This window comes from Onthophagus taurus, chromosome 1, assembly GCF_036711975.1.
Source record: "Onthophagus taurus isolate NC chromosome 1, IU_Otau_3.0, whole genome shotgun sequence".
Taxonomy (NCBI): domain Eukaryota; kingdom Metazoa; phylum Arthropoda; class Insecta; order Coleoptera; family Scarabaeidae; genus Onthophagus; species Onthophagus taurus.
In genome coordinates this window covers 42,447,599-42,563,780 of record NC_091966.1, presented here as the reverse complement: position 1 = coordinate 42,563,780, position 116,182 = coordinate 42,447,599, and the positions used below count along the sequence as shown (strand labels likewise).

Genomic DNA, 116,182 nt, shown 5'->3' with positions numbered 1-116,182 from the left:
ATTAATTACTAATTGGTGATATTTCCACAGGGATCCTTCAAGAAATAAATTTTATAGCGAATTTTGAAAGTTATCGATGAAAATTGCAACATTGAAAATTTTATCAAAACTTCAAATATTATTTTCTCAAAAACTGAAAGTTATTTTTCAAAACGGGTTGGATCATTGGGAAGAGAACACTTTTATTAACATTTTGGGAAATTTTCATACTCATATTCCAAGAACTGGATTTTATATGAATTTTTAAATATTAATCGGCGAAAATTGCAAAATTCGAAAAAAATGTCGATCATTTCAAAAATTTATTTCTCAAAAACTAAAAGTGATTTTTCAAAACGGCTTTTTGCATTAAAGTGAAGATACTTTAAGTAATAATTGGTGATATTTCCACAAAGATCCTTCAAGAAATAAATTTGATAGCGAATTTTGAATGTTATCGATGAAAATTGCAACATCGAAAATTTTATCAAAACTTCAAATATTGTTTTCTCAAAAACTAAAAGTTATTTTTCAAAATGGGTTGGTTCATTGGAAAGAAGACACTTTTATTAACACTTTGGGAAATTTTCATACTCATATTCCAAGAAATCGATTTAATACGAATTTTTAAAACTTAATCGGCGAAAATTGCAAAATTCGAAAAAATTATCGATTATTTCAAAAATTTATTTCTCAAAAACTAAAAGTGGTTTTTCAAAACGACTTTTTGCGTTTAAAAGAGGATGCTTTAATTAATAATAGGTGATATTTCCACAAGGATTCTTCAAGAAATGAATTTTATAGCGAATTTTGAAAGTTATCGGTGAAAATTATAACATCGAAAATTTTATCAAAACTTCAAATATTGTTTTCTCAAAAACTAAAAGATATTTTTCAAAACGTGTTGGCTCATTGGAAAGAGCACACCTTTATTAACATTTTGGAAAATTTTCATATTCATATTTCAAGAAATCGATTTTATACGAATTTTTAAAACTTCGTCGGCGAAAATTGCAAAATTCGAAAAGATTGTCGATCATTTCAAAAATGTATTTCTCAAGAACTAAAAGTGATTTTTCAAAGCGGCTTTTTGCATTAAAAAGAGGACACTTTAATTAATGATTGGTGATATTTCCACAAGGATCCTTCAAGAAATGAGTTTTATAGCGAATTTTTAAAGTTATCGATGAAAATTGCAACATCGAAAATTTTTCCAAAACTTCAAATATTGTTTTCTCAAAAACTAAAAGTTATTTTTCAAAACGGGTTAGTTCATTGGAAAGAGGACACTCTTATTAACACTTTGGGAAATTTTCATACTCATATTCCAAGAAATAGATTTTATACGAATTTTTAAAACTTAATCGGCGAAAATTGCAAAATTCGTAAAAATTGTCGATCATATCAAAAATGTATTTTTCAAGAACTAAAAGTGATTTTTCAAAACGGCTTTTTGCATTAAAAAGAGAATACTTTAATTAATAATTGGTGATATTGCCACAAGGGTCCTTCAAGAAATAAATTTTATAACGAATTTTGAATGTAAACCTAAAAGAGATACTAATTTCTGTGAATGGTGGAGTACTAAGTAATAGGTTTTTAATATCCGGCTTTGGTAACTATCCGGTATCCCACCGGTTTTAAAAAATTGCCGGATATCCGTTCTACCACTAGTTATTAGACATTCACAGTTGGAATGACATCGATTCTTAGTTACGAGGAAACTTTAAAAATTGAGAAGCTAGTTGACTCGGGCTAACTGTGGGCCTTTCAAATAGGAATTCTATTTAACGCTCACGGACATCTTTACAGCGTAAATATCTGATATAACTAATCTGACGTAGACGGAAAGTTTCTTACACATGAAGCAAAGGAAATACACAACCAAAAGTTGTTTATTGTGGATTCTGGAGCGTCTAGCCACATGGTCAATCATGGCAGTTTGTTGCAAAATTTGGAAAAGAACACAACAAAGGTTGATATCGCAAAGATGATTAAATCAGAGTGTTTGGGGTCAATAGAAGGAGAAACTTGTATTTTGGAAAGAACATTATTTGTACCAGAGCTGAGTAAAAACCTGTTATCAGTAAATGCCATAACAGAAAAAGGAGGTGAGGTCACATTTAAGAACAAGAAGGTGTACATAACCATAGATAACAAAGTAGTATTAGTAGTAGTGCTCACTTGGATAGAATTGATGCTTTCTTGTAGTTTCGCTGACATGGTCGCATTTCTGTATATGTTGTGTAGAGTTGTTTATTATCTTTGTCAGTTGTTTTCTCCTCAGAATCCAAAGGACATTCTTATAAATTATCAGTACAAGATTGTGGAGATAAACTCCTACTTGTCTGGGGTAGTTGTATTATTCCATCTGACATCTTCACTTTCATAAATGGTTTTTAGTCTTCAAACATCACGCCAATTGAAGGCTAAATACTAGAATAACCTTGATTCTAGAATAATTCTTGATCATACTATACTAATTAAACTGTTAAATTCTTTCTAATTTAACTCTTAATTCGTCTGTTAAACTTAAAAATTATTGACAGTATCTTTACAATCAAACTAAACAATTTTTGACAAATATCTAATTACATCATCATTTATATAAGAAATATATTATAATAATACATTATAATAATTAAATTTTTTAATAATTTATGTTTTTTATTGATTCAATAACTATTTGGGTTGGTACCACTCCACCGTAAAGTTAGCCACCTAATAATCCACGCCAAGAAAGTGACGTGCTTCGTTCGCCACAAAAGTCGCCATATTGCTTACAAACACGTTCCCGATTTCCTTCTCCGACTTACATAACGTTTCCCAGCGCAAGTTTTTCACGGTTTCTCCCGTTTAATGTCTTAAAAAGCCATGACGCAATTCCTCCCGCCGAATTTGCTGGCTCTTTTCGCCCCGAGGGATCCAATTCCTTATTTGCCACCAGCCAGTAAATTACCTCACGAAAAAAAGAACAGGGGATATGTCGGAATTGGGGCGTTCTTATCGGAATTCGAGGTAAGTAATTTAATTTACTCGTCCAACATTAATTAATTAATATTATTTTATTGATTAGGATCCTAAAGATACTCCACCACCGACTCGAGTTGAAACCAGAGAGGAAAGGTTGGAACGTAGAAGGAGGGAACGAGCCGAGCAAGTCGCTTACAAATTGGAGCAAGAAATTGCGGTTTGGGATCCTAATTCCCAACCGAATATGACCGTTGATCCATTTAAGACGTTATTTGTCGCTAGAATTGTAAGAATCAAAATTATTGATTAAGATTTAAACACCTGGTTTGTTCACATGCTTTCTTATTAATGCTAAAGATTGCGTGTATGTAAACCCAGGAAAATTGAATATTACTTGTCGATATTCATCTTTATCGTATTTAGTTGCTTTAAAGATTGCAAAGCGAGTAAACATTTTTGTTTTGTTGGTTGGGAAAAATTCAAGAATCATCATGTGGATTAAAAATCGGCAATTTTTTTTAATAAATGTGAAATGGCACAAAAAAACAGGTTAAAAATAAAATGAAAGTGTGGAAAAGTATAGAACATATCGAAAAATCACATTAAAATTTTGATGTGATGTCATAAGCAATGTTAACCATGCTTTTTTTTATTAAACCCAAAGAAATTATGTATATAAGAGCAGTTGTGAGCACTCTTGAATGTTAAGTATTATTTTAGGTTTTAAAATTCATTATAAACAGTAATTGAAAGTTTTTGTTGCACCCTCATAAAACTAAAGAAAGGATATGTGATGTAGATACTTGCTTTGAGATGCATTAAGATTATTATTATTATTTTAAGAAATGAAAATTAGTAATTTGGGATTGTTAGGCTTTTTAATATGTATTCAAAGTTAAAGATTAATGTATAGCTAATATATACAAAATGAATGTACATTAAAAAATATTTTAACATATAGGATTTTACAAGGCCACTTAAAAATTTTTTTTGGTGCAATGAGACCATCAGGAGGATTTTGTAATAATCTGACTGCAAGACAATTTGATATAGTGGCGTATATAGCCGAATATATTGTAAAAAAAGAAATTTAAACCCAATTATCATGCAAACTTAAGTTTAAGAATAATAGAAGGAGTCAATGATGCATTAATGTTGCAGGTGCAAAAAACATACTGTGTTTTAACAATGCCATCAGAACTGGTATTAAAAATTTCCTCAATTAAATATTGAAAAATCTATAGGGGAATATAAAAGACAAAACATGTTGTTCAAAACCCATAACATACATCTAAAATTAACCAATACAATTTTGTCAAATATGCCTCATAATATCAATTGGTAGTTAATTAGTTTAACAATAATTCATTTTTTATTGTAATTTTATATACATATGAAATTTGGATGTTCTTTGGATATGCCACTGGATAAAGTCTGATCAATTTCATGTAAATTGTACACGCCACTGTCGCTAGGAGCAAGGTTAATTTTGTTTCCAAACAAATGCTCTTGCATTGGCTTCTATATATACAATTTCCTTGGTTTATTTTATAGCCACACACAAAATCAATCTGATAAACTTAAAAGTAAAGTTATTTTCACTAAACTAGGTGAGATTACAACGAATATTTACGGATGAAACACCCTTGTTTTTCTTAGGCTTTCGATGCATAACGACTTACTATTTGTCGTTAGATAGACTGTGTATCAATAGACTCTGTGTTAATACTAGAACTAACACTAGACCGAAAACTAGAAACATTCGGATTTAGCCTCACGTCTCTCAAGACGGTTAAACCCGAATGATTCTAGTTTTAGGTCTTGTGTTAGTTCTAGTGTTAGTGTAAAACTAGAACTAGCACTAGACCTAAAACTAGAAAGTATTCTAGGTCTAGTTTTAGTGAAATCAAAATATGCAACATAGTGATATCTTACGCTAATTACCGCTACCGCCCACTGTCACTAGAACTAGAAACATTCAGGTTTAGCCCTCTTAAGAGACACACAGCTAAACCCGAATGTTTCTAATTCTGGGTGTAGTGTTAGTTCTACTTTTCTTTCATTAAAAATGTACCATAATCTACCGCTAAACAACATTTAAAACTAGATGTGAAGGAAATTATTTTATATAAAACTTCTTACTTGCTCGTTTTTAAATGTTCATTGGTACTGGTTTCGACTTTTAAGTCATCATCAGCCAAATTCTGTGTAAGTGGAAACAAAAAATCATCACATCAAATAGACTAAATTAACAGATCGTTATAAAAATATAACTTACGTCAAAATTTAAAACTAGAACTAACACTACACCTAGAACTAGAAAAATATCGGATCTAGTGTTAGTTCTAGTTTTAGTGCAATAAAAATATGCAACATAGTAATATCTTATGCTAACTAGTGCTACATATCGCTGTCACTAAAACTAACATTAGATCTAGAACTAGAAACATTCGGGTTTAGCCGCACGTATCTCAGGGCGGCTAAACCCGAATGATTCTATTTCTAGGTCTTGTTTTAGTTGTAGTGATAGTGCTAGTGTAAAACTAGAACTATCACTAGAACTAAAAACATTCAAGGTTAAAATTTTTTATTCTCTTTTTTGTTTTTTGAAAGAAATGTATTGGTTTTTAATAAAGAATACATCATGAAATAACACCATGAAGTTGTCCATTTGTCGATTATATGACAACTAACTTCAGGTTTAAAATGTAAACCTCACTTTTACCATATTTGTAATCTTCATTAAAAAAACCTTTAAAATGAGTACAAACACGACAAATTTATCTTCAATATTAATGAAGTTATGCTCAACTTCCGGTTAGAAATGTCAACGTCTTTTATGACATATGTATTTGTAATCGTCGTGAAAAAATTCTGGAAAATCAGTCCAAACATGATACGTTTAATTCCAACATTACTCTAGATATAAGGAACTTCCGGTTTGAAATGTCTACGTCATTTTGATATATTCTTAATTTTTATAAAATGTCTTCAAATTTGTCACAAAAACGAAAATATGTTAAAAAAAATCAATAATTAAGGTTGGTATTAATATTTAAAAATTAAATTGCTAACTTCGGGTTTAATGTTTTTTATTCTAACTTTTTTGTATGTTGTGATAACTCCGTCATATTTGGACTCATTTTAAAGGTTTTTTAATAAAGAATACATCATGAAATAACACCATGAAGTTGTGCATTGATCTATTATATGACAACTAACTTCAGGTTTAAAATTTCAACCTCAATTTTGATATATTTGTAATCTTCGTATTATATTTTCAATATTAATAAAGTTATGGTCAACTTCCGGTTAGAAATGTCAACGTCAATTTTTTTAACATATTTGTAATTAGATATCGTGAAGATATCTAATTTATAGATGGTAAACAACAACATTTTAGTCGTTGTGCGTCGAAAACCTAAGAAATATGTGTATTTTACTCGAAAATATGCGTTTTAACCAAATGTGCTGCGAAAATATACAATTTTCAATCTCGAAACTTTAGGAGGACGTAGTACTTGCCAAAATAACACAAGTTTTTTTATATAAGCATAGGGTCGCAACTCTTTTGTTTTCAAGCTATGACCTGTCAAAGGTGAGCCAAAAATTTACATTTTATCTTCTATTTTGGGTATAAGTAAAACGTAGAATTTGATATTTTGTATGTATGTAGTACAGGTTAATATCTTATTTTCAACGATACCTTTAACTTTCTTAGCGCCCTCTATGGGCATGAAATTCATAACCCTTTTGATTTTTTTATTACAACTTTTTAACGCGATGGAATATTAACATAAAAACATATAGGTTGTAAAGCTTATTCATTATTGGTACTTTTTTGCCTCCTTCGTTTTTTTCCTCAAAGATAATAGTTTTAGCGTAAAAAAATAAAGTTTCTCCATTAAAAACTGAACCACCCTGTATAGTTAGCACGGTCAATGATATCACATTGAAACTTTAAAGTGATTTTTCAGTAAGTTTTACACTTTTCCGCACTTTTTTTTTGTTTATAACGGCTTACTTAAGTGATTTCCCGTCGATTAAAAAGAAAATTGGCGATTTTTAAGCGACATGATTATTCTTGAATTATACCAAATAAAGTTTAATAGACTGTCTAATTATCATATATAATATATTATATTTATACTGACTCCAAACAATTTCGTTGCTATAGTAGACGCCACGAGAGCTGACAGTAAATCATCGTTTTCCGCTCTTACAAATGCCATACGTAGTTCACAAACCGCTAGAGAGTAATGTGTGTTAAAAAGAGATAGCATTCGTTTAATATGTCTCCTGTACAATTCAAATGGCCACGTCGAAAAAGTACGTCTGTTCTTCTAAGGGATGTAACTCTACAATTATAACCTCAAATCGAAACGTCTTGTGAGCGTTGTCATGAATCTGTTAGTGTTTTCACAAGCCGAAAATGTTTTCTTTGAAAGGAAAATCATTAAATAATATCTTTGACATATAACCTCCATTACTAACATTTAAATGTATGTGGTGAAATAATGTAAGTCGTACGTCCATATCTTGATTCATGCCATTTTTAAGCGATCTGTCACTGCCAGCTCTCGTGGTTTTTACTATAACCACAGTTGCTAAGATAAATTGCCAAAAAATGTCATTTGAAATGTCATCACTTAGTTTATTTTATTTTAAAGCGCCCTTCACACGATTAATATATATTGTCAATATCTAATTGTAAGTATTGACAATATTATTGAACGTGTGAGTAGAAAGATTGACATATTGTCAATATTAAAAATATTGATGGGATGGTTTGACGAAAACGAAAATATTTGGAGAACTTGGGACTGATTGTATGTCGAAATCCCCCCGTAAGATGGCATTAGGTCTATACTGAAATAATTTAATTAAACTAACAATTTTATTATTAATAGTGGGAATGATGAGAGACAGCAATAACAATTATTGCCAGTATCATTCTTTTAATTTAAAAAATATAGATTCCAATTCGTTTTATATGTTTAAATTTGCCGCTAACTTCAACTTTTAAAAGTTGAAGTTTGTTCAGAATGACAGATGAAAACGTCATTTTAAAGTGATTTTTCGGTAAGAGTATAATAAAGTAATAATGGTAGCATTAAATAATTAGATTATAATTAACATTATAGCATTGTTTCAGCTAACGTTATAACTGGTTGGAAGCTCGTCAGATGCAATCTCACATGTCATATGATGCAGTGATATTCAAATGTGGCGGAATTATTTGACAGGTGTAATTGCTTCTGAGGAATTTCCAACCAGTCGGAACGTTAATTGGAGAAACATAGTGGTTGAAAACCACTTTCTAAACAGTTATTTTGTGGTTGGAGCTTTTATATATAAACCCAATCCACCTGTGTTCTAGTGGTTCGGTTCTTAGCTGAATAATTCCAAAATATCCCCAACAGGTGGCGCCACATGCGTTCAATTTTTAGTACGAAGTTTTTGTTGCATTTCTACGAAGCTATTTTCTATGATTGACAGTCTGAGGGAGATATTGACAATCCTACGTTAGTATGATTATATTGCGTAATGATGAATTCAGACAGATATACTTTAATGGACGAAAGTGCTATTAACTCCCAGAATGGTTCATTAACACATGTTAAAGTCGCTAGATTTACAAAGTACCGCGCCAATATAATTACGCCAAAATTTCTTTCTTTCTCTCCTGGTACTCTGAAAAGTTGAAAGCCCTTCTTACTGCTATTTTTTCAACTCCAAAGGCAACAAGACGGCAATATTTTTGTAAATAAGTGGTGAGATGCAGTGACAAGTTGTCAAACCGGCATTTTGGCTCGAAAACAGGCGTCATGAACCGCGGTACTTTGTAAATCTAGGGACTTTAACACATGTAAACATAACATGACATCTTTGACAGCCAACGCAAAATTAAGTAGATTGTCAATAAATATTGTCTGAAGCAATTATAGTTTGTCAATATTTATTGGCCATATTGACAATATAATATTGATCGTGTGAAGGGCGCTTAACACTAATGGAAAATTGCATATATAGTAGAAACCACGAGAGCTGGCAGTGACTTGACGTTTAAAAATGGTATGAATTAAGATATGGACGTACGACTGAGATTATTTCACCACATACATTTAAATGTATGTTAGGTTAGTAATGGAGGTTATATGTCAAACATTGTCAAATTTAGGAGAGGTTAAGCAGCGAAAAATCGTTAATATTAATTTATAATAAAATTTATGTAATTATTTATTTATTTATCAAATACTTTAGAAGGTTACTTACAGGTCGCAAGGGATTAACCCTCTGTGTCCCGACGGTACTTTAAAGTACCGGTAATTTTAAACACTCATTTTAAACTGTAGTTATCTATTCGGCGCATTTAGAGCTGTCTGTACTTTCTACTATACAAGTGTATACAAGAAATAATCTGTATAAAAAACGTCGCAATCCGCACTGTAGGATTTTTAGGTACACTTTAAACTTATTCATCCCGATGTGAGGGTAGAAGTTTAGTGAAAAGTGGTGCTGTTGAATTTTGTTGTTCAAGAAGGTATTTCTTTGATAAATGGTTATTAGGTGTGATTATTACAGATCATTTTAAAAAGAAAACATTGAGCTTAAATTTAAAATAAGTCCCATTCCTTAATTTCAATAAACATGGTTTCTAAGAATTTTTAAATTAGCATCTTTTTTGACTCTTTTAAATGTAAGTGTTGTTTCAACATTTTTTTCTTAATATTTTTCCAATCCAACCCAACAATTATTATACATCATTTTAAAGAGAAAGCTTTGAGCTTTAATTTAAAATAAGTTTCATTCCTTAATTTCAATAAATACGGCTTCCAGGAATTTTTAAATTAGCATCTTTTTTGACACTTTTAGGTTATACGAAAATGTTAGTTTTAACTCAATACTCTTTTTCTCAATATTTTTTTAATTCAACCCATCGATTGTTATACATCGATTTAAACAGAAAGCTTTAAGCTTCAATTTAAAATAAGTTTCATTCCTTAATTTCAATAAATACGGCTTACAGGAATTTTTAAATTAGCATATTTTTAACATTTTTAGGTTATTCGAAAATGTAAGTTTTATTTCAACTTTTTTTTCTCTATATTTTTCCAATCCAACCCAACAATTATTATACATCATTTTAAAGAGAAAGCTTTGAGCTTTAATTTAAAATAAGTTTCATTCCTTAATTTCAATAAATACGGCTTCCAGGAATTTTTAAATTAGCATCTTTTTTGGCACTCTTAGGTTATACGAAAATGTAAGTTTTGTTTCAACATGTTTTTTGTCAATATTTTTCCAATCCAACCCAACAATTATTATACATCATTTTAAAAAGAAAGCTTTGAGCTTTAATTTAGAATAAGTCTCATTCTTTAATTTCAATAAATACGGCTTCCAGGAATTTTTAAATTAGCATCTTTTTTGACACTTTTAGGTTATACGAAAATGTTAGTTTTAACTCAATACTCTTTTTCTCAATATTTTTTTAATTCAACCCATTGATTGTTATACATCGATTTAAACAGAAAGCTTCAAGCTTCAATTTAAAATAAGTTTTATTTTTTAATTTCAATAAACACGGTTTCCAGGAATTTTTGAATTAGCATCTTTTTTAACACTTAAACTATGCGAAAATAGGGGGATTGCATATTTTGCTAAAATTTTATTCCAAAGGCCTTTACTGAGTGTATTTTGATAGCGTTTTAATTCTGTCTGATTCTGTCACAAAGTTTCAAAATGTTTGACTTCTTGGGACACAAAGGGTTAAGTAAGTTTTATTTAAACAGTTTAAACAGATTCATGACAACGCTCACAAGACATTGCGATTTCAGGTTATAATTATAGAGTTACATCCCTTAGAAGAACAGACGTACTTTTTCGACGTGGCTATTTGAATTGTACAACAGACATATTAAACTAATGCTATCTATTTCTAACACACATTACTCTCTAGCGGTTTGTGAATTTTAATTTACTACATATGGCATTTGTAAGAGCGGAAAACGATGATTTACTGCCAGCTCTCGTGGCGTCTACTATATTATGGTGATTTACTGTTAGCAACGAAAATGTTTGGAATCAGTATAAGCTCCGCCTATTTTTGTGACGTCAAGGTTTAGGTTGTCTATTAAGTTGGTTTTTTTTATTTCAGAATTATGACACATCGGAATCTAAATTGAGGAGAGAATTTGAAGTATACGGACCGATAAAAAAAGTAAAAATTTATTTGAATGCAATCGTTTCGTTTATATAATTATTTAAATCTTTTTAGATTGTGTTAATTCATAATACGATTAATGGTAAACCGAGGGGATATGCTTTTATTGAGTACGAACACGAGAGGGACATGCACTGTGAGTACCAAATTGAATCAGAACCCCCCACGTTCGTATTTTTTTGTGCGATAACCCTCCATCGACATTAAAAAGCATCAATAATAAAATATTTTAACCTTTTTTTTCGTTGTGGGTGGGAGGTAAGTAATTGAAGGTTAAAATATTCTTAGAATAAAAACTAAATAAGATGGGGATGGAACTAAAAGAGTAATTTGTTTTAATGTGATGGATATTCAGGGGTGTTTTTTTAGTTTATGTAGCCAGCAACTTCCGTAAATTAAAAAATTATAATACGAAACCTTTCATTAAGCGATGAAATTAATACAGCATTTTCTATTTTTTTTGTACAGTCCGAGCTGCAGGCAACTTAGTGCCGTTATCCCCATACTACCGCTTTTTGCTGGCTATATAGGTTTGTATGTGTGGTAAGAACCCTGCATACAAATATCTTTTGTTGTTTGTTGGGGTTTTTCAATTGAGTATTTTTTTATTGTCGAAAATGTAGCGAAAATCTTTTTCTAAATTCCGTTTCACTTAAAATTCTTTAACGAAACATTATTAATTCGAAATTATAATTTAATTAAAAAAACAAAGGGTTTGCGCGATCGTAAGTACTTGCGCACCAGGTAAACAAAAAAATTGCATAAAAAGGACCTACGGAAGTGTTCTCCTTCGAGTTTAATAAAGACTATTAGTTTTCCACTTTTTCAATTACGATGTGTTATTTTAACGTAAGTAAAACCCGGGTAGGTATATTTCAATTATACCTATTTTATTTCTTTTTTAATCTGTTTTTATGAGATTTGTTCCGATGTTCAGGTGACGCAGCAGCAATGGACAATTTCTTACTTGTTAAAGCTAATTTTCTCTCAATCGAAAAAAATCCTATATCGTTGTTTAAAACATCTTATTTGTCACGGAATATCATTCAATTTATTATTGTGTCGGCTTTAATCGATCGTTTCTGCCAGCTTAATTTCATTAATTTAATTTTTCGCGAAGCTGACACATCCAAAAATTTTTTTTCTTATCGTTGAGGATGTAAACTGAGAAATGTGCAATGTTATTTACAGCTGCATACAAACATGCAGACGGTAAGAAAATTGATGGTCGTCGCGTTTTGGTCGATGTTGAACGAGCTAGGACTGTCAAAGGATGGTTACCTCGAAGACTTGGTAAGTTCTAAATCACATCAAAATAATTCCTTCAAAAAATATTACACCCCCAATCATTTTTTTTTTTAGGTGGTGGTCTTGGTGGTACAAGAAGAGGAGGTCCCGACGTTAACATAAAACATTCGGGTCGCGAAGACAACGAAAGAGAACGCGAACGTTACCGATTAGAACGGGAACGAGAAGAACGCGGAGGTGGAGCTTTGGGTGGTGGTGGTGGTGGAGGAGGAGGAGGCGGAGGTGGTGGCGGAAGAGATCGTGAACGCGACCGAAACGATCGCCTCGCGAATTACGAACGACGACGATCGCGATCTCGCGAAAGAAGGAAACGATCTTCTCGATCGAGGTCACCGCGTAGAGAAAAGAGACGTAGAAGTCGCGAACGCGTGCGTGATTCGGAAGTTGAGGAGGTTGAAAGGCCACCGAGGGAAAAAGAACGCGAAAGGTTAAAAAAATCATTTTAATTAAATTCGAATTAAATAAAAACTTTTTTTTTTTATTATATAGAGAGAGGGATCGTGATAGGGAGAGGAAAAGGAGGCGATCTAAATCGAGGGATCGCGAAAGAGAACGGGAAAGGAAACGAGAACGTAGGGAACGACGTGAAAGGGAAAGAGGTGGTGAACGATTGGAGTACATTAAAACGGATGATGGGGGTGAAATTCGTATTAAAGAGGAACCCCTTGATGGTAAATTTTAATTTTATTATTGTTTATTTGCAGTATAATGCTTATATATGTATATTGTAGCATTTAGTACACTATATTACAGCTACTTACCATATTCCCATATTCCTTTTAGCCCATTGCCTGCTCCTCTTCCAAATTTCGTCTGTCCATAAAGGCGGCAACTTTAAGGACTGGTAAACCCGTTGTTTTTCCCTTATCCAAAAAATGACGTCAGTAGGACCACTATGTCTTACCACGTGCTACACTCACAAGGGAAGTATCAGAACTGTCCCTCACCGATTTTGTTGAAATTTGGTACAGCGATAGTATGGCCAAAAATAAGGTTTACGTATTTTTTTATACGTGCTAATAAAGCCCCTGGGGCGAGTTATAAGGGTTGGAAATCGGGGCGAAATATATACATTCGCTTATAGGCTGAAAACGAAAGTAGCTATCGAAATGTGGTAAATGTAAACTGATATTCATTTTCAAAGAGCTTTTCATTGATGTATCACACATATATCTGAGGGCTTCAGGGGGTAAACTACCCCTAGTTTTTTGGAATATTTTTAAAACTACCCTGTCGATTTTGGCGATGTTATGTGTCCTTATAGTACGTTTAAAAATAGCAATGACTTGTTTTTTCTTATTTGCCTCTGACTATCCCCTGCAAAGTTACGGGGTATGATAGATAACCCCTTTCCTTAAGAATAATGTGATAAACTATTACACTGTTGAACAATATTTGGAAGAAAAGCATAAATTAGATGTAAATTAAGATTTACGCAGTAAAATAAACCCTATACGACATTTAGGGGTGGCTGGGATTAACTACCCTAACCACCCCAAAAATTAAATTTTTTTGCAAAAAAATCGATTTTGGTGCAATTTACGACGATGATTTTTTATACGTTAGGTAGTACTTTTGAAAGAACTTACAAGGGTTAGAAGTTTGGGGTAGAAAATATATTTTATTAAATACATTTACCACATTTCGATAGCTATTTTCGTTTTCAGCCTATAAGCGAATATACATATTTCGCCCCGATTTCCAACCCTTATAACTCGCCCCAGGGGCTTTATTAGCACGTATAAAAAAATACGTAAACCTTATTTTTGGCCATACTATCGCTGTACCAAATTTCAACAAAATCGGTGAGGGACAGTTCTGATACTTCCCTTGTCAGTCAGCTCTGGTTGCTTTCAAGTTTGAAATTTATATTTATATACTCATGATCTATATAATATTTTATTTTTACGGGTTGGAGATACTTATCAAGCTTCTTCCCTGTACACGATTTGTGGAAAATATATCTGACAAGATTCCCTGGGAGATGATTTTTAGTGCGACCAGATGTTAACATGCTACTCTTCGCATGACGCCAAGTGGATTCGATGGCGTTGCTTGGTGTGCGCGCCAGTTTCTGGATCCTTAAAATTAATGGAATTATTTACTGTAAGGTGTACATACCCGTGTCTCTCCAAACAATCATAAGCTTTCCAATAGTCTGAAATAATGGTGGTACCGGGAAGTATCCACTTTTCAATTAATGGATTCAGGGTATCTGCCGCCTATCTTCCACGAAAACGCGACCCGTTCCGCGTTCATATCCGCCAAACTGACCTTCAACACTGTGTCCTTGATGGTATTTTCTTCTACCAAATTTGCTTTCGTCTATCTCGATAATAAAACCCGGACCACCTAACCTTTCTGGGTACAACAGATATTTATCCAGGACTACCTCTCGACAGAACAACGCCCGATCAACAGCTATCTGCAAGAACTTGTCGGTAATTTTCGTAATGAGGTTAAGGTTTGCCTTTCCCAGCCAAAGAAACACGAACCCTAAAATTTGCCATATATCTAATTTAGAATATACAAAAAAAGTGCCTTTTTGAAACGATAAAACCTTATCATTGTATACCCACATGTACAGGGTGTCCAAATTTCGATGGGTTTGCAGGGTATCTCAGTTATTATGAAAGATAGAAAGTTGCGGCTTTCGCGAACCTGAGCTACTTTTTTGTGAAACTTACAAATATATACATGGATTGTTTCAAAATTTACGATTTTCAGACACCTCCTGTATCTCGGCTATCCGGAAACACAAAAACGGGTGCTAATAGATTTTTTCATGTAGAATCCAATGGTGCACGTAGAATTTTTCTAGTCATCACGGTTTTTGAGTTATAAAGAGTTAAGTATTTTAGAAGTTGAGTATTTAGTATTTGAGTTGTGTTTATAACTCAAAAACCGTGATGACTAGAACAATTCTACGTGCACCATTGGATTCCACGTGAAAAAAATCTATTAGAACCCATTTTTACTTGTTTACTAAGTTTCCGGATAGCCGAGCTACAGAAGGTGTCTGAAAATCGTAAATTTCAAATACTCCCTGTATATCAAAAATCAAAAGGGCTATGAAAATTTGGTTTGCGCCATTGTAAGTTTCACAAAAAAGTAGCTCATGTTCGCGAAAGCCGCAACATTCTATCTTTCATAATAACTGAGATACCCTGCAAACCCATCGAAATTTGGACACCCTGTACACCCATCAAGTGCATTACTGTAATTTTGTAATACGTCGCATTGGAGACACTTATACTCACTCTTCTTGGGGATGAACCCCATTCCCTCAGGCGGTTAACTAATTCATCTCCTTTCAAAGAATGGAGATCTAACAAATTAACCTTATCAATCCAAAAGAATAAAAATTAATATTTAAAATTATGGTAAACAAATCCAACTTACCGCAGCCATGTGTTATTCAGTACGGTTAACCATACAGTTAAAGAAGAAGAATTTTGGGAATTATTTCGCAAGAAATATGATAAGTTCGCCAAAAATAGAATCACAGGAAATAGGTAAAGTTTGCAAGAAACTCTAGCTCGTGTGATATCAGCAAATTATCGTTTTTTGATTGATCAGTTGTTTGACATAACTTAAGTAGGCTTGGCGCACACAGTCGATTTTTAATTAATTGGCCAATAGTTTAGTGGATGGACATAAATTCATTAAATTTAATGTAGGTACACAACACAACTGCATATAAATTGAGTCGGTTATAAAGTGATAATGCATCGAGATTTTAAACCAATCAGACTAAATGTTTCATCAATAAACAATCAATTAGACTATGTCTATTGTCACACAGTCTATCTAACGACAGGTCGACTTAGTCGTTATGCAATCTAATTTATTTCAGAATTCTGTATGGAAATTAGATTTTGAGTTAGGTTAATTAACATTTAAACTCTCTAAATGTCGGGTTGAGTTCGGAGCAGGAGGTGGGTTGTAAATTCCGGGTTGCGTTGGGTTGGGTCTGTTAAAAAAGAAACGTTACATTCGGATCTATCTAATTTATTACAATCACAGAGTGTATTGATTGATCTATTTCGCACAGAGTCTATTGACACACAGTTAGGTATTTCATCCGAAAATATATGTTGTAATCTCAACAAGTTTAGTGAAAATAACTGCACAGGGTGGGCCAAATTGTACACTTTTAAAGGGAAACTCCTCTTTCTATAAGAGATAGAGGTAGAATGATATCAGTGTTTGAGGCTCGATTTTTATAAGAAACTTAATGGCGAAAAGCCGTGTTTTTTCAAAAAAGGGTATTTTCGAAAAGTCGTCTTAACATTTTTCTTATTAATATATCTTTCTTTCTGTGAAAACATTTCTAAAGCAACTTTTTATATAGAATTCGATGGGATAAGTTAGCTTGCCCTCAAAGCAATATTTTAGTACTTATTGACATAAAAATGATTTTTTTTTAAATGGAACACCCTATATATTTTTATAAATTCGACGAGAGCATTAAATTTCCTTTCCAAAAATAAAACACATTTGATATCTCGTTCAAGTCATCTTTGAAATATACGACTTTTAAACTTTTAAGATTTTCAATTGCTAACTAGTACGCTAGTGGGCTTTGACGGCGTTTCGATAAAACAAATGCATTGTTTACGAGTATCTATCTGTCAAATTTTGATTCAAGTTGTAAGTGTTAGTGCTTATCGTTAGAGTATTACTTAGTTGTCATCAACTTTCAAAATAATATCATATAAAAATTATGAAAAATGGGAAAATTGGTTTGAGATTGCAGGAAATTTATATCATGAACGATATCCAGAGAGACGGCAACCTTTTAATGATATTTTTAGAAGATTGTGATATAATCTACAAACTAGCGCCCAATTCGAAAAGAAAAGATCAAAAACTTATATACCGAATGAAGACGGGGAATTAGAAGTAGTAGTTTTAGGGGCAATGAAAAATAATCCATAGATATCAAAGCGGAAGAACCAAAGCTAGGCGAATTTTGAAAAAATTCAGTTTTAAGTCATACAGAACTAGCAAAGTCCATTACCTCAGACCACGAGATCTTGAACAGCGCATGAATTTTTGACAATGGCTCTTGGGAAAATGTGACGAGGCACGCAATTTTTCTTTAAATTGTATTTGGACAAATGAATCATATATGAGTAGCGCTGGTGCACAGCACAAATAAAATATTTGAACATATTTAGGCAACAAATCGAACCTGTTGCTGACGATTTACCTCTAGCGCAACTGCGAAATGTTTTTTTTCAACATGATGGTGCACCGTCTCACAATGCTGCTATTATCACCAATTTTTTGATCGCAGATTTTGGTGTTTGTTGGTCACCGGTCCTATAACACCTATCGATTTTTTCCTTTGGGGAAGATTGAAAGATGTTATCTATAAACAGCTAATAAATTCCCAACAGCAATTATAAGCCGCAGTTGTGAACGTTTTTGCAACACTTATGCTGGAAAGGAAAATTTATTAATAAGAAAAAAGTTAACTCTTAACAAGATAGCCACGTCGTCGGCGTAACCAACTGTGAAGAGATATTTATTATTTAACTCACGAATGAGATCATCAACTATTAAGCACCAGAGAACCGGTGAGAGTACCCCACCTTGTGGGCAACCCTGAACCACAGCTCTCTGTACTATGTGTCCTTTCGCCTTAGCCTGAATAACTCTGCTTGCTAGCATTGTTTTTATCCAGCCCGTGATGACCAATGGCACTCTTCGGGATTCCAGTGCCTGTGTGTGTTAATGCTACTAAAGGTGGTTTTGTCAAACGCTCCCTCTATATCAAGGAAAGTTCCCAGAATAGACTCTTTCGAATCAAGTGCTTGCTCGATGCGCCCCATTACCATGTGTAGGACGCTATCCACAGATTTACCTTTGATATAAGCATGTTGGTGCAAGTGCAAAAGAAACGCTTCTCTCTAATGTAATGTTCACATAGTCATTCAAGCATCTTTAAAAGAAATGATGAGAGACTAATTGGTCGAAAGGCTTTAGGGTCCTTTTTTCCATTCTTTAGTATAAAGGTTACTGTAACCTTCCTCCAGCTGATGGGAACGTAATTAAAGGCTATAAGCAGGCTTTAAAAACTCTCATCAAGTGTATTTTCATATCCTCTAGGCTCCATTGAAGAACTACCGACGGCCCACTCTACCAACTCATTCCGTACAACCTGGTTGGCTATCTGCCAGTCCTGGCTGATAGGAGAGTTGTTAAATTCCACTTGGTGCAGAAGAAAAACCTTGCAAAGAACTTGGAAAATGAACATCCATTAGTAAATGCAACGATTCTTTTAGATCCTTGGCAAAACTGCCATCACTTTTTGAGAATATCACAACTGTGGTTTTGGCCGCGAGATAGTATTTTCTTTAGGCGTGAGGGCTCGGCAGCGCTCTTCACAAAAACCTCTCCAAGCTTATCGTTTCTTTTGTCGTACTAAACGTTTGAACTCTGACTGGTGAAGAAGGTCTAGTCAGAATTCGGTCTAGTTTGTTTTGCTTTATTCTGCAAGTGACCCTCAGTGAATATAGATCAGGAGTCCACCAAGGTGTAGTCCTCTCTCTCTCCTCCACAATTCTCCCAGGACATGCACTGTGGAAGGCCTGAGTTAGTGTGCCACGAAGGGCATCTGGAAAATCTCGCAATTGCTCATTTAGACAGCTTGCAAAAATCGTATCTAACACTAACCTTTTCAAAATTCGTCATTAGTTCGAATTCTTAATTCCTATAATCAGAGCTTCAATTATGTATCTCTCTTTGACGTTTTTTACGCTCGTTTAGAGAATGTGTACTAAGCAACGTTTATGGCACAATTTTTAAATTAATTTTCGTTATTATGAGGATATTTTGTTGGGGATATCTATTGTAATTCACTTTAATTGAAACTCCTATTCCTACACTGTGTTAAATTTTTCCATTCCCAACCACAAAACAATATAGTTTCAAATTTCCACGTCACCTTTCTTCATGAATTCAATTAAATTTAAAAAAAGCATTAATTTGTTAATCTCGCTTTAAACACAAAAAAATTTTTTTTAATGCGATTACATTTGATGCTAAATTAATTTTATCTAAATATGATATGGAAGCAACAGGGCCATTTGTCTTTAAGTATTGCTTACTTGGTAGTATACGCTTCATACATTTTTTTTTATTCATTAATTTTTACTATAAGAATACAATTTTAGAGTTCAACTAATAATTACATATTAATTTTTATTTTTAGATTATCCAGATTACACTCAATATCAAACGACAACCGCTTACGACGACACAAACGTAAAATACGAAGAGGACGAAAAGAAATTTGAACCCGACAATTCAAACGGAAATAGTCGTCATTATGATGATTATGAAGAAGGGGAAGCGTATTAAGTGATTGATATCTATATTAGAAAATAGTAAAATATATATATATTAAAAATAAGATTATCTTAAATGATAGATGTTTGATAAATTGTGTTAATTTCATTTTATTATATATACAAATAGTAATAATTAATAATTGTATTGTTACAATTAGATTGGATTAGATGTAGCCCCATTTACAAATTGACTTTTGTATGTTTCTCCTTTTTTCACAATAATTTTTGGAATGTATTTAATCTTAAGGATTGTAATAAAGTTATTCAATAATTAAATTAATCAAATTTTATTTTTTTAAATACAACAGAAGAAACTACATTTCCCACTTTTCCCCCAAACTTAAATTGTGGTGTTGGTATAACATTAAACACCTCAAAAAATTCTTTAAATTGCTCCACAACTTCACATTCAGTCCAATTGCAAGAATTCAAAATAAGTAATCCATTTTCCTTCAGTGATTTTGCCACATTTTTGATGTATTTGTTCCTATTAATTTTGGCGTTATCACTTAAACTAATCGCGTCGTAAGTTCCTTTATCAAAAACCACATCAAATTCTTCCAAATTTGTATTTTCCCCCAATAAATCGCAAACTGAGTATTTTATGTGGTTACATTCATACTTTTCCTTAACAGCTTCAGCTAAAGTGATTGCATGCTCTGAATAATCAACCCCATAAAGATTTGTGAAACCCTCATTATGAAGCTCAATCAACATCATTCCATTTCCGCATCCAACATCGACGATTTTATGCGATTTTGGAATGTTATTTTTTAATATCCACCTTAATACTCTATCAACAATGTCTTCACCAAACCAAATTTCACCCACATCACCATTATTCTTGTAATTTTCAATCTCTTTTTTATATAACTTGTCCCAATATTCTTGTGAACCTAATTCACTTTGTTCTAATTCTTCAAACATGATTATTATGGAAATTATTAAGAATAAAACTGATTAAAACAGGAATGCTTTTAACGTTTAAGGTTAGGTTAACTAAAAAGTGAGGTTAAAGTAACTGTCACATTTTGATTTTGACATAAATCATTTAAGTAAAATTAAAAAATACTGTGAGAACATAATTTATTAATAATAAAAGTTGTTACATGTAAAATTAATGTAGTTTTATTTATTTAAACGCATTAATGTGTAATAATCCCCACAGTAAACTTTTTCATTCTTGTTTTTAGCAAAAACTTTAACCTGAAACAAAATATAACAATAAAAATTAAACTAATGAAATCATCTTTTATTTACCTAATTATCTTAATCTTCTGGCTTCACGTTCAGATTCCAAAAGCGTTAAAATGTCTCCTTCTCGAACGGGGCCCTTCACGTTTCGGATAATCTGTCGGTTTTGTTCCCCCAAGAACTCAACTTTTACCTGCGTACATTGCCCCTGGGAACCGGTACGACCCAAAACTTTAATGACGCGAGCTCGAACAACGGATTTATCCATGTTTATTTATTAATTTTTAGTTTTTAAAGCACCACGTGCAAGAAAACACTTTAGCAGCTTAGGCTGTCGGAAATGGGAAAGAGGGCGCCACACGCGTTAATGCCATAACCACAAATCAAGATGGGCAACGTTTAAATTGAAAAATTACCAGGTTTTAATAATTTTTAAAGAATTTTTTAACAAAAATAAGATGGTTAATTTAATTTGTCGGGGTTAAATTTAAATTGTAATTAAAATTTGAGTTTAGATTTATAATTAAAATTTATGGAATCAGCTGATGCGCGCGTCGTTTAATAAAAAATGTTTCACGTCAACCCCACTTGACAGGTGTCAAAAAAAAATTATAATTGTTGTCAAAATCGGACTCTATATTGTTCTTAACAAAAAAAGTTCGGTTTTATTTGTTAAATGTGCCCGAGAATAATAAAAGATTGTGTGGTTTGCTGCGATGTACTGCCTCCAATGGTTGATACCAGTTCTATTGATACCGAAACCATTAAATCCGGCCTTGGTGCAAACACACGTAATGTTCATGGTGCTTTACCTAATTGGATTTTTCTTGGAAAAGAAACCTTGCACAATTTGCAGTTTGATTTTTTTGGTAGCCGTCTTCCTTATTTGTTATAGCGGGGTGGGAAATTGCGTGTTGTGGAGCTCAGGACCTTGTACAAGTGACAACGGATAACCTAAAATGCTACTTAGAAATTTTTCCAATGACTATTTTTTCTATTTTATAACAACAAGAAATTACTTCTCATTGAGAATTGTATGTTGCGCGAGTTTTTTCATAGAGTGATTAAAAAAAAAATGTTATACGTGTTTATATCAAGATTATATTTTAACATTTTCTTTTTATATAAAAATTTATAAAAACATTATTTTTAATTTTGTTAATTTGTAAATAACCACAATAACAATGTATATACTAGATATACTGTTTGTATACATAACTTATTGTATCATTTTAAGGATTTTATTTTGTATTTTGTTACCTTAATTTGGGTGTGTTTGGCCGTTGTTGATTTAACTTGACGATTTCTCTTAAAAGACCTTAAATGAATTATGAAAGGGGAAAATAACAGTTAAAATAAATTTTACAAGTTACTTTGTGTTTTATTTTAATTTTTAATACCTAGGATTACAATAAAGTGACATGTGAGGTTATGTTGACATAAATCTTTGACAAGGCGCGCTGCCATAAAATTTTCGATTTTGACAATATCTTTTTATAATATATCTCCTTATATTATGTATTTAAAAGGATTTAACGCTAAAGTATTCATGTAACTATGTATTTGGAACAAGATAAAAAAAATGTAAAAACAAACTTATTGACATTGTCTTTATGGCAAAAAAAGTATAAAAGACAAAAAATTTACACATTAATTGCTGATTTATAAGGCTGTATTTATATTATGGGATGTGTTTATGGATATAAATGTATTATATATAAACAGGTTTTGAGTCATACATGAAGGTTTCGGCTCGTTTGCACGTTTTTGAAAAATACAGGTCCGTAATGACAATTTTTTTTTCATCTTTTCGGTTTTTCATGAGTTATGGATATATTCAGATGGTCCGTATATGGTATCTAACAAACTGATGGATGTTGTAAAGAAATTAGTTGAACCAATTAAAAATTCTAATAGAAATGACGCTGTCAACTGCTATACTAGCTATACTATCTGCTAGCGTTGCTCTAGCAGATTATCTACTACAGAAGAAAATAACACTGACTGGAACAAGCGAGAAATCCCATCAGAATTCTTATCAAATAAAAATCGAGTCGTTCGTTCGACATTATTTGGATTTCAAACAAACAAAATGTTAATTTTTTATGTACCACACAAAAATAAAGCTGTTTTTCTCCTTTGCACGATGCACAATGCAAAAATTAATGTAGCTATAAATAAACCAGAAACAATAACTACCGTTTAGCCGTGCGTCTCTTAAAACGGCTACCCCTGAATGTTTCTAGTTCTAATGTTAGTTTTAGTAACAGTGCTAATTGAACTAAAACTAACACTAGACCTAGAAAATTTCAGGTTTAGCCATGCGTCTGTACTAGCACTATCATTAGAACTAACACAAGACCTATAACTAGAATCATTCGGGTTTAGCCGTCTTGAGGGACGTGCGGCTAAATCCGAATGATTCTAGTTCTAGGTCTTGTGTTAGTTCTAGTGATGGCGCTAGTGTAAAACCATAATACTGAACGTCTGAAGACGCACGGTTAAACCCGAAACTTTCTAGTTTTAGGTCTAGTGTTAGTTCTAGTTTTACAGTAGCACCATCGCTAGAACTAACACAAGACCTAGAACTGGAATTATTCGGGTTTAGCCGAATTTAGCTAAATCCGAATGTTTAATGTATTAGTCTTTTAACAAATAAAACACTCACGAATAGAGTTTTAATTTACTTTATTAACAAAGCTATACGAGAACCTAGTTTTTACACATTCATCGTACACTTAGAGGATAATATCCCATGAAGTTAGTTGCTAATTTGCTAATGCTACCAACCAGCCCTCTGTCGACCAAAAGTCGGTAGAATTAATAGTAAAAAATCGGTAGGTTTAAATACAAAGTCAGAAAATGTTGTTTGGTAAAAGTTTATAAATGAATTTATATACATATACAGGATGTTCCATATCTTCCGTGTCAGAACATTATACGGTTCCCGTTCGGTTGTAGCAAATATTATTCTTAACAATATTGCTCTCTTGCACTTTTATGCGTCAATATCAAGCAAAATACAAAAATATGAAAATTTGTTTCTTTTTCAAGTTATTAAAGATAACGCTTAGGAATCGGAGCGTGTTATAAAAAAAAATTTACAATAAAAGTTGTAGCAAATTTTATTATTAAGAATTTGCTGTCTTGCACTTTTGCTCTTAGATACATCAACATCGAGATAGATACGAAAATATGAAAATTTGATGAATTTGTTGCTCTTTCAAGTTATTAAAGGTAACACTTGGGAATCGGAGCATGCTATAAGAAATCTTTTATAACAAAAATTGTTGCAAATTTTATTGTTAACAATATTGCTCTCTTGCACTTTTGCTATTAGATGCGTCAATATCGTATTAGATACGAAAATATAAAACTTTGACAGCATCCGATGCTGTAATGAGATTTTAGTAACGTTTTATGGAGCCAGTTCAAGTTGGTAACATTGGGTCATTAATTTTTCTAGTTATCAATGTTTAAACACGTTCTTAACATCGAATACAAGGTCCACAATGATGAGGACATTGAACTCTGAGCCATTTCTGTTATTTTGGGAGGTGTACATGGAACATTTTTGTCAGGCGAATACATTTTGTGTTTTGACAGTTTCTAATTGTCAATTCAAATTTCTATTTTCAAGTGTTACCAACTGCTACATACCTATTTCCCTACATTGTGAAAATTTATTAATTTAATATACTATTACTTGATAAGGCCTTGTACAGTGTGGATAAATTTCTAACCAGTGATTTTACTAAATTGATGTTACCATCTCGCCGTTTTCCTTCTCACCCACCAATTTAGATTTATTCACTGTTCGTTGTTTAGCTAGTGCATATATTTGTTATGTACTGTTTTTCCGTCATAACAAGAAACTGTATTCTATATTTTTTTGCTGATGTATGACTTGTAACATAGCTTCGGCTGACATATTATCAATAAAGAATTATTATTATTATTATGAATGCCATTAATGACGTCATCATGCGGCAGCCAATGTGTTAAGACGGCTAAACCTGAATGTTTCTACTTCTAGATCTAATGTTAGTTCTAGTGACCGTGGTAAGTAGCGAGCATGGTAACTAGAACTAACACAAGACCAAGAACTAGAATTATTTGGGTTTAGCCGTCTTGAAAGACGCGCGCCTAAACTCGATTATTCCTAGGTCTAGTACCCAGTAAACAAATTTGCGTTTCAGAAACATTTCTCATACATATTATTGAAACATGAAATGTTTCTTCGACATATTTCTGAAACATAGTTGAAACGTGTCTGAAACTGCTAATGTCCGGCCGTTTTTATGTTTCATTGAAAGGATTCTGCAACATACAGGTAACAATTACGGTACATTACTAAAATGTTTCATTAACGGGTTTGAATTATTTTTGAAATGTAAATTATACGTTTACCAATCTACGAAAATGTCTCCTAGAGATATTCAGCTTTAATTTTTTTCTTTCCATCTTATCTCACATCACACGAACGTAAAAGTATACAGGCTGGGTTTTTTCCATGTTTAGTATAGAGATCTTGAAAACTAGCGGAGATAGAGAGACGATTAAATAGGAAAAGAATTGCAGTTTCATGAACTCAATTTAATGAGTTTTTTGTTTTTTGGATAAAATACATGGCTATCTAGATATCTCCAAAAAACCGTTTTTTTTGTTATATCGTTAGATACCTATGGCTCCACTATTATTGATTTTAGGAAAAATTTGGGTATTACATGTTTAATAAAGCAGTCTAACTGATTTTTTTATTTAAGCAATAATTTTTGAGGCCATGACTTTATAAAAAAGGCCTTTTCTCAACGATTCTAATGGTATACCACTTGATATAGATATTTTTATGAATAAATAAATTATAGCCATTTATTCTTTTAATTGGAAAACTGTTCAGTTAGTAAGCTATAGAAACAATTGATAGATACGTTTGGTTATGACAGCTTAAGGCAAACGTATGTTTCGTTTAGTTTCTAATTAACGTTGATTGAGGTTTTGTAAATTATAATCAATATGAATTTTTCTAATCAATAAAAGCGTGATATCATTGAGTGTTACATTTTATGCTATAAAAATGCAATAAAAGCTGCAGAACAGTATTTTGATCGTCGTCAGCCTTCTCTAACTACTTTGAAGAGGGTGATAATTTGGGCGAGTATGGTTCTTTCTGTAAACCAACTAAAGATACAAGACAGAAGTAAATGTATTAGCACGAATCCATCAAGATGCATCGGTTTCAACACAAGTTGCATCTGAAGCAGGCACGTCACAACGTACTGTCATAAGAGAACTAAAAAAGGGCAGATTTCATTCATATAAAATGGCAGTTTCACAAACAGTACCCCCAGATGACTACAATAAGCGTGTAGAATATTGTACGTAGTTTATTAACATGACGTGTGAAGCTGATCACAGCTTAGATTAAAGGTTTCTGGACAGATGAAACACGATTTACAACCTGCGGCATGTTTAATAGACATAATCAACATTTATGGATGCAGGAAAATCCGCACCATGTTCAAGAGAGGAGACTTCAAGTTAAGTTTGGATTTCATGTTTGTTGCGGTGTCATTTGTTCAAGAATTTTTGGTCCGTACATTTTTTATGATACGTTAAACGGAGATCCTTATCTTCATTTTCTACAGAACGATTTCGATAATATGTTGAATGAATTGATCCTGCAGACACGTCATTTGCGTAAATGGTTTCAACACGATGGGGCACCATCACTTAATAAGCTAGCGGTACGAAATCATCGAAACTTACGTTTGCAAACGTATCTATCAATTGTTTCCATAGCATACTACCTGAACAGTTTGCAAATTAAAAGAATAAATGGCTATAATTTATTTATTAATAAAAATATCCATGTCAAGTGGTACATCATTAGAATCGTTGAGAAAAGGCCTTTTCTATAAACTCATGACCAACTATGGTTTCTATTAGAAAAATTACAAGTTTGTGTCATATCTCAAAAATTATTGCGTAAATAAAAAAATCAATTAGACTGCTTTATTAAACATGTAATACCCTACAAATATTTCCTTTACACATTTTTCCTAAAATCAATAATTGCGGAGCCATAGGTATTGAACGATATAACAAAAAAACCGGTTTTTCGAGATATCTAGTTAGCCATGCATTTTATCCAAAAAACAAAAAGCTCATTAAATTGAGTTCATGAAACTGCAATTCTTTTCTTATTTAATCGTCTCTCTATCTCCGTTAGTTTTCGAGATGTTTCAGTTGTATATTTTGATGATATTTCATAAATATTCCTACTGAAATGTATTTGATACATATCTTTAGATACGTTTCGTAAAAATCGTATCTGTCACGTATATGAAACGTAGTTCTAAAATGTCTCATTTAATTCACTGTATGTTAAAATTGAAATGTTTCACAAATGTTTCTTGTTTACTGGGTATTAATTATAGTTTTAATTGTTACTCAGCGTTAGATTGCGGTATATTTTTCTTGAACGAAAAATACAACTAGTGCTAGGTAGTTCTAGTGACTAGTCAGTTCTAGTGACAGTACTAGGTAGCGCTAGTTTGCATTAGATATCACTGTGTTGCATATTTTTATTGAATTAAAACTAGAACTAACACTAGACCTAGAACTAGCAGGTTTCTAGTGTTCTGCCAGCAATCCCACACTTCTGCCAGCTGTATATAATCCCCTGGAAGCAAGAAATAATCTTCTGCAAGCAGTAAATACCCCTATACAAGCAATTTCTTCTCTTATATTAGTACTATTTTGTCTTCTATTGGCAGTATTTAGTCTTTTACGTGCATTGACTTCTTATGAGGAGCATTCAGTATTATATTAAGAATATCTAGTAAGTTCTCAGACTTCTGTCAGCAGTATTTAATCTTTTTTCATTGAGTCTAGTCTTCTATTATCAGCATGTACTCTTTTTCAAGCACTATTAGTCAGAACTTAGTTCAGAACTTAACCTCAATTTTTGCAACGTGATTAAAAAGAAATGTGTTTAACAGATTATTCAATATTTTTACATAAATTCACAAGTATCAACATGTGGTCCAATTAATTGACGGTAATACTTATAACAAAGTTTTATATATTTTTTCATTTTTTCTTAATATATTTGTAAATCCGTAGTTGTGTCCGAGGATGACTTCAGAGTCGAAACACGTGTAACACATAAAAATAATAAAAATATTTATACGATTCATCTTTTAAGGCCAAAAACTGGAGTTTTTGTTTTCCTTCTCTTCCATATATAATATTCGAATGATGAATCTGGAGAAAGAACTAGCAAAGTTTTATTAGCAGAGCCTAGTCTTCAATTATCAATATTTTATCTACTGCAAACAGATGCAGACTTCTATTAGCATTCTTTAGTCTTCTGCTAACAGTATCTAGTCTTTTGCAAGCAGTAAGTAGTCTTATATAAGCAATATTTTGTCTTCTACCATCAAATCCATTCTTGTCTTAGTAGTTTTTGGTCTTTTCTACAACCAGTATCTAATTCTCGGGTTAGGTTTTGCCGTTTTTAAGTTAGCTAAAGTTTCCAGTGTTCAACTGGGTTGTACACTAGCACTATCACTAGAACTAACACAAGACCTAGAATCATTTGGGTTTAGCCGTCTTGAAAACTACGCGCTTAAACCCGAATGTTCCTAGGTCTAGTATTAATCCTAGTTTGAATTGTCATTCAGTGTTAGCAAGGCAAATGTTAGTTCTAGTGACAGTGCTAAGTAGCGCTAGTTAGCATGAGATATCACTGTGTTGCATATTTTTATTGAATTAAAACTAGAACTAACAGTAGACCTAGGAGTAGAAAGTTTCTGTCTGAAGACGCACGGCTAAACCCGAATGTTTCTAGTCCTAGGTCTAGTGTTAGTTCTAGTTTTGCGCTACCACCATCACTGGAACTAACACAAGACTTAGAACTAGAATCATTCGGGTTTAGCCGTCTTGAGAGACATGTGGCTAAATCCGAATGTTTCTAGTTCTCGGTCTAATGTTAATTTTAGTTTTGCACTAGCACTATCACTAGAACTAACACAAGACCTAGAACTAGAATCATTCGGGTTTAGCCGTGCGTCTTTTATGACTGCTGAAAACTCAGAGTCCTCACAAGGACGTCACCTTTTTTCCAAGCAAAACTTTTCCTTTGCAAAACTACCCAATGCCTGTACTATTATGCTATGTTGCATGTTATGTGGGGCAATGCAAATGCACAGTAGTTTCGTAACTATGGTTACTGCATTCATATATTGCGAGTTACTAGCTTTGTTCGTTGGGCCTGCACTACTTGCACTAAGCAGTTTAGTGCAGATGTTGTGTGTTCGTTGGGGATAGTGTAGTTTACTGCAATTGCACTCATACTGTTCGTTGGGCCATGTGCAGTGCAATTTCGTGCAGCAGGTGCAAGTTAGTGCAGCGGGTGCAAGTTAGTGCAGATTTTGTTGCAACTGCTTTGGATTAAGTTCAATAAGTGCAGTGTACTCACCAACCCAAATTTTTTTTTTGCAAGTACTGCTTATATCGATTTTGGTGCAATTTAGTATGTGATTTCTTTATACGTTAAGTAGTACTTTTTAAAGAACTTATAAGGGTTAGTAGTTTGGTGTAGAAAATATATTTTGCTAATAATTGAAAAAAATGTAAAATAATAATAATATAATAATAATTGATGAATCGCTACTAAAAAAACATTCTGCGATGATTTCATTTTCTACGAGTATTTCGCTGACAATCTCCTGTTCGTCCATTTCAAATATTATACACTTTTTTTATAAAAATCTGTTCGTTGCGACCACGGTTTATACACTTTTCTGACCTGCACTAAGTTGACATGACATTGCACTTACTTACACTTCATTGCACTATGACGTCATACGAGTGCCATGTCGTGCAGAGTAGTGCAGTCCCAACGAACAAAGCTAATGTGTTTTAGCTCGCGTTACTAAGTCGTGTGAAGTCGCTCGAAGGTTAAAATAAAACGATTTTATTTTGAAACTTAAATCTTTATTAATACTTTAATTATGTATGTGTATAATATATGAATATATAATAAAAAAAATAATCCTAATATTACAACAAAAAAATATTGGTTAAGATGCGCTTATTACAAGATAAATACAAAAAAAACTTATTTAAGTAAATTTTGTAGAAATTCAAGTATAAATTTAATTCTTTTTGATAATGATAAATTAATCTTATCCATCCCATAAGTACTTACCATAAAAATATGTAGGAAAAACATTTTACCATCAAAAAAATATTTATGTAAGAAGACTCGATGGTGTAGTTAATATATTTTTCCTTTTCTTAATAAAATCTCTTTCTAAACGAGTAGAAAATAATCGATTGGGAGTCGGCCTTAATAAAGAATCTGTACTCGGAGTTTGTTGTAACTTCATCGTTAACTGTTGTTGAATAACAAAATCTTGCCAATACTCAACAGGAAGCTCCAACAAATTAATCATAACATTATATTGTTGCCCCGTTTCTTTCAAGCAATCCCCCATATCCTCCAAATCATTCGAAGAAAACCCAACTATCGTCGGTCCAAAAACTTTCGCTAAATTCGTTAACGGCATTTTACATTCTTTAGATTCAGCAACTTTCTTTAAATGTAAAATAATGTACGCTAAAGTATCCCGATTCGGTTGTGGCAGCTCGGAAATGATTTGACACAAATTCGCGGCAACATCTTTTTTATCGGAACATTCAACCGCTTTTATAAACTCCCCTCGCAACGATTTCGACACCAACGGTTCTCTTAGAAACCTCAAAAAATCTTTAACAACCCCACAAATTACATGGATATCAATATTAGTAAGAATCGGAGCTGCTTTTCCTTTAAAAAATCGATCTTTTAATCCTTTCACGTCTTTCTCAGCACCGGGAATCCTATAAATACCCAATTCCTTCATCCCTTTCGCCTCAATCTCATTCAAACAATGCACGATTATCGCTGGAACCATCGGAGCGGTCGTCGGGGTGTAATCACTAATAATACCTTGCGCTAAACGATGAGTTGGGGTGTTAGCACACGGTATACATGGAAGAGGTAATTTATCTTTACACTCTGGGTGACAAACACTCCGACAAACTTTACATTTAACAACATTTTTTGCAAATCGAATTCTTTTTTCGCAAACACCACAAGTATCCGGCATTACAATAGTTTTCATTTGAAAACTATGTTGGCGATGTTGTGATAATTTTATGTTTTTATTGATCGATTGAAGTTTTTGAGGTGACGATTTCCATAAATCCGCCAAAACATTATTTACGGGATGTTGAGGCTTATTATTATCAACTTGATCGACTTTAGGAATCGATTCTATAATTGAAGTTGCAGTTATTGGCCCTTTTTTGGCTACTGTTAATGTAGTTGTTGCGCGAACTGTTTCGGTGGTGTTAATCTTGAAAAAAATAATTTATTAATTTAAAAAAAAATAATTTTAAATTGGTTATGAAATGTTATTTAAGGGGTAAGTAACACCACTGTAGAAATGTACCCCTACGTACTTCCCTGTAGAATATAATTTTAAATATGTGGTAAAAATGAGAAAAACGCATTTAAAATTTTGGTTATGAAAAAATTAAAGATTAACTGCATATAATTTTTTACCATTAATCTGCTATACCAGGACCATAAAGCTGCCCTTCTCTGTTCTCAAATTCATTGTAATTTTCTATAGAAAAACTATAGGGAAATTAAAGAAGTGGCGAGAAAGATGAAAAGAGTAGAGAAGATGTTCTGCCAAAAAGCGATAAGAGAATGGATGAATAAGACCAGAAGACAAAAAGGTTAACACTCAGGCTACACAAACAGAGATTGAGGAGATGAGGAAGAAACATTCGAAGAATGGACGTAGGTGGCAAAATGGAAATGGGAAGAGCAATACTTTGAAAATACGAGTATTGTAGAAGGAAATCCATTATGGCAAGAAAAATAAAGGCAAAGGAGGTGCTTATTGAGCCGGATGATACATTTAATCGCAATATAAGATGTATCCTATACTGGAGGAAATAAAAGAAGACTGCGAAGATGTGGGAATGACTTGAATAAGAAAGACAGGGGGCACGGACAGAAGTGATTGTGAAGGCTAAAGTGGTTGAAACAAAGAGAGAAACAGTAGCAATTTAAGTAACAATTTTGAATTTCTACAACCAGTTATACATATCATATTGTAACTTTTTTCCAAATAAGTCCAAAGTATTTTTTTAGTTAAAAAATACCTATCCAACACACAGCAACAAAAAAGAAAATCAAAGATGCGTTAAAATGTAACACCAGCTACATATTTCACAAAAATTATTATCAAGAAATGATAGTACTTCAAAATATGTACAGGTGTCCCAATTTCGATGTCCGCATAGGCTATCTCCGAAACTAAAAGAGATAGAAAAAAAGTAGCTTACTTGTCATGATGTCGTTTTTTGAGAAAATGCTAATGCCGAAAACTCCGAACAGCTATCGTCTTTTGTTTTCGCCCTATCGGCAAAAACTGAAAATTTTGCGAAAACGACAATCGCGAATATCTCACTTATTATCAAAGATGGAGTATTATAAATAAAACATTATATGGGTAACTTTTTAAGAAGAATTCAGTGGCGTAGGTAGAATTTTTTTCCCATCTTTTATTTTCGAGATTTTAGACGTAACTTTATTTTTTTAAATGGAAACCATAGTTGGCTATGACTTAAAATAATTTGTTATTTTCTTCTGATAACAAATATATATAGTTTGTGGGGTATATTTCTTATAGTTATTGAATAATTAACAAAAATTCATTTTGTTCCATCTAAGTCTAATGTATGTATTTAAAAGTTAACGTTGCTATGGTGATAACCATACATACTATGATGGAATATAATGTATCAATTTTTTTTGTTCTTTCTAAAACTATTGTATGTATTTAAAACTTAATGTTGTTATGGTGATAACTAGGGCCCGGAACTTTTGTAACGGTACGATACGATTTACCCCCTCCACTTGTTCTCCTAGAAAATGAGTCGGTGGCGTCAAGTCAACTCACCTGATCGGTTGTTATTGACGACCGACGATCGGTTCTTTATTGCGCATCAATGTCAACATTGTCAACTGTCAGTACGATTTCACTGTTGTTCAAATGTGCAGTATTCGACGCTTTTCATTCGCATAATTTCGTCAAATTTGCTATTTATCTTTCTTTAGTTACCTTTAATTGGAATTTGGAGTTCTGTTTGAGTTCGTATTATAGTTTTTTTTTTTTAAGAATTGTTTTTAGTTTCACTTTGTGGTAAAATTGTTGTTCGGATTTGAAAATTGTTCAACAAATTGCCGAAAACAATATACCTTTAACTCTTAAGGAAAAATATGGTTCAATAGCTCAGTATTTTATTTATGCTCCACTTACAAGTTGTGATGTTAAAAGATCATTTTCTAGGTACAAACACATTTTAACGTCAACTAGAACGTCATTTACAGATGAAAATTTAGGCATGATTGTTTCAATATACGTTAACAGCAATATTTTTATATCCGTATCCGATTTGTGATTGATATTACAAATCGGATCCTGTTTGTTTGAATTAAAGTTATAAAATATATTTTTTTTTAATATTTTCAAATCGTACTGACAGTTGACACTGACGTGTAATAAACCGATTGTCGGTCGTCAACAACAACCGATGAGGTGAGTTGACTTGACCCCACCACCTTATTTTCTAGGAGAACAAGTGGAGGGGGTAAATCGTATCGTTCCGTTACAAAAGTTCCGTGCCCTAGTGATAACCATACCATGAGGGAAAGCATTGTTTCCAATTATTGGCAAAGTTTGTAGCAAGGACAGTAGAATCTAACAGGACTGCTACATCCATTGTATTTTTGTAGTCGACTACGGGTTGGTTGCCCGCACTCTACGTCACACTATTTACCACGCCTGGTAGATAACTGTCTATGTTTTTAGAGGTTATATGATAGACATTAATACCTCTAAAAACATAAAACTTCAAGACTAATATGAATACGTCTAGGCTATAACCTCTAAAAACACACAGCAAACGCATAGACCATAACAACAGCTGGGCGTGAAAAATGGTGTGACGTAGTTTGCGGGTAGGCTGTCACAACAATGGATGTAGCAGTCCTGTTAGATTTTATTGTCCTTGAGTTTGTAGTAGTATTTAAAAATTCACTAACAACTCTGGCATTATGTGCTGGTGCTCCGTTATATTGAAAATATATCATTTGAGACATATTTAGTGGCAAATTGTCGACCAAAGGCTCCATGTGCTGCCTTAATATATTGAGGTATTTCCCTGAGTTTAAGTTTTTATGGTAGATACTATATGCCAAAACTCTATTATCTAAAAGGACACACCATACATTGAACCCCAATCTTCTTTGAACACTCAGAGACTTCATCGGCCCAGATGACATTTTGAACAAACAGCAGATTATTTAATTTTTCTAAATATCATCTACAAAATTTTAATCTTAGATTGACATCTCCGGCACGTAAATAATGAGTTAGCCCCGCTTTGTATGGTTTATACTTATTTTTCTTTCATATTCGGGAGCAGCGGCTTTTGGGTGAGACGTCTTGTTGCAATTTCTCTTGCAGGTCATTTTGGTATGTTTTTGTATGTGGTTTGGGGAAGGACCAAATATCCATTAAATTTTCTGCTAACCGGCTGAAGGTTCTTACGTGCGGTTGTCTTCTTTCTGGATAGATAACATATAGCATTCCATCATGTTACATTTTTCATAATTTTCGATATTCATTGTAAAGTTTTATTCAGTTTTGTTATACTTTGACACTTAACATGCTGGTGCATCGTACCAGCACATAATGCCAGAGTTGTTATTGAATTTTTAAATATAAACTTTGGCAATTATTTGATACATTATGTTCCATCATAGTATGTATGGTTATCACCATAGCAACATTAACTTTTAAATACATACATTAGTTTTAGACAGAACAAAATGAATTTTTGCTAATTATTCAATAACCATAAGAAATGTACCCCACAAACTATATATACTTGTTACCAGAAGAAAATAACAAATTATTTTAAGTCATAGCCAACTATGGTTTCCATTTAAAAAAATAAAGTTACGTCTAAAATCTCGAAAATAAATGATGGGAAAAAAATTCTACCTACGCCACTGAATTCTTCGTAAAAAGTTGCCCATATAATGTTTTATTTATAATACTCCATCTATGATAATAAGTGAGATATTCGCGATTGTCGTTTTTGCAAAATTTTCAGTTTTTGCCGATAGGGCGAAAACAAAAGACGATAGCTGTTCGGAGTTTTCGGCATTAGCATTTTCTCAAAAAACGAGATCATGACATGTAAGCTACTTTTTTTCTATCTCTTTTAGTTTCGGAGATAGCCTATGCGGACATCGAAATTGGGACACCCTGTACTTCTTTTGCATTTAACATTAAATGAATGCCTATTGCACATATCGTATAGATTAGAAGAAAATCAAGAATAAAGAAATGGCAAGTCAGAAAAGGAGAACGCAAAGTATTCGAACAGAGAAAAAATTGTAGATGTACCCAAAAAAGGAGTAGGATCCAGTAATGACGGGAATACTGCTCGAAAATTTTTTGATCCAACATTTCCCAAGAAATTATATACAAATTTTTTATAATTTTAAGATTAATTTGGAAAAAATATAAACACTGCTGCATTTAAAAATTTTACAAACGACACGAAATCAATTACATAATTGGTATTATATGCCTGTGGTAGTGCATAAAATTCTTGTGCATTGCCACTTAATAATAAAATCATTAAGTATCCGGATTGGCCTGCTTTCAGAAGAAGCGCAAGAAACTCGGAATAAAGACCTTAGAAGGTATAGAGAGAAATTTTCAAGAAAAATGTCAAGAAGACACAACAATAGAGACATTTTAAACAGATTATTAAATATTTTCAGACTCAATTATAACATCATTTCATAGCAAGAAATCAAGGAATAATGCAGATTTTCCTAAAGAACTAATATTGAAACTGTAGAACACAGTGAAGACGAAGAAAAATAAATATAATTTATGGATATCATTACATTATTAAACAATTGTCACAAATTAACACAGAAACAGAGAATAGCTTACTCTATTATAGTTTACTCTATTATTGCAAATAAAATAGTGAAAGTATTTTTTTAACAGCTATTTTTTCGAAGACAGCTACATGAAAAATACTCTGAATTTACGTAAAATCCATAAATGTAACAAAAAATGGGGGTTCCTATTTTAAAATGTCAACTTAGGCATGGTATTTCAATTTTATCTCGTAAAAAATATAACATAGATGTCAAAGCCTTTTTTCTGGAAGAATATCCAACGTATTTTTTTGAATTGATATCATACTTTATGTACAGGGTGGGCAAATTTGGGTGTTATTATAGGCTATCTCCGAAACTAAAAGAGATAGAAAAAAAGTAGCTCATGTCATGATCTCGTTTTTCGAGAAAATGTTAATACCGAAAACTCCGAACAGCTATCGTCTTTTGTTTTCGCCCTATCGGCAAAAACTGAAAATTTTGCGAAAACGACATTCGCAAATATCTCACTTATTATCAAAGATTTTTACGAAGAATTCAGTGGCGTAGGTAGAATTTTTTTCCCATCTTTTATTTTCGAGGTTTTAGACGTAACTTTATTTTTTTAAATGGAAACCATAGTTGGCTATGACTTAAAATAATTTGTTATTTTCTTCTGATAACAAATATATATAGTTTGTAGGGTATATTTCTTATGGTTATTGAATAATTAACAAAAATTCATTTTGTTCTGTCTAAAACTAATGTATGTATTTAAAAGTTAATGTTGCTATGGTGATAACCATACATACTATGATGGAACATAATGTATTAAATAATTGCCAAAGTTTGTATTTAAAAATTCGATATCAACTCTGGCATTATGCACCAGCGTGTTAAGTGTCAAAGTATAACAAATCTGAATAAAACTTTACAATGAATTTCGAAAATTATGAAAAATGTAACATGATGGAATGCTATATGTTATCAGATAAGAATGCGACGTTAGCCGCGGAATTTTGTTTCGCAAGATATCCAGAAAGAAGACAACCGCGCACGTACAAACCTTCAGCCGGTCAGCAGAAAATTTAATAGATATTTGGTCCTTCCCCAAACCACATACAAAAACATACCAAAATGACCTGCAAGAGAAATTGCAACAAGACGTTTGACCCAAAAGACACCGCTCCCGAATATGAAAGAAAAATAAGTATAAACCATACAAAGCGGGGCTAACTCATTATTTACGTGCCGGAGATGTCAATCGAAGATTAGAATTTTGTAGATGATATTTAAAAAAATTAAATAATCTGCTGTTTGTTCAAAATGTAATCTGGACCGATGAAGTCTCTGAGTGTTCAAAGAAGATTGGGGTTCAATGTATGGTGTGCCCTTTTAGATAATAGCATTTTGGCATATAGTATCTACCATAACTCAGGGAAATACCTCAATATATTAAGGCAGCACATTGAGCCTTTGGACGACAATTTGCCACTAAATATGTCTCAAATGATATATTTTCAATACGACGGAGCACCAGCACATAATGCCAGAGTTGTTAGTGAATTTTTAAATACTACTACAAACTCAAGGACAGTAGAATCTAACAGGACTGCTACATCCATTGTTGTGACAGCCTACACGCAAACTACGTCACACCATTTTCCACGCCTAGCTGTTGTTATGGTCTATGCGTTTGCTGTGTGTTTTTAGAGGTTATATCCTAGACGTATTCATATTAGTTTTGAAGTTTTATGTTTTTAGACGTATTAATGTCTATCATATAACCTCTAAAAACATAGACAGTTATCAGGCTTATCAAATAGTGTGACGTAGAGTGCGGGCAACCAACCCGTAGTCGACTACAAAAATACAATGGATGTAGCAGTCCTGTTAGATTCTATTGTCCTTGCTAGAAACATTGGCAATAATTGGAAACAATGCTTTCCCTCATGGTATGGTTATCACCATAACAACATTAAGTTTTAAATGCATACAATAGTTTTAGAAAGAACAAACAAAATTGATACATTATATTCCATCATAGTATATATGGTTATCACCATAGCAACATTAACTTTTAAATACATACATTAGATTTAGATGGAACAAAATGAATTTTTGTTAATTATTCAATAACTATAAGAAATATACCCCACAAAGTATATATATTTGTTATCAGAAGAAAATAACAAATTATTTTAAGTCATAGCCAACTATGGTTTCCATTTAAAAAAATAAAGTTACGTCTAAAATCTCGAAAATAAAAGATGGGAAAAAAATTCTACCTACGCCACTGAATTCTTCTTAAAAAGTTACCCATATAATGTTTTATTTATAATACTCCATCTTTGATAATAAGTGAGATATTCGCGATTGTCGTTTTCGCAAAATTTTCAGTTTTTGCCGATAGGGCGAAAACAAAAGACGATAGCCGTTCGGAGTTTTCGGCATTAGCATTTTCTCGAAAAACGAGATCATGACATGTAAGCTACTTTTTTTCTATCTCTTTTAGTTTTGGAGATAGCCTATGCGGACATCGAAATTGGGACATCCTGTACATACACAGTGTATATACAGGGCAAAATTTTTTTTATGCAGATGATAAATACATTAGAAAAATTTTAGTTACTTAGATGAAAATATTGTAAAACTTTTTTGTCTCTGTGATGTTCTTCGAAAATTTAATAACTTCTGAGAAAAAAATTAATTAAGCAAACATTAACTGTTAACCTGCAGGGTTGTTAATCGAAAGATGGAATGACTTTTATTGAAAAAATCTTAGTAGGCTATGCAATTTTTTCCAGAAATATTTTTGACATTTGTTTTTCTTACTATTATTAAAATAAAAAAAACCTAGGCATAAATTCAACGGGGGTGGTCATGATTAGTAATTTAGACGGGAATATTGACAGTACAGATAGGATCACAACGTGCCCTATTATGAGTGAAACATATTCCCCAAATTTCATTTTTTAACGATTATGGTTTTTGAGAAAAAAAAAATTAAACCAAAATTTTCCGCCATTTTTGGAGGGGTGTACCTCTTTAGGGGAGCCGAAGTCGCCCATGGTTCATATATTAAAGTACCCTTAAAATATACTAAAAAATCACCCCTTGAAGCTTGTTGCAGTCATTCAGATACAGCCTGTATAAGTATTATACAAAGTGTTCCGGTGACTCGGGGCATAAAATTAACCTCATATACTAGAGCAAAAATGATGACGATTCGTGAAAAAAATTATTATAAAAGTCTTCAAATGGCCAAGATATGGGCCATCAAAGTTCAGAAATTTTAACACATTTTTCTAAATATTTTCAATACCATTTATGGTAGAGCGTTGAAATTTGGTGCAGGGTAAACAAATATCAAGCAAAATCATTGAACCAATTTTGACTTTGATCGGGCGGCGGCAACCATGCTATACAGGTGCCCCTAAAATTTGTTTGCTCAGAACTTTTTGTTCGCTCGTAACCCTACATTTATTTTTGTATTTTTTAATAGAAAATTTATTTTAGAAACTTTTATTACTCTTTGAAAATTTTGATAATATTGACCGGTTTCGAGTTATACGCGAAAATATTAAGCTTCAATTTCAATGGTAACACTAAAAAACAAAAATCTTCGAAAAAGGCAAGGTTGGCCATGGCAATAAAAAAAACAAATTGAGCTGTTAACTTGCTTATGTCGTTTAAACACAAACGATAGTTTTTTTGTTAGTTAAGTTTTTATTAATTTTAAGTGTTCAAAATGGAGAGTTACACATTTAGTGAACAAAGTGACATGATTTTGACATTAGGGGAATAATGTCATGGAAACGCCGTAGCAGCCGCTAAGATCAGTCCGAAGACCCGAACTAGAAGAAGATATTCTAGACTACGTAGAAGAAAATACTACAGCTAGTACTTTGGATATGGCGAGGCATTTTTTAACTTCAAAAACATTTCATTGTTACAAAGTTCAGGAAGTTCGACTGGCTGATTTCCCACTGCGACTGCAATATTGCCAAATAATGCAGCACAAAATCCAAATTGGTGATCAGTTTTTAGAAAAAGTGCTTTTTACAGATGAATCTACTTTTTCTAAAGATGGAATCATCAATTTGAGAAATTTACATCGTTGGGCGGCCGAAAATTTTTGTAAATTACATTCTTTTATTCAACTAAAATAAATTAACACTGGATTTAACTAAATCTGCACTTAGAAATTTATGCAAATAATGGTTATTAGCTCAGTTCGTTTTTCAATTGTCATCGCCAACTCAGATCTTGCGGAATATGTTTCCTTTTTTTGTTTGTTACGATTGAAATCAACGCTTAACATTTTTGCGTATAACTCGAAAACGGTCAATGTTATCAAAATTTTCAAAGAGTGATAAAAGTTTCTAAAATAAATTTTCTATTAAAAAGTACAAAAATAAATGTAGGGTTACGAGCGAACAAAAAAGTTCTGAGCACACAAATTTTAGGGACACGCTGTATAGCATGGTTGCCCCCGCACAGTGGTCAATTTCATGAATTTAGGAGGACAAAATTCATACTTCAAAAACCCAGCAAGCTACGGCAATGAAATTTCGGATGTAGCTGTTAGTAACAAAATCTAAGATTTGTATCAAGTTTGGATCATATTCGTCAACCGGAAGTGGTACTTTATTGGAAACCATATTGAATTTGTTCTATATAAACTTGTTGTTTAAAGAGAGTTAAACAAATGCAATATTGCATAAGCGATTAAAATTATGAGAAACATTCATACCGTAAATTTCACTCGAACCGCGTAATCGGAAGTTGTCCTTTATCTGAGGACCATCCATCATTTTTTATACAGTGTGTCCGTAAAGTAGCGGATATAGGCGATAAAATCATTATTTTATTCAAAAATCCCTGAAACGGGTCTAAAGATTTACATTTTTTGCAATTTTTTAGTGTAGATTTCAAATTTTTTCCGATATTTTTAAACGAGTTATGACGTCATCGATGTTTTTTTCAAATGACAATCCCCCATTTTTATTACGGAATATGAAAGAGGATTTTTTTCTGAATCTAGTACAGTCAATATTAATATTGCATACATAAGAAAATTTTCGAGAAAAATTACTTTAAAGTTCTCGTACTTCAAATTTGTATAAATGATAAAAATGAGTGTCAATAACTGATTTAGTAAAGCTTCTTGAAGTGTGGTGACGCGCCATCTTGTTGGAATAACTGCTGTTGGAATTGAGTTGTTTTTGACACTTAGGTAAATGTTTGATATAATTGGTTAGCATAATTACTCATGCTTAGATACTGCTATTTGTATCATGTCATCAAATATGAAGTAGTTAAACTTTAAAGTAATTTTTCTCGAAAATTTTCTTATGTAACCAATATTAATATTGACTGTAAAAAAAATCATTCAAAACTCGTTTAAAAATGGCGGAGAAAATTTAAAATCTACACCAAAAAATTTAAATCTTTAGACCTGTTTCAGGGATTTTTCCATAAACCGTTTATAATGATTTTATCGCCTATATCCGTTACTTTACGGACACACTGTATATGTAAACTGGCATGTTACTGAATAATAGGATAAATGCATGAAATTAATTAACAATTTCTTTGCAGTCATGAAAATATGTAGATATTAAATATTAGTCAAATTGCGAAACCGGAAATGGTCAAGTTAGTTTATTTAGGAGGTTCATATACAAAACTGTTTTTGCAATTGATTGCAAGAAAAACGTTCTAGTCGATTAATTTGGAGTATTTCATGAATTTTTATGGATTCATGTCTATTTATGTGTGTTTTGTTACAATTAAATTCTAATATAAACTGTAGAATGTGGGAAGGTGGGTTAGTACAGCTTTTCAACCGACTTAACCAACCGTTTATTACGATAAATGAAATAGCCTTCGAACTATACAAATTTAATTATATTTTAAAAAAATATAAATTAGGGAGCGGAAATTTAATATCGCGCATAAATTCTATTGAAATTTTTATTTAAAGTTTGTATCCGCGTTTGTGACACTCTTTATTTCATTTCGTTAGGGTGTGACCATGGGGATGTGAATCCACTTTATTTGAGATATGAAGGTGCCACACAGTGGTCCGAGCGGTAAGAAAACCCGATCGAAAATATTATTTTGGTGTTAGCAATTAGCTAGCTTTATGAAACTTGGCATATAATTATAAGACCAAAAGTTTTTTGCTTCTTGATAAATAAGATCCACAATTATGTGTTAAGTAATCTTTGACTGCCAATTTTTTGGTTAAGGCGCACGTTGGCGCAAGATTTCTTTCTTATGCTATGTACACCATACCTTCAGCAATAAAAAAATGTTAGCTACAATTGTTCGATTTTGTTCGCTCGCAAGATATTTAATTTAAAAGATTGAATGGTCAAAAAATATATGTATTTATTGACGTCAATAGAAATGGTTGTAATTTTTTTCAACAAACATCTTTTGAAATTTGGAAGGGCGTAAAATGAAGACCTTTCTGTACTTTATAAGAAACCAACGACACAATATTTTCAAGTAGTGATATACCATCTTTTTTGTTTTCTAAAGTTGTGTCGTTTTTTAAAAAATTTCCTTATACAAAATAAGGTAATTGTAATAGCAATTTATTTCGCGCAGTAGCTATTATAAAACACCAAAGACTTCATAAACTTCACTAAGAGTCTATTAATAGTTAAAATATATGTAACATTTAAAAAAACAACACTATAAAATTTTTTTTTCAATTGATTTTCGATCGGGTTTTAAGTGTTTTTCGGACCACTGTGTGCCATAATCATATCACTTCTTTTCTTTCGAAGCGTGAAAATATTGAGATTTAATCCTGAATTTACGCCACTATGTTACCTCATTTTTGCCACATTCCTCATTTGATAGTCAATATTTTCTAAAGTCAGTGGAAGTAAGTAAAGTCTTATATACCATCTTATAGCTAATCCTTCAGGTTACAAAATAAAAAAAGAATTGTAATGATTCATTATGAACCGTGCAAGAAAAATCAAATAGAAATGTGAATAAGTAATGTTAATTTTTTAAATTTAAGAACTAAAGCCTAGTGAACTAAATAAACGTAGTTATATACAGTGTGTCCGTAAAGTAACGGATATAGGCGATAAAATCATAATAAACGGCTTATGAAAAAATCCCTGAAACGGGTCTAAAGAATTAAATTTTTTGCAATTTTTTGGTGTAGATTTCAAATTTTTTTCGCCATTTTTAAACGAGTTATGGGGTCATCGATATTTTTTTTTTAATGGCAATCCCCTATTTTTATTGCGGAATATGAAAGAGGATTTTTTTTCTGAATCTAGTATAGTCAATATTAATATTGGTTACATAAGAAAATTTTCGAGAAAAATTACTTTAAAGTTTAATTACTTCAAATTAATGTAATCATAAAAATAGCAGTAGCCATGAGTAACTATGGTAACCAATTATTCTAAACAGAAAATATTTAGAAAAATGCGTTAAACTACAACAAAACCTTTGTTTTGCTTTCATTTTCAAACATTTGTTTCAAAATCCTAAATTTTGTTTTAAGTACTGTTTGTAGATGAAATAAATCCTAGTTAACCATTAAGGAGATATTATAATGGAATGATATTAAATATTTTCAACTTCATTTAGTTATAATTAGATTTTTGGCCAAATATTCATAACTTCCTAACACTCTGAAGGCTCCTATAATTTTATGTTAAAATTGCGGAGAGAGTAACTACGCTCCTCCGCATTTTTGGTATATAATTTTTTTTTTAATTCTACATTGGTGTTACCCCTTAAACGTTATTTAATTGTTATAATAATAATTACTTCAACATGATTTCCAGAAGATCGTCGTTTTTTAGTTGCTGGTTCTCCCTGAACTCCATCTAAACTAGGACGTAATTTTTGCCAATTCTTAGCGACTTTTGATGTCCCATCGAAATCATCCTCAGACATTGAATAACTAAAGTCCGATAATAACGAACCTTAAAAATAACGAACATAATAATTTAAACAATGATAAATTTAAAAACAAACCGGTTGTATTTCCTTCGGGGATAAAATTTTGTGGTGGACTAGTAATGCCAATGTTATGTTCTGAGATGTTTCTCATCCCAGGAAGATTTAAATTATCCCTAGCTTCGCGAGGAATGTTATTCCAACAATCCTTAGTTAAAATAGTCCTCAATTTTAATAATTGAGATAACTAAAAATACAAACATTAATTAAAAATAAATAATCACATCAAAAAATAGTCTTACATATAAATCTCGTTCATTTTCAACCTTATCCACTTCTTTTTTTCTCAATTTCTTCTCCTGATCTAAAAGTTTTCGCGCAAGCGACAACTTATTTTCAACGTCGCTTAATTCGTGCGTTTTTTTATCCAGCTCAATTTGTAATCGGTGACACTCAACGTTACTTTCCCTCCATTTCTCAGTTAGCAATATAAAATGCTCTACGTTACTCATAAAATGATCCTCAATTTCAGCATTATTCAGTTTACGAATTGATCGCATTAATTCATCAAATAAGGCAACAAGCGACAATACATTAACTTCTCTATCCTTAGAACTACTTGCTACTGATTCCGGGTTGCTACTAATGCTGTCTTCGCTATCCGATTTACATCTTTTTACCGTCCCTGTGTCTGTTTTAAGCTTACGTTTTGCGGTAGGCGTTTTAAACTGTCTATGTACAGGAGTTCCAGTGTATTTTCCATTATAATTATAATTCATTTTGTTTTGCTTAAAACTTTCTTAATTGTTTGGTTATAACTGTACTTTGATGAATTATATTATTATAAAACTGCATATATATGTAACTGTTTTTGTTAATTTTGCACTCGCAACTTCTTTATAGTTAACGTTATGAGATAGATTCACTTAAAACGGCCGTTATTTTTTTGGTGCTTTTTGGCAGTTGGAATAATTTTGAAATGTACCAATAGGATTAAGGTTATGTTGTAACCGCTGACACTACCAACTCAAAAAGTAAATTTATCGATTTTGCTTAAAATTAATGTTTTAAATTATTAATAATACTTTAATTTTGTAATTTAATTTGTTGTTTAATAGTAAACGTTCATATACAAATAAATAATTTTTAATTTAAAATTTTAATGAGTATTTAGTGAGAAATTATTGCCAACCTAAAAAATATGAATTTAAAATATATGAATTGTATAAACAATTTTATTTATTTATTGTTGTAATACACTTAATAAAGTGTTTTGATACGTAATTAAATCAATATATATGTTTTAGTAAATGAAAATAGAAGTCTCATATCAAAAGAACTTAATATGTATATTATTATGTATAAATTGGTTGAAATAATAACAATATAAGTAGCATTAATAAAATGGTTAATGTAATAATATTTAGTAAATATCGGTAACCTGAATGTTTCTAGTTTTAGGTCTTGTGTTAGTTCTACTGATAGTGCTAATGTAAAACTAGAACTAACACTAGACCTAGAACTAGAACCATTCGGATTTAGCCGCACGTCTTTGGTTGTTGGTTGGGCTTTTTGCATTAAAAAGAAGATACTTTATTTAATAATTGGTAATATTTCCACAACGATCTTTCAAGACATGAATTTTTTAGCGAATTTTGAAAATTATCGATGAAAATTGCAACATCGAAAATTTTATCAAAACTTCAAATATTGTTATCTCAAAAACTAAAAGTAATATTTCAAAACGTGTTGGTTCATTGGAAAGAGCACACTTTTATTAACACTTTGTAAATTTTCAAACTCATATCCCAAGAAATTGATTTTATACGAATTTTTTAAACTTAACCGACGTAAATTGCAAAATTCGACAAAATTGTCGATTATTTCAAAAATTTATTACTCAAGAACTGAAAGTGATTTTTCAAAACGGCTTTTTGCATTAAAAAGAGGATACTTTAATTAATAATTGGTGATATTTCCACAAGGGTCCTTCAAGAAATTAATTTTATAGCGAATTTTGAAAATTATCAATGAAAATTGCAACATCGAAAATTTGATCAAAACTTCAAATATTGTTTTTTCAAAAACTAAAAGTAATATTTCAAAACGTGTTGGTTCATTGGAAAGAGCACACTTTTATTAACACTTTGGTAAATTTTCAAACTCATATCCCAAGAAATTGATTTTATACGAATTTTTAAAACTTAACCGACGTAAATTGCAAAATTCGACAAAATTGTCGATTATTTCAAAAATTTATTACTCAAGAACTGAAAGTGATTTTTCAAAATGGCTTTTTGCATTAAAAAGAGGATACTTTAATTAATAATTGGTGATATTTCCACAAGGGTCCTTCAAGAAATTAATTTTATAGCGAATTTTGAAAATTATCAATGAAAATTGCAACATCGAAAATTTGATCAAAACTTCAAATATTGTTTTTTCAAAAACTAAAAGTTATTTTTCAAAATGTGTTGGTTTATTGAAAAGAGCACACTTTTATTAACATTTTGGGAAATTTTCATACTCATATTCCAAAAAATCGATTTTATACGAATTATTAAAATTTAATGGGGAAAATTGCAAAATTTGAAAAAATTGTGCTCATTTCAAAAATTTATTTCTCAAAAACTAAAATTAATTTTTCAAAACGGCTTTTTGCATTAAAAAGAGGATACTTTAATTAATAATTGGTGATATTTCCACAAGGATCCTTCAAGAAATGAATTTTTTAGCGAATTTTGAAAATTATCGATGTAATATCGAAAATTTTATCAAAACTTCAAATATTGTTTTCTCAAAAACTAAAAATTATTTTTCAAAACGGGTTGGTTCATTGGAAAGAGGGCACTTTTATTAATACTTTGGGAAATTTTCATACTCATATTCTAAGAAATCGATTTTATACGAATAATTAAAATTTAATCGGCAAAAATTGCAAAATTCATAAAATTGTCGATTATTTCAAAAATTTATTTCTCACAAACTAAAAGTGATTTTTCAAAACGGCTTTTTACATTAAAAAGAGGATACTTTAATTAATAATTAGTGATATTTCTACAAGGATCCTTCAAGAAATTAATTTTATAGCGAATTTTGAAAATTATCGATGTAACATCGAAAATTTTATCAAAACTTCAAATATTGTTTTCTCAAAAACTAAAAGTTATTTTTCAAAACGGGTTGGTTCATTGGAAAGAGGGCACTTTTATTAACACTTTGTGAAATTTTCAAACTGATATTCCAAGAAATGAATTTTATACAAATTTTTAAAACTTAATCGGCGAAAATTTCATAATTCGAAAATTTTTTCGATCATAACAAAAATTTATTTCTCAAGAACTAAAAGTGATTTTTCAAAACGGCTGTTTGCATTAAAAAGAGGATACTTTAATTAATAATTGGTGATATTTCCAAAAGGATCCTTCAAGAAATTAATTTTATAGTGAATTTTGAAAATTATCAATGAAAATTCAAAGATCCAAAATTTTATCAAAACTTCAAATATTGTTTTCTCGAAAACTAAAAATTATTTTTCAAAACGGGTTGGTTTATTGGAAAGAGGACACTTTTATTAATACTTTGGGAAATTATCATACTCATATTCCAAGAAATCGATTTTATACGAATTATTAAAATTTAATCGCCGAAAATTGCATAATTCGAAAAAATTTTCGATTATTTCAAAAATTTATTTCTCAAGAACTAAATATGAATTTTGAAAACGGCTTGTTGCATTAAAAAGAGTATACTTTAATTAATAATTGGTGATATTTCCACAAGGATCCTTCAAGAAATGAATTTTATAGCGAATTTTGAAAAGTATCGATGAAAATTGCAATATCGAAAATTTTATCAAAACTTCAAATAATGTTATTTCAAAAACTAAAAGTAATTTTTCAAAATGTGTTGGTTCATTGGAAAAAGCACACTTTTATTAACACTTTGGGAAATTTTCAAACTGATATTCCAAGAAATGAATTTTATACAAATTTTTAAAATTTAATTGGCGAAAATTGCAATATTCGTAAAATTGTCGATTATTTCACAAAATTTTTTCTCAAGAACTAAAAGTAATTTTTCAAAACGGCTTTTTGCATTAAAAAGAAGATACTTTAATTAATAATTGGTGATATTTCCACAAGAATCCTTCAAGATATTAATTTTATAGCGAATTTCGAAAATTATCAATGAAAATTGCAACATCGAATATTTTATCAAAACTTCAAAAATTGTTATTTCAAAAACTAAAAGTAATTTTTCAAAATGTGTTGGTTCATTGGAAAGAGCACACTTTTATTAACATTTTGGGAAATTTTCATACTCATATTCTAAGAAATCGATTTTATACGAATTATTAAAATTTAATCGGCAAAAATTGCAAAATTCATAAAATTGTCGATTATTTCAAAAATTTATTTCTCAAAAACTAAAAGTGATTTTTCAAAACGGCTTTTTACATTAAAAAGAGGATACTTTAATTAATAATTGGTGATATTTCCACAAGGATTCTTCAAGAAATTAATTTTATAGCGAATTTTGAAAATTATCAATGAAAATTACAACATCGAAAATTTTATCAAAACTTCAAATATTGTTTTCTCAAAAACTAAAAGTTATTTTTCAAAACGGGTTGGTTCATTGGAAAGAGGGCACTTTTATTAATACTTTGGGAAATTTTCATACTCATATTCTAAGAAATCGATTTTATACGAATTATTAAAATTTAATCGGAGAAAATTGCAAAATTTGAAAAAATGTCGATTATTTCAAAAATTTATTTCTCAACAACTAAAAGTGATTTTTCAAAACGGCTTTTTGCATTAAAAAGAAGATACTTTAATTAATAATTGGTGATATTTCCACAAGGATCCTTCAAGAACTGAATTTTTTAGCGAATTTTGAAAATTATCGATGAAAATTGCAACATCGAAAATTTTATCAAAACTTCAAAAATTGTTTTCTCAAAAACTAAAAGTTATTTTTCAAAACGGGTTGGTTCATTGGAAAGAGGACACTTTTATTAATACTTTGGGGAATTTTCATACTCATATTCTAAGAAATCGATTTTATACGAATTATTAAAATTTAATTGGCGAAAATTGCAAAATTCAAAAAAATTGTCGGTTATTTCAAAAATTTTTTTCTCAAGAACTAAAAGTAATTTTTCAAAACGGCTTTTTGCATTAAAAAGAAGATACTTTAATTAATAATTGGTGATATTTCCACAAGGATCCTTCAAGAAATTAATTTTATAGCGAATTTTGAAAATTATCAATGAAAATTGCAACATCGAAAATTTGATCAAAACTTCAAATATTGTTTTCTCAAAAACTAAAAGTAATTTTTCAAAACGGGTTGGTTCATTGGAAAGAGGACACTTTTATTAATACTTTGGGAAATTTTCATACTCATATTCTAAAAAATCGATTTTATACGAATTATTAAAATTTAATCGGAGAAAATTGCAAAATTTGAAAAAATGTCGATCATTTCAAAAATTTTTTTCTCAAGAACTAAAAGTGATTTTTCAAAACGGCTTTTTACATTAAAAAGAGGATATTTTAATTAATAATTGGTGATATTTCCACAAGGATCCTTCAAGAAATTAATTTTATAGCGAATTTTGAAAATTATCAATGAACATTGCAACATCGAAAATTTCATCAAAACTTCAAATATTGTTATCTCAAAAACTAAAAGTAATATTTCAAAACATGTTGGCTCATTGGAAAGAGCACACTTTTATTAACATTTTGGGAAATTTTCATACTCATATTCTAAAAAATCGATTTTATACGAATTATTAAAATTTAATTGGCAAAAATTGCAAAATTCATAAAATTGTCGATTATTTCAAAAATTTATTTCTCAAAAACTAAAAGTGATTTTTCAAAACGGCTTTTTACATTAAAAAGAGGATACTTTAATTAATAATTGGTGATATTTCCACAAGGATCCTTCAAGAAATGAATTTTTTAGCGAATTTTGAAAATTATCGATGTAACATCGAAAATTTTATCAAAACTTCAAATATTGTTTTCTCAAAAACTAAAAGTTATTTTTCAAAACGGGTTTCTTCATTGGAAAGAGGGCAGTTTTATTATTACTTTGGGAAATGTTCAAACTCATATTCCAAGAAATGGATTTTATACGAATTTTTAAATCAAAAACAAAAACATGCTTTCAGGACTAACATAATGGGGTAAATTTAAAGAAGTATGTTTAAAAAAATGTTATTTATAATTACAATAGCGTGTACATAGTTATTCTAACGTTGTAACAACAAATTTACTCGATGAACTAGATCGCATTGATTCTTTTTTATCTACATCATCGGGAACAACAGGCAATGTAACATCTTTATTAAAAGTCGAGTAACCTAAAAGAAAATAGTTTAATTAATTATTTTAATGTTTATTATTGTTTATTAACCTTTTCTGGTCGATGGTGAACAAATTGTTGCGATGAAACTGTTTGATTTAGTATCATTAACCAATCGATTAAAATAAATCTCTTCCAATTCTTTAATAGTTGGTTTTATTTCAAAATCCATACACGGCGACCACGTGTATTCGTGTCTTCCGGTTATTATATCATGATCTAAATTCGAAAGCGATTGGGTTAACCCCCTTTTGTTGAAATCTCGCGAAACTTTAATATCGTGCTTCCAAAAATGTCTTTTTATGTGATCCCTCGAAGCGATTGGAGCAACTTCTTTTACCTGATGTTAAATAAAATCATGTATTGATTAAAACGATGTAAATTATATCACCTTGAATGCTATTAATCCAGCGATATAAATAAAAATTATATTAGCAAACGTTAAACATAAACTCATACATCCTAATAAAGCAATTTCAAATCCTCGATCATCTGAATAATAATTGGTGTAAACTAAGGTGCTGTATCGAGTTGATTCATCTCCTTTTAAGTAGTAAATTGAAGCAACCGACCATAATAACCCCTAAAATAAAAGAATTAATTGAAATTGTTTTGGTGTTTTTATTTTAATACAGCATTGACTGCTGGTGGCATTAAAGATGTTGAAATAGCAACCCCAACAAGCGAAGCGATGTTATCACTGAGTAATCCAAGGGCTAAAGCAGCCCCTGATAAAATTGCAATTAAACATCCTACTCCGAAAGTGCGAAGTTCTCCTCGAGAAATCATTTCGTTCGTTGGCCAATCGTTATCACCATATTTATCCGTACTTAGGCATATAACAGCTCCATAACAATAACCCACGAGTAATGCTATTAATAATCCTAATAATTCGCTTTGTATTCCGATTTTACGTAAGGTTTTATCACGTATTACAGTCCCGAAAGTTGCTGCCATAACTGGACCCTAAGATTATTAATTATTAGAAAAAAATATATTTATTAAATAAAAAGTTTTACCATCATTGGGGAAATTAACATGCTTGATAATAAATAGACGTTGTTGTTTTCAACTAAACCTATCGCACATAAAGTGCTGAATAAACAAAAAAGGAATGTTGTTGAAACGAATGTGTTAAAAATGAATTAACTTACGTTGCTACAACTAATAAACATACAAAATCGAAAGTTAAAGCTGCGTGTAATTTTATATTTTCAACTACTTGGTTTACGGTGGGTCTCGCTCTCACTGATAGTATAAATTGGCTCCATAAAGATTTTTTCGATCTATAAAAACGAAAATTAGTCAAAATTATTTTTATTTAATCACAAATTTTTACTCCTCTTGAGTACTATCATCTTTGAATTCTTCGTTTTTTGTAGTCGAAGCTTTGTAATAAAGTCCACAAGGAATTACACTCACCACGGAATGATACTTTGCGCCAATTTCATTTTCTTTAAGCACACCAAGAATTTTTTCGTAATTTTCATCACTTTCCATCGTAAATATAATTTGCAAGTATTGACCATCTAAGGTAATCGACCAAATCGCATTGTCTATTTTAAATTCGCCCAAAATTTCTTCTAGGATCTAAAAATCTTTTAGATAACAATTTTATTTATGGATTATTAGAAATTTTTTGATTAACCATTTTCATAGAAAACTCTTCAGAATCGATTTCGTATTCACTTAAACTTGATTTATTACTTAACAAACCAGTTTGTTCGTTGATTTCTTTTGGTTGTTTAATAAAACCGTTAGAATTCGTTTTTAGAGTACCATTTATTTCTGATTTCTTTTTATTTTTCTTTGCGACGATTACTTTTTCTTTATTTTCACTAGGTATTGATATTAAAAAGACGACCCCTGCCATATTGGACGTTTTAAAAGGATGAGATAAACAAGTACAACGAAAAACTTCTTCGTCTGGTTTTTTTTTTTTCGAAACATGAAGACAACTTTTAAAGGAATCTTTAATTTAATTTTGGATCGGATGATGTGATTTAAAAATAATAAAGCAAATTGGATTGCGCAAGAACAATAACAAGTGCAAGAATAATAAGTTTTCGTTTTTTGCAATAGATCAGAATAATCAACGCCAAATTATTTGTAAGAAAGCCTTTATGCATTATCACATCACCAGGTGCAACGTTCTAGTCGCTTAGGGGGACCACATGTTTTGTCTACTAATATCCTTACTAACAATAAGATTAATGACCTTCAATTTGAGATATAAATCGACTCATAATTCGAAAAAATACAATCAAAATGATTTTTTTTTAATTTTGAAGTTTTTAAACATAACCTAACCCAACTTAGTTTTCTTTAATACGTTTTTTCTCAAATTTTTTTATAATAAACGTTATCATTTTTATATCACACCTCAAAATATCATCTTTTATCTTCAAATTGCGATATAAATCGTTTCTTAATTCCATAAAATGAAGTCAATACGACTTCTTTTAATTTTGACGTTTTCGAACATAACCTAACCTAACTTAATTTTCTTTAATACGTTTTTTCTCAAATTCTTTTATAATAAACGTTATTATTTTTATATCACATCTCAAAATAACATTATTTATCTTCCATTTGCGATATAAATCGTTTCTTAACTCCAAAAAATGAAGTCAATATGATTTTTTTTATTTTGACGTTTTGGCACATAACCTAACCCAACTTAATTTTCTTTAATACGTTTTTTCTCAAATTTTTTTATAATAAACGTTATCACTTTTATATCACATCTCAAAATATCATCTTTTATCTTCAAATTGCGATATAAATCGTTTCTTAATTCCAAAAAATGAAGTCAATACAATTTTTTTAATTTTTACGTTTTCAAACATAACCTAACCCAACTTAATTTTCTTTAACACCTTTTTTCTCAAATTTTTTTATAATAAACGTTATTATTCTTATATCACATCTCAAAATATCATCTTTTATCTTCCATTTGCGATATAAATCGTTTCTTAACTCCAAAAAATGAAGTCAATACGACTTCTTTTAATTTTGACGTTTTCGAACATAACCTAACCTAACTTAATTTTCTTTAATACGTTTTTTCTCAAATTCTTTTATAATAAACGTTATTATTTTTATATCACATCTCAAAATAACATTATTTATCTTCAAATTGCGATATAAATCGTTTCTTAATTCCAAAAAATGAAGTCAATACGATTTTTTTTAATTTTGACGTTTTCGAACATAACCTAACCCAACTTAATTTTCTTTAACACCTTTTTCCTCAAATTTTTTTATAATAAACGTTATTATTTTTATATCACATCTCAAAATATCATCTTTCATCTTCAATTTGCGATATAAATCGTTTCTTAATTCCAAAAAATGAAGGCAATACGATTTTTTTAATTTTGACGTATTCAAACATAACCTAACCCAACTTAATTTTCTTTAATACTTTTTTTCTCAAATTTTTTTATAATAAACGTTATCATTTTTATATCACATCTCAAAATATCATCTTTTATCTTCAAATTGCGATATAAATCGTTTCTTAATTCCATAAAATGAAGTCAATACGATTTTTTTTAATTTTGACGTTTTCGAACATAACCTAACCCAACTTAATTTTCTTTAACACCTTTTTTCTCAAATTTTTTTATAATAAACGTTATCATTTTTATATCACATCTCAAAATATCATCTTTTATCTTCAAATTGCGATATAAATCGTTTCTTAACTCCAAAAAATGAAGTCAATATGACTTCTTTTAATTTTGACGTTTTCGAACATAACCTAACCTGACTTAATTTTCATTAATACGTTTTTTCTCAAATTTTTTTATAATAATCGTTATCATTTTTATATCACATCTCAAAATATCATCTTTTATCTTCAATTTGTGATATAAATCGTTTCTTAACTCCAAAAAATGAAGTCAATACGACTTCTTTTAATTTTGACGTTTTCAAACATAACCTAACCTAACTTAATTTTCTTTAACACCTTTTTTCTGAAATTTTTTTATAATAAACGTTATCATTTTTATATCACATCTCAAAATATCATCTTTTATCTTCAAATTGCGATATAAATCGTTTCTTAATTCCAAAAAATGAGGTCAATACGATTCTTTTAATTTTGACGTTTTCAAACATAACCTAACCCAACTTAATTTTCTTTAACACCTTTTTTCTAAAATTTTTTTATAATAAACGTTATTATTTTTATATCACATCTCAAAATAACATTATTTATCTTCCATTTGCGATATAAATCGTTTCTTAACTCCAAAAAATGAAGTCAATATGATTTTTTTTATTTTGACGTTTTGAACAACTTCTTTGTGGACGATAACATTGCAGTTCTGTTGCTTTTCGAGATAAATAGTTTTTTCTATCTCCTCTAAAATTTATTAATCTGCACATGGACCCTTCTTCCATTCACCGATTCAATTTTATTATTATATTCGTAATCTTCATAAAATAACCTTTGAAATGAGTCCAAACTCGATATATTTAACTTTAATATTAATGGAGATACAATCACTTCCGGTTTGAAACGTCAACGTCACTTTTGACATATTTGTCATCTTCATTACAAAACCTTTAAAATGAGTCCAAAGATGACGCACTTATCTCAAAAAACAAAAAAGTTTGAATAAAAAACTTTAAACCCGAAGTTAGCAACAATGAAGATAGCAATTTAATTTTTAAATATTAATACCAACCTTAATTTTTGATTCTTTTCAGTATATTTTCGTTTTTGTGACAAATTTTAAGACCTTTTATAAAAATCAAGAATATATCAAAATGACGTTGACATTTCAAACCGGATGTTGCTTATATCTCGAGTAATATGGAATTAAACATGATGTTTGGGTTGATTTTAAAGGTTTTTTTCACGACGATTACAAATATGTCAAAATTGACGTTGACATTTCTAACCGGAAGTTGACCATAACTTCATTAATGTTGAAAATAAATATGTCGTGTTTGTATTCATTTTAAAGGTTTTTTAATGAAGATTACAAATATGTCAAAATTGAGGTTGAGACTTTAAACCTGAAGTTAGTTGTCAGATAATAGACAAATGGACAACTTCATGGTGTTATTTAACGATGTATTCTTTATTAAAAAAAAACCTTTAAAGTGAGTCCGAACATGACGCACTTATCTCAGAAAATAAAAAAGTTAGAATAAAAAACATTAAACCCGAAGTTAGCAACAATGAAGATAGCAATTTAATTTTTAAATATTAATACCAACCTTAATTTTTGATTTTTTTTATTATATTTTTGTAACAAATATTAAAACATTTTATAAAAATTAAGAATATGTCAAAATGACATTGACATTTCAAATCGGAAGTTGCTTATATCTCGAGTAATATTGGAATTAAACGTATCACGTTTGGACTCATTTTAAAGGATTTTTCACGACGATTACAAATATGTCAAAATTGACGTTGACATTCTTAACCGGAAGTTGACCATAACTTCATTAATATTGAAGATAAATATGTCGTGTTTGTACTCATTTTAAAGGATTTTTAATGAATATTACAAATATATCAAAATTGAGGTTGACATTTTAAACCTGAAGTTAGTTACCATATTATATAAGTTTTATAACTGAAGTTAATCTAGTGTTTTTAATTTTTAACGTGTTTTTTGGGTTATTTCACATTAATTAAGAAAAAATCGTCGATTTTTAAGCCACATGATGATTCTCGAATTTTTCCCAAGTTTCTTAATATTTCTTTTCTTAAAAAAGAGCGTTCTTAAATTTTAGCGTTCGCTGTATAATCGTCAAACGACTGACCAAGCGGATTCTGTGCTTGTGATGGCTGTCATAAGTTTTCTGTGATAAAAATAGACAGCCACCATTCTGAGAAGACTTATATTTTTAGAGAGATGAAAACGAAAATCCCGTTTTTTTTCAACATTGTTCATTTGTCACTTACTCAAGTGATGCATAACGCGGTCGAATTAAGCGTTGTCTTTATGGGACAATGGAATTTATTAAATAACTGAATGATACAAAATATAAAACAAATAAAACGTTCTTAGAAATTAATATAGTACAGATATAGATACAAAAAAAACATATAAAAATTCAACATGTCACTCAAAAGACATTAAGTTTGTGGGTAGAGGGGTTTGTTCGTTACTCGCAGCCATTTTAAGGTACTTGCACCATCGTTCAGCCGCTCCTTGACTTCCAGATCGAAATTTGTACACGTTACCTTTCTGTTGGTCTACGATTTGGAATAGATCAGGATGTAGCGTGTTATCGCTTAAAAATATTTGACAACCAATCAACGAAACCATTTTGCAAGGTTCACTCTTAAAATCGCTTCTTTGGTTTCCTTTAAACGATTTCGGGGAGAAATAAGCGAGAGAAGACGACCAGATTTGTATCCAATATCGTTGCCATGACGCAACCGCGGGCTTTTTTCCGTGTTTTAAAAGGGTTTTTCTTCTTATACAACCCTGCATTGGACAAAAAGGTTCTTGGAGACTCAACGAATCTTCGTTTTGTCTGTAACAAACACAATAAAATAAAGTAAATAAATATACTTTATTTTATTTAATTATTATAACTTACTTTGTGAGTAAAGTGGAGTCTTCAGATGTATTTCGAGAGGCTTGGAGAGGTATATCGGTTATGGGTGATGGTAATTCGCTATGTGACGTGCTTGTATTGGCATCTTCCAACTCGGAATCATCAAGGAGGTGTAAAGTTTTCGGTAAATCTTTTGGATCGAAGACTATGTGATGCGTTTTACTGAAAATGCTATCAAAACCCAATTAAATTAAATTGATGAAATTTAAATATTGATTATTATTGCTTAAGATGGAGATGATAACGTATGAATTGAGGATTTTACTTTGATTGAAGATCATCCTATTTAAAATCAAACTTATAAAACACAACTTAAAATATCTACACAATCAAAATCATTTTTTAACTATTTATAAAAAATAAAATCTACAAAAACCTTTCTTTAATGCAACCTGATAACATAAAAAAAGTGCAAAATAATGTACATCTAATTGTTTAATAAAATTAAAATTAACCTATAAAAAATAAAAAAATATCTACAAAGCTGTGCATTTTACCAATAAATTCACGACCTCTTAATTTCCCTTTTCTAAAAAGAGACCTACCATTACAACCATTATTACACTCTTTCTGAGTGGATCGGATTTTGCAAGCAAGCGCAGAATCATCTGGCAAGCACTTACCCCAACGTGGCAACAACAGAGTTACGCCCCAGAACGGGGCACCCCTGTTTGTGAAAATTGCGGGGAAGACTCGCGCTACGAAATCTACGAATAACCTCATTTAAACGTCGTGTTAAAAAGTTAAATGAAAAAATGGATGGTATGAATCGTTATGTGAATAATACACAAGAATAAATAAATTACCTATTTACTTAGGAATAAATAAAAAATGAGTGCTTACTTTGTGCCTAAGCTACGACATTTTCGATGTCCGGGAGTAAATTTGTTTCCTGTTGACGCTGTGGTAAGTCTTAGAGAGCCGCTTGAGATTTTTGCTGGTGATAAATTTAGTGATGCGATTGCCGTTCCGTCCGCGATCACTGACTCTTTAGAACTACAACTTGATGAACTTGGTATTGGTGATGGAGGTTCTAGTTTCAAAGATAATCTAAAATGTTAAAAGAAAAATATTACTTTTATTTTTTATTTATTTTATAGATCTTTGTAAAAAAATGTATTTTATCCGAGGTTCAATAATTAATATCATATCAACCTGAAACTGATCACTATAATGTAGCGTCACGACTCCAAGTGGCCTTGGTTAAGTAAACTGAATTGTACAGGGTGGGCAAATTTGGGTGTTATTGTAGATTATCTCAGAAACTATAAGAGATACGAAAAAAATAGGTGAATAGAAATAAGTCTCCTTTTCCAAGACTAATCCAATCCAGCAAAGACCAAACCTCTATTTTCTTTTGTTTTTAAATTATAGCCAAAAAGTAAAATTTTCGCGATTTAAAAAAATGCTCATATTTCGTTTATTTTTGAAATTAAAGACAAGCGGTTAATATATTCTTAAGACTCATAGTTCGTTTTGATGTGGCTCCAGAGAAAAAAGTCTAACGGAGTCAAATCTGGTGAATTTCCATTTGTGGTAATCACCTTATAACCAAAATTTATACTTAAAAGCACCGAAACAGCTCTAGTGTTGTGAGGAGGAGCTCCATCTTGTTGGAAATAATGTTGGTTTCCTCCATTAATAGGATTTGGTCCATATGATTTTCCATCATCAATTTGGCTGAAGCCAAATCGTCCCTGACTCTGAATATCAATATTTTGATGAGGATTTACATCGAACCAGTAATGGTTATTATGTCGTTCAAAGATACAATTGTTAGATATATAACATTCATCAGTCCAAATATTTTTTCTTGGGAACGATGGGTCTTGTAAATATTGTTGTTCGAACCACATACAAAATTGTAGACGTATTTAAGAATCCCTTTCTACCAATCGTTGACTGTTCCTGTTATTCTTTCCGTTTCAATTTGTCGACTGGAGATGCATGCATCTGCAATGACCGCTCCAATTACATTAATTGCGGCATTTTCAGCACCTTGAATGTTATACTTCTGTGGTCTTGACTTTTTTAAACATCCATAATTGATTAGATTTTCTTTCAGTCCAACATATCATACTTTTCATAGTTACTGAATTCCATAATCAAAATTTTGAACATAAGCGCTTACATTTTTTATACACCATAAGTGCGATACATCATTGGAATGCTAAAAGTATGCTCTTTTCATTAACATCATAATCAACTACAATTTGTATTTAAAAAAATACAACTTTTTGTTGTATCTCAAAAATCATCAAGTCTGTTTAAAATTTTTCAACGGCAGTATATTCTACTCAAAAAGTGACTTAAGAACGTATCAATCCCATTACTCTAATTTCAAATATAAACGAAATATGAGCATTCTTTGAAATCATGAAAATTTGATTTACATATTTGCAGGATTGGATTAGTCTTGAAAAAAGAGATCGGGACATGGCGCCTACTTTTTTCGTATCTTTTGTAGTTTCTGAGAGAGGAGGTAGATACAGGGGGACGGAGAGGAGAGGAGATGGCCGGGGAACAAATGGAGGCGGCGTTGGGGGGACTAAAGAGGGGGAAGGCTCCAGGGGGGGACGGTGTCCAGAATGAGGCATGGCTGGAGGCAACGGGAGAAGTGAGGGGAAAGTTGTTGGAAGCGCTGAACAAAGTTTGGGAAGGGGAAGGGTTTCCGATTGGATGGAGGACGGCGATAATAAGCCCCTTGTACAAGAAGGGAGTGAAGGGAGTAGTGGAAAGTTATAGGGGAATTAGCTTAATGGACTCGGCGTACAAGATATATGCGAAGGTGCTGCTGCAGAGGTTGGAGGAAGAGATGGAAGAGAAAGGGATCTTACCGGACGGACAGGCAGGATTTAGAAAGGGAAGGGGCGCGATAGATAACGTGTACATATTGAAGCACTTGGTGGATAAAGAACTGGAAGGGAAGGGAGGGAAGCTTTACGCCCTATTCATAGATCTAAAGGCAGCGTTTGATAAGGTGAATAGAGGGAAGTTATGGGAGGAGATGAGGAGGAGAGGGATTACTAGTGGGACAATAAACAGGGTGAGGGCAGATGGGAGGTGTGGTTGTAGGGAGGAGGAAGGTGCATTCACTGGCTTACGCGGACGATTTGGTGGTAGTGGCGAGAGAGGCGAAGGAGATGAAGGCGATGATGCGGAGTTTGGAGAGTTATTTTAGGGGGAAGGCTCTGGAGGTGAATGTAGGAAAGACAAAGGTTATGAAGTTCTGTAAAGGGGGTAGAAGGAAGAGCGAAGACTGGAGGTGGGAAGGGAAGGAGATAGAGGAGGTGAGGGAGTACACATATTTGGGGTACAGCTTTAGAGAGGACAACAAGGAAGGCGCGCATGTGAGGGCAATGGCAAAGAAGGCGAATAAGGTGATGGGGCAGGTCTGGGGGTGGGGAGAGAGATTATTTGGAAGGGATATGGGAAAAAGAAAGATGATATTCGAGTGCTTGATTAGAAGTGTTATGATGTACGGGGCGGAGCTTTGGGGGTGGAAAGCGCAAGGGCTGTTGGAAGGCGTACAGGCTAGGTATTGGAGATGGGTTTTGGGGTTGGCAAAAGAGACGCCGGAGTACATAGTCAGAGAGAGTCAGTGAAGGTTGATAAGTTAAGAGTGGAGGCGGGTAAAAGGGCGGTACGTTTTGAGGAGAGGGTTGAAGGGAGGTCTCAATGTAAAATTTTGGGGGAGTGCTGGAAAGAGATTAAGGCAGGGAAAGGGGGTTACGGGCAACGAGGGAGGGAGGAATATTTCAGAAGGGTGGGGTACTCAGTGAAAGCGGTAGATGATAGAAGGAGGGAAGGGATTGAGATGTGGAAAGAGCTGGAGAGCAGGGATAGAGATGTACAGAGGCAAGAAAGAAGGGGGCAGATAAGGGAGAGCAGGTACAACCCTAAGTACGAGGAAATAATAACGGAGGGATTGCCGAAGTACCTGTCGGTGGAGGGGGATGAGGAGGGGAAGAGGATGGTGGCAAGATTCAGATGCGGCAATGAGGAGAGAGCGAATAGGTATTGGATGAGAGATGATGAGAGGGGTTGTAGGCTATGTGGGGGGGAGTGGGAGTCGTTGGAGCACCTACTGAGGGAGTGAGACGAGCTAAGAGAGGAGGTGATCGGCTGGAAGCAGGTGCTGGGGGAGGGGGCAGAAGGAAGAGAATGGATGAGGGAGGTGGTGGCGACAAGGCAGCGTAGGGAGATGCGGAGAGGAGATGGGGAGGGGTAGGATAGGAAATAAAATGTATTGTATTGTAATGTGATATATGTAATTGTAGTATTGTTAAAATGTAATTGTTTGGGGAATGTATTGCTGATATGGTAGCAATAAACTTAATTAATTAATAATTAATATCATATCAATCTGAAACTGGTCATCACATTGTAGCGTAACGCCTGCAGGTGATCTTGGCTAAGTAAACTGCTAAACAATTATGTCAAGGTCACTTGCGACCGAGGCGATACAATTAATATCGTATTAACACTTAACTAATGTCAAATAATGCAGAGACTCGGCCGCAAGCGAGGTCATCGCTTAAACCAAGTGAAATCTACATCATTCAATCAAACCGAGGTTAATTCTTTATTACCACAAAGTGGGTGTCAAAAAACTAAAATGCACGAATCATACAGTTCGTTTACAGCCAATTCAGTAAATACACAATCAAAAAATTTTTCAAATAATAGTTGATTAGAATCAAAAAAGGAATAATTTTTCTTAATAACATTTCTCTATATCTCCGCTAGATGGTGTACTCTTATAAAAAAAAACTAGTTCTTTGGAAATAAGTAATCCGCGCATAATTGGAGAAATTATTAATTTATTATTAATTTTAGAGAAAAGTTTTTCAAATGATAGTTGATTAGAATCGAAAAAGGAATCATTTTTGTTAATAAAATTTTTTGATACCTTCGCTAAGTGTCGCTCTGTGCTGTTATAAAAATACCTTTTTACTTTTAATCAAAAAATGTTTCAAGTAATATTTGTTTATAATTAAAAGAGGAACAACTTCTTTTAGTAAAATTTTTTGATATCTCCGCTAGGAAACGCTGTGTACTCTTATAAAAAACCAGTTTTTCGTTAATAATTAATCCGCGCATAATTAATTATTAGTTTTAGCGAAAAATGTTTCAAATAATAGTTGATTAGGATCGAAAAAGGAATCATTTTTGTTAATAAAATTTTTTGATACCTTCGCTAGGTGTCGCACTGTGCTGTTATAAAAATCCTTTTTTGCTTTTAATCAAAAAATGCTTGAAGTAATATTTGTTAATAATTAAAAGAGGAACAACTTCTTTTAGTGAAATTTTTTGATATCTCTGCTAGGAAGCGCTGTGTACTCTTATAAAAAACCAGTTTTGCGTTAATAATTAATTCGCGCATAATTAATTATTAGTTTTAGCGAAAAATGTTTCAAATAATAGTTGATTAGAATCGAAAAAGGAATCATTTTTGTTAACAAAATTTTTTGATACCTTCGTTAGGTGCCGCTCTGTGCTGTTATAGAAATATCTTTTTACTTTTAACCAAAAAATGTTTCAAGTAATATTTGTTTATAATTAAAAGAGGAACAACTTCTCTTAGTGATTTTTTTTGATATCTCCGCTAGGAAGCGCTGTGTACTCTTATAAAAAACCAGTTTTTCGTTAATAATTAATCCGCGCATAATTAATAATTAGTTTTAGCGAAAAATGTTTGATATAATAGTTGATTAGAATCGAAAAAGGAATCATTTTTGTTAATAAAATTTTTTGATACCTTCGGTAGGTGTCGCTCTGTGCTGTTATAAAAATACCTTTTTACTTTTAATCAAAAAATGTTTCAAGTAATATTTATTTATAATTAAAAGACGAACAACTTCTTTTAGTAAAATTTTTTGATATCTCTGCTAGGAAGCGCTGTGTACTCTTATAAAAAACCAGTTTTTCGTTAATAACTAATCCGTGCATAATTAATTATTAGTTTTAGCGAAAAATGTTTCAAATAATAGTTGATTAGAATTGAAAAAGGAATCATTTTTGTTAATAAAATTTTTTGATACCTTCGCTCTGTGGTGTTATAAAAATACCTTTTTACTTTTAATCAAAAAATGCTTGAAGTAATATTTGTTAATAATTAAAAGAGGAACAACTTCTTTTAATAAATTTTTTTGATATCTCTACTAAGAAGCGCTGTGTACTCTTATAAAAAACCAGTTTTTCGTTAATAATTAATCCGCGCATAATCAATTATTAGTTTTAGAGAAAAGTTTTTCAAATAATAGTTGATTAGAATCGAAAAAAGAATCATTTTTGTTAATAACATTTTTTGATACCTTCGCTAGGTGTCGCTCTGTGCTGTTATAAAAATACCTTTTTACTTTTAATCAAAAAATGCTTGAAGTAATATTTGTTAATAATTAAAAGAGGAACAACTTCTTTTAATAAATTTTTTTGATATCTCTGCTAGGAAGCGCTGTGTACTCTTATAAAAAACCAGTTTTTCGTTAATAATTAATCCGCACATAATTAATTATTAGTTTTAGCGAAAAATGTTTCAAATAATAGTTGATTAGAATCGAAAAAGGAATAATTTTTGTTAATAACATTTTTTGATACCTTCGCTAGGTGTCGCACTGTGCCGTTATAAAAATCCTTTTTTGCTTTTAATCAAAAAATGTTTCAAGTAATATTTATTTATAATTAAAAGACGAACAACTTCTTTTAGTAAAAATTTTTGATATCTCTGCTAGGAAGCGCTGTGTACTCTTATAAAAAACCAGTTTTTCGTTAATAATTAATCCGCACATAATTAATTATTCGTTTTAGCGAAAAATTTTTCAAATAATAGTTGATTAGAATCGAAAAAGGAATAATTTTTGTTAATAACATTTTTTGATACCTTCGCTAAGTGTCGCACTGTGCTGTTATAAAAATCCTGTTTTGTTTTTAATCAAAAAATGTTTCAAGTAATATTTGTTTATAATTAAAAGAGGAACAACTTCTTTTAGTGAAATTTTGTGATATCTCCGCTAGGAAGCGCTGTCTACTCTTATAAAAAACTGGTTTTTCGATAATAATTAATCCGCGCATAATTAATTATTAGTTTTAGCGAAAAATGTTTCAAATAATAGTTGATTAGAATCGAAAAAGGAATCATTTATGTTAATAAAATTTTTTGATACCTTCGGTAGGTGTCGCTCTGTGCTGTTATAGAAATACCTTTTTACTTTTAATCAAAAAATGTTTCAAGTAATATTTGTTTATAATTAAAAGAGGAACAACTTCTTTTAGTGAAATTTTGTGATATCTCCGCTAGGAAGCGCTGTCTACTCTTATAAAAAACTAGTTTTTCGATAATAATTAATCCTCGCATAATTAATTATTAGTTTTAGCGAAAAATGTTTCAAACAATAGTTGATTAAAATCGAAAAAGGAATCATTTTTGTTAATAAAATTTTTTGATACCTTCGCTAGGTGTCGCTCTGTGCTGTTATAAAAATACCTTTTTACTTTTAATCAAAAAATGTTTCAAGTAATATTTGTTTATAATTAAAAGAGGAACAACTTCTTTTAGTGAAATTTTGTGATATCTCCGCTAGGAAGCGCTGTCTACTCTTATAAAAAACTAGTTTTTCGTTAATAATTAATCCGCGCATAATTAATTATTAGTTTTAGCGAAAAATGTTTCAAATAATAGTTGATTAGAATCGAAAAAGGAATCATTTGTGTTAATAACATTTTTTGATACCTTCGCTAGGTGTCGCTCTGTGCTGTTATAAAAATACCTTTTTACTTTTAATCAAAAAATGTTTCAAGTAATATTTGTTTATAATTAAAAGAGGAACAACTTCTCTTAGTGAATTTTTTTGATATCTCCGCTAGGAAGCGCTGTGTACTCTTATAAAAAACCAGTTTTTCGATAATAATTAATCCGCGCATAATTAATTATTAGTTTTAGTGAAAAGTTTTTCAAATAATAGTTGATTAGAATCAAAAAGGAACATTTTTTGATACCTCCGATAGTCGCTCTGTGCTGTAATAAAAGTACTTTTCTGCTTTTAATCAAAAAATGTTTCAAGTAATATTTGTTTATAATTAAAAGAGGAACAACTTCTTTTAGTGTAATTTTTTGATATTTTCGCTAGGAAGCGCTGTGTACTCCTATAAAAAACTAGTTTTTTGTGAATAATTAATTAATTAGTGTTAATTTTTTGAATCATTAATTTAAAATAATTTGAATTATTTTCGTTGTACATTTCATATTAATATTTATCATTTACTTACTTATATTGGTCATCCTCCACAAATTTTTGAAGTTCTTCAATATATCGAATCGAATTGAGGTAGTCTTTAACATGCGGTACACAAGAAACATGCGAATAATCGGAAAGTTGGTAATTAGATATAATACGGAGTATATTATTCATTTTAAGACTGCGTTGTTGAGATTCGAGCCCCCCCGAATGAGGATGCGCCATATCGATGTAAACTAAATCGGTCAGATATAAACCTAAGTACGGAATACATGGTAATTTCAAACTTTCAATGTGACTTCGAAGATTCGACCAATTCTCCGAATCGGAGAAGACGTCCGAGAGTTTATCAAACGATTGTTTTTCCTTTTTCGTGAGGCAACTCCACGTCTTCGAGAGCCTGTACACCGAGGCACTATGTAAGGCTGAGATTATTGCGAATAACGAGTGCAAATTATTGAGATCGTATAATCGTTTGGCGATCTTTATAAAGTGCCCGAGAACGTCCGCTCGTTGTTTCGGGGTGCTGCGGGAAAGTATTTCTTGTACGGCCCAAAAACTGACGTGATTAAACCGTCTCGTGAACGCCACCACGTTCGGAGCTATCGTCATTTTGTTCTTTTTGTTCCATCCGCAACTAGTTAATTCATCCGGTTGAATCGCCAAGAAAATCGGAAGATCTAAAAGGGTCAGCTGATTAGCGAAGTCTTCTGGTGAGATTTGCATTGGGTCGTATACGGCGCAACTGTAGTTTTTTGAGAATTGATTTGGCAAGCTTTGAGTTTTGATATGAACAGGTACATTCCTAAATTTAAAAAATTAATATGTTTTAATTTTTAAAGTAATGAATAAATTTCTTACGAGTATGAATAATATGAATAAGGGGGTCCTGGGCCACCCGAAACGCTGTGAGTGGAGATTTTTCGCGTTCCGTTCGTTGGGGGTTTAAGACAGCCATTGGTCACTGTTGTACATAAATCGGTTGAGTCAATATCTAAGGGGTTACAAGGAGAGATGGAGATTTCTTTATCCTGCAAAAAGAAATTATATAAAAAAAATAAAGTTATAAACGATTTTTTTACCTCCGATATTCTTACAGTGGCCAAACTATCTCCAGATGTATCTTTTGGAATTCCTGAGTAACGTAGCATCTTCAACTCATGGCTGCTATTTGATGCCTGCAAAAAAGAACAACAAAATTATTCAACCGAAAGATAATTGCGAAATACAAAACTATCAATGACCGTTTAACGAACTTATTGTTTACAAAACATTCGATAGTTCGAGGACTATCAAACAAACAATTTTATTACACAACTTACAGTCGAATTGTCGCAACAACCGGCGAACTGGCGGATGAAGTGTAAAATGTCCCGCATCTTTAAGCTGTTTCGGTAGTGATGTTGTTGCGGTCTTAATTCGAAAGGACCTTTTTGCGTTTCGAATTGAGTATACATACGGCGCTTCAAAAATTCGCTGGCTCAGACTTTGTAAATGTTGGCAAATGAAAGGATTACAAGTTGTATACAAATTAGGAGTACTAATTTGTATAATAAAAGTATTTATTAAAAATCGTTAAAAATAGTAATTGAGATCTTTTAAGGGAGGGAAGGAGTGGTCGCCGACATCCAGATATTCAAATGCCAACCTCACCTGCATAAATGCTAACTCTAACCCATCTTCGTCTAATCACCCACAAGGCGAATTTAATGTTTCAGAGAACAAACACTAGCCTCAGACATAGCATCCAATTATGTCAAGGTCACTTGCGACCGAGACTGATATCAGATAATGCAAATCATCGGCCGCAAATGACCTCGCTTAAACCAAATGAAATGTGCGATATCATTCAATCAAACCGAGGTCGTTTACGGCCGAGGCGTTATTGTTAATTCTTTATTAACACAAAGGGTGTTGAAACCGAAACGCGTGGGTCGCAAACAACATCGGCTAAAAAAACTAAAATGCACGATATTATCCAGTTAACCCAAGGTCGTTTACAGCCAAGGAGATTCAGTTAATACCGTATCAGCACAAGATTGCAATACACGATGTCACCAAATCAAGCCGAGGTCGCTTGCGGCCATTCAATTAATACCACATCAACGTATTCAAAATTTTTAAAACCGGGATACCGGTATTACTATAAACAAGTTTACTCACTAAATTACAATCACTAAATAAACTGACCGGCAAAAAAAACCGGCCACTTAAATTTTGCCACAATTTCAAAGGTGGGTTTCTCGCGAACCACTCATTCGATTTTGATGATTCCTTTTTTGATCGAAAGGTTGATTCTGCTGTAATAATCCTGCGATAGAAATTTTTATTCGGATATTAATTTGAGCATATACGGGGTGCAAGAATGAGAAAAGCATTTTTTCTCGAAATTTGTAATACCCTGTGGGGTGCAGATGCTACATCAGAGGGTGTTAACTGGAATCAAACGGTAGCCCAATCTTTTCTGAACATTTTGTTTTTTTTTTTCACTCTATTATCTCTGTTACTAACGAAGATGCAGTGTTTTAAAGCGAACGCCTGTGAAAACATGACAAATAAGCATACAAAATAAGGTGGCGCGCTAGGTAGCGTATGTCAGTTGTTTCGAATAGTAAATTGACAGTTGTCAATAACTGATGTTGCGGGTATTATTAGTTTAATTGAAGATGGCAAAAGTCAGCGGTACGTTGCCCATACGTTGGGTATACCCCGAACAACAGTTCAGAATGCCTGGAACCGATATGTCGAAACAGGAAATTTTACTAGGCGGCAAGGTTCCGGTAGAAGACGAGTGACAACAGCAGTTGATGATCGATTTATTGTGCTAAACACTCTGAGGAATCGTAGAACGACTGCTGTAGAAAGTCGGCATCGCCTTCAAATGGTGCGTGGGGTTGACGTAAGTGAAAGAACCATTCGTCGAAAACTTGCTGAAAGTGATCTAACTGCAAGAAGAGCTGCCGAAAGACAGCGGCTGCTCCAGAGATATCGGCGAGCACGTCTTCAATTTGGACACCTACATACGAATTGGGAAATGGAACAAAGGGGTAAGGTCACAGTATAAAGTAAATCAGTAGTCTCACTTGCCTTATATGGCGTAATCAGATTTGCTACAGCGCACACGCTGCGCGCATTCATACTACATTTGCTACCTTATGAGTACGTGATCTTTATCATCGACATAAAAGTTTGTTGCAACATTTATTTCAATGATGCGCGCAGCGGATGCGCAGTAAAAAATCTACGGACACGACGTCAAACGTGCCGACACGAAGTGAGACTACTGCTTTACTTTATACTGTGGTAAGGTGCTCTTCACTGATGAGTCCCGATTTTGTCTCCGGTCACCTGATGATCGAGAACGAGTGTGGAGACGTCGTAATGAAAGGTTTGCGACCTGCACAATTTCGGAAAGAGTACCTTTCCATGGAGGTTCGGTCATGGTATCGGCGGGCAAGGTTTATAGAACATAAGGTTACCTCATTCCCTATGCCTCTGTAGTATCGATTATTACCCCGCAAATTGACGTCACTGGTTCGATACAGTCAGAATAAAAGATAGCCTATACACGTGCCTATACTGTGGTACAGTCTATATAAAATATTTAAACCTCGCATCGTGCTGTGTTGTTCATAGAACCAGCTACGTCACTGACCCACCTTGCCTCTCAGAGGAGGAGAATCGGTATTGGGTAACCTTATGTTCTATAGACCTTGATCGGCGGGTATTTCGACGGAAGCGTATACAGCGGTCATCTTTGTTGAAAATGGCACGCTAAATGCCCACCGTTATATCGAAGATATTCTGCAAGAAGCTGTCGTGCCCTATTCCCATTTTATTGGTGACGGATTCACGGTAATGCATGACAATGCGCGACCGCACGTAGCACGTGTGGTTAGCGAATATCTTGATGAGATGGGTATTGAACGGACCTTAACACTATCGAACATCTTTGGGACTAACTTCAGAGACGCATTTGTCGTCATCCTGTCCTACCGGACAATTGATTCATAATTGTGTAGTCCATAAATCTTTCATTTCAACGTCTTCATATTCGTTTCTGACTATCGGGTGATAGTAGACAAAACCACTACTCATCCGTAAAAAAGACCTCCATTGCAGTACTCATTCTTCCATTGCTCGATCTCCCAATTCACATGTAAGCGCGCAGATTGAAGACGTGCACGTCGATATCTAGGAAGCAGCCTCGGCCCTTTGGCAGCCTTCTTGCAGCCAGACCAGTTCTAGCAAGTTTTCAGCGAATGGTTCTCTCACTGACATCATAGCGGCCTCTACAGCTGTCATTCTACGATTGCTTAGAACAGTAAAACGGTCATGAGCTACTATTGTCACTCATCTTGTTTTCACAGGCGATCGCTTTAAAATACTGCATCTTCGTTAGTAACAGAGATAATAGAGTGAATAAAAAAAGAAAATGCTCAGAAAAGATTGGGCTACTGTTTGATTCCAGGTAATACCCTCTGCTGTAGCAACTGCACCCCGCAGGGTGTTACAAATTTCGAGAATAAAAGTCTTACTCATTTTTCTCACCCCGTATATGCTAAAATTAAAATCTGAACGAAAATTTCTATCGCAGGATTATTATAGAAGAATCAACCTATCCATCAAAAAAAGAATCATCAAAATCGAATGCGCGGTTCGCGAGAAAGCCAGCTTTGAAGTTGTGGCAAATTTATAGTGGCCGGTTTTTTTTGCCGGTCAGTTTATATCTAATTGTAAGAATTTTTTCCCTCTTTGCCGTCATCTCTACTAACAACAGGTTAATTTCTACTATATTTTTAGATTGGGTACAAAGCATAAGATACAGAATCTGAGAAGATAATCAAAAAATGGAAAGATATAAGGAATCTGTACAAAGTACCAATAAACTTAAAGATCTGGATACCATTATTGTTTTGTTGTCTTTCACTTGGTCCAAAGGATCAACTTCACTGCCGCGTCAAAAAATGAAATTACACTTCATCATCTGAAACTCTGTGGAATTCTCTCGAATTCCTAATTTGGAATTTTCTGGAAAGGTGCAGATTCAAGAAAGAAACTTTAACATAATGGCTCTTGGTAGTTTGTCAGACTTATCATACTATTGTTATACTTGGTGGGACATTGCACGAATCAAACTGACCTGAAACACCATTATGGAGTAAAAAGTCCAAAAATAGTTGTATATAATTTATTGAACACCAACATTAAGTTGTCGTCATCAAAGGTTGAGTCTTCGTTATCTCCAACATTCTGTCAGAGTGTAAAATGATATTTCTTGTAGATGGTATTCACACCGATCAAAAAATGTCACTTGAAAAAATGAGGTTAGTACGGACATAAGATAGATAACAAATTTCTGTTTGGTCAACATCATTTTCCAGCACAGCTTTAAACAAACACGGCCGTTTTCAATCGGTCGTTTCCGGCTAGCATTTTTTTAATGAAACCTCAAAAAATGTCACTTGAAAATGTAAACTTAGAATGGACAGAAAATAGATAACAAACACGAATCCTCTACGTCATTTTCCAGCACAACTTCAAACTAGCACGGCCATTTTCGAAGACATCGGCCGCCCCCGGCCATTGAGGGCGCTAAATAAAAATAATACCGATATTTTGCCATCAATACCGGTTTTTAATACCGGACAAAAATTGTCCGAGATCTCGGTTTTCGGGATCCCGGTATTACAAGCTCTAAACATAGGACTAATGTCAAACAACGTAGCCTCGGTCGTAAGCAACCTCGGTTGAGAATACTAAATTGCACAATGTCACTCAGTCAAGCCTGAGGTGTTTCAATTAATACCATAACAATACAAAATAGGTGTCAAACAATCAAACGCCTCGGCTAATTAGCTGTCACTAGCCTCAGACATGGACGGATGTATGGAAAGCGAGTAAAACAAGCATAAAGGATATACTCAGGTGTGCCACTGAGAACAAGAGCAAAAGAAGGGGAAGGCTTTCTAATAAGCAACCTAAGAATAATTACATTAGAAATGGTGCTAAACGAGAAGGTAACACTCATGCAAATCTACGCACCAACAGAGGATGCAGAAACCACAAAGAAGGTGTCGTTCTATACAAATTTGCAATAAACATGAGACAAGACTAAAAAGCGACAAGATTACAAGTAAAAGTGGCAACAGCATGATTGATTTCGATAATCGGAAATAACTGGTTTAAAAACAAGGAGATACATAAGACTACCATAAACCGTTACAGGCAGAAACATAAACCTACATAACCGACATAAACAACATTAGGTGTGGACAGAATAAGAAACAAAGATGTACAGTCATGTTCACGGGAAATGCACACTCAAGGTCAAGCGCTGTTGTGAGATCCGACATGCCGCTGGCTCGGCTGGCTAAACGGGCTTTCTAATGCCCACGAGCTACGAGCTTCGTGTGCGCTCGGCTCAGCCCGTTTAGCCAGCGGCATGTCGGATCTCACAACAGCGCTTGACCTTGAGTGTGCATTTCCCGTGAACATGACTGTACTTGTACAAAGCACTATATGTCTTAACATTAATATATAGGCCGTAAACCTGGCCAATGCAGGATAAGCCCAAAAGCAAAGTAGGTACCTAACGCAAATAATAGGCAAAATCAGAAGAGATGGAGTCTGAAATACAACTACAAGAGAGGAACTCGAGATTAGATCCGTTAGTAGTATGTATGTAGTTTCACGTAGGGGTGAGTTTCTTCACAGCACTTAGGCCCCAGCGGGCTCTTTGTACGTCCCCACAATTACTTCAGTTCATTCAAGTATCAGAAAACCAGCCCAATCTTTTCATGAACGTTAATATAGAACAGAAAGGTATGTGCCTTATATCCGAAATTTAGAGCCGCGGTACTCCAAAAATGGATTCTCTTAAGTACGCAAGGTTGGGACAGTCGCAAACAATATGACTTACCGTCTCGTACAGAGGGGTGTATTCGCCAGCTTCATGTAAAAGATGTGCTTACATGACCTGCAGTGTCTGGTCAGGAAGTGGGTGAGAAGCCTCAAGTCACTTTTTGATGTTCCTAGAAACTGAATAGATCTTTTCTGGTCAGGGTAGAGCAGAGTTTTCTTAGCAGATGGAGTTTATCAGCTTTGATGCTGTATTAACAGCTAGTGGTACAAACGGTTCAGCCGCCCGTTTCGCCAGCCTGCCCGCATCATCATGTCCTTTAATATCGATGAGTCCTTTTCGCCACTTTATCGTGACGTTGTTGTATACGTTTGCCTCCTCGAGTGATTGCCGACAGGACTTCATCAACGATGATGTAGTTTGATGCCTACCAAGCCAGCATAGCCTATCCGCTATCAGTGCAGATTACAATGTTTCTGCCGACTTTTTTGGAGTTTTTGGAGCTATGTTTATAGCAGTTATTTTTGCTTGAACACTTGTGCAATACGATGCTAACGAAGTGGAAAGGTGCAGCTGGAGATCGTGCAAGAAAATGTTCACTCCGGAACCTCCAGCCTTCTTTGATCCATCAGTGTAGATGGTCAGCGTTTTACCCGAGCTGAGTTGCTCTGAGGTTTCGTTTCAATGCCAAAGTGTGGCTTGCCTAAGAAAGTAAGTGTAAAGGTGGCTACACACGTAACTGCAAACTTGACAAAGAATTCACGATCAAAGTGGTTATTGAAAAGAAAAACCTACTCCCATATTAATTTACAGAGTGAATTGAAGATATATCCACGTGACCGGCATAATTATCTCAGAATGAACGAAGAAACTTATATGAACCTTCTGTCACTCGCAGCACCTTTAATTAAAAGAAAGGATACGATCATGAGAGAAGCCATAACTTCCCACGAAAGATTAACAGCAACATTGCGATTTCACGCGATGGAAGGAGTTATGAAGACCTAAAATATTCAACTCTAATTTTTCAATCCATCATCAAGCGGATTGCACAAGCAAAATTATCCTACAAACGCTAAAGCATACTTGTACAAAAATATTGATCATGCATACTTGTCAAGTTTGCAGTAGTCTGTGCGAGCTTTAAGGAGGGGTTGTTTACGAACAGCATCACTCCGAGCTTGCTTCGAACTATTCCCATTTTAGCAACCTGCTTATCATTTACTGATCGCAATCGAAGATCCCTGATAAAAATATCAAGGGGCAGCACGTTCAGTATAGTCTCCATCGGAATCGTAGGTGTAGATCTCATAGCGCCTGTGATTAGCAGGCAGAACAGTTGTTGCAATTGATGCAGCAATTTAGCTTTATATGCATGTTTTAATGCTGAACACCAAACTATAGCTCCGGGAGCTACCATGTGCTTTATCATAGAAGTGTAGATCCACATTGTAACTTTCGGATTTACTCCCCAAGTATTCCCAATAGCCCTTCGGCACTGGGTCAGTACAATCGTTGTTTTTTTAGTATTGCAACTAATGTGTGATGTCCAAGTTAGTCCTTTGTCCGAGATAACACCAAGATATTTCACCTCTGGAGCAAAGATTCTTTAGTAAAAACTATACAGAACGAACAGTTGCAGTGGTACGGGCACGTGATCCCTATGGATGATAAGAGGCTCATAGAGGATGATGGAGGTAAAGAGAGGAAGGGGAGACCAAGAACGAAGTGGTTGGACAACATTAACATTGCATTAACACAACATTAACACTGATTAGAAAAAAGTTCCAAGTAAGGTATAAAAGAAAAGACGAAAAAGAAGGAATTGGTCATAATTCTGTGACGTCTTGGCCGCGAGCTTTATCAAGTGGAGTTGAATAATTAAGCCAACGCCTAAAACTGGTTAGCAAATTGTAGTAGTCATTTTGTTAAAAAAACTTTAATTCTCAACAAGTTTTGTTGCCAAAAATCCAAATAAAACTAATAAATCAAATTAATTACCCACTTCCAAAAATCTTTCACAAATGTAAACTCAACTTAATAAAAAAAAGGAACCGTTGCCAAAAGCTATAAATATATGCGCGTATTGTCACGTGAAAAACTCGTTTAAACAGTATAAAGAAAGATCGTATGATCGCCGTCGTTTCTACATCTTTCTAATTTCGACCAAAACAAACAACCCCCTTTAGAATAGATGAATGGAAGGTGTGGTTTAGACCGTTTAATTTCGTACGAAAACATTGGAGATTTTTTTTTGTTCCGCCGTTCGTAGCCTTGCCCATAGATCTAACTGAGTAATGTATTTATAGTCATTGCGGAAACTATTTTCGCCCCGCATTAACGGCCCAATCGACGAAAGAGAGACGGCGTTCACGTCAATTTATTTGTGTACCAGTCTGCACCGTGAATATTCAACAACGAATATTCTTAAAATAGATATTAGGGAGTTATGGAACTTCAACAAAATGATGTTTGGATTATCAAAATTTTTCTTACCCTGTTGAAGGAAGTTTAAAACACACTATAAAAAGTTACGCGTGAATGATTAAGTTTCGATCATAAATATCTATCAATATGTCAACATTGCTTATCTAATTTTCCTCAAGACTCTAAAAAAAATGTTTCGTTAAATAATCACAAAATAAGCGTAATAAATTTTTGATGAACACGTTCATAAATAATCTAGCAACAGCTGCGAGGCTAGGAAACGTTTTAATAAGTTCTTTCGTGGTGGACATACGGTACTTTTTATACCAGTTAACCTACAAAAGTATTCTAACGGAGATTATTAACTCATTATGTATTAGTAAGAATTACATCAACTAAAAAGATTGCTTTTCCACCTACTACATGCCGATATCTTCGTTGTATTTAAAGATATCTTGATACTAAATGCGGAAAAACGACTTGATCAGTGTCGTTTTCTAGATGTTAGTATAAAATTAAAAGTTTATGTCTTTTATTTTATATAGAATTTAAGTCTAACTAGTTTCGACCCTTGGCCATCTTCAGAGACTCTACAAATAGATTAAATCTCTCATCTCATTCATTTTACAAACGACAGCGGTAGGTAGCGCTAGTTAGCATAAGATATCACTATGTTGCATATTTATATGCTCTGTTGTTCAAAGTGTGTACAAATTTGACGCATTTATCTCAAAAAACCAAAAAGTAACGAACTTTCAACATTTAATTTTGACATATTTATCAACTTCATAAAAAATCCTTTAAAATGAGTCCAAACTCGACATACTTAACTTTAATATTAATGGAAATAGAATCACTTCCGGTTTGAAACGTCAACGTCAATTTTGACATATTTGTCATCTTCATTAAAAAACCTTTAAAATGAGTCCAAAGATGACACACTTATCTCAAAAAAAAAAAAAGTTAGAATAAAAAACGTTAAATCCGAAGTTAGCAACAATGAAGATAGCAATTTAATTTTTAAATATTAATACCAACCTTAATTTTTTATTTTTTTTTATTATATTTTTGTTTTTGTAACAACTATTAAGTCATTTTATAAAAATTAAGAATATGTCAAAATGACATTGACATTTCAAACCGGAAGTTGCTTATATCTCGAGTAATATTGGAATTAAACGTATAAATATGCCAAAATTGACGTTTACATTCTTAACCGGAAGTTGACCATAACTTCATTAATATTGAAGATAAATATGTCGTGTTTGTACTCATTTTAAAGGATTTTTCACGACGATTACAAATATGTCAAAATTGAGGTTGACATTTTAAACCTGAAGTTAGTTATCATATAATAGACAAGTGGACTACTTCATGGTGTTCTTACATGACGTATTAGAATATTAGAACCGACTTATCGTTAGATACGACACTTAGATACACCAAGAAATTCTACAATAGAGAAAATAGATAAACCTACAATTTCGGACCGGTGTCGTTTTCTAGATGTTAGTATAAAATTAAAAGTTTAAAGGCCGGTTGTACAATATACCGATAAACTTCCCGACAGCGTTATCTGTTCGATAAGTTAATTTCTACTGTATAACAATGTACGGATATTTTTGTCGGTGAGATTATCGCGAGGACAACTTTTCGGGTAAATTTTACTATTATATTCGTAATCTTCATAAAATAACCTTTAAAGTGAGTCCAAACTTGACGCATTTATCTCAAAAAACCAAAAAGTTCGAACTTTCAACTTTTAATTTTGACATATTTGTCAACTTTATAAAAAATCCTTTAAAATGAGTCCAAACTCGACATATTTAACTTTGATATTAATGGAGATACAATCACTTCCGGTTTGAAACGTCAACGTCAATTTTGACATATTTGTCATCTTCATTAAAAAACCTTTAAAATGAGTCCAAAGATGACGTACTTATCTCAAAAAACAAAAAAGTTTGAATAAAAAACATTAAACCCGAAGTTAGCAACAATGAAGATAACAATTTAATTTTTAAATATTAATACCAACCTAAATTTTTAATTTTTTTTAATTATATTTTTGTTTTTGTAACAAATATTAAGACATTTTATAAAAATTAAGAATATGTCAAAATGACATTGACATTTCAAACCGGAAGTTGCTTATATCTTCAGTAATATTGGAATTAAACGTATCATGTTTGGACTCATTTTAAAGGATTTTTCACGTCGATTACAAATATGTCAAAATTGACGTTGACATTCTTAACCGGAAGTTGACCATAACATCATTAATATTGAAGATAAATATGTCGTGTTTGTACCTATTTTAAAGGATGTTTAATGAGGATTACAAATATGTCAAAATTGAAGTTGACATTTTAAACCTGAAGTTAGTTATCATATAATAGACAAGTGGACTACTTCATGGTGTTTTTATATTTATGATGTATTTTATTTAAAAAACCTTAAAATGAGTCCAAACAGGACGCACTTATCTCAAAAAACAAAAAAGTTAGAATAAAAAACGTTAAACCCGAAGTTAGCAACAATGAAGGTAGCAATTTAATTTTTAAATATTAATACCAACCTTAATTTTTGATTTTTTTTATTAAATTTTTGGTTTTATGACAAATATTAAGACATTTTATAAAAATTAAGAATATGTCAAAATGACATTGACATTTCAAACCGAAAGTGGCTTATATCTCGAGTAATATTGGAATTAAACGTATCATGTTTGGACTCATTTTAAAGGATTTTTCACGACGATTACAAATATGTCAAAATTGACGTTTACATTCTTAACCGGAAGTGGACCATAACTTCATTAATATTGAAGATAAATATATCGTGTTTGTACTCATTTTAAAGGATTTTTAATGAAGATTACAAATATGACAAAATTGAGGTTGACATTTTAAACCTGAAGTTAGTTATCATATAATAGACAAGTGGACAACTTCATGGTGTTCTTACATGATGTATTAGAATATTAGAACTGACTTAGATACACCAAGAAATTCTACAATAGAAAAAATAGATGAACCTACAATTTCGGACCACTGTCGTTTTCTAGATGTTAGTATAAAATTAAAAGTTTAAAGGCCGGTTGTACAATATACCGATAAACTTCCCGACAGCGTTATCTGGTCGATAAGTTAGTTTATACTTTATTACAATGTACGGATATTTTTGTCGTTGAGATTATCGGCAGGATAACTTTTCGGGTACTCAGCGGTGCCGATAAAACAGTTATCCACCAAATATGGTGGATTACCAAGGTTTTTATATAAAAACTTTGTATGGTTGCTGCATATGTTAACCTATAACACCTATACGTACGTTATGTCAGTTGTGTGTCGTGTTTTTTTAAACAATAATTGTCATTATTGTCAAAATTATAGTTCAAATTTCCAAGAAAGACGCTAGCATTACCAACCTACGGCACAAATTACTAGGTATGTAGAAAATGTGCTACCAACTGACTCTTATTTCGCCGATAGCGAAGAAACCGACAAGTTACCGAGTTTTGTACTGACAAAAACAGTTTGTACAACAGCAAATATCTTTATCCTCGCGATAAGTTTATCGGTCGGATAGTTATTAGGTAGATTTATCGGTATATTGTACAACCGGCCCTTACTCTTCTATTTTATATAGAATTTAAGTCTAACTAGTTTCGGCCCTTGGTCATCTTCAGAGACTCTACAAATAGATTAACATCTCTCATCTTATCCATTTTACAAACGACGGCGGTAGTTAGCGCTAGTTAGCATAAGATATTACTATGTTGTATATTTTTATTGAACTAAAACTAGAAACATTCGGGTTTAGTAGTGAAAAAAACTTTCAGTTGTCAATGTCTACTTTAATTTTATTATTATATTCGTAATCTTCATAAAGTAATCTTTAAAGTGAGTCCAAACTTGACGCATTTATCTCAAAAAACCAAAAAGTTCGAACTTTCAACTTTTAATTTTGACATATTTGTCAACTTCATAAAAAATCCTTTAAAATGAGTCCAAACTCGACATATTTAACTTTGATATTAATAGAGATACAATCACTTCCGGTTTGAAACGTCAACGTCAATTTTGACATACTTGTCATCTTCATTAAAAACCCTTTAAAATGAGTTCAAAGATGACGCACTTATCTCAAAAAACAAAAAAGTTAGAATAAAAGAACGTTAAACCCGAAGTTAGCAATTTAATTTTTAAATATTAATACCAACCTTAATTTTTTGTTTTTTTTTTTATTATATTTTTGTGACAAATTAAAACAATTTATTTAAACAATTAAACGTATCATGTTTGGACTCATTTTAAAGGATTTTTCACAACGATTACAAATATGTCAAAATTGACGTTGACATTCTTAACCGGAAGTTGACCATAACTTCATTAATATTGAAGATAAATATGTCGTGTTTGTACTCATTTTAAAGGATTTTTAATGAAGATTACAAATATGTCAAAATTGAGGTTGACATTTTAAACCTGAAGTTAGTTATCACATAATAGAAGTTTTATAATTCAAGTTAATCTAGTGTTAGTCACTTTTCCGCACTTTCTTTTTATTTTTAACGTGGTTTTTGGTCATCTCACATTGTTTAAAAAAAAATCGTCCATTTTTAAGCCACATTAATATTTCTTTTATTAAAAAACAACGCTCTTTTTACAACTTTTTAAACTTTAATTTTGTAAATTAGTTACTAATAATCTGATTTCGACTTTGATATGTGAATTTTTTAACAAAACAAAAAGAAATATTAAGAAACCTGTTTGTAAAATGGATAAGATGAGAGATGTTAATCTATTTGTAGAGTCTCTGAAGATGGCCAAGGGCCGAAACTGGTTTCAACACTATTCATTTGTCCAAATATGAATCTGGATTTTGCCAATAAATAGCACTTTTTTTAAGTAATTTTATTACCAGACCAGTAAATTAACATTACTATACATGGCTTTTTCTCGCAGTGGATGTTCCTTTTGCTGAGCTCATATGGCTATAGTATTTCTGTGTATTGTATGCATTCGTGAAATCTGGAAGTCATTGTAGATACATATAAAGACTACGATACAGTCAATTTTTGATTCGTTGTGTATTTGATCATTAGAGATATACCAGATGAACCTTATTAAGATTTGATTTAGCCGAGTTTCCCCAGACAACGCAGGCATAGGTGACATAGTCTTTTCGCATTTAAGCCTTCTTCTTCTGTTTATCAAGGGATACAGTTGTTTCAACTTTCCGTAACCTTGATCAACTTTTTGGAGTATATGGTATTTCCAAGTTAATCTTGTATCAAGGAATATGCCAAGATATTTGACAGGTTCGTCCGAGTCGTTCCAATGCACTTGCTATATTCCAAGACGTAAACCATTTGGCTAGGGTGTTTACAGCCATTTGCAAATTTTCAGTTGCATCCTCGAGTTTAGAGCTTTGCGCTATTAAGCCAAAATCGTTAGTTTTAAAGCTCATAAATGAACCATTTCTTACTTACTCATAATAATATAAAATAAAATATTTTAGAAACTAGATATCTTACTTTACAAAAATAATGGTAAAACCAAAAACACTTCTGCATGAAGAAAAACGAGTGTTTCCTCAAACTTGACACTATCGCGTTTTATCTGGAGCTTCTTTATTACCCGGTAGACAAACTTTAACAACGTCGCTGCGGCACGGAACGAACACGTTTGTAACGTATGGTAAAGAGGCAAGTAAAAAGAAAACTGGCCGATTAAACTCACGCATGCAACTTGCACGAAATAAATTATATCGATTAGTTTCAGAAAGATGATTGTCTAGCACGATTAGTCACCGAACTTGCCGTTTTATCACCTAAAAGTATTGGAAAGATGAAATAAAAACGCACGTTCAACACATTTATGGAATGGAGTGAAAAAAAATGTAAATACGTGATTTTAGTCTAATAACAAGAAATTAGATTACTCTGTGTAGATTATTTGAAACGTTGACTACAGGAAATAAATTCTCTGGAACGGAACGAGTTTATCAATTTATAAACGCATTAAAACACAAGTCCACAATTTTATCCTGCCATTCATTTCCTTATTACAATACTTGGTTGCAACAAAAAAACTTTTTTACGTGAAAGCAAAATAATATGTTGTAATATTATAATACATAAATCTTATCTTTTTAAAAGTTTAAACCTCGTTACTTCAATTAATTAGTTACATATAAGTTCCGGCGTTGAAATATCTTCGCAATTAGATTACCGAGAAAAGATGATAAAATGAGATGAAAGATTCTCGCAATCCTCTAAATTGTTGAGTAGAAATCGAGAAAACGAATCAAAGCGATGCACCGGGCGCGTCCTTAATTAATATTCTAGTTGCCCCAAATAGGTACTGAGTCGTGAAGTTGTGTATGTCATGTTAATTCTTCTGTAGCTGTACTTTTTATAATATTATTTCTTCACCGGAAAAACGGCAATAACCTACATATTCACTTAAATGAGTAGCAATGATAAAAACGCTATACTCTCCTTCATTAAACTTTTTATGCAAAATTACTTAAAGTTATCTATAAGAAGTATTTTTATTTCATTTCACGCTAACCGCGATTACAGCCGATCTGGTTATCTAAAGCTAATAATTAAATGATATTCTTAAAATATACATCTCTTAGTTATCGTCTGAACTAAAATAAATAAAAAAATTTCTAAATAAACAAAATGTTAACAAAAATGTCACTGCTGGACATAAACTTCCCGTAAAGGTTTCCATTTTCCTGTATTCTGCACAATCTCCATTCGGTTATTTTGCCATTACAAGTTCTGACTAGGTGGCCTGCATAGTTCCAATTGAGACTTATTATTCACTTCTGTGTCTAAAACTCCATCTCTCGATCGAAAAATATGCCCAGCACAATTCTTTCGATGCTTCTTTTTTTGTTACAGTTAATATATCAGCTGCGAATATTAGTACCGCACTGATTGTAGACTTATCTTTTAAAGCATATGAGAATATCTGGTCTCAAGATGTAGCTAAGTCTTCCAAAGGCTGCCCAAGTTAACCCTATCTTTCTGCCTATTTCGCAGGTTTGATTGTAGCATAAGTATTCGTACGAATAAATTTGCTCAATGTTGAAATTGCCAGAATCTTCATCTACTTTGTCTTTTCAAGATTGATGTTTAGCCCAACCAAGCAACTTTTCCATTCCTTCGTTAAAATTATCCGCAATTAATACCAGATCATCGGCAAAGCGGAGATGACCAAGTTTATTTCATTCCAACGTAGCGGTAATTAATTTTGTAGTCAGCACGGGCTTTCACCATGTTGTAATGGTCTAGCGTTTTCTCATAGTCCTCAAAGACCAGAGAGAATTCTCATTCATCACAAAAGCACAAAAGAGCCAATAGATATTGGGGATTCGTAGTTACTTGCACTGTCTCACATAAAATGCAACATAGCTTAATAGTACAGTAACAACAATTCAACAACAAATTTTACAATATGACTGATGGACTCCCAATGGGCTCACCGATATATTGAATATTGGCAGACATCTTTGTTAATTGGTTTGAACGAAAACTTTTGTCAGATAAGTTTAGATTTTTTACTCAAGACATATTTTATGGCCGGTATGCAGATAACCTAACTAGTGTTATCGCAGCCGTTAGGAACTGTGATCAGATTGAAATAGCCACGGAGCAGATCTCTGTGGCAATTCGCTCTGCATATCACAGTAGCAGTCCACTGAAGGTGAAAAGTAGTAATCGGGGCACACCCTGGTGGAACGAATCTCTTAGCTCCGAAAGACAAGAGGTCCGAAAGCTTTTCAACCGGGCCAAGACATTAGGTGAATGGGAGAAATATAAACAGGCTTTAACGAATTACACCAAAAACATACGTAAGGCAAAAAGAGAGTCTTGGAGGAGGTTCTGTGAGTGAGTGAAAGACACACCCAGCAGTGCAAGAATTCACAAGATTCTCGCTAGAGATCCGGCACTACCCCTGGGCTCACTTAGGCGGCCTGACGGTAGTTTTACGGACTCTAGCAGAGCCTCGTTGGAGCTTCTAATGCAGACTCACTTCCCAGGAAGCCTGATGATGAGGGCCGATAATGCCACAGCGGGCTATTCCTGCAAGGCAAAGCGCCCCTCAAATACGGATTGGTGTGTGGCTAGAAAAGGCGTCACTTACACATCCGTGGACCAGGCAATTCAAACGTTTAAGCCGTTCAAATCGCCTGGAGAAGACAATATCTTTCCTGCTTTGTTACAGCAGGGGAGGTCTTTGTTGTTGCCAATTTTGGTAAAAATTTTCAGAGCGAGTGTCGCCTGGAAATATGTGCCGGCAGAATGGACTAAGGTACGGGTATCTTACATACCCAAAGCGGGCCGTTCGGTCCCTACTCCTAATGCCTTTCGACCCATCAGCCTAACGTCATTTCTGCTGAAAACCCTTGAAAAAGTTCTGGAACGGTATATCCGTACGGTGCCATTGGTATCTGGTCCACTGAGTCGCCACCAGTATGCTTATCAAGCGGGAAAATCAGCAGAATTGGCTCTATACAACTTAGTTGGTAGAGTATCCAGGACGCTGCAGGATAAAGAAATCTTGGTTTGTGCGTTTCTGGATATAGAGGGAGCGTTCAACAACGCAATACCACAATCTCTTGAAAGAGCTGCTCTTGACAGGGGAGTGGAAGCAACTATAGCGGGTTGGATCCGCAATATGCTAGATAGTAGAATAGTTTCTACTTCACTCCACGGTGATACGATACGCTTCAGGCCGGGAGGTGGCTGCCCGCAGGGAGGGGTGTTATCTCCCTTGCTTTGGTCCCTCCTAGTTGACGATCTGATTGCGATAGTCGAAGCCGTTGGTGTGGAAATACAAGCTTATGCTGATGACATTGTCGTTATGGTCAAAGGAACCTGTTTGCCGAGGATATCTAAAGTCCTCCAGGTGACCCTCAATAAACCCGCAAAAGACAATTGTTGTGCCCTTCACCAGGAAGCGAAAGTTGGATGGACTAATCCGCCCAACTATCCAAGGTGAAGAAATTCCTTTCTCAAAGGAAGTCAAATATCTAGGAGTAATCCTAGACAAAACCCTGTCATGGAATGGACATTTGCAGGGAGTTTTGCACAAAGCTAGACTATCCTTGTGGACTTGTCGCAGTCTTTGTGGAAAAAATTGGGGTCTTACCCCTGAAAGACTGTACTGGCTCTATGTGACTGTGGTTAGACCTATGATCACATACGGAGCAGCAGCCTGGTATAGGAAAGTCCGACAGACTTCAGTTATCAGTAAACTTTCACGAATTCAACGAGTAGCTGGATTGGCAATCTCTAGTGCGATAGGCACAACGCCAACTCTAGCAATGGAGGTTCTGCTTGGCCTATCTCCTCTGCATTTGCATATAGAGAAAGTGGCTAGAACAACCATTTACAGATTTAAGCAATATGCTCAAAACTGTTCGGACATGTCCTACCAATGGGCTGCGGAAGACATTATAAGCACTGATACTGTGCTATCAATGCCGTCAGATTTGGCGGTATCACTATCAGTGATTAATGCTCGATACCAAATTGCACTGCCTGAGCGGCAGTCCTGGATCGAAAATGAAAATTCTCTTTTTCGGGCAGACATTTGCTTGTACACAGATGGATCAAAAACGCCTGAAGGGGTAGGAGCAGGAGTATACTGCCAGACACCCCGAATTAAGCAAGCCTACAGCCTGGGTACGTACTGTACTGTATTCCAGGCGGAAGTATTTGCTATTGACATGGGTGCTAAAATCCTTCTTGAAAGAGGGGTGAAGAACATGACAGTACGAATTTTCTCAGACAGTCAAGCCGCTCTCCAGGCGCTGCAAGCCGTGAAAACGGTGTCGGCTCTGGTTAATGATTGTAAGAGAACATTAAACACACTGAGTTGTGATAACAGAGTCTCTCTGATCTGGATCCCGGGTCACTCTGGTGTTGCTGGCAATGAAGCGGCAGATAAGCTAGCACGAGATGGCAGCGCTGAAGCGTTTGTGGAACCGGAACCAGCAGTTGGTGTATCATTTGCGATGGCCAAATATAGGATTGGACTGTGGGCTGAAGAGAGACTTCGCCTACTGTGGACCAGTTCTCCTGGAATGAGACCCGGGAATATTTTAGGACTTGCCCGTAGTAGCATAAAAGTTCTAATGGGTGTTTTTACTGGGCACTGCCGATTAAAAGCACACCTCAACTTGTTGGGTTTAGCCGACGATGTTGAATGCCGACTATGTGCGGAGGAAGCAGAGACGGTTGAGCATGTTTTATGCCACTGCCCTGCCGTTAACCGTATCAGATTCTCGATTTTTGGGTCGCAGTTTATCTCCTCAAAAGATCTGAATAACCTTTCGCCGAGCAAGGTATTAATGTTCGTTAAGAGCATTGGACTGCACGGTGAAATTTGATAATGATATCTATCGGGGTACAATAGATCCTTAGGGTCGCGGTGCAAGGTTGGTTGGTCCGCCTACCCGATATGTATTCTATGTAATGTAATGTAATGTAATGTAGATGATATCCTAATTATTTACAACGGTAATGCTGCAACATTTCATGCATTAAATAACATCTTCAATAACATTTGCAATTTAAAGTTCACCAATGAACTTGAGAGGGATAATAAAATTAACTTCCTGGACATAACGATCCATAAAGATTCCATTTATGGTTCACTTAACTTTAACATCTACAGAAAAGATACAACAACAGACTGTATTATCCCAAATAACTCTTCTCATTATCGACCACATAAGGAAGCTGCCTTCAGATTTCTATTCAACCATTTAATTAATATACCTCTGGACGACAAATCCTTTAATGTTGAATTGAAAAAGATCTTAAAGATAGGCCTAGATAATGATTACACTTTTTCAGAATTACAAAACATCTACTATAGAATATACAGGAACAATATAAATAATATTATATATCCCAGATACTGAGCTAGAAACCAGTATACAGTATTACCTTACCATCCTTATCTGGAAAAGAATTTTAAATACAAAAAACATAATATAACACCCGCTTTTAGATCTAATAACAGCCTTGGGCAATCGTTAATTAACAACAAACATAAGTTCCAATATTGGGAAAAAAGCGGTATATACAAAATTGAATGTGGCGATTGTAATATGTTTTACATAAGCCAAACCGGCAGAAGTCCAAAAACGAGATACAAAGAACATATCTCAAAACATAACTCCACATTTTTCAAACACATTACAGAACACAAACATACAACTGACCTAAACAACTTGAAAATTCTTAAAATACTGACTAAATGGATATATGGGAAAAATTTTACATAAAGAGCAATGAACATGAAAATCTATTAAATGATATAACTGAATTTAACCATAACCATAATTTAAATTGAGTTGATGGCAGTTTTGCAAGCACTTCAAGTTGTGATATCGCTATGTTAATTATCGATATACCAAACTTATTTATAAAATCTACAAGAATGCTACAATGACGGTAAAATTGCATGAAAGTACTGAAGAGATTAGAAGTAGTAAAGTACTAATTGTGAGTAAAACAAGGCGATACACTGTTGAATCCAAATTATTCATTACAGCCCTGGAGAGTGCATTTAAACAACTGAATTGGACCCAAAAAGGCATAAACATTGATGGCAAATGCCTAACTAATTTGCGCTACGCGAACGGTATAGTTCTTATTTCGGATAGTCTTGGAGAGATTAAACTAATACTGAACGACTTAAAGGAGGTGTGTGCAGGAGTTAGGCTAAATATCAACGAGGAGAAATTAAAATTGCTATGTATATCATGGCTATGAGGTTCGTGTATCGAAAGATAATCAAACAAGCGAAAGGATCACACTCATATGGGCAACCTACGGGAAACTTAGAGACATCTTCAAGAGAAAAGGCCAAAAGGCCTCCAATAATATTCGTTTAACTGTCTGTTTGAACCTTTTGTTATTCAACTCTTTTATTTTTGATGGCAATGCATTGTACAATTTGACCGATATATAGTTTAAAGTATTCTGAGATTTAAACTAAGATTAGAACTAAAACTAGAACTAACACTAGAAACTTTCGGGTTTTGCCGTGCGTCTTTTAATAAAATGTTTGACGTTTCGGATGCCATGTTGCAACCTTCTTCAGAAACTGGTTCGAAGTGACGAGATCAAAAAATCGGTAATTATATATAAGTCGGAAAAACTAATTAATAATCAGTTAACGCTAATTACTAACTAATTAATAACTAATTGCGTCGCGTCCGGTGTGAGGCGGGAAGAGGTCTTCGTGTTCACCACCATCTTCCATGTTCTGCTAAGCTCCCAGCCATCCTCTCTGTTGACGTTATTATTATGTCGGTGAATCTCTATGGCTTCTCTTGTCAGTCATTGGCAGTATCTGTTGTCCCTAGCCAGCACCTTTGTTTGTTCGAAGTCTATTCGGTGCCCCTCTGCATGGCAATGTTCCGCAACCGCCGACTGCTGGATCTTCTTCAGCCTTACATCCCTCTCAGCTTAGCAGAACATGGAAGATGGTGGTGAACACGAAGACCTCTTCCCGCCTCACACCGGACGCGACGCAATTAGTTATTAATTAGTTAGTAATTAGCGTTAACTGATTATTAATTAGTTTTTCCGACTTATATATAATTACCGATTTTTTGATCTCGTCACTTCGAACCAATTTCTGAAGAAGGTTGCAACATGGCATCCGAAACGTCAAACATTTTATTAAAAGACGCACGGCAAAACCCGAAAGTTTCTAGTTTTAGTTCTAATCTTAGTTTAATTCACACCGGCCGTGAAAGCCTTCGTACTTATATTATTCTGAGATTTTTTGATTCTGTGATATGGTATTAACAGACTGCTTCAATGGCGCATGTTGTAGATATGTAGGTCTTCGTTCTTGGGCAATGTGTCTTTCTTCGTATGAACATTAACTAGGCAGGTAAGTATGACAAGATCCGTATCATTTCTTTTGCATTTTAAATATGTCGTACATATCATTTGACCCTCCCCAGATAGATATGCCATACGTTAGAGAAGTAGACGCTTTTTGTTTCATTTGTCGGTACATTTGTAGATATAACCTTTATACAGTATATTGAATTTGATAATTTTCTTTTTAAGTTTGTTACATGGTCCGACCACGTTAATGTTTCGGACAGTATAATGCTTAGAAAATTTCAATGTCTTTGTCTCTTTTTGTAGAAAAAGTTAGTATTTTGGTTTTATTTGCATTTAATTTCATTTTGTTCATGTCAAACCATTTTTTTGCATCGGCTAATGATGTTTGTGTTTTATTTTTAAGTTGCTGAATATCATTTCCTTGGTTAATAACAGACGTGTCATCTGCATAGAGACAAATGGAAAGTGCTGCTTAGAAGTTGTAGTCTCCAATTGTAACACGATATCTTTGTTTTGTCTTTGTTCTTTCTTAGTCCTTCCTCTCTTTCAGCAGTTTCGAAGATTCCAAAGGTTTCCTTGGTCGCTTTTATTCATCTGCCAATGATGATAAGGTCATCTGCATATTCCACCGTTTCATCCAATTTGCTATTAAATTGACGCCGATTCTTTTTATAACTTATATGATAGGTAGTTGTTTTCCGCGCATACTTATATATGTATGCGCAAAAAGGTTCAGAACTATTCGGAACTACTACTTTGCTCAACTTTCTTAGCTCATATATCCCACAAACTCAAAATGTTGTCTTTGAATAGTCAAGCCATAATATCTTATCAGTTCATTGTTTTTTATCAATTTCAAAATAATCATCACGTTTGTAATAATGACTCGCCTGACAATATGATACCATTTGAAGAATACAATTGGTTTTAAAAACCGATTTTAATTTTAGAGTCACGAGTCGTTTACGTACTAAACAAGGCTTCACGCTTCCTTCCTTTCCATTTTTAAATATACTCTTTCTCCACTTGAAAAAAAAATGAATCGATTCGGTAATACGCACCAACGAACAACAATAGAGCCATGCAGGAAATTCCTTTTGATAAATATCCGCTTCGTTAGTCACTCAACACATTTCACATTGTTGAAAATTAAATCATATCATAACACTGTCGGTAGTGATAATGATACGAAATTGCTACAAAAACGATTAGTACCATATTTAATGAAATTATATTTACTTAACGGGTTAAGTAAAGAGTTTTAAATCAGTAATATAAACACTTTAAGTAAAGCAAAAATTAATTAAAATTATTTCATGTGTTTTTTTAAAAATAAACAATGTTTATACTCCAATATATTTTATATATTTATTAACTCTACCGGTTTAGACCATCGTCAGGAGTCTCGTTGTATAAGATTGAGGTTAGGAAACACATTTAAATGTACATTCAATTCTACTACATCCCAATTCTCGTTTTCTAAGTTTAGTTCATTAATGATATATCAAAATTTGAATGTGTTTCCTAACCTCAACCTTATACAACGAGACTCCTGACGATGCTCTAGGCCGAAACCGGTAGAGTTAATAAATTTATAAAATATATTGGAGTATAAACATTGTTTATTTTTAAAAAAACACATATAACATACCAATATGGATGAAACCCCATTTACCTATTAAAATTATTTCAATTACCGTTTTATTTCTCAATATATACTTTGACGCAATTCTAATGCAAAATCGTAAGTTGATAACCTTTTCGATATGTAATCGATATTTTAATAAATTTGATTGAGTTAATAGCAACAATTATTAATATTAATTTCTGTTTAAAATAATTAAAGAGGTTTCCCAATTATCTACTTCAAAATAGTTACAAATCGTCTTAAATTACATACAATTCTAAAACAACAACTTATTACAAACTTATTACAATTGTAATAACTAAAACAACAATTAGAATTAATTCAAAGTTGAATAAACTTAATATCTACATAGTTATAGTCTTGTAAATAAGTATTGTATTATATATGTATGTACATAATTTAATTTGTCAGTATACAATAATATCTTATCTCCGTTAAAATCCTTCTTAAAGCGTGAACTCTTGATCGTTGACATGAACGATTTTGAACACAAAACAAGTCAAGGTTAAACGAACCAAAACACTTCAATATTTAAATTTACGAAATCTTTTACAATCATTTCCAACTAAAAGAATCACCTTTTGGGTGATATCTTCCCTAAAACTTCACCTTGATCGAGCAAAAATCGATTTCATTTTTCACAATAATCCATTTCATACAAAAAAACATCTTATTTATAAGAAATCCTTCAAGAGATACAGCTGCTGGCTGGTACATTTTGATTAATAAGTTAAATCAAACTTACCGTATGCGTTCGGTACTTTTCAGTTAAGTAGGTGGATTTTCGTATCGCAGATGGTAACGGAGCATCTCAGGAGGATGGCACGCACGTTTTAATTTGAAAATGCGTGTGGAAACGAGCTGGTTACGCGTTTTCAATAGACAATCCCGATCGAACTTGGATCAAAATAAAACTGACAGGTGCCAGTGGTGGTGTTGCGCAGCTGCTGCGACTCCTGGGATCAATCGGGGACACACATGCTCGATTTTAACCGATGTTTTAGCGGGAAAATTAAATTCTCTTCAGTGGTAAGTACGAATTTGATGTTTTATACAATAAAGGTCGCTGAAAATAAATACTAAAGTAGTATTCTAAAAATGACATCTGTCAAATTTGTATTTTTAAATTTGACTTTTGACGTTACCCTTACACGATCGACTAGTTAAAAATTATTAAAATTTAAATTTATTATGCGAATTTTATGATTTACTTTTGGTATTAAATTACAAATACATTTCACAAATATTATTATTATACCTACTTACAAATATTATACATTTAAATATTGTGATTTGAAACAGAACGTTAATTAAAGATGGCGCTAGTGCGAAATTGTAAATTTAAAATGTGCTGAGTGATAGTCCGCGCGCGTATATTGAAAAATTAACTAGTAATAAAAGTTAAAATCAGTCAAAAGTGTCGTTAGAACAAACTTTATGATAAACTTTTGTACACTTAGAAGGATTTGGTGGTGGTGAGTTTGAAATTTGATGTTTTATAAAACAGAGGTCGCTGTAAATAATCACGAAATTAGCGGTAAAGCAGTGCTCTAATACTTCATCTGTCAAATTTGTGCTTGATGTTTTGTATTCGCTTTTTATCTTCGAATTTGACGAGTGCTACGTTGAACAGTAAAAGTTTTCGTTAATTATTATTACACATATACAATATGTCTAAAGGAACTGGGACAAAACTTAATTTAAAGGATAAAATTAATGATGGTGTGATAGATCTTAGTTTATGTGAATTGCAAGATGTTCCTGTTAAAGAAATCGTAAGTAGCCTCTTATTTTTAAATACGGAATTATCCGTAAAGTAGATAATACGACATCTATCAAATTAGTATCTTTAAATGTGATAAGTACGAAGGCTTTAAATTTGACTTTTGACGTTAGGCTTACTTGATCGACGAGCAAAAGATGGCGTTAGTTAAAAATTATTAAAATTAAAATTTATTATGCGAATTTTATGATTTACCTTTTGTATTAAATTACAAATATTATTATTATACATATTTACAAATATTATACATTTAAATATTGCGATTTGAAACAGACCGCAAATTAAAGATGGCGTTAGTGCGAAATTGTAAATTTAATGTGCTGATTGATAGTACTGACGCGTATATTGAAAAGTTAAGTAGTAATAAAGGTCAAAATCAGTCAAAAGTGTCGTTAGAACAAACTTTATGATAAATTTTTGGACGTGTTAGATGAACTTGGTGGTGGTGAGTTTGAAATTTGATATTTTATAAAACAGAGGTCGCTGTAAATAAACACGAAATTATCGGTAAAGCAGTATTCTAATACTTCATCTGTCAAATTTGTGTTTGATGTTTTGTATTCGCTTTCTATCTTCGAATTTGACGAGTGCCACGTTGAACAGTAAAAGTTTTCGTTAATTAATTTTTTAATTATTATTACACGTACACAATATGTCTAAAGGAACAGGGACAAAACTTAATTTAAAGGATAAAATTAATGATGGTGAGATAGATCTTAGTTTATGTGAATTGCAAGATGTTCCTGTTAAAGAAATTGTAAGTAGACTCTTATTTTAGCTTTATCTTATCTTGAAAATGTATTTATTTATTATCAAGTGAAGAGTAAATATAACATTTTTAATTTAATACGATTTTAGGCATCCATAAGAAACATCCACAGTTTAGATTTATCAACCAATCATTTAATAAAATTACCGGTAAGTTAATCTTTCTAAATTTCTCAAAATTAATCCAATTTGTTACAGAATAATTTTGTTACATTGACACATTTAACAAAACTCGATTTAAGCAAGAACAAACTCAGGATATTACCAGAAGACTTTGGAAATTTAACCAAATTAAGACACTTAGACTTATATAAAAATGAAATAGAATTTTTACCGTTAAGTTTTCACAAATTGAAAGCACTACGTTGGTTAGATTTAAAAGATAACCCCTTACCGCCATCGATAAAGGCGATAACAGGCCCTTGTCTAGACAAGGCTGAGTGTCAGCGTTGCGCTATTGAGGTAGTCAAGTTTTTCATTGAGTTCAATGATAGTTTAAACGTTGAACTAAAAAAACGCGAAGAACAAAGGCAACAGTCGAAAATGGCTAAAGAACAAGCAGAACAAAAGTTGAAAATTCAAGAGAAAAAGAAGAAAAAGAAAATTGAAAAGAAAGCTAAAGAAAATGTAGAAATTCAAAGTGGATTAAGTAATTATAATAAAGTTAGTTCCATTGGAAATTTAAGGAAAAGCGGTAATTCTAAAGTGGAAAAGAAAAAGCAAGGGAAATCCTGTTGTCGACGATTTTTAGGGGGCCTTTTCTGGATGGTTTTTTTAATGATGATCATTTTCGTTGGAAGTACTTTTAAGCATGATGTAATCGAGAAATGTTTGGAGAATTTGGAGAATAAGTGGAATTTTGTGGTGGAAAATTTGCCAACTGAGGCACAAAAACCCGCCTTGGACTTTGGGAAACAAATTTGTAAATACCACCAAGAGACTGGAGAACTTGTTAGTAAGGTTGTAAAGAATATCAGCGATATGATTGCTGATAAAGATTTATTTTTTGATTATTTAGCGTATTATAAAAATAAATTGAGCGAAAATGTTAATTATTTTTATACGAAATATGCGTCGTGAATTAATTTAATATAATAAATTGCATAAAACGTCATTCTTAAATAAATTAATTTGAAAAAATTACTTTTGGAGATTCATAATTATTCATATTCACCTAAGTAGCGTTTATGTAATGGGTAAAGGTCTTGTCTAAAGGTTATATTGTGACATTTCTGTGATACACGTGCATTATTTTTTGATAGCTGATATCTTTGAAGTACCTATACAAATATAAATGTGTTTTTTTTTTAAATATGTACCAGCAAAACCTTTTACTTTTATCTTATGTGTGTGCAAAAGACTGTAGTGATGTTTCAACAAGAATACAAGAAATTATTTATTTTAAATTCTATACCATGGACTGGAATAAAATTGCAGATGATCAGAAATTTGTAAAGCAACTCATTATGTGAGCTAATATGGTAAAGAATACACTCAACAAGAATGGAAGGACTTGATTTGTAATTGTAGAAAGAGAAAACCTTTCCTTGTGAGGAATATGATTGGGAAGTGATGTATTATGTTGCGTATTTTGGGTTGCCTACCCTTGGGGTGTATGTATTAAGAGATCTTGGGTATCATTTCTCTCTTCAATGGCGCTACAAACGAAATTGAGCTTTAGCCTCCTTTATCTTTTACCTCCCACATTGCCGATCAAGAGCTACTCTCTTCCAGGTTTTGACGCTTATTAGTCGTAACTTTAGAACTCCAAAGGTTTAGGGTACATGTAGGTCCTTAATGAACCTTAGTATTGTCCTAAGGTCTTGAACCTTTATGTCAGTAGGTAACAAGGGAGTTTTACCGAAAATGTTGTGTTTTAGACGGCCTCTAGCGACGCAATTGCACAGTATATGTTTAGCAGTTTCTGACTCGTCGTTGCATAGTCGACAAGTTTGATCCTCAGCTTGTCCAATGTGGAAGAGGTGGTATTTTAGGGGCGCATGGCCGGTCAGGTAGTCTGAGAGCGTTCATAGATCCCCTTTGCTGAGGCATAAAACCTCTTTGATTTTGTTATCATACTCTTCGCTTGTTTGTGATCTGGAAGTTCTTTCCAGCGTAAGGCGTAAGTTGTGGATATTTGTTTTAAGTGGCTTTTTTGTAGTCCACAACCAGGTTGGGGTCCAATGAAGGGCGTGTTCGCTGCCTCTTTGGCCAGCTTGTCGGCCTTCTCATTGCCCTCAATGTTGCTGTGACCTGGAACCCACCATAGGGTAACATAGGGTACACTCTCTGATCAGTGCGGAGTCACACGTGTAGGCCTGAATTGCCTTTAAGGCGGCCCGACTATCTGTGAAAATGTTTATGGATGCACCTTTTTGTCCCTTCTGTAGGTTCAAAGCGGTGCAGAAGTTTATAGCAAGAACTTCTGCTTGGAAAATTGTTAAGTCCGAGCTGAGGGGCAATTTGATGTGGTTATTTGGTCCACTGATGCCTATGTCTACTCCAGATCTTACTGTCTTTGAAGCATCGGTGTACCAGGGTAGGGCTCCTCTTTTTAGTTGAGGCCCTCCCTTCGCCCCATCATCCCTGCTTCTAAATATGACATTATACGGCTGGTTGAAGTTGTATTCAGTCGGTATGAGGTCCGTTTTAATTTCAATCAGGTGATTTAGACATGGGTCCTTGAGGATCTCGAGGTGTCCTCTGAGGTTACTCTGCATCAACTTGAGTGAGGAAACTTTTTTCAGTGATAAGGCACTTAAGGCTGCCTAATTTTGTATAGGTACATAAATGGAGCGGTGTGACCGAGTAGGGCTTCCAAAGCAGGCGTCGGACAGGATCTAATTTGCACCCGTTATGTTAAGACATGCTAACCGCTGGATTCGTGCCAGCTGTTGTTGTACTGCCTTATGTTTTGTTTTTGGACACCAAACCAAAAAGGCTTCCCTCTTGGTCTCTTGCTATTTTGTAATCTATTCATGCCACATGACCAGCCCATAGATCAGATAGGAACTTTTTTGATCACGTGTTGTAGCATCTTCTCCATATCCCATTCTCCTTTATTGGACCAAAGATTTTCTTCAATATTTTTCTTTCAAACTTTCAGCTTATTGTTTGTGCTCTCTGTCATAATCCATGTCTCGCGTCCATTGCAGAGAATAGGTCTAATGATGTCTTTTAACGCTCTAATTTTTGCGTGTCTATGAAAATACGATATAGTTTTGGAAATAAAATGATAACATCATTAAAAAAAATCAAAATATACTCCCTAACAAAAAATAATTTGGAAATTGTGCAGTTGTCTTAGTGTTCCAACCTCGAATGAGACGTTAGCATTGGATGCTATTTCACATTTAAATTTAAAATAATTATTGTTGTCTTTTTGTAAGACCAAGTTTTATTGGCGAAGGAAGAATCATTTTAATGTCCTTTTTGGAGACAATGGAAATATCTGGTTCATCAGGCGTAATAAAACGCTCAAAGTACTTTTCCTTAAGAATGTCACTTGAAAGTCATCTTCTACTTGAGAAACGACCTTTCCAACATAATATACAGATTGTTAACTTGCCTTGAATTCCACTAGAACTTATTCGTCACGAACAGGATTACGATCAAAGTCACGGAGGCTTAAAATTTCGGGTTCAGCTTCTTAAAAGCTCCGCTGCTAGAATCTTTTAGTTCGATCTCTTCGACTTCTTCCGAATCGCCAACCAATATTTTCTTTAAATTTCTGTTTTTAAGCACCAAAATCTTTTCAGATGTGGCTTGTGTTTTGCGTAGATTTTCTAGGTCCAGCTTTCGGGTAGCCCTTAAAAATAGTTGGCTTCATAAAAGTATTATTGGGGATATTGTTGAATATATTGACATATTTAAAGGCTTAATTGTAGCATCAAATATTTTGTTATGGCGCTCTACATCTTTATTTGCGGGGGTTTTTCTATCTATCACTAAACTTGCCATGAAATCTTCCTCATTAAAAATGAACTTGTCAAATGAGAAAATAATACTGGTTTTTCTAAATGTTCGAAGCTGTTTCATCAATCCAACATCTAAAGACTGTGGTTTGTTCGTACGGTGGGGTGGAATAGTTAATATTGTAATACCATTATTTTTACACAAATCGATTGCCTCTATTGAAAGATGATTTTGATGGTTATCCATGATGAGCAGCGAGGGAGTTTATTTAGAGCTATTGGTGTGCTTTATACAATGCATGACAATTTTCACAAAACATTCCGTGTTCATCCAGCCCCCATTTGATGCTAAGCCAAGGGTGTCTGGTGGAGCCCCATTGATCATAATGTCCTTAAAGTGGACACGGGGAAATATCATGGCTAGTGGAATGATAATGCCAAAAGCCCCTACGATACAACATATACAGCCTTACTGACTTGACGTGAACCTTTTTCGGCAAATACTAAACCAATGTGGACGTGTTTTCGATGAAATTTTACCTAAATCCTGAATTATATTCACCTAAACTGTGATAGGTCGTTTATTGTTATACTTGGAGTACGTTCATATTTCAAACTATCGTCTCGGTGTTCCGACCGTCTCACTGTTACTACCTCTCCCCTATTATAGATATTTCGGATTTTGTTCATTTTGGTCTCTTCTCCAGAAATTCACATCCACAGCTTATAACAAGTCTTCTAATTATTTAATAAATAAAATTCGTTTTTACACTTAAATGGATTTTTATTTAATTTTTCTCTCAACCGGTTTCGCTATACATTTACAGCATCTTCAGGAGATTACGTCATTTTGTTACAAACGTGTCCTATAAAATAACCAATTAACAACACCATATTATCCTTTGACGTAGTAAACTTATATATCAACATTCCTACCAAACAAACGCTAAAAATTGTCGAAAACATTTTAAATTCACAACTAGAAAACAAGAATGATAGCAAAAACATATTTAACCTATTCCAAATCTGCTTACAACAGAACTTCTGTAAATTTCAAAATGAAACATATACATATCAAGAGGGACTCCCCATGGGCTCTCCTTTAAGCGGATTATTAGCTGACATCTTTTTGAATGAGTTGGAAACCAATCTCATAATGAGTGAAAAAAACCCTTATCTCAAAAATATATTAATATGGCAACGCTATGTCGATGACATTTTGGTCATCATTAACACCGAAAAGAAAGAAACTGTTGACGGTTTACACCAATGCATTAACACACTACACACAGACATCCAATTTACAATAGAACTCGAAAACAACAATAAATTAAATTTTCTTGATATCATAATAGACAAAACCAAACATGACGTACAATTCGAAATATACAGAAAACCGACTCAGACAGACACTACTATCCCATACGATTCTTTTCATAACATAACCCATAAAATGGCAGCATTCAGATCATACATCCATAGAGCCTATAATTCAAATTTGAACACAGAAAATTTTAACAAAGAAATTAAGATAATAAAAGATATTGTCATAAATAATTCTTTTCCAGAAGAAGTAATAGACAGAGTGATCCATAAATATCAAAATAGACAGAACTTAAATACCACTATACAACTACAAAATCAACAGACACAAAAAATCAAAAACTACAGATCCATCACACACCATTAACAACAAAATAACAGTATGACATTATAATTACAGATAAACCAAGTAAAACCATAGGCAATCTGCTCATAAACAATAAAGACAAATTAGATGATAATGGAGTGAACCTACATCGGAGAGACAGGCAGAGCCTTTAAACTACGATTTAGATAACACAAAATAAAACATAATTCTAATTTTGGCAAACACATAACCTTTAATCTTAACCACGAGTTCGATGAAGATAAAAATACAAAAATACTACATCACATTAACAAAGGATATCTCATGGAAATCCTCGAAGGATATGAAATCAAAAAATTCATCAATAATAACCCTGACTTGACATGTCTTAATGACCAAATTCAGACAACATACAAACCACTCTACTCTTTCCTAAAACAGCCCTACACCCCACCCCGTAAATCCCCAGATAGACGATGACTTCAAAACACGATGTCATTTTGAAGTCGCACTAATCTGGGTCCCATGGGCATCACTCCCCCATCTTTTCCACCCTATCCTCATCCCATAACAATCATTAAAAGTTAGTACAGAATCTATAATTTACCTCTACCCAACAAATACCCCCCAGAGAGACGAGGATTTCAGAATAAGATGTCGCTCTTAATAATCTATAGATTCTGTATTACAACCTACCCTAATAATACGCCCCAGTTTAAATGACACATTTTATAGGACACGTTTGTAACAAAATGACGTAATCTCCTGAAGATGCTGTAAATGTATAGCGAAACCGGTTGAGAGAAAAATAAAATAAAAATCCATTTAAGTGCAAAAACGAATTTTATTTATTAGATATAAAATGGAAAGAAAATCATTAAACAATATTCTAATTATTTGGTTAGTTGCAAGATTTTATTTTTTGTAGCCGATCTAACTTAAGTCTTCTGGATCTATTAATTTCCTTGTTATCCTCGTCCTGGGCCATTACTAACCTGGTCATTTCTTAAATGTAGACATACATCGTTATTTATTCGTCAAATTCTATACCCATTCCGCTATATTTATTCCTGCATTCATTAAACGTGATCTGCGCTCCAAACAGTGATTACAAGTGATAATGAGTATGTTTATATCCCATTTTTGCTTCTTTATACAGTATGGTATGATATCGTAGCGTGTCCATAAAGTCATGGTGCATTTTTGACCGGCCACAGCAAAGCAAGATAGAATTGTGGAATCTTCACCAAAGTGTGGTTCGATGTGGCATCCATTTATTTCCCAACATACATCTAAACGATAATCACGTTCTTCCCACACACATTGAAGGACGTCTAGAAGTCTAGTTGTTCTTGCGTTTAAGTCTCCTAAGGCTATTATTTTTTGCCATTACTTAATATGCTTACATTAATGTGCAGTGGCTGATTTATAACTTTAATTTACATATCATATACATAGTTTAACATATCGTAACTAAAATATATTAGCAATTTCCGAACAACAAGGAGGGAGGACATATTAGAATGTTGGCTGCGTGGGCGAATAAGGTTATAGGACAGATTTGGAGATGGGGTGAGAGGATGTTTGGGAAAGATGTGGGAAAAAGGTAATTAATGTTCGTGAGCTTGATAAAAAGCGTAATGATGTAGGAGGTAGAGATATAGGGATGGAAGGAGCAAGGGCTCTTAGAGGATGTGCAGACCAGGTACTGAAGGTGGGTGTTGGGGTTGGCTAGGGAGAGTCCGGGATATATAGTTAGGGAAGAAATGAAGGTAGGTAAGGTGAGGATGGAGGCGGGTAAGCGAGCGATGCATTTTGAGGAGAGGATGGAAGGTATATGTCATTGTAAAATCTTGGGGAGTGCTACAGATAGATTAAGGCAAGTAAGGGGCGTTATAGGCAGCGAGAAAGGGAGAAATATTACAGAAGGGTGGGGTATTTAAAAGAAGAAGCGAAAAGAAAAGAGGATTGAGATGTGGAAACAAATGGAGAGCAGGGACAGGGATGTGGGATTGCAAGAGAGAAGGACGACGATAAGGGAAAGCAGGTACAATCCAAAATATAATAAAATTGTATTAGAGGGGTTCCAAAGTACATGACGACGGAGGGGATGAGGAGGGGAAGAGTACCAACCTCTTAGTCAGGTTTAGGTATGGAAATGAAGAAAGGGCCAACAGATATTGGATGGAAGATGAGTTTCTGCACCATCTGCTGGTGGAGTGTAGTGAGTTGAGGGAGGAGGTAATGGATAGGAGACAGGTGTTCGGGGAGAGGGCGGAGGCAAGGAGATAGATGGGGGAGGTGGTGGCAGCAAGGAGACGTAGGGTGATAGGGAGAGGCTGGGGAAAGGGGTAGGATTTAGATTAGTTATGGATAATGTTATTATTCTTTGTAATATTATAATCTTCTGGAGACAATAAATTATTATTAATTATTAGCAATTTCCGAGATGTAATAGCAGGAATTAGACTTTAAATACACTTGAATATATAACAAAATTTATTAATGCACATAAAAATACTAAATTACATTGATATAGTGTTATTTGATTAAAAATTTGAATTAATGACGCTTAAATTTGGGTTTCTCTCCACCACATAATTTAAAAATAACCTTAAACACTAATTTAGACATCTTAACACTTACATAGATCACAATAAACAGCACCAATAATAAAAATCCAATAACATCCAAAAGAAAATATTCATAAAAAGGCATTTCAATAGCTGCGCTTCGATAATGTTTGGCACCTTTATGTCTTATAACGTGCTCCGTCCACCAAACGGCTTTTTCCAACCCCGTCATTGGTTCGTCTTGTAATAATTCGGCCAATTTCTTAACATTTTCTCGATACCTAAACAAAATCAACTTTATTTAATAACTCTTAATTAAAAATTACTTACTTCTTATTTTCCATAACTTCGAGTATGGAGGATTTAAACGATTCTTTGGTGAGTTCTTTATGGTCGACTTTCACAGCGATATCTTTCAAAACGATCCTTTTCGCGTTACCTTCTTGGTCGGCAAAGAAAGGCATAACAACCATTGGAACGTGACTAAAAATTGCTTCTTCGATAGATTGATGACCAGCTTGAGTAATGAACAATTTTATTTTTGGATGCCCTAAAATTAAAAATTTTTAAATCAAAGTATGGTATTTAAAATAGCAATAATTATACTGAGAACGTCTTGTTGAGGTAACCATTTCATTATTTTAACGTTTTTGGGTTGATTTGGTAAAGAATCCGCTTCGAATTTCCATAAAATCGTGTATGGTAGTTCGGCAAAAGTTTCGGTTATTATTTGCCGGGTTGAAGGGATGATGTCTTTACTTTTCACGTTACTTCCCAAACTGAAGTAAATTACGTCGGATGGTGCGTTATCCAAGAAGGATTTTAAATCCTTTAATTATAATAAATGAGAATTAATGAATATAAAAGTATCTGGTGTCTAAGGACGGTAGAATCTAAGTATTCTGTTACATTCAGGGAATAGATGCATAGCTTGACGGCCCGATTGTGACGTCACGCATGGGTAGGCAACTACTATTTCACATTTTGAATTAGCAAATGCTTAATTTATTTTAATCCTGTTTTGCAATTTTGTAAATTTGAGACTTAATAAGGTGGTAATACAGCCGTGGGTCTTTTAAGACGGATAAACTCGAATCTTTTCAGTTCCAGGTCCAGTATTAGTTAGAATAATAATTAAAATTAACACTACCACAAGACCTAGAACTAGAATCATTCGGGTTTAGCCATCTTGAGAGACGTGGGACTAAATCCGAATGTTTCTAGTTCTCGACCTGGTGTTAGTTCTACTGGCAGTGGTAGGGAGCGCTAGTTATAACATAAGATATTACTATGTTGTATATTTTTATGGAACTACAATTAGAAACATTCCAGTGTAGTTGTGAAAAAAAAACTTTCAGTTGTCAATGTCTACTTTAATTTTATTATTATGTTCGTAATCTTTATAAAATAACCTTTAAAATGAGTCCAAACTTGACGCATTTATCTCAAAAAACCAAAAACTTCGAAGTTTCAACTTTTAATTTTGACATATTTGTCAACTTCATAAAAAATCCTTTAAAATGAGTCCAAACTCGACATATTTAACTTTGATATTAATGGAGATACAATCACTTCCGGTTTGAAACGTCAACGTCAATTTTGACATATTTGTCATCTTCATTAAAAAACCTTTAAAATGAGTCCAAAGATGACGCACTTATCTCAAAAAACAAAAAAGTTAGAATAAAAAACGTTAAACCCGAAGTTAGCAACAATGAAGATAGCAATTTAATTTTTAAATATTAATACCAACCTTAATTTTTGATTTTTTTTTATTATATTTTTGTTTTTGTAACAAATATTAAGACGTTTTATAAAAATTAAGAATATGTCAAAATGACATTGACGTTTCAAACCGGAAGTTGCATATATCTCGAGTAATATTGGAATTAAACGTATCATATTTGGATTCATTTTAAAGGATTTTTCACGAAGATTACAAATATGTCAAAATTAACGTTGACATTCTTAACCGGAAGTTGACCATAACTTCATTAATATTGAAGATAAATATGTCGTGTTTGTACTCATTTTAAAGGATTTTTAATGGAGATTGCAAATATGTCAAAAGTGAGGTTGACATTTTAAACTTGAAGTTAGTTATCATATAATAAACAAGTGGACAACTTCATGGTGTTCTTATATGATGTACTACTATTCTTTATTTAAAAAACCTTTAAAATGAGTTCAAACAAGACGCACTTATCTCTAAAAACAAAAAGTTAGAATAAAAAACGTTAAACCCGAAGTTAGCAACAATGAAGATAGCAATTTAATTTTTAAATATTAATACCAACCTTAATTTTTGATTTTTTTTATTAAATTTTAGTTTTTGTGACAAATATTAAGACATTTTATAAAAATTAAGAATATGTCAAAATGACATTGACATTTCAAACCGAAAGTTGCTTATATCTCGAGTAATATTAAAATTAAACGTATCATGTTTCGACTCATTTTAAAGGATTTTTCACGACGATTACAAATATGTCAAAATTGACGTTGACATTCTTAACCGGAAGTTGACCATAACTTCATTAATATTAAAGGTAAATATGTCGTGTTTGTACTCATTTTAAAGGATTTTTAATGAAGATTACAAATATGTCAAAATTGAGGTTGACATTTTAAACCTGAAGTTAGTTATCATATAACAGGAGTTTTATAACTGAAGTTAATCTAGTATTAGTCACTTTTTCGCACTTTCTTTTTATTTTTAACGTGTTTTTTGGGTCATTTCGCATTGATTAAAAAAGAAACGTCGATTTTTAAGCCATATGATGATTCTTGAATTTTTCCCATGTTTCTTAGGGCCGGTTGTACAATATACCGATAAACTTCCCAACAGCGTTGTCTGGCCGATAAGTTAGTTTGTACTGTATTACAATGTACGGTTATTTTTGTCGGGGAGATTATTGACAGGATAACTTATCGGGTATTCAGAGGTGCCGATAAGGCGGTTATCCGCCAGATATGTATGGTTACCAAGGTTTTTATATAACAACATTGACAAACGTTGGCTGTCGTGAAAAAGTTTGGTTAGTTTGTTGTTCTGGAAGGAAAAAAATAAACGTGCTGCTAATTATACACAAGATGAGTGTTGGCGACTAATTGAAATTGTAGAAATTCTAGCTAATATTATAGAAAATAAAAAAACAGATGCACTTGGAAAGAGCATCAAGATATGCACAAGAGAGCATATCTTGTATTTTAGAAAGCGGCATAGCAAAAGAATTGTCAAACTTTTAATTCAACCGGCACGACAAACCGTACATGGGAACAGCTTCGCAGTAAATACGAAACATTAAAAAAAGATGTCAAGCCATTGCCAAATACCGCACTGATGTGATAGGTACTGGTGGAGATCCATGTGAAGAAAAGTTAAACCCGTTACATGAAAGAACTAGAAATTTGATAAAACTAAGCTGCGATGGAACACCATCACAATTTGACAGTGATTGTTTAGGTTAATTATTTTACCAATTTTATAATATATGTGTTTAACTCTGTTTATGAGAAATGCATGTTTAATCTTAACTATTAATTCTTTTTAATTCTTTCTTTCTTAACTTTTTTTGGTTAACCGCAATCGTCTAAAAAAATCCGTTTCATCTCACTGCGCCATGTGGTTATTACGTTCTTTAATTCTTTTTCTTTTACCTAAAAACATTAACTAAAAATTCGTTTTAGTACTCGTTGCTGGTACTAGTATCGTACAAATTAAACATTTTTCGATATTAAATTTATTAAAATGCTAATTGCACAATTTATACAATTGTTATTATTGTCAAAATCAGTTCAAATTTCAAAGAAAGACGTTAGCGTTACCAATCTACGACACAAATGACTAAATATGGGAAAAAAGTACTACCAACCGAGTCTTATTTAGGCGATAGCAATCCTCCCGACAAAAACAGTTTGTACAACAGCGAATATCTTTATTCTCCCGATAAGTTTATCGACCGGATAGTTATCAGACAGATTTATCGGTATATTGTACAACCGGCCCTTAATCTTTTATTAATTATCTTTTATTTATATATAGTATCTTTTATTAAAAAAGAGCGCTCTTAAATTTTAACCTGTAAACTTGTAACACTTCGTCCTTAATTTCATTTTACAACTAATAATCTGATTTCGACTTTGATAGGCCCGATTGTGACGTCACGCATGGGTAGGCAACTACTATTTCATACTTTGAATTAGCAAATACTTAATTTATTCTATTCGTGTTTTGTAATTTTGTTAATTTGAGACTTAATAAGGTGGTAATACAGCCGTGGGTCTATTAAGACGAATAAACTCGAATGTTTCGAGTTCTAGGTCTAGTGTTAGTTCTAGTTTTATTATGTTTGTATTCAGTTAAATATTGTCATTTGAAACAGCTAGTCAACAAAAGATGGTGTTGGTACGAGCATGGTACGAGGTATTGGTCCGATATTGACGTCATTTTCTGGATTACAAAACGTACACTGTGTTAATTAATTATCGTACCCGACGTCAACATTGCAAGTATGCAACCAATATCACAGTATTGGTATTGCAATACGCGATTTGCGTATTAGGTTGCATACTTACAATGGACGTCGAGTACGATAATTAATTAACACAGTGTATGTAACAGTTCTTTTAGATTCTACCGTCCTTGTCAAGTGTCAGATAACAAAATATATTGGTTCAAACACCAAATTTTCCTAAATACAAAAAAAAATAATTAATGAGTATAAAAAATAATCTAATTACCTCTGGTAATGGTTTAAGTGGTTGAATGTGTAACCCAGCACCAATATTAACAATTGCAGGAACGTTAGGTCTTATCCCATTGAGGAGAGGGTGAACATTAATAAATAATAAATCCATATTTAGAATAAATTCTAAACTAGATGGGTAATTTTCTCCGAAATTTTCTCGAATTATTTTATCGTTTAAAGGTATGATGTATAAATAGCCATAAATTCTTATAATATTAGAAACGATAAAACTCGTTAACCTCTCAAAAAAATTTAATTCCCCCGCGAATGGTAACATAAAATCAGGGTTTAAAACGGGATGAGTTGGGTTACCAATACTATCATAAGCCGCAGTTTGAGCGTCCATCGAAACAACCCCAATAAAAGGGGCGTTAAATCTCCGGGCGAAACCCCACATACACGGTTGTAAAACTTCCATAATAACTACATCAAAATGTTCGTTCTCATCATCGATTAATTTTTTGACGTCGGAGTGTTTAAGCTGTTCGTTACAGATATCGGCGTTCATTGTAATGATGGCGTTTAACATTTGTAATGGATTACCAGTCAATTCATTATATTTGGCAGAAAATTTATGTTTTTTTGTTGATAAATCATAAGAAAAATGAAGATCTATTTCGGTTAAATTCCTCAAAGATTTATCATTCATCGGGTCCGTTGTTATAACTACAACCTCGTGTCCCCTCGAGATTAATTCTTTCCATATCGGTCTATAAACGATTTGATGACTGAGAGAAGCCGATGGGATAACACCAAGAATTCGAGCACTATTCACTTGAGAAAATATTGCAATAAAACATAAAGAAAAGTACTGAAAATGACCCATTTTATTGAAACGTTTAAAGGGAACTAATCTAATTTTAGTCACCAAATTGAAACAAATAAATCATATTTGAGTCAAACCGAGATTAATTTTTTGAGGGTTTTACATCATTCTTTGATTACATATTTAACAATAATAATTTAGTTTTTTTTTATTGAATAGTGTGTTATCTATATTTAAATGAAAGTTTAAGTACCAATAAATTATATCAGATTAGATTAAATCAGAGTAAACTGTACGAAATAAAATTTGAACCACATTTTCACCAAATACACATACCGTAGTTTGGTGGGCGATTCTGAAAGAAATTATAAGAAGGAAAATTATGAACTGAGCTAAACTAAATGACCCGACTCAGAAAAACTGCAAGTGGGCCGAGCAAAGTACTAACTAAAAGAAGGGCAGCAGAGTTGCCTAACCGTATTAAATATCGCAAATCGCGTATTGCAATACCAATACTGTAATATTGGTTGCATACTTGCAATGATGACGTCGGGTACGGTAATTATTAACACACTGTATAGATAAAGTTGTTATGTAGAACAAAGCAACTATTCTCCAGAGTTAATCTTCAATGTTGATGAGAGAGGTCTTTATTTGAAGAAGTTACCAGCACGAACTTTTATTTCTGGTGATGAGCGATCTGCTCCTAGTTTTAAAGTTGCGAAACATAGAATAACTCTTTTGTTAGGAGCGAAATGAAAATGTTTCAGGGACTTTGAAACTTAAACCGATGTTAGTGTACTATTCACAGACACTACGTGCTTTGAAGGGTCTCTATAAAGATATCTTACTCGATTTGTGAAAAAAATAAATTAACACCCAAGGCACTTCTTCCCTTGGACAATGCTCCAGGACATCTCCAAAATCTGGACGAAATCAAAACACCATTGGCTGTCAAAGTTGTTTACATGCATCCAAATACAACATCTTTCTTGGAAATTTTGACAGTTTTGGACACTTCACATAAAACAGTCAAAGACTATTGGCGGTCTTTCGACATTTTAAAATGCATTAATAATGTAAAGTCGGCTTGAGAAGAAGTTTCGGCAAAATGTTTAAATGGAATTTGGCGTAAACTTCTGCCACCATTAACGCACGATTATAAAGAAGTATCACAACAGGAGAATCTACTTGAAGACATTACCAGGCTTGCAGGTAATTTGGGATTGGAAAATGTTACTGCTCAAGATGTTGCAGAACATTTAGAAGTATAAGATCAACCACTCTCAAATGAAAACCTAGAAGAATTATACAAAGAATTGGATCGTGAACAGTCAGAGGATGAAGACAACGGAGAAGAAATATCAAAAGTAATGATAACGGCCGATCTAAAACGTGTCCTTTCAACTATGGAAAGTTTGAGTGATGAATTTTGTGTATTAGACAACGATTGAGAATGAAGTGATAATGTAAAAAGGGGTATTATTGCATCTATTGGATCATATACTGAAATTCTCAATGAAAGAAATCAAAAATCCTACCTGTAATGGTAATCAACTTTATACTTGTCTCAGATAGAGTCATTACGAGTAGAATAAAGACAGGTACTTCATGTGGTTCAAGTGTATGCTCCAACGGCTGAAAATGACATCCAACATGCTCTAGATATAGATAGTGAAAAATCGAGATATCACGATAATTTTAGGTGACTTTAATACAAAGATAGGAAGATTTAAACTGGAAGACATTATTGAAGATTTTGGATTGGGATCAAGGTGTGACTCAACTTTGTCAAGTACGAGATATGGCAAATAGCAAACACCTTTTACAAGTTACACGAAAATAGCGTCGCTTGCGACCGTGGCGTTACAGTTAATATCATATTAACACAAGACTTAGTAGTGTCTGACAACGTACTGCCTTGCCTCAATTTAATATTTTGAAATACACTATATCACTGTATTAAGCTAAGGTCGCTTGCGGCCGAAGCATTACAGTTAATACCAACATAAGGTTAGTGTCAAATAACGTAGCATCTCGGCCGCAAACGGCCTTGACTTTGTACTGTGAAATACAGGACGTGATAGTATTAACCTAAAAACGGCCGAGATGCTACAGTTAATACGATAAACTGTATACAGGGTGTCCCGTTAAGGGTACGGAGCGGCTGTATCTCAACAACGGTAAGGCTTAGAGGTTTGGGAAAAAAATCCTTATAGGTAAAGTGGGCAAGAGAAATAGCTGGAAATTATTTTGAAGTTCGTAATTTGACCGCTAGGGGGCGTAACTGCCATAGAGAAACATAAAATTCCCACTATCTCAGAAATGTAGACGATGAGGTATAACTTTGACTACATCATTTAATAGCTTGGATAATACCGCATCGCTTTTGTTTTGCAATATTTCTCATATCTGTCATAATAAGGGAGGGGGAAGCCAACGCGTTTTCAAATGTTTACTTTTTAGTATCTCCTGAACCATTCAACCAATTTGAATATTTTTGGTCTCGTTTGAAAGAGCATTTTATGCTCTTTTAAAAGATATTTTCAGTAAGACCGTTTGGTTTAAAACAAATAAGCTAGAGGGCGTTATCTGCAGCGATGACCTATTTCTGTTATTTTTGAAAAAAAGTTAAATGGGACAGTACTATTTACTTCACAGATCCTTAGTCACCATAAAATTTGCTAAATATTAGTGAAAACCGCATCTCGATATCGCCATCCGTGCTCGAATTATAGAAGAAAATGTTAAAAATTCGTATACCTCAATCTGATGACATTATCTTAACAAAGAAATCACAGAACATAAAAATTTATTACGTAGAGCCTTCCTTCACACTTTATCCAGGCTTAGGACTGGTTCAAGACCATTTTTGAAGCGTGTTTAAAGGTCAATGGACCAACGAAACATCAACTATAACAATAAAACAAAATAAACCAAAACACTTTGAATTCTGCTCATAAATGTTCAAAATGTTTTCCATCATTCTCGATGCATTTATTTGCTTTAGTTTCGGTGGAAAAAACTGCTGCTTGAATTTCAGCCCTGGACAAGTTTCTATCTAGCTTCAATCATATTTTCCTTGGTTGTTGGTTCTTCTTGAAAAACTAGGTCTTTTAATCTACCCCATAGATAAAAATCCAAACAAGTTAGATCCGGGGAACGCGCCGGCCAAGGAGATAGACTGCCCCTTCCAATAACACGATTCGGATACAGTTCATCTAAATGCTGACGTACGTTTCGGTCATAGTGCGCCGGACAACCATCAAGCTGAAACCACATGTTCCTTCTTGTTTCCAAGGAGACGTTTTCTAAGAGGGGTGGAAGGAAAACGTTCAAAAATTCCAAAAATCGTTCTCCGTTAAGTTTTGCGTCAAAAAAATGTGGGCCTGTAAGTTTTCCTTCCACAACTCCGCACCATACATTCAAACTCTAGCGATTTTGATGCTCTATCTGCCGCATCCAATGTGGATTTTGCTCCGACTAATAATGCATGTTATGCAAATTTACACCACCTGCGCTATTGAAAGATCCGTCCATAGTATTTCTGTTAAAAAATTCAATCATACTTAACAGCCAATGACAATAATTAAGTCTGTTATCATAATCGGCTTCTCTTAAGGCCTGATGTAAAATAACATGGTAGGGATGCATATTATTCTCTTGAAGAATCTTATGCACAGTTGTTTTCGGGATTCCCAGGTCGTCGGAATTGTACGTAGGCCAAAACATTAATAATATTTTCCTCGATGCATGTTTTGCGAGTTCTTATAGGTGTCTGAATAGGTTGCACATTACCAGTTTCCCGTAATCGCCTAGCCAATCTTGAAAACACGTCTCGAGAAAAATGTCTTCTTTGTGGAAACTGCATTGCATATTCGCGCGATGCAATTACAGCATTTTCCAAACATTGAAAATAAATACGTAACATATCATACGCTACTACGTTAGTAAAAGACATGATTGTAAAACAAAATAAATGTAACAGACAATTACTATTTGAATTAAGTTTTGACAGTTGTCAAAGCGCAATGTTTTCAACTAGTTACCATAGTTACCATGGCTATGTGCTTTGTTCTTCTCTATAAGGTGATTAGATCTGATTAAAGAAACCCGAATTTATAACATTTTCTTCTATAATTCGAGAACGGATGGCGATATCGAGATGCGGTTTTCACTAATATTTAGCAAATTTTATGGTGACTAAGGATCTGTGAAGTAAATAGTACCGTTCCATTTAACTTTTTTTCAAAAATCACAAAAATAAGTCATCGCTCCAGATAACGCCCTCTAACTTATTTGTTTTAAACCAAACGGTCTTACTGAAAATATCTTTTAAAAGAGCATAAAATGCTCTTTCAAACGAGACCAAAAATATTCAAATTGGTTGAATGGTTTAGGAGATACTAAAATGTAAACATTTGAAAACGCGTTGGCCTCCCCCTCCCTTATTATGACAGATATGAGAAATATTGCAAAACAAAAGCGATGCGGTATTATCCAAGCTATTAAATGATGTTGTCAAAGTTATAGCTCATCGTCTAACCTTCTGAGATAGCGGGAATTTTATGTTTCTCTATGGCAGTTACGCCCCCTAGCGATCAAATTACGAACTTCAACATAATTTTCAGCTATTTCTCTTGCCCACTTTGCCTATAAGGATTTTTTTCCCAAACCTCTAGGCCTTACCGTTGTTGAGATACAGCCGCTCCGTACCCTTAACGGGACACCTGTACATGGAAATCAGCGTCAGCGGATCATAATTCAATGATAGTTAAACTAGAAGCCTGATTAAAGAAACAGGCAGTCGACAGAATGACGCAATTGAAGTATCCGGAAATAAAGCAATATATACCAGAAAGAATAAACGACGAATTAAGTAGAATTACTTTAGACTCAAATAGGAGTACAGACCGAAAATGGGAGGCAATTAAAATTGCAATAATTGATCCGATAAGAAAATTGTTGGAGACAGGCGAGAAGGAAGAAAAGGAAAAGAAGAAATTTTGCAACTGATGGAGAAGGATACAAAAAAACAGAGATAAGCGTATATAAGAATATACAGGGTGTGTCAAATGTCGGGAATATAGCCAATAACTTTGCCATATGTGGTTTTAAAGAAAAATGTTTCAAATACAAGTTTCTTTATTAATCATGGCGCATTTTTCGGCGATACTTGTTTGTATTGTTTTTTGTTTCGTTGCTATGGTAACCAACATTGTTATTTTAAATAGGATGCATAATATGTTTTTGTTGCATACTTTGGTAGAGGATAAGTCCCTCTATGCGATGAACATATCAAATCATATGGTTCCATAAGAAAAAGATCGAGAAGAAAATTCGTTTTTTGAAAGTCTTAAATGTCTAAAAAATTGCAGTTTCAACAATTATGAACTGAATTTGTTTAAACTGTTAATTTTTTGACATTTCAAGCTGTCAACGGCGTTATTTCTGTGCCTACTTTGATTGTACTTTGCTGATTTAATATTTTCAGAGAACGCATTTTTTCTTGATTATTTTCTAATACAACCATATGATTTGATATGTTCATCGCGTAGAGGGATTTATCCTCTATTAAAATGTGCAAAAAAAACATGCATCCCATTTAAAATAACAATGTTGGTTGCCATAGCAACGAAACAAAAAACAATACAAACAAGCAAGTATCTCCAAAAAATGTGCCACAATTAATAAAGAATTTTTTATTTGAAACATTTTTCTTTAAAACCACAAATGGCGAAGTTATTGGCTATATTCCAGACATTTGACACACCCGCTGTACAGAGAGAAATAATAAGAAAAATACGCATAGCTAAAGACGAATTACACAGGGAAAAGTTAATGGAACTAGAAGAATTGCAAACGAGGCGTGATGACTTGAATCTACAAGAAAAGATTAAAGCGCTATTTTTCTAGATGAAGATAATCCTAGACACAAAGGGGAAATTACAAAGATATAAAGATTACCTCCAGGCACTATTTGAAGATAAGAAGCAACAGGAACTTGGCGAAAAAACGACAGCGATCACGGACCAAAGATAATAAAGAAATAAGCTTCAAGCTTTAAGCCCTGCCGAGGTCCCAACTGAAATTATTACACCACTGGTAATTATCCTTAAGGAATTGCTGAAGGAATCCCTAACGAGTCACATATCGCAAAATCTTTAGGAAGATTTTAGCAAGATCGCAATTTATTCTATTGCTAACCCATGCGTGACGTCATCAACGGACCGTCGAGTTCTGTTGCACAGACATATTAATTAATAGCCAATTAACAGCAATTAATTTCTTATGGTAACGATATATAAAAAGATTACTTACCTCTGGTAAACTTTTAGGCGATTGAATATGTAACCCAGCTCCAATATTAACAACAGCAGGTACATTCGGTCTTATTCCACTTAAAATCGGATGAACATTAACAAACAACATATCCAAATATTGAATAAAATCCTTACAAGATGGATAATCATCACCGAAATTTTCCCGAATAACCTTATCATTAATCGGTATAATAAACAAAAATTCATAGACTCTCATTACGTTAGAAATAACAACACTAAACACTCTCTCAAAAAAGCTTAATTTTCCAGCTAAAGGTAACATAAAATCCGGATTTAATATAGGATGTGTCGGATTTACGACGCTATCATAAGCTGCTGATTGAGCATCCATTGATACAACTCCTATAGAAGCGGCTTTGAATCGATGGGCGAAAGCAAACATGCATGGTTGCAAAATTTCAACTAAAATAACGTCGAAATGTTCGTTTGGGTCGTTAATTAATCTTTTTACTTTGGGATGTTTGAGTTGTTCATCACAAATATCAGCGTTCATAGTTATTATAGCATTAACCATCTCAAGCGGTTTTCCAGCTAATTTATCGATTTTATCAGAAAAATTATGCTTGTTGTTGTAGAGGTCGTACGAAAAACTAAGATCTATTTCGGTCAAATTCTTTAAGGATGAATCATTGATTGGATCGGTCGTTAAAACCGTTACTTTGTGTCCTCTTTGAGATAATTCCTTCCAAATTGGTCTGTAAACGATTTGATGGCTTATTGAAGGTGTTGGGATTATTCCTAAGATTCGTGCACTGTTAATTTCACTTAAATAACATAAAATTAGTAATAAAAGATTGTAGAAATATATCATTTTTTTTTAGTAATCTAAAAAAGAATTTGTTTTGTGAACAGCTGCGAGATAACTAACAAAAAATACTTATCTTTCATTATATATTTGCTATTGACCTTTTTAAATAGATATAAATGTTATGTAATGTAAAAAATTAGAAATCAAGGTTAATTTTTTTTTAGGTTATGTTTGGGTGAGAATAAAATATAAAAATTAATTAAATACACATCGAATTAGAGAAAAAATAACTTTATTCGGGTATCGATCGTTATAGAGTCTTTCCGCTTACATTAATTATAAAATAACAGTATATTTATGTTTGTGAATTTATGTTGAGTTCTTCGTATAATGTTTTAGGTCTTTCTTCGTTCGTTCGAGTCTTGCACATCTGATGTAGAGTGTCTTGCTCGAGAGTTCGGGTGTCTAATTTTTGTCAGAATTCGTAAACATTTTCTTTCTGCTTTCCTGATTACTTCCTTTGTTGACTCCTGAGAACATATAGTTGTGAGATGTCCATAATCGAGGAGTGGTCGGCATATACTTTTATAAATCTGTGTCGCCGATTTTATAGAAATACTCTTGTCTTTGTAGGTCAATGATCTAAAATGTTTTGCTCGTCTTGTTACCTCTGTTTGTATTTTTTTGTAGTGTGCTTTGAAGTTCAACTTGTTTTTTAAATTTTATAGAATCCAAGATGGTCGAAACTAAATAATGCTTGTATATTACGATAGATAATTAAAAAAATGCGTAAAATGAGTCCAAACTCGACCTATCTATGTGTTATAGCACCCGAGATATTTTTGTTTTTAAAAATCAAGATGGCCGAAAACAAAACACTAATTGATTATGTCATTTTATAGTTTTAAAAGTGAATTTGATGGTAGATATAGAGCGTGATATATCAAATTGGGCTAGAATTTTCCGATCTCTACAAAAATCGTATTATTTTTTATGTTGTTTAAATTTTATAAAATACAAGATGGTCGAAAATAAATAATGCGTGTATATTACGGTAGTTAATTAAAAAACGCGTAAAATGAGTCCAAACTCAACCTATCTGTGTGTTATAACACCCGAGATATCTGTTTTAAAAAATCAAGATGGACGAAAACAAAACACTAATTAATTACGTCATTTATAGTTTTAAAAGTGAATTTGATGGTAGATATAGAGCGTGATATATCAAATTGGGCTAGAATTTTCCGATCTCTACAAAAATCGTATTATTTTTTATGTTGTTTAAATTTTATAAAATCCAAGATGGTCGAAAATAAATAATGCGTGTATATTACGGTAGTTAATTAAAAAACACGTAAAATGAGTCCAAACTCGACCTATCTATGTGTTATAACACCCGAGATATCTTAGTTTTAAAATATCAAGATGGCCAAAAACAAAACACTAGTTGATTATGTCATTTATAGTTTTAAAAGTGAATTTGATGGTAGATATAGAGTGTGATATGTCAAATTAGGTTAGAATTTTCCGATCTCTACAAAAATCGTATTATTTTTTATGTTGTTTAAATTTTATAAAATCCAAGATGGTCGAAAATAAATAATGCGTGTATATTACGATAGATAATTGAAAAACGCGTAAAATGAGTCCAAACTCGACCTAGCTATGTGTTATAGCACCCGAGATATCTTTGTTTTAAAAAATCAAGATGGACGAAAACAAAACACTAATTAATTATGTCATTTATAGTTTTAGAAGTGAATTTTATGATGGATATAAAGTGTAATATATCAAATTAGTTAAGAATTTTCTGATCTCTACAAAAATCGTATTATTTTTTATGTTTTTTAAAATTTATAGAATCTAAGATGGTTGAAAATAAATAATGCGTGTATATTACGGTAGTTAATTAAAAAACGCGTAAAATGAGTCCAAACTCGACCTATCTATGTGTTATAACACCCGAGATATCTTTGTTTTAAAAAATCAAGATGGACGAAAACAAAACACTAATTATGTCATTTATGCTTTTAGAAGTGAATTTTATGATGGATATAAAGTGTGATATATCAAATTAGTTAAGAATTTTCTGATCTCTACAAAAATCGTATTATTTTTTATGTTTTTTAAATTTTATAGAATCCAAGATGGTCGAAAATAAATAATGCGTGTATATTACAATAGATAATTAAAAAACGCGTAAAATAAGTCCAAACTCGACCTATCTATGTGTTATAACACCCGAGATATCTTTGTTTTAAAAAATCAAGATGGACGAAAACAAAACACTAATTAATTATGTCATTTATAGTTTTAGAAGTGAATTTGATGGTAGATATAGAGCGTGATATATCAAATTAGGTTAGAATTTTCCGATCTCTACAAAAATCGTATTATTTTTTATGTTGTTTAAATTTTATAAAATCCAAGATGGTCGAAAATAAATAATGCGTGTATATTGCGGTAGTTAATTAAAAAACGCGTAAAATGAGTCCAAACTCGACCTATCTATGTGTTATAACACCCGAGATATCTTTGTTTTAAAAAATCAAGATGGACGAAAACAAAACACAAATTAATTATGTCATTTATGCTTTTAGAAGTGAATTTTGTGATAGATATAAAGTGTGATATATCAAATTAGTTTAGAATTTTCTGATCTTTACAAAAATCGTATTATTTGTTATGTTTTTTAAAATTTATAGAATCCAAGATGGTCGAAAATAAATAATGCGTGTATATTACGATAGATAATTAAAAAACGCGTAAAATGAGTCCAAACTCGACCTATCTATGTGTTATAACACCCGAGATATCTTTGTTTTAAAAAATCAAGATGGACGAAAACAAAACACTAATTAATTATGTCATTTATAGTTTTAAAAGTGAATTTGATGGTAGATATAGAGCGTGATATATCAAATTAGTTATGAATTTTTTGATCTTTACAAAAATCGTATTATTTGTTATGTTTTTTAAAATTTATAGAATCCAAGATGGTCGAAAATAAATAATGCGTGTATATTACGATAGATAATTAAAAAACGCGTAAAATGAGTCCAAACTCGACCTATCTATGTGTTATAACACCCGAGATATCTTTGTTTTAAAAAATCAAGATGGACGAAAACAAAACACTAATTAATTATGTCATTTATAGTTTTAAAAGTGAATTTGATGGTAGATATAGAGCGTGATATATCAAATTAGTTATGAATTTTTTGATCTTTACAAAAATCGTATTATTTGTTATGTTTTTTAAATTTTATAAAATCCAAGATGGTCGAAACTAAATAATGCGTGTATATTACGATAGATAATTAAAAAACGCGTAAAATGAGTCCAAACTCGACCTATCTATGTGTTATAACACCCGAGATATCTTTGTTTTAAAAAATCAAGATGGACGAAAACAAAACACTAATTAATTATGTCATTTATAGTTTTAAAAGTGAATTTGATGGTAGATATAGAGCGTGATATATCAAATTAGTTATGAATTTTTTGATCTTTACAAAAATCGTATTATTTGTTATGTTTTTTAAATTTTATAAAATCCAAGATGGTCGAAACTAAATAATGCGTGTATATTACGATAGATAATTAAAAAACGCGTAAAATGAGTCCAAACTCGACCTATCTATGTGTTATAACACCCGAGATATCTTTCTTTTAAAAAATCAAGATGGACGAAAACAAAACACTAATTAATTATGTCATTTATAGTTTTAAAAGTGAATTTGATGGTAGATATAGAGCGTGATATATCAAATTAGGTTAGAATTTTCCGATCTCTACAAAAATCGTATTATTTTTTATGTTG

The 116,182-nt window shown here is 32.8% G+C and overlaps 9 protein-coding genes across 15 annotated transcripts; 3 read left to right on the top strand and 6 right to left on the bottom strand.

The window, feature by feature from the left end:
* The first annotated feature begins 2,714 nt into the window (after nucleotides 1-2,714).
* On the top strand, nucleotides 2,715-20,124 carry LOC111421185 (small ribonucleoprotein particle U1 subunit 70K). Its single transcript, XM_023054330.2, has 8 exons — nucleotides 2,715-2,997; nucleotides 3,056-3,238; nucleotides 11,114-11,176; nucleotides 11,234-11,315; nucleotides 12,371-12,472; nucleotides 12,542-12,914; nucleotides 12,977-13,158; nucleotides 19,710-20,124. The coding sequence occupies exons 1-8, from the start codon at nucleotides 2,854-2,856 to the stop codon at nucleotides 19,856-19,858; spliced, it is 1,278 nt and encodes a 425-aa protein (XP_022910098.2). The 5' UTR covers nucleotides 2,715-2,853; the 3' UTR covers nucleotides 19,859-20,124.
* LOC111421186 (EEF1A lysine methyltransferase 2) lies at nucleotides 20,120-20,851 on the bottom strand. The gene has a single exon (XM_023054331.2). It carries the CDS (start codon nucleotides 20,773-20,775, stop codon nucleotides 20,125-20,127), a length of 651 nt encoding a protein of 216 aa, XP_022910099.2. The 5' UTR covers nucleotides 20,776-20,851; the 3' UTR covers nucleotides 20,120-20,124.
* A 66-nt stretch (nucleotides 20,852-20,917) lies between these two features.
* LOC111421187 (Ribosomal protein S28b) lies at nucleotides 20,918-21,396 on the bottom strand. Its single transcript, XM_023054332.2, has 2 exons — nucleotides 21,109-21,396; nucleotides 20,918-21,054 (listed from the first exon to the last, which is right to left on the bottom strand). The coding sequence occupies exon 1, from the start codon at nucleotides 21,308-21,310 to the stop codon at nucleotides 21,113-21,115; it is 198 nt and encodes a 65-aa protein (XP_022910100.1). The 5' UTR covers nucleotides 21,311-21,396; the 3' UTR covers nucleotides 20,918-21,054; nucleotides 21,109-21,112.
* A 169-nt stretch (nucleotides 21,397-21,565) lies between these two features.
* On the top strand, nucleotides 21,566-22,414 carry LOC111421188 (BLCAP apoptosis inducing factor bc10). The gene has a single exon (XM_023054333.2). It carries the CDS (start codon nucleotides 21,759-21,761, stop codon nucleotides 21,993-21,995), a length of 237 nt encoding a protein of 78 aa, XP_022910101.1. The 5' UTR covers nucleotides 21,566-21,758; the 3' UTR covers nucleotides 21,996-22,414.
* Nucleotides 22,415-30,023: 7,609 nt separating this feature from the next.
* On the bottom strand, nucleotides 30,024-45,013 carry LOC111421189 (rac GTPase-activating protein 1-like). Its single transcript, XM_023054334.2, has 4 exons — nucleotides 44,326-45,013; nucleotides 44,102-44,270; nucleotides 43,892-44,049; nucleotides 30,024-31,451 (listed from the first exon to the last, which is right to left on the bottom strand). Exons 1-4 carry the CDS (start codon nucleotides 44,800-44,802, stop codon nucleotides 30,303-30,305), a joined length of 1,953 nt encoding a protein of 650 aa, XP_022910102.2. The 5' UTR covers nucleotides 44,803-45,013; the 3' UTR covers nucleotides 30,024-30,302.
* A 5,234-nt stretch (nucleotides 45,014-50,247) lies between these two features.
* LOC111420133 (uncharacterized) lies at nucleotides 50,248-53,703 on the bottom strand. Of its 2 annotated transcripts, none has more exons than XM_023053051.2 (8): nucleotides 52,056-53,703; nucleotides 51,747-51,997; nucleotides 51,562-51,693; nucleotides 51,427-51,502; nucleotides 51,041-51,373; nucleotides 50,799-50,990; nucleotides 50,459-50,747; nucleotides 50,248-50,405 (listed from the first exon to the last, which is right to left on the bottom strand). In XM_023053051.2, the coding sequence occupies exons 1-8, from the start codon at nucleotides 52,278-52,280 to the stop codon at nucleotides 50,290-50,292; spliced, it is 1,614 nt and encodes a 537-aa protein (XP_022908819.2). In that variant the 5' UTR covers nucleotides 52,281-53,703; the 3' UTR covers nucleotides 50,248-50,289. The 2 variants fall into 2 exon arrangements, with proteins under 2 accessions (XP_022908819.2, XP_022908820.2); XM_023053052.2 differs by having other exon boundaries at nucleotides 51,747-52,005; nucleotides 52,056-52,126.
* A 2,664-nt stretch (nucleotides 53,704-56,367) lies between these two features.
* On the bottom strand, nucleotides 56,368-90,041 carry LOC111420125 (ras-specific guanine nucleotide-releasing factor RalGPS2-like). Of its 4 annotated transcripts, none has more exons than XM_023053040.2 (8): nucleotides 89,828-90,041; nucleotides 66,324-66,419; nucleotides 66,103-66,272; nucleotides 65,273-66,046; nucleotides 57,848-58,054; nucleotides 57,628-57,711; nucleotides 56,987-57,175; nucleotides 56,368-56,920 (listed from the first exon to the last, which is right to left on the bottom strand). In XM_023053040.2, the coding sequence occupies exons 2-8, from the start codon at nucleotides 66,390-66,392 to the stop codon at nucleotides 56,503-56,505; spliced, it is 1,911 nt and encodes a 636-aa protein (XP_022908808.2). In that variant the 5' UTR covers nucleotides 66,393-66,419; nucleotides 89,828-90,041; the 3' UTR covers nucleotides 56,368-56,502. The 4 variants fall into 4 exon arrangements, with proteins under 4 accessions (XP_022908808.2, XP_022908806.2, XP_071057486.1 ...); XM_023053038.2 differs by lacking the exon at nucleotides 89,828-90,041 and adding an exon at nucleotides 66,564-66,672; XM_071201385.1 differs by lacking the exon at nucleotides 89,828-90,041 and adding an exon at nucleotides 66,564-66,672 and having other exon boundaries at nucleotides 66,339-66,419.
* Nucleotides 90,042-91,393: 1,352 nt separating this feature from the next.
* On the top strand, nucleotides 91,394-92,776 carry LOC111420129 (leucine-rich repeat-containing protein 59). 2 transcript variants are annotated; one of them, XM_071201386.1, is made up of 4 exons: nucleotides 91,394-91,622; nucleotides 91,724-91,783; nucleotides 91,832-92,327; nucleotides 92,385-92,776. In XM_071201386.1, the coding sequence occupies exons 1-4, from the start codon at nucleotides 91,518-91,520 to the stop codon at nucleotides 92,711-92,713; spliced, it is 990 nt and encodes a 329-aa protein (XP_071057487.1). In that variant the 5' UTR covers nucleotides 91,394-91,517; the 3' UTR covers nucleotides 92,714-92,776. The 2 variants fall into 2 exon arrangements, with proteins under 2 accessions (XP_071057487.1, XP_022908814.1); XM_023053046.2 differs by having other exon boundaries at nucleotides 91,832-92,776.
* A 6,926-nt stretch (nucleotides 92,777-99,702) lies between these two features.
* On the bottom strand, nucleotides 99,703-112,430 carry LOC111420121 (UDP-glucosyltransferase 2-like). 2 transcript variants are annotated; one of them, XM_071201384.1, is made up of 4 exons: nucleotides 111,589-112,430; nucleotides 100,357-100,579; nucleotides 100,081-100,300; nucleotides 99,703-100,031 (listed from the first exon to the last, which is right to left on the bottom strand). In XM_071201384.1, the coding sequence occupies exons 1-4, from the start codon at nucleotides 112,420-112,422 to the stop codon at nucleotides 99,740-99,742; spliced, it is 1,569 nt and encodes a 522-aa protein (XP_071057485.1). In that variant the 5' UTR covers nucleotides 112,423-112,430; the 3' UTR covers nucleotides 99,703-99,739. The 2 variants fall into 2 exon arrangements, with proteins under 2 accessions (XP_071057485.1, XP_022908801.2); XM_023053033.2 differs by lacking the exon at nucleotides 111,589-112,430 and adding an exon at nucleotides 104,494-105,727.
* Between the last annotated feature and the right edge of the window lie 3,752 nt (nucleotides 112,431-116,182).

Coding starts and splice junctions, on each gene's coding strand:
- LOC111421185 (XM_023054330.2), top strand. CDS start 2,854: ATGACGCAATTCCTCCCGCCGAATTTGCTGGCTCTTTTCGCCCCGAGG. Junction 3,239..11,113: donor CGTTATTTGTCGCTAGAATT/GTAAGAATCAAA, acceptor TTTTTATTTCAG/AATTATGACACATCGGAATC. Junction 12,473..12,541: donor ATGGTTACCTCGAAGACTTG/GTAAGTTCTAAA, acceptor TTTTTTTTTTAG/GTGGTGGTCTTGGTGGTACA.
- LOC111421186 (XM_023054331.2), bottom strand. CDS start 20,775: ATGTTTGAAGAATTAGAACAAAGTGAATTAGGTTCACAAGAATATTGG.
- LOC111421187 (XM_023054332.2), bottom strand. CDS start 21,310: ATGGATAAATCCGTTGTTCGAGCTCGCGTCATTAAAGTTTTGGGTCGT.
- LOC111421188 (XM_023054333.2), top strand. CDS start 21,759: ATGTACTGCCTCCAATGGTTGATACCAGTTCTATTGATACCGAAACCA.
- LOC111421189 (XM_023054334.2), bottom strand. CDS start 44,802: ATGAATTATAATTATAATGGAAAATACACTGGAACTCCTGTACATAGA. Junction 44,050..44,101: donor CCCCGAAGGAAATACAACCG/GTTTGTTTTTAA, acceptor GTTATTTTTAAG/GTTCGTTATTATCGGACTTT. Junction 31,452..43,891: donor CTTCTGGAAATCATGTTGAA/GTAATTATTATT, acceptor ATTTTTTTCAAG/ATTAACACCACCGAAACAGT.
- LOC111420133 (XM_023053051.2), bottom strand. CDS start 52,280: ATGGCAGGGGTCGTCTTTTTAATATCAATACCTAGTGAAAATAAAGAA. Junction 51,998..52,055: donor AAGAGTTTTCTATGAAAATG/GTTAATCAAAAA, acceptor AAAGATTTTTAG/ATCCTAGAAGAAATTTTGGG. Junction 51,503..51,561: donor TGTTTATTAGTTGTAGCAAC/GTAAGTTAATTC, acceptor TTGTTTATTCAG/CACTTTATGTGCGATAGGTT.
- LOC111420125 (XM_023053038.2), bottom strand. CDS start 66,620: ATGCGGGACATTTTACACTTCATCCGCCAGTTCGCCGGTTGTTGCGAC. Junction 66,273..66,323: donor CCACTGTAAGAATATCGGAG/GTAAAAAAATCG, acceptor TTCTTTTTGCAG/GATAAAGAAATCTCCATCTC. Junction 66,047..66,102: donor TATTCATATTATTCATACTC/GTAAGAAATTTA, acceptor TTTTAAATTTAG/GAATGTACCTGTTCATATCA.
- LOC111420129 (XM_023053046.2), top strand. CDS start 91,518: ATGTCTAAAGGAACAGGGACAAAACTTAATTTAAAGGATAAAATTAAT. Junction 91,623..91,723: donor ATGTTCCTGTTAAAGAAATT/GTAAGTAGACTC, acceptor ATACGATTTTAG/GCATCCATAAGAAACATCCA. Junction 91,784..91,831: donor ATCATTTAATAAAATTACCG/GTAAGTTAATCT, acceptor AATTTGTTACAG/AATAATTTTGTTACATTGAC.
- LOC111420121 (XM_071201384.1), bottom strand. CDS start 112,422: ATGATATATTTCTACAATCTTTTATTACTAATTTTATGTTATTTAAGT. Junction 100,580..111,588: donor CGCCTAAAAGTTTACCAGAG/GTAAGTAATCTT, acceptor TTATAATTAAAG/GATTTAAAATCCTTCTTGGA. Junction 100,032..100,080: donor GAAGTTATGGAAAATAAGAA/GTAAGTAATTTT, acceptor GATTTTGTTTAG/GTATCGAGAAAATGTTAAGA.